We start from the raw sequence: 144,179 nt of genomic DNA, 5'->3' as shown, positions 1-144,179 counted from the left end.
GGACCGGGCAGGGAGACTGCTCCTCCTCGTCAAGCGGTTGGCCACTTCCGGGAGGCCTCTCCGGCAACGACCGTCTTCACCGGAACCCGCGTCACCAGAGCGCCACCCACCGTCACCCCCCGCCTCGTCTTCCTCCTCGCCGTCACCTCCGCCTCACGAGAACTCCGGCTTCACCGGGCCCTCTCGTCAACGTCGGTGAGCCCCTTCTCGGGCTCCTCCCAGCATCTTCTTCCTCGCGCCGTCCCGGTTCCGTTCCGGCAGACGACACTCCGATCCGACGCCGTTAGGTTCGTGTAGGTGTTGATGGAGATGCTTCCTTTCTCTGTTGCAAGAGAGTATGTGTTGTTAGTTGTTAGCACACACAGTTGGGAGATGAGTTGAGAAAAAGAAATAAAAATAATTAATGTATTGCGTATGTATTTTGTACGTATGAGATGCACGTATGTATGTATGTATGTATGTATTTCGGTATATGGCGGTATACGTTAATTGTATGGATATGTATGTACGGGTAAATATGTATTTGGCCTAAGCCACTTACAAGTGGGGCCAACGCACCCCGCTGTCTATGACAGGGAGGCCCCACACCCTCTTTTAAAGAAAAGTGAAAATTAAAATATAAAAATAAAAATAATGTTTTTATTAAATAAATAAATAGATATATTATTTAATTAATTAATTAGATAATTAGAATAATTAGAGTATGACACATGGGTCCCCCACTAAATTAACTGATTAATTAATATTTAATCTTAATTAAAACTTGTGCCTATGACGTTCGGGACCCATTGGTTAGTTGACGAGTCAACTGTTGATGTCAGCATGACATCATGCTGATGTCATAATTGCTTTTATTTAAAATAAATAAATCTGTTTTTAATTCCTAAATATTTAATAAAACTTTAAAAATTAATATAAAATAATCCGTAAGCCAGATCAAAATATTTTCAACATGAAAGTTGATTAGCAGAACGAGACAAGCCCGGATACACGGTCCATTCGTCTGTCACGCGTCCCTAGCATAGCAAACATGGAACATTTCCATCATTTTCAGTCTGACCGGTAGTAGCCCGAGACCCGGAAAATATCATGAGATATTCTTCCAACCCGTCTATGACGGATGTTGCTGCGTTAGCTCATGTCTAGCCTGCATCTTGCCATGTCATGCATTGTGTTGCACCGTTGCTATTATTTCTTTTTTTCTTCCTCCTCTTCTTACCGGTAGACCCCGAGAGTGACGCTGCTGCCGGGTACATCTACGACCCTGCCGATCAGTCCTTGCCGCAGAGCAGCAAGGCAAGCAAACCCCCCTTGATCATTCCTATATCGCCTATGTGTTTCTTCCTACTGCTTGCATTAGTATTTTGCTACTGTTGTAGTTAGCTCCTATATCTGATGCATAGCATGTTTTTGATGAACTGCTACTTTCAGTACTGTATCTTTAATCTGCTTAGTATAGGTGGAGCAATCATCCCCTCTGACCCCGTAGTCCAGTTGCCCCTCTTGTTTTCAAATCTCGATCCCTGATCGACGAGCCAGACCCGACACAACACATACATCCCCTTAGTTGTACGACGCTACAGACATACTATCGGGTACCGAGGGTGACACCTCGCTAAGTACTCCTGATGATATCTCTGTAGTATAGCTAGTCGGTCGTGGTTATCGAGGGTGATTCCTCTTTCACCATTCCCGGCGATGCCTGTGTCGTGCAACCCCTCAAGTGTGGGACCCCCGAGGGTGATTCCTCTAAGCCCACCTTGACGGCTACATCGTTCGGAATCCAACGAGGGTGATACCTCGGATTCCCCCCGATGTTACAACCACACAGTTACTCGACCAGGTCACTGGGATCAATGGTGATTAGTTGACAGATGGGTGGATCCGCGAGATTGTGTTGATGGCCTAATTAAAATGATAATGGATTTGGGTATTTGATCTGGGTTGGTCGGAGACCTTTTCGCACTAACCGGCTACACGAGAAGAATTATGGGTACTCGCGTCGCGGTAACAGCCGAAGCTTTTCAGATGTCATCAATGTAGCGGCACGCGCCCGAGTGGTCCCGAGATGCATCGCGCTTGTGATTAAGGGATGCTATGTTGGAATTATGCCCTAGAGGCAATAATAAATATGGTTATTATTATAATTCCTGTATCAAGATAATAGTTTATTATCCATGCTATAATTGTATTGAATGAAGACTCATTTACATGTGTGGATACATAGACAAAACACCGTCCCTAGCATGCCTCTAGTTGGCTAGCCAGGTGGTCAATGATAGTCAGTGTCTTCTGATTATGAACAAGGTGTTGTTGCTTGATAACTGGATCACGTCATTGGGAGAATCACGTGATGGACTAGACCCAAACTAATAGACGTAGCATGTTGATCGTGTCATTTTGTTGCTACTGTTTTCTGCGTGTCAAGTATTTATTCCTATGACCATGAGATCATATAACTCACTGACACCGGAGGAATGCTTTGTGTGTATCAAACGTCGCAACGTAACTGGGTGACTATAAAGATGCTCTACAGGTATCTCCGAAGGTGTTTGTTGAGTTAGTATGGATCAAGACTGGGATTTATCACTCCGTGTGACGGAGAGGTATCTCGGGGCCCACTCGGTAATACAACATCACACACAAGCCTTGCAAGCAATGTAACTTAGTGTAAGTTGCGGGATCTTGTATTATGGAACAAGTAAAGAGACTTGCCGGTAAACGAGATTGAAATAGGTATGCGGATACTGACGATCGAATCTCGGGCAAGTAACATACCGAAGGACAAAGGGAATGACATACGGGATTATACGAATCCTTGGCACTGAGGTTCAAACGATAAGATCTTCGTAGAATATGTAGGATCCAATATGGGCATCCAGGTCCCGCTATTGGATATTGACCGAGGAGTCTCTCGGGTCATGTCTACATAGTTCTCGAACCCGCAGGGTCTGCACACTTAAGGTTCGACGTTGTTTTATGCGTATTTGAGTTATATGGTTGGTTACCGAATGTTGTTCGGAGTCCCGGATGAGATCTCGGACGTCACGAGGGTTTCCGGAATGGTCCGGAAACGAAGATTGATATATAGGATGACCTCATTTGATTACCGGAAGGTTTTCGGAGTTACCGGGAATGTACCGGGAATGACGAATGGGTTTCGGGAGTTCACCGGGGGGGGGGGGGCAACCCACCCCGGGGAAGCCCATAGGACTTGGGGGAGACCCACCAGCCCTTAGTGGGCTGGTGGGACAGCCCACAAGTGCCCTATGCGCCAAGGAGAAGAAAATCAAGAGAGAAAAAAAGGAGGAGGTGGGAAGGAAGGGGGACTCCCTCCCACCAAACCTAGTCCAACTCGGTTTGGGGGGGGGGGGGGGAGAGTCCTCCCCCTTGGACTCGGCCGACCCCCTTGGGGCTCCTTGGCAAGGCCCCCTCCCTCCCACCTATATATACGGAGGTTTTAGGGCTGATTTGAGACGACTTTTCCATGGCAGCCCGACCACATACCTACACGGTTTTTCCTCTAGATCGCGATTCTGCGGAGCTCAGGCGGAACCCTGCTGAGACAAGGTCATCACCAACCTCCGGAGCGCCGTCACGCTGCCGGAGAACTCTTCTACCTCTCCGTCTCTCTTGCTGGATCAAGAAGGCCGAGATCATCGTCGAGCTGTACTTGTGCTGAACGCGGAGGTGCCGTCCGTTCGGTACTAGATCGTGGGACTGATCACGGGATTGTTCGCGGGGCGGATCGAGGGACGTGAGGACGTTCCACTACATCAACCGCGTTCTCTAACGCTTCTGCTGTACGGTCTACAAGGGTACGTAGATCACTCATCCCCTCTCGTAGATGGACATCACCATGATAGGTCTTCGTGAGCGTAGGAAAATTTTTGTTTCCCATGCGACGTTCCCCAATGGTGGCATCATGAGCTAGGTTCATGCGTAGATGTCTTCTCGAGTAGAACACCAAAGTTTTTGTGGGCGGTGATGTGCGTTTTGCTGCCCTCCTTAGTCTTTTCTTGATTCCGCGGTATTGTTGGATTGAAGCGGCTTGGACCGACATTACTCGTACGCTTACGAGAGACTGGTTTCATCGTTACAAGTAACCCCCTTTGCTCAAAGATGACTGGCAAGTGTCGGTTTCTCCAACTTTAGTTGAATCGGATTTGACCAAGGAGGTCCTTGGATGAGGTTAAATAGCAACTCATATATCTCCGTTGTGGTGTTTGCGTAAGTAAGATGCGATCCTACTAGATACCCTTGGTCACCACGTAAAACATGCAACAACAAAATTAGAGGACGTCTAACTTGTTTTTGCAGGGTATGATTGTGATGTGATATGGCCAACGATGTGATGTGATATATTGGATGTATGAGATGATCATGTTGTAATAGAAATATCGACTTGCACGTCGATGGAACGGCAACCGGCAGGAGCCATAGGGTTGTCTTTAAACTAATGTTTGTGCTTGCAGATGCGTTTACTATTTTGCTAGGATGTAGCTTTAGTAGTAATAGCATAAGTAGCATGACAACCCCGATGGCAACATGTTGATGGATGATCATGGTGTGGCGCCGGTGACAAGAAGATCGTGCCGGAGCTTTGGTGATGGAGATCAAGAAGCACGTGATGATGGCCATATCATGTCACTTTTGAATTGCATGTGATGTTAATCCTTTTATGCACCTTATTTTGCTTAGAACGACGGTAGCATTATGAGGTGATCTCTCACTAAAATTTCAAGACGAAATTGTGTTCTCCCCGACTGTGCACCGTTGCTACAGTTCGTCGTTTTGAGACACCACGTGATGATCGGGTGTGATAGACTCAACGTTCACATACAACGGGTGCAAAACAGTTACACACGCGGAACACTCGGGTTAAGCTTGACGAGCCTAGCATGTGCAGACATGGCCTCGGAACACATGAGACCGAAAGGTCGATCATGAATCATATAGATGATATGATTAGCATAGGGATGCTTACCACTGAAACTATACTCAACTCACGTGATGATCGGACTTGGGACAGTGTAAGTGGATCATGAACCACTCAAATGACTAGAGAGATGTACTTTTTGAGTGGGAGTTTAGCATATAATTTGATTAAGTTGAACTCTAATTATCTTGAACATAGTCTAAGTCCACTTTGAATATATTTGTGTTGTAGATCATGGCTCACGCGACAGTCATCCTAAATTTTAATACGTTCCTAGAGAAAGCTAAGTTGAAAGATGATGGAAGCAACTTTGTAGACTGGGCTCGTAATCTTAAGCTAATCTTACAAGCTGGGAAGAAGGATTATGTCCTTAATGCTGCGCTAGGAGATGAACCACCCGCTACGGCTGATCAGGATGTTAAGAACGCTTGGTTAGCACGTAAGGAGGACTACTCAATAGTTCAATGTGCAGTCTTGTATGGCTTAGAACCGGGACTTCAACGTCGCTTTGAGCGTCATGGAGCATTTGAGATGTTCCAGGAGTTGGAGTTTATCTTTCAGAAGAATGCCCGAATCGAGAGGTATGAGACCTCCGATAAATTCTATGCTTGCAAGATGGAGGAAAACTCGTCTGTCAGTGAACATGTGCTCAAAATGTCTGGGTACTCAAACCGTCTAGCTGAGCTGGGGATTGAAGTCCCGCAAGAAGCTATCACTGACAGAATCCTTCAATCACTGCCGCCAAGCTATAAAGGCTTTGTGTTGAACTACAACATGCAAGAGATGAACAAGTCTCCCGGCGAGTTGTTTGCGATGCTGAAAGTCGCAGAGTCTGAACTCCGGCAAGAGCATCAAGTGTTGATGGTGAGCAAGACCACTAGTTTCAAGAGAAACGGCAAAGGCAAGAAGGGCAATTCGAAGAAGAGCGGCAAGCCTGTTGCCAATCCGCCGAAGAAACCCAAGGCTGGACCTAAGCCTGAAACAGAGTGCTTCTATTGCAAGGGTATGGGTCACTGGAAGCGCAATTGCCCCAAGTATCTGGCAGATAAGAAGGCGGGCAAAGAAAAATCAGGTATATTTGATATACATGTTATTGATGTGTACTTAACCGGCTCTCGTAGTAGTGCCTGGGTATTCGATACCGGTTCTGTTGCTCACATTTGCAACTCGAAGCAGGAACTGCGGAATAGACGAAGGCTGGCGAAAGACGAAGTGATGATGCGCGTAGGAAATGGTTCCAAGGTTGATGCAATCGCCGTCGGCACAGTGTCACTTCAGCTACCATCGGGATTAGTGATGAACTTAAATCGTTGTTATTTAGTGCCTGCGTTGAGCATGAACATTATATCTGGATCTTGTTTATTGCGAGACGGTTACTCTTTTAAGTCTGAGAATAATGGTTGTTCTATTTCTATGAGTAACATCTTTTATGGTCATGCACCGAATGTGAGAGGATTGTTCATATTGAATCTTGATAGCGATACGCATATACATAACATTGAGACCAAAAGAGTTAGAGTAAACAATGATAGCGCCATATTTTTGTGGCACTGCCGCTTGGGTCATATTGGTGTAAAGCGCATGAAGAAACTCCATGCTGATGGACTTTTGGAGTCACTTGACTTTGATTCACTTGACACGTGCGAACCATGCCTCATGGGCAAGATGACTAAGACTCCGCTCTCCGGAACAATGGAGCGTGCAAGTGACTTGTTGGAAATCATACATACCGATGTGTGTGGTCCAATGAGCGTAGAGGCACGCGGCGGATATCGTTATTTTCTCACCTTCACTGACGATTTAAGTAGATATGGTTATGTCTACTTGATGAAGCACAAGTCTGAAACGTTTGAAAAGTTCAAGCAATTTCAGAGTGAAGTGGAAAATCATCGTAACAAGAAGATCAAGTTCCTACGGTCTGATCGTGGGGGTGAATATCTGAGTTTCGAGTTTGGTGCTCACTTAAGACAATGTGGAATTGTTTCGCAGTTAACACCGCCTGGAACACCACAGCGTAATGGTGTGTCCGAACGTCGTAATCGTACTTTGTTAGAGATGGTGCGATCTATGATGTCTCTTACTGATTTGCCGTTATCATTTTGTGGTTATGCATTAGAAACAACTGCATTCACTTTAAATAGGGCACCATCAAAATCCGTTGAGACGACACCATACGAACTGTGGTATGGCAAAAGGCCAAAGTTGTCGTTTCTTAAAGTTTGGGGATGTGATGCTTATGTCAAAAAGCTTCAGCCTGAAAAGCTGGAACCCAAAGCGGAAAAGTGCGTCTTCATAGGTTACCCAAAAGAGACAGTTGGGTACACCTTCTATCTCAAATCCGAGGGCAAAGTGTTTGTTGCTAAAAACGGAGCTTTTCTCGAGAAGGAGTTTCTCTCGAGAGAATTGAGTGGGAGGAAGATAGAACTTGACGAGGTTGTCGAACCTATCATCCCTCTGGATGGTAGCGCAGGGCAAGGGGAAACCTTTGTCGTTGCGACGCCGGTTGAGGAGGAAGTTAATGATGATGATCATGAAACTCCAGTTCAAGTTTCTGTTGAACCACGCAGGTCGACGAGATCACGCGCTGCTCCAGAGTGGTACGGTAATCCCGTCTTATCAATCATGTTGTTAGACAACAATGAACCTGCAAATTATGAAGAAGCAATGGTGGGCCCAGATTCCAACAAATGGCTAGAAGCCATGAAATCCGAGATAGGATCCATGTATGAGAACAAAGTGTGGACTTTGGAGATACTACCTGAGGGCCACAAGGCTATTCAGAACAAATGGATCTTTAAGAAGAAGACGGACGCTGATGGTAATGTGACCATTTATAAAGCTCGACTTGTGGCAAAGGGTTTTTCACAAGTTCCAGGAGTTGACTACGATGAGACTTTCTCACCCGTAGCGATGCTTAAGTCCGTCAGAATCATGTTAGCAATAGCTGCATTTTTTGATTATGAAATCTGGCAGATGGATGTCAAAACGGCGTTCCTTAACGGTTTCCTTAAGGAAGAGTTGTATATGATGCAACCCGAAGGTTTTGTCGATCCTAAAAATGCTGACAAGGTGTGCAAGCTCCAGCGATCCATTTATGGACTAGTGCAAGCATCTCGGAGTTGGAACAAACGCTTTGATGAGGTGATCAAAGCATTTGGGTTTATACAAGTGGTTGGAGAATCCTGTATTTACAAGAAAGTGAGTGGGAGCTCTGTGGCGTTTCTAATATTATATGTGGATGACATATTACTGATTGGAAACAACGTAGAGCTTTTGGAGAGCATAAAAGGTTACTTGAATAAAAGTTTCTCTATGAAGGACCTAGGAGAAGCTGCTTACATTCTAGGCATTAAGATTTATAGGGATAGATCAAAACGCCTGATAGGACTTTCACAAAGCACATACCTTGATAAAGTTTTGAAGAGGTTCAAAATGGAACAGTCCAAGAAAGGGTTCTTGCCAGTTTTACAAGGTACGAGATTGAGTAAGACTTAGTGCCCAGCAACTGATGAAGATAGAGAGCATATGCGCTCCGTCCCCTATGCTTCAGCCATAGGTTCTATCATGTATGCGATGCTGTGCACTAGACCGGATGTTAGCCTGGCCATAAGTATGGCAGGTAGGTTCCAGAGTAATCCAGGAGTGGATCACTGGACAGCGGTCAAGAATATCCTGAAGTACCTGAAAAGGACTAAGGAGATGTTTCTCGTGTATGGAGGTGACAAAGAGCTCGCCGTAAAAGGTTACGTTGATGCAAGCTTTGACACAGATCCGGACGACTCTAAGTCGCAAACCGGATACATATTTATTCTTAATGGGGGTGCAGTAAGCTGGTGCAGTTCCAAGCAAAGCGTCGTAGCAGATTCTACATGTGAAGCGGAGTACATGGCTGCCTCGGAGGCGGCTAAGGAGGGTGTCTGGATGAAGCAGTTCATGACGGATCTTGGAGTGGTGCCAAGTGCACTGGATCCAATAACCTTGTTCTGTGACAACACGGGTGCCATTGCCTTAGCAAAGGAACCACGGTTTCACAAGAAGACCAGACACATCAAACGATGCTTCAACCTCATCCGCGACTACGTCGAGGAAGAGGACATAAATATATGCAAAGTGCACACGGATCTGAATGTAGCAGACCCGCTGACTAAACCTCTTCCACGGCCAAAACATGATCGACACCAGAACTGTATGGGTGTTAGATTTATTACAATGTAATTCACATGGTGATGTGAGGGCTGGATTATTGACTCTAGTGCAAGTGGGAGACTGTTGGAATTATGCCCTAGAGGCAATAATAAATATGGTTATTATTATAATTCCTGTATCAAGATAATAGTTTATTATCCATGCTATAATTGTATTGAATGAAGACTCATTTACATGTGTGGATACATAGACAAAACACCGTCCCTAGCATGCCTCTAGTTGGCTAGCCAGGTGGTCAATGATAGTCAGTGTCTTCTGATTATGAACAAGGTGTTGTTGCTTGATAACTGGATCACGTCATTGGGAGAATCACGTGATGGACTAGACCCAAACTAATAGACGTAGCATGTTGATCGTGTCATTTTGTTGCTACTGTTTTCTGCGTGTCAAGTATTTATTCCTATGACCATGAGATCATATAACTCACTGACACCGGAGGAATGCTTTGTGTGTATCAAACGTCGCAACGTAACTGGGTGACTATAAAGATGCTCTACAGGTATCTCCGAAGGTGTTAGTTGAGTTAGTATGGATCAAGACTGGGATTTGTCACTCCGTGTGACGGAGAGGTATCTCGGGGCCCACTCGGTAACACAACATCACACACAAGCCTTGAAAGCAATGTAACTTAGTGTAAGTTGCGGGATCTTGTATTACGGAACGAGTAAAGAGACTTGCCGGTAAACGAGATTGAAATAGGTATGCGGATACTGACGATCGAATCTCGGGCAAGTAACATACCGAAGGACAAAGGGAATGACATACGGGATTATACGAATCCTTGGCACTGAGGTTCAAACGATAAGATCTTCGTAGAATATGTAGGATCCAATATGGGCATCCAGGTCCCGCTATTGGATATTGACCGAGGAGGTTCTCGGGTCATGTCTACATAGTTCTCGAACCCGCAGGGTCTGCACACTTAAGGTTCGACGTTGTTTTATGCGTATTTGAGTTATATGGTTGGTTACCGAATGTTGTTGGGAGTCCCGGATGAGATTTCGGACGTCACGAGGGTTTCCGGAATGGTCCGGAAACGAAGATTGATATATAGGATGACCTCATTTGATTACCGGAAGGTTTTCGGAGTTACCGGGAATGACGAATGGGTTCCGGGAGTTCATCGGGGGGGGGGGGGGCAACCCACCCCGGGGAAGCCCATAGGCCTTGGGGGAGACCCACCAGCCCTTAGTGGGCTGGTGGGACAGCCCACAAGTGCCCTATGCGCCAAGGAGAAGAAAATCAAGAGAGAAAGAAAAAAAAAGGAGGAGGTGGGAAGGAAGGGGGACTGCCTCCCACCAAACCTAGTCCAACTCGGTTTGGGGGGGAGAGTCCTCCCCCTTGGACTCGGCCGACCCCCTTGGGGCTCCTTGAGCCCCAAGGCAAGGCCCCCTCCCTCCCACCTATATATACGGAGGTTTTAGGGCTGATTTGAGACGACTTTTCCACGGCAGCCCGACCACATACCTCCACGGTTTTTCCTCTAGATCGCGTTTCTGCGGAGCTCGGGCGGAGCCCTGCTGAGACAAGGTCATCACCAACCTCCGGAGCACCGTCATCCTGCCGGAGAACTCTTCTACCTCTCCGTCTCTCTTGCTGGATCAAGAAGGCCGAGATCATCGTCGAGCTGTACGTGTGCTGAACGCGGAGGTGCCGTCCGTTCGGTACTAGATCGTGGGACTGATCGCGGGATTGTTCGCGGGGCGGATCGAGGGACGTGAGGACGTTCCACTACATCAACCGCGTTCTCTAACGCTTCTGCTGTACGGTCTACAAGGGTACGTAGATCACTCATCCCCTCTCGTAGATAGACATCACCATGATAGGTCTTCGTGCGCGTAGGAAATTTTTTGTTTCCCATGCGACGTTCCCCAACATGCTAGGACTGACGTCGGCCGCCCACGCCACGTGCAGGAGCGTGAAGGGGAACTCGGCCCACGAACCCTTTGCGCTTAGGATTCAGACCGGCGGGCTGACCTCTCTGATTTGTCTTAGGTGGGGCTACGACGTGTCGATATTCCGAGGTCGGGCAGGACCTAGAAAAGTGTGTCCGGCCAGAGTGTTATCGAGCGTGACGGGACATGTGGTGCACCCCTGCAGGGATGAAAATTAACTATTCGAATAACCGGGTCCACGGTTACAGGACGACTTGGAGTTGTGCCCTGATCTTATGCAACTACAATTGTTACTTAACTAGAATTAGTTGCCTCGGGATTTCTTCCTCGCAGGGATTCGAGGGAGGATCTCTGGGCGTGACCTCACTTTAATATTGCTGCAACAATATGACTACTATTGTGTTACACCTGTTCTACTCTCGTCTTTTGCTGCAAGACCTTGAAGATGCTAGTCTTCGATAGGACTAGGCCTTCTCTCTATTCTTGCATTGTTGCAGTCAGTCCACATATACACCCCTTCTTTGATACTGATGCATACTTAGCATAGTTCTGATGTAAGTCTTGTGAGTACTTTGGATGAGTACTCACCGTTGCTTTGCTCCCCCTTTGCCCCCTTGATCCGTTGCTGCGACCAGATGATGGAGCCTAGGAGTGGAGTTTCCTGTCGATGTGTGCATCCCGATGGTGTCTTCTTCATGGAGGCCGCTGAAAATAGGAGTAGTTAGGAGGTTCCCAGGCAGGAGGCCTCGCCTCGTTCGATCGTGTTTTCTTTTGTGCTAGCCTTCTCTAAGGCACCCCATGTTTTATGTCTGTACTCAGATATTTGTTGCTTCCACTGACTCATGTGCTTCTCGAGCTTATGTATTCTAGCCCTCGAGGCCCCTGGGTTGTAATATGAAGCTTGTATTATTTTATTTGTGTCTAGAGTTCTGTTGTGATATCTTCCCGCGAGTCCTTGGGTTTTATCGTACGCATTTGCGTGTATGATTAGCGTACGATTAAACCGAGGGCGTCACAAGGATCTACTCATGCAGGGCTCCGTAGAAATACGATCTAGAGGTAAAACTTTGGTGTCCAGATCTGAGTTGCACGTGGCAAAAGTTGTCTCAAATCAGCCCTAAAACACCACTATATATAGGAGGGAGGGGGAGGAGGATGCCTTGAGGACCAAGTGCCCAAGGGGGCACCGACCAAGAGGAGAGGAGGAGTCCTACTCCAATCCTAGTCCAACTAGGATTGGAAAGTGGAGTCCTTCTCTTCCTTCCCACCTTTCTTTTTTTCTTTTCTTTTTCTTTGGTTTTCTATCCTTGGCGCATAGGCCCTCTTGGGCTGTCCCACCAGCCCACTAAGGGCTGGTGCGCCACCCCTAGGGCCTTTGGGCTTACCCGGGGAGGGTTGCCCCCCTCCCGGTGAACTTCCGGAACCCATTCGTCACTCCCGGTACATTCCCGGTAATGCCCGAAAACCTTCCGGTAACCAAATGAAGCCATCCTATATATCAATCTTCATTTCCGGACCATTCCGAAAACCCTCGTGACGTCTGTGATCTCATCTGGGACTCCGAACAACATTCAGTAACCACAAATATAACTCAACTATACTAAAACATCATCAAACCTTAAGTGTGCACACCCTGCGGGTTCGAGAACTATGTAGACATGCCCCGAGGTACTCCTCAGTCAATATCCAATAGCGGGACCTGGATGCCCATATTGGATCCTACATATTCTCCGAAGATCTTATCGGTTGAACCTCGGTGTCAAGGATTCATATAATCCCGTTTGTTTATTCCCTTTGTCCTTCGGTATGCTACTTGCCCGAGATTTGATCGTCGGTATCCGCATACCTATTTTAATCTCGTTACCGGCAAGTCTCTTTACTCGTTCCGTAATACAAGATTCCGTGACTTACACTTAGTCACATTGCTTGCAAGGCTTGTGTGTGATGTTGTATTACCGAGTGGGCCTCGGGACACCTCTTCATCACACGGAGTGACAAATCCCAGTCTTGATCCATACTAACTCAACGGACACCTTCGGAGATACCTGTAGAGCACCTTTATAGTCACCCAGTTACGTTGTGACGTTTGATGCACACAAGATATTCCTCCGGTGTGAGTGAGTTATATGATCTCATGGTCATAGGAACAAATACTTGACACGCAGAAAACAATAGCAATAAAATGACACGATCAATATGCTACGTATATAATTTGGGTCTTGTCCATCACATGATTCTCCTAATGATGTGATCCCGTTATCAAGTGACAACACTTGCCTATGGCCAGGAAACCTTGACCATCTTTGATCAATGAACTAGTCAACTAGAGGCTCACTAGGGACAGTGTGTTGTCTATGTATCCACACATGTATTTGAGTTTCCAATCAATACAATTCTAGCATGGATAATAAACGATTATTATGAACAAGGAAATATAATAATAACTAATTTATTATTGCCTCTAGGGCATATTTCCAACAGTCTCCCACTTGCACTAGAGTCTATAATCTAGTTCACATCACCATGTGATTTTAACGAATCTAACACCAATATAGTTCTGGGGTTTGATCACGTGTTGCTCGTGAGAGAGGTTTTAGTCAGCGGTTCTGAATCTTTCAGATCCGTGTGTGCTTCACAAATCTTTATGTCACCTTATAGATGCTGCTATTACGTGCTATTCGGAAATACTCCAAATATCTACTCTACTATACGAATCCGTTTTACTACTCATAGTTATTCGGATTAGTGTCAAAGCTTGCATCGGCCTAACCCTTTACGACGAACTCTTTAACCACCTCCATAATCGAGAAAAATTCCTTAGTTCATTGGTCACTAAGGATATCTTTGACCGTTGTTTTAGTGATTCAATCCCGAATCACTCTCTGTACCTCTTAACAAAATTGTGACAAGGCACACATCAGATGCGGTACAAAACATGGCATACTTTAGAGTCAACGACTAAGGCGTAGGGGATGACCTTCGTCCTTTCTCTTTATTCTGCCGTGGTCGGGCTTTTGAGTCCTACTCAAATTCACACCTTACAATACATCCAAGAACTCCTTCTTTGCTGATCTATTTTGAACACCTACAAAAACTTGTCAAGGCACGCATTTCATTTGAAAGTTCTGTTTAGCATTTTGATCTATCTCCATATATCTTGATGCTCAATGTTCAAGTAGCTCTATCCAGGTCTTCCTTTGAAAACCCCCTTTCAAACAACCTTTATGCTTTACAGAAATTCTACATTACTTCTGATCAACAATATGTCAACCACATATACTTATCAGAAATTCTATAGTGCTCCCACTCACTTCTTTGGAAATACAAGTTTCTCACAAACCTTGTACAAACCCAAAAACTTTGATCATCTCATCAAAGTGTATATTCCAACTCCGAGATGCTTGCACCAGTCCATAAAAGGATCGCTGGAGCTTGCATACTTGTTAGTATCCTTAGGATCGACAAAACCTTCTGGTTGTATCACATACAACCTTTCCTCAAGGAAACCGTTGAGGAAACAATGTTTTGACATCCTATGTGCAATATTTCATAAATAATGCAGCAACTGCTAACATAATTCCAACAGACTTTTAGCATCGCTACAAGTGAGAAAGTCTCATCATAGTCAACTCTTTGAACTTGTCGAAAACATCTTTGCGATAAGTCAAGCTTTTCTTAATGGTGAATAGTCACCATCATCATCTGTCTTCCTTTTAAAGATCCATCTTTACTCAATAGTCCTACGACCATCAAGTAGTTCTTCCAAAGTCTACACTTTGGTTTCATACATGGATCTTCTCTCGGATTTCATGGCCTCCAGCCATTTGTCGAAATCCACGCCCACCATCGCTTCTCCATAGCTCGTAAGTTCATTGTTGTTCAACAACATGATCTCCAAGACAGGGTTACCATACCACTCTGCAGTAGTACGCGACCTTTGTCGACCTACGAGGTTTGTAGTAACTTGATCCGAAGATCAATGATCACCATCATTAGTTTCCACTTCAATTTGTGTAGGCACCACATGAACATCTTGCCGCGCCCTGCTACACACTGGTTGAAGTGACGGTTCACTAACCTCATCAAGTTCCACCACTCTCCCACTCAATTCTTTCGAGAGAAACCTTTCCTCGAGAAAGGACCAGTTTCTAGAAACAAACACTTTGCTTCCGGGTCTGAGATAGGAGATGTATCCAACTGTTTTGGATATCCTATGAAGATGCATTTATCCACTTTGGGTTCGAGCTTATCAGACTGAAACTTTTTCACATAAGCACCGCAGCCCCAAACTTTCAAGAAATGACAACTTAGGTTTCTCCAAACCATAGTCTATATTGTGTCATCTCAACGGAAATACGCGGTGCCCTATTTAAGGTGAATGCGGTTGTCTCTAATGCATAACCCATAAACGATAGTGGTAATTCGATAAGAGACATCATAGTATGCACCATATCTAATAGGGAGCGGCTATGACGTTCGGACACACCATCACACTATGGTGTTCCAGGTGGCATGAATTGCAAAACAATTTCCACATTGTCTTAACTGTGTACCAAAAACTCATAACCCAGATATTCATCTCTATGGTCATATCGTAGACAGTTTATCCTCTTGTCACGACGATCTTCACTATGAAATAGCGGGAACTTTTCAATATTTCAGACTTGTGATTCATCAAGTAAATACTCCTGTATATACTCAAATCGTCAGTGGAGTAAGAACATAACGATATCCAATGCGTGCCTCAGCACTTATTGGACTGTACACATAAAAAATGTATTACTTCCAAGAAGTCACTTTCTTGTTCCATGTGGTATTATTTTGCACGTCTCAAGTGATTCAAAATCAGGTGAATCCAAACAATCCATCCACATGGAGTTTCTTCATGCGTTTTATACCAACAGGTGCGGTTTGCATGTCTCAAACGTTTCAAAAATGAGTGAGTACAAAGATCCATCAGCATGGAGCCTCTTCATGCATTTTACACCAACATGACTCAAGCGACAGTACCACAACTAAGTGGTGCTATCATTATTACTTTGTATCTTTTGGCACCAATATTATGAACATGTGTAACACTACGATCGAGATTCAGTAAACCATTGAGGGTAATTTTTCAAGCAAATAGAATAACTATTATTCTATTTAAATGAATAATCATATTGCAATAAACATGATCCAATCATGTTCATGCTCAACGAAACACAAAATAACAATTATTTAGGTTTAACTCCAATCCCGATGGTAGAGGGAGCGTGCGATGTTTGATCACATCAACCTTGGAAACACTTCCAGCACTTATCGTCACCTCGGCTTTAGCTAGTCTTCGTTTATTCCGTAGCTTTCATTTCGAGTTACTAATCACTTAGCAACCGAACCGGTATCTAATACCCTCATGCTACTAGGAGTACTAGTAAAGTACACATCAATATCATGTATATCAAATATACATCTTTCGACTTTGCCAGCCTTCTTATCTACCAGGTATCTAGGGTAGCTTCGCTTCAGTGACCGTTCCCCTCATTACAGAAGCACTTAGTCTCGGGTTTGGGTTCAATCTTGGGTTTCTTCATTACAGCAGCAACTGGTTTGCCGTTTCATGAAGTATCCCTTCTTGCCCTTGCCCTTCTTGAAACTAGTTGTTTTACTAACCATCAACAATTGATGCTCCTTGATTTCTACTTTCGCAGTGTCAAACATTGCGAATCGCTCAAGGATCATCATATCTATCCTTGATATGTTATAGTTCATCACGAAGCTCTAGCAGATTAGTGGCAGTGACTTTGGAGAACCATCACAATCTCATCTAGAAGATTAATTCCCACTTGATTCAAGCGATTGTTGTACTCAGACAATCTGAGAACATGCTCAACGATTTGAGCTTTTCCCCTTTACTTTGTAGACAAAGATTCTTGTCGGAGGTCTCATACCTCTCAACAAGGGCACGAGTATGAAATCTCAATTTCATCTCTTAGAACATCTCTTATGTTCCGCGACGTTTCAAAACGTCTTCAGCCTTGCTTCGAAGCCATTAAGTATTATGCACTGAACTATCGCGTAGTCATCATAAGCGTGTATGTCAGATGTTCACAACATCCACAGACGACACTCGAGGTGCAGCACACCGAGTGGTGCATTAAGGACATAAGCCTTCTGCGCAGCAATGAGGACAATCCTCAGTATCATGGACTCAATCCGCAAAGTTGCTACTATCATCTTTCAATTAAATTTTATCTAGGAACATATAAAAACAGTAGAGCTATAGCGCAAGCTACATCATAATTCGCAAAGACATTTTGACTATGTTCATGATAATTAGTTCAATTAATCACATCACTGAAGAACTCCCACTCAAAAAATATATCTCTCTAGTCATTTGAGTGGTACATGATCCAAATTCACTAACTCAAGTCCGATCATCACGTGAGTTGAGAATAGTTTCAGTGGTAAGCATCTCTATGCTAATCATATCAACTGTACGATTCATGCTCGACCTTTCGGTCTCATGTGTTCCGAGGCCATGTCTGCACATCCTAGCACATCCTAGGCTCGTCAAGTTTAACCCGAGTGTTCCTAGTGTGCAACTGTTTTGCACCCGTTTTATGTGAACGTTGAGTCTCTCACACCCGATTATCACGTGGTGTCTCGAAACGACGAACTGTAGCAACGGTGCACAGTCGGGGAGAACACAATTTTGTCTTGAGATTTTAGTGAGAGATGACCTCATAATGCTACCGTCGTTCTAAACAAAATAAGGTGCATATAAGGATTAATATCACATGCAATTCATAAGTGACAAGATATGGCCATCATCTTGTGCTTCTTGATCTCCATCACCAAAGCACCGACACGACCTTCTTGTCACCGGCGCCACACCATGATCTCCATCATCATGATCTCCATCAACGTGTCGCCATCGGGGTTGTCGTGCTACTTATGCTATTACTACTAAAGCTACTTCCTAGCAATATACTAAACGCATCTGCAAACACAAACGTTAGTTTAAAGACAACCCTATGGCTCCTGCCGGTTGCCGTACCATCGACGTGCAAGTCTATATTAACTATTACAACATGATCATCTCATACAGCCAATATATCACATCACATCATTGGCCATATGATATCACAAGCATACCCTGCAAAAACAAGTTAGATGTCCTCTAATTTGTTGTTGCATGTTTTACGTGGCTGCTATGGGTATCTAGTATGATCGCATCTTACTTACGCAAAAACCACAACGGAGATGTGCAAATTTCTATTTAACCTCTCCAAGGACCGCCTCAGTCAAAACCAATTCAACTAAAGTTGAAGAAACCGACACCCGCCAGTCATCTTTATGCAACGAAGTTGCATGTCAATCGATGAAACCAGTCTTTCGTAAGTGTACGAGTAATGTCGGTCCGGGCCGTTTCAATCCAACAATACCGCCGAATCGAGAAAAGACTAAGGAGGGCAGCAAATCGAACATCACCGTCCACAAAACCCTTTGTGTTCTACTCGAGATAACATCTACGCATGAACCTAGCTCTGATACCACTGTTGGGGAACGTCGCATGGGAAACAAAAATTTGCCTACGCGCACGAAGACCTATCATGGTGATGTTCATCTACGAGAGGAGATTTGGATCTACATACCCTTGTAGATCGCACATCAGGAAGCGTTAAGAAACGTGGTTGATGTAGTGGAATGTCTTCGCATCCCTCGATCAGCCCCACGAACCGTTGTAAGTGCATCTAGTGCCCCTTAGTGATTTTGGTGGTTTGAAGACTTATAGGTTAAGTATCTAATGTGTTTATAAGTGTACACAGGATCTATAAGTCATTGAGGAGTTTGAGATATTTGAAGAATATCGACCCCTAAAAATGTATATCTTCAGTTGAAGAAACTGGTCTGAAGCTGAAGAAATGAATCGCGAGTAATCTGCGATGAAATTGATATTCCTCATGAAGACATTGATATTGAGAAGACCGGTGGTTCCTGAAGAAAATCATTCTGAAGAAATTGAAGCATGAAGATTTACGTTTTCTGTTTTACTTTCTTTGCATTTGAGGAATAGGAACACCGTACTGTTAAAGGGGGTCAAAGTAACACCATGGAATGGATTTCCTCATGATGCTCAACCCAAGCCAAATCCTACCAAAAGCCTCAAGTGAGGAATATGAGTGACATGAGGACTCTCACAGTTGAGGGTCCCGACCGTTTCGATAACCACGCCAAGTCAGTGATCTTATCCACTCCAACGGTCATATTATTTAAGGGCATTAGTGTCAAATCATGTCGGGATTCTCCCAGGCTATAAATAGCCGTCCCCCACAACCACTAGCTGGTTGGCTGCTCCGTTAGAAACTGACACTTGTAATAAGAGCAACCCAAATTCCTCAGAGCCTTCGAGAGTAATTCATCAGTGAGGAAATACACCACCCACCGAAACCACAAACCAAACCTAGTGATTGAGCATCACTGAAGAAGTTGTTCCTGTGTGGGACTGAAGCCTTTTACCTTTGAGGACTGTGCATCCTCCAGACGGTTAGGCGTCATGGTCTAGAGCAATCCAGCAGTCAATTGTGGATCGCCGGGTGACCGAGTTTGTGAGGGTTTGGAAGTCTGCCCTGAAGACTTACCACGAGTGTTTGGCGAGGATTGTGTGTCCTTAGCTCAAGGAGAATACGGTAGGGACTGTGTGTCTCGGGACTGGGTGTCCTTTGGTTTCAATACCAAGCCGCTCCAAACCAGATGTACAACTGTCACAGCAGTTGGAACTGGGTCATCAACGACTGTCGTCTCTGAGAATCGGGTTCTAATTCCTCAACTCTTTACTTTCTCTGTATTATGTGTTGATGACTTTCACTGTGACTGTTTGAAGAATTTGCTGAAGACTTTCTCTGAATTTCCTCAACCCCAAATTCTTCACAATAGTTAATCATCATCTGTATTCTGCATGTATGCTTACTGTGCGATCTGTTTTCACATTCTTCACTCTGAAATACTGCTGGTGTGAACGTTTGCACGTTTGATCCTTTACAGTTTCTGCTGTAAGTTAGTCATCAGTGAGGAATTTCCTCAAAAGGAATTTCCTCAGTGATGAAATTCTAAAAATCTCCTATTCACCCCCCTCTAGTCGATATAACACACTTTCAATTGGTATCAGAACAAGGTACTCCCTTGTTCTGTGTGATTTTGGTTTAACCACCTGGAGTTTTAGTTATGTCGACTGCAGGCATGTTCAAGGTGACTGCACCATGTCCTACCTACGAAGGGAAGAACTTTCCTTTCTGGAAGAACAAAATGCAAATGCATCTACAAGCTATTGACAATGATCTCTGGTATATTGTGGAAAATGGCGTCCCCATCATTTCTGCCAGTGTCACTGCAGCTGATGTGAAGAAATTCAAGCAACTTGATTCTCAAGCGAAGAACATCATCTGTGGCTATCTGAGCCCTGGCCAGTTTGGAAGAGTAAGTGCTTTGGGCTCTGCAACACTGATCTGGGAGAGACTGTGCAAGGTAAATGAAGGAGTATCAACCCAGCGTGACTCTCGTGTTGATATTCTTCGCAATCTCTTCAATCGCTTCAAGAGACATGACAATGAATGCTGCCAAGACACCTTTGATTGCCTCAATGATATATCAAATGAACTGCAAGCACTCGGAGCTCGAGACATCACTGATCACGAAGTTGTGAAGAAACTGCTGAGATCCTTGGATCCTTCATTTGACACTCTAGTTCTGATGATTCAAGAAAGACCAGACTACAAGATGCTAGATCCAGCTGATATTCTTGAAAGGCTAAATACTCATGAATTCCAGCAAGAAGAAAAGAGAGATCTATATGGACAAAGCTATTCCAGACCACATGCACTGAAGGCTAGAGCAATTTCCTCATCTAAAGAAGAAGACACTGATGACAGCAGTTGTGACCCTGAAGAATTTGGACAGGAGCTTGCAATGCTTGTGAGGAAATTCCAGAAATTTACACGCCGAGGCCAGTTCGGTAAATCATCAAGAAGAGACATGAGGAAATCAGAATCTGCATCTGAGGACTACAAGAAACGGACCTGTCACAAGTGCAAGAAATCAGGTCATTACATTGCTGATTGTCCCCGCTGGGGAAAGGAATCAAAGAAGAAGAAATACAAGGATGACAGTACTAATGACTCAAAGAAGAAGAAGAAATCTTCAAAATCCTCATCTTCAAAGTCCTCTTCACACAAGAAGACTAGCTTCAGAAAGGCTCGGGCACTTATTGGCAAGGAAATGGATTCCGAGGCAGAATCAGAGGAATGTGATGAAGAAGAAGGTTCTGGAGAAGACTCAGAATCTGGAAAGGCTAGTCTTGCACTAGCAACCAATTTCGTCAGCAAGTCAATCTTCAATCTTGAAGAAAATGATTGCTCCATCCATACTGATGACTATGCTGATGACATCGCTCCAACCTATTGCTTCATGGCAAAAGGTTCAAAGGTATCAAATAATGCCTCCTCCTCTGATTCAAGTGACTGTGAACTTAATGACTATAAAAAACCCAGTTACAGTAAACTTGCCATCATTGCCACTAAACAACAAACTGCTCTGGAAAAGCTTCAAAAACTGCTAGACAAAAGTGATGATCTGTTGAATGATGAAATGAATCTTAATCAAATTCTCGCTGATGACATGAAAAATCTTCAGTCTAGATTTGATATTCTTCAGGATCGTTATGATACACTCCTCACTGATCATGAGAAGCTTTCCTATGAATTTCTTCAAAGGAAGCTTGATCTTGAGAAGCTGAGGATGTCTCATGATGATCTTCGCATGGAAAATGATTCATTACTAACTCAACAGATCAGCGCTAGTCAAGTTGAATTTATTCCTCCATGTCTTAAATGCATTGAACGTGAAACTGCTAATTCCTCACCAGAATCATCAAATGCTACAAATTCTTCAACTGCACCTGTTGTGTCTATTTCCTCACTTGAGGAAAACACAAATGTTACTGATGAAAATGCAGGATTGAAGGAATTGTATGTGACAGGCATGTACAAAAGTCTCAAAGGACACCAAACCCTTTGTGATGTGCTCAAAAAGCAGATCTTGAACAGGAACCCGAGGAAAGAAGGAATTGCCTTTGAGAGGAAATTAAATGCTGATGGAACTTATTGGAAACCTGAGCAGTATCCCAAAACCTCATGGGTTGCTACTACTGGGCCTCCTTTTGGTCCATCTAATCTAACTGTCTTCTCATGTGAATTATCCTATTCCTCGGATGAGTCATTTGATTCCAACTATAAACTTTTCAAAAACCAATCTGGTGAAGTATTTGCTCGATATGTTGGAACTAACTGCAGGAATGGCCCTCCTCTGAGGAAAATCTGGGTTCCCAAAAGTTGTCTTGAAAATCTTCAAGTGAATGTCCTCATGACACCACCTCTGAAGAATCTGAACCCCAGATCAAATTCCTCAGGAGGACCAAAGTCTTCAAGAGGATCAAAATCCTCAACTGGTCAAAACTATGCTCGTAGCCGTGCTTATGCGTCTAACATGCAGGGAAACTACAAGGAATATGACTATGAGCGTTACTCCTCAAATCATTATGTTCATAAATCCTCAAACCAGTTCTCTGCATACTCATATGAGTACTTTAACCCCCCTACTGTTAAGAGAAGTGCATTAGCTTCAATGCCACCTTTCTCATATGGTGCTCGCAGGATGATGAACGCTTTGCCACCCCTTCAGATGTGGGTGGTGAAGAAATCAAACTAATCACTACTACAGGTCAGGTCTCCAGATGAAAATCATCATCTGAAGAATTTGCTGGAGACCTGAGGAAATGCTTGACAGGACGCAAGCTAATGATTGATGAAATAGAAATATTTCACACGTCCTTACATTTCTGTTATGATGAAATTACTGAACTAATGAAATTAGTATCATATTCTTCAAACCTGAAGCATATGAGATGGTAAGCTGTACTAATTCATCTGCAGGATGACAAACCCAAAAATACTGAGTGGGTTCTCGATAGTGGCTGCACACATCACATGACTGGTGATAAAAGCCTACTGATGAATATGCCACTAACTCCATCACCTCTGAAGCAAATCACATATGCTGACAAAGGTAAAAGCAAGGTATTGGGACTTGGCAAAGTAGCTATTTCCAAGGATAGGCATATGGACAAAGTGATGCTTGTTGAATCCCTTGGTTTTAACCTCATGTCAGTCTTGATGCTTTGTGATCTTTATATGATTGTTATCTTTGGTAGATATAGATGTGTAGTCATCATGGAATCTGACAGATCCAAAGTCTTCGAAGGTGTAAGAAGAGGGGATTTGTACATTGTTGATTTCTCTACAGGTCCTCAACCAGCCACTTGACTACTAGCAAAAACCTCAGAAGGATGGCTGTGGCACCGAATACTAGGTTATGCAGGCATGAGGAATTTGCACACGCTTGCAAAGAAGAAGCATGTCATCGGCATCGAATCAGTCAAATTCCTCAAGGACCATCTCTGCGGTGCTTGTGAATCTGGTAAAAGGACCAGATCCAAGCATCCCTCTAAAACCATCATGACTACTACACGTCCATTCGAATTGCTTCATATAGATTTATTTGGACCTACTCACTATGCCACACTAACCAATGCAGCATCTTTATATGGCTTCGTCATAGTTGATGATTATTCCAGATATACTTGGGTGCATATCATAGTGTATAAAACTAAAGTGCAGGAAATCTTCAAACGATTTTCCTCAAGGGCCTCGACGAACTTTGGCATCAAGATCAAACACATCAGGAGTGATAATGGAACTGAGTTCAAAAACACTGGTCTTGATGATTATCTTGATGAACTTGGTATTACTCACGAATTGTCTGCTCCTTATACTCCTCAGCAGAATGGTGTCGTCGAAAGGAAGAACAGGACTCTGGTTGAAATGGCAAGAACTATGCTTGAAGAATATCAGACTCCTCGTCGCTTCTGGCCTGAAGCAATCAACACTGCATGCCATATCATCAACAGGGTATATCTTCACAAATTCCTCAAGAAAACCTCATATGAACTCCTCACTGACAAGAAACCCAATGTAAGTTATTTCAAAGTCTTCGGTGCAAAATGCTGGATTAGAGATCCTCACCATAGCTCAAAATTTGCACCTAAGGCACATGAAGGTTTTATGCTCGGTTATGGAAAGGACTCGCACACCTACAGAGTCTTCAACAACTATCACAACAAAGTTGTTGAGACTGTAGATGTGCGGTTCGATGAAACTAATGGCTCACAAAGAGAGCAATTGCCTTCTGATCCAGATAACTGACTCTTGAGGAAGCGATAAAGCTTAAGCCTACTGAATACATTGTCCCCATTGAGGAAATTGGTGAAGAAATAATCCCCATCGCTGATAAAAACCAAGAAGATGCTCCTGAGGAAATTGCAACAGCACCACTTCCTCAGCCTAGACAAAATCCTCAACCAGCTCATCCGAGGATTGCAAACGAAGTAGAACTTGACAAAATCCTAAACGACATCAACGCGCCAGGTCCTCTCACTCGCTCAAAAGCCTCACACTTAGTTAACTTTTGTGGGCATTTTTCCTTTGTATCCATCACAGAACCCTCAAAAGTAGCTGAGGCTTTTCTGGAACCGGAGTGGATCCAAGCCATGCAAGACGAACTTCTTCAATTCAAGCTGAATGACGTATGGGAGCTCATCAAACGACCAGATCCTCGCAAGCATAACATCATCGGCACCAAGTGGATCTTCCGAAACAAGCAAGATGAGGACGGTCAAGTGGTGAGGAACGAGGCACGACTTGTAGCTCAAGGCTACACTCAGGTTGAAGGAATAGATTTCGATGAAACTTTTGCACCTGTTGCTAGACTTGAATCTATTCGAATACTACTTGCTTATGCTAATCATCATAACATCACCTTATATCAAATGGATGTGAAAAGTGCATTCCTCAATGGTAAGCTTGAGGAATAAGTATATGTTGCTCAGCCTCCAGGTTTTGAGGATCCAAAGAATCCAGACAAAGTCTTCAGACTCAAAAAGGCTCTGTATGGCCTCAAGCAAGCCCCTCGGGCATGGTATGATACATTGAAGGAATTCCTCATGAAGAAAGGCTTCAAACCTGGTTCACTCAATCCAACTCTTTTCACAAAATCCTATGATAATGAGCTGTTTGTATGTCAAATATATGTTGATGATATCATATTTGGCTGTACTGACAAAAGATACAGTGATGAATTTGCCTACATGATGAGTGAAGAATATCAGATGTCCATGATGGGGGAGCTAAAATTCTTCTTAGGTCTTCAAATTCGTCAACAAAGTAATGGAATCTTCATATCACATGAGAAATACCTCAAGGATGTTCTGAGGAAATTCGACATGCACAATGCAAAGGTGCCAAGACTCCAATGCCTACCAACGGTCACCTCGGCACTGATGAAAATGATAAAGATTTCGATCAGCAGGTATACCATTCTATGATTGGCTCTTTATTGTATCTATGTGCATCTAGGCCAGATACAATGCTTAGTGTTTGCATGTGTGCACGTTTTCAAGCAAAACCGAAGGAATCACACCATAAGGCTGTGAAACATATTCTTCGATACTTAGCTCACACACCAACACTAGGATTATGGTATCCCAAGGGCTCCAATCTTCATCTGGTAGGGTATTCTGATTCAGACTATGATGGTGACCATGTGGATCGCAAGTCAACTTCTGGCACATGCCATTTCCTCGGAAGATCACTAGTTTGCTGGTCCTCAAAGAAGCAGAACTGTGTATCACTCTCCACTGCCGAAGCTGAGTACATTGCTGCTGGTTCTTGCTGTGCTCAATTGCTATGGATGAAGCAAACCCTCAAGGACTACGGCATCAACATGAAGAATATGCCTCTCTACTGTGACAATGAGAGTGCTATCAAGCTTGCATATAACCCAGTACAACACTCGAAGACCAAGCACATCCAGATTCGTCATCATTTTCTTCGGGACCATGTCCTCAAGGGCAATATCCTCATCGACCATGTGAAGACTGATGATCAACTGGCTGATATCTTCACTAAGCCCTTGGATGAGAAAAGGTTTTGCAAGTTGCGGTGTGAGCTAAATATCTTAGAGTCTTCAAATGTTTTGTAAAAACATGCACACATCCTAACACTTATGCAAAGTTGATGACTTAGATGTGCAACACATGATGAAACGATTTTCTTCAGCTGATGAAGAAAGCACTCTGAATGTGAAGAAATTAACGAAGAAATTGATTCTCAGGGCCCTACGACAATTGTACGCGGCGACTGTAATCAACATTCTTATATGGTGGGTAACGCCACCGCCCAATGTGAATTCCTCAAGTTGATTTTCTTCAAATGATCAATTTCCTCACAATGCATTTTTCTTCAAAACAGTTGTTCTTCATTGTGATGATCTATTACAAAATCTTCAAAAACACTTGATGACTTTCATTTGCCTAGGTAGACTGTGATTTCTAGTCCTCAACAGCATTCACTTATTGCTATTTCTTCAAGTTGATGTTTCTGCTAAGTGAATGTGATCGGGCCCTACTTTCCCTCTATGCTATACTTATCCAGTCTATTCAATTCTTCATATGCGTTCTGCTTGAAACTTTGTTCAAAATCCTCACTGCATCCTTGTCAGCTGATGATTTTGTAACTAAAATCCTCAAATCTTCAAAAATTGTTTTCTTTAAAGGCACAGTAACTGAACCCCCACTTCCCACGATCGGATAACCACGATCTCCACTATCTCCACCGCATCGTACGGGAGCTACACGTGTCCTCCGGAGACGTAGAGGCAGGCGCTATTTGGTCCGAAACTTTCGCGCCAAACAGTAACTTTCGGGCTATAAATATGTCCTTATCCCCCTCGGTATCCTCTTCTTCGCCTCATCGCTCTCCTGCCACAGCACACTCCACCGAACCCTAGCGCCACCGCTGGTAGTCTTGTCGCCGGTGAGGAAGAGCTTCACTGCCTCGACCTTTTCGTCGCCAGGATCACGCCGGAGTCAGACCATCTACGTCCGCCGCCGCCGTAGACGTCCTCTGCCGCCAAGTTAGGGTGCATTGGACACTCGACCGAAGAGCCTGTGCAACACCACTTTCTGTGTTCTTCGTTCGCACCTTCCAGGGTAAATATATCCCAAATTTACAGCAGATTAGATTTGAAATTTTACCTCTTCTATGTGAAATCTGTTTTTCCTCAAGATACGATGCGCACATGATTCCTCAAACACTACCTATCACCGCAATCATTGATGAACTAGCTAAGCATCTAAGATTTTCACGAGATTCCTCAATGGTGCGAATTTTCGGATCTGTACAACTCTGGAACCCAAGAAAAGTATGCTTAGACAAATTCCTCAACCACTAGTTATATTCCTCAAACTGTCAAACCTTTTCATTTTCTTCAAATCTGAGAACGCATATGACCTCTCCAAATTCCTCACAACTATACTGTGTTCACAGGTACACACATGTCAGCTGATGAATCTCTCGGTTCTCATCACATTAACTCATTTGCAGCGTTTCTAGAAGAAACTCTTCAAGGCTCATCAGAATCCTCAAGAGTTCAAAATCATCAGCAAATTCCTCGACTGAAGAAAATGGAGGAAGAGAGAAAACAGAAGGGAGGAAAGAAACTGGAGCAGAACACAGCTGCTGATATTCCCGAGGACATATACTTGGACTATTGTACGCCTGATGAAGAACCTGAGACAATGGACAAGAGAAAGATTAGGCTGCAGAATATTGAACGCAGATGGGCGAAGGAGTGGAAGGAGTAGAGGTTTGTGACTCCAAAATATGCGAAGAAATTCGCTTTGAAGCCTCCTGGCCGAAGGGCCCCACTTGAGGATAATCAAGTAGCACATCCCTCAAGTCTCATGACAATTGATGACTACCCAGATGAGAAAGAAAAGCATCTGACCAAGCTCAAGAGGCAAGCAGAAGCTGCAGTGAAGAAATTTAATGAATCCTCAGCTGCTGCCTCCGGTGCTGCTCATTCCTCAGCAGCAGAAACTTCCGGCTCAGGATTCCTCAAATGCACTCTGCGCCAACAAAGCCAAAGGCTCCAAAGCCTCAAGAGAAGTGTGCACAGACTTCTGTCACAAAACCCTCAGCTCCAAAACCCTCGGTTCCAAAACCTTCAGCGCCAAAACCCTCAGCACCCATCTCCTCTGCACGAAAATCCTCAGCTCCACCTCCAAAGCCAGTACAGAAGCATGTCGTGAAGCCTACGACCGCCAGCTCCAGCTCCTCACTCCCAGCTGCAACTAGCTCGGAGACAAAGTCTTCAACACCACTTGTGAAGACTTTGACAACTGCTCAACCTGCACCTCTGCCCAGCCCCAGCAAAATCATCGCAGTCTCGTCTGGATCAGAGGGAAGTGATGACTATGATAATGAAACCCTGCAAGCCATCATCAGAAACAAGCAAGAAAGGGTAGCACAAGCATCAGGCAGTGCTATTCCTCTCGCCATGGACCCCAAGGTCCTTCTTGACTACATCAATATATGGTATGAGGACCCAAACACCCCCATTGATGATTTGAAACTTCCTCCTGGCATCAGCCACATGGTGGCCACCTTCATAAATGAAGCCAAGTGGAAGGAACAGAAGGCCAGGCAGGCAAAGGTTGCAAAGGCCAAAAAGGAGAAATTCCTTAGGCAGAATCTCCTCAAGCTGACTCCTCACGCACTGGTGTCAACCCAGGCAGAGCTGCAAGTGTTGACTGACAAGTGTGACAAACTGTCAGACCGCAAAACATCAAGCGCAATTTCATCAAGCTAGCCACTAGTGCTGTTGATGAATACAACAAACGAAACCCACCCCCAGCACCAACTCCTCAGCCCTTGGTCGAGCAGAGAGAAGATGCATCTCCTGATGAGGAGGAAACTCCTCAAGCTGAGGAAGAACACCAAGAGCGCCGTGCTGATGAACCGGCCATTGAAGAAATCATCACCGAGACCGCAACTGATGAAATTGCAAGCCCTGATGCGACTGCTCCTGATCCAGCTACTTCATCAAAGCAGGCTAATGACTCTGTTCCAGCTGGTTCCTCACTACGAGCTGAAGAATCTGCAGAAAGAACACCTTCACCAAAAGCTTCAAAGGTGAAGAAGATAATCCTGTCCGCATCAGACGCGAAGAAGACAAGAGTTGCTGAGAAGGAAGCAAAGAAGAGAAAAGCCTCCTCAGCAGTAGAAATGACAAAGGCAAAGTGCCTCAAGGAAACTGAAGAATCTGCCCCTCTGGACCCGGTGCCTCTTAATGTCGCCCCTTCATATGAGATGGTCGTCATTGGTGACCAAACTACAAGGGTATGAGGAAATGAAGGATGTCGCCTCTGAGGAACACACTGATGAGGAAATCCAGATTGATGACAGTCCTCAACCTCATGTTCCTCAGACAGAGACTACTCAAGCTTCAGCTGCAGCAGCTGATGAAACTGCCTTTGCCACAAAGCCAGCTGAAGAAAAAGAAGCTGAGGAAAATGCCCATTCTGAGGAGGCTCCTCACTCTGAATAGGCTGACCCAACTCCTCAAGCTGTCAAAGAAGCAGAAATTCCTCAGCCTGAAGCTCAGCCAGAGCAAGAAGTACCAGCTGATGAAATTCCTCAACCTGAGGAAAATGCTGAAGAAAATGTTCCCGCCCAAGACAATGAATTCATTGTGCTCAACCCAGAGACTGCCATGGTTGTTTCCCCTCCCATTCCTCAGCCGAATATCAAGCCAGTTCAGCGCCAGCCATTCTCCAAGCGTCCAAAGTTTCAGAAAGAAGACTTCTTTGAAGAACGCATGTATTTCATCGGAGAGAATCCTTATGACAAGCCTCAAATGAGGCATCTGAAGTTTTGGACAAGAACTCAGATGAACTACTATTCCTTAGTGCTCTGTGGCCGCAACAAGATATTCCAGCACAGGCACATTCCTCATGTTGAGCTTGAAGCAATACCCTGCCTGGAACCAGTCCTCAGTGTACTCCATGATGCAGGTTTGCTCCCTATGTGCTCAGACATATCAGATTGGAATAGTGAGCTTATTCTTTAGTTCTATGCAACTCTGCACATCTCTGGCAACGCTGATGACATCAACACTTGGGTGTTCGACTGGATGACCCAAAACACTCACTACAAGGCTCCTGTTTCTGAACTCCTCAGAGAACTGCCTATACCAATTCCCTCAGACGGGGCAGTGAAGCTTTATGGTGAGCGTGAGCTGCCAAATGGAATGATGGAAGTCCTCATGAAGGCTTTGGCTGCAGGAAAACCCTCAAGAACCACATTCCTCGTCCATGAGCTCAAGTACACACCACGGTCTGTCTACAGAATCCTATGCAGTGTGCTCGCGCCAATCAAAGGCCATGACGATGAAGAAGATGTTGTCGGCCTCATGAAGAATATCCTCTTCAACATCATTCACGGTATTCCTATAAATATCCATGATTTCTTCTTGAGGACTTTGGCCGACAATGCCATGTGCCCCTTTGATCACAAGATTTATGCACCATGGATCATGAGATTCATCAGGACAAGGACAGGCATCAACTTTCATGCTGATTGTCAAAACCATGTTGGGTATATGCCTCCTATCAGGGTCAACAAGAAGACTTTTGAGCCCATTGAAGGAAAAGGAAAATCTGTGATTGAAGAAGGCAGCAGGCCCCTTGATGGTCAGTTCAGAGAGCCAGATGCATATTCTTCATGGGACGATACTGAGACTCGTCCAGCAAGCCCTGTTCCTCCTCGCGTGCTAACCACCAGAGAGCTTCTCCTCAGTCTTCACCAGAAGGTGGATCACAACCACAAATGGGTCAAACGCCAGTTTGGTTCCATTTTGAAAACCCTCACTGAAACCCAGAACTCTGTGAAGATTAATCATCACTATCTGCATGAGGTTTTCGATCGCACCTGGGATACACTTGCACATCTGAAGACCCAGACTGAGCTTGAAGAAATGAACTTTGAGCAGGACTTTGACTGGTCGTGGCCTCCCAAGAGGAAGTTCAGGCCCATTCCAGTGCCAGACCTTGAAGACAGCTCCTTTTCTTCATTCCGTACCGCTGAGTCTGATGAGGAACAACTCGACACAGCAACCGGCCCCAGGAAGAAGACTACCCCCAAGAAGCGTCGCGGCTCTTCATCAACCGCCAAGAAATGAAGTCCTCACGGGAGTTAGTCCTCAGTTTGTCCCTTTTTTGTCACTTGATGACAAAGGGGGAGAAACTCAAGAGTTAGTCTTCAAGCGGGATATTTTTGGGGCTTATGAACTATATTTAAGTTACAAACTCTTGGCTCTTCTGAAGTTTTTATGTAATGAGTTGTAACTTAAGCCAGATGGTACTCTGACGCCTTTGAACGTTTTTCTTCGCATGCTTATTCCTCAAGTTTTAATGCACGCATGCTAGAATTCGTCACATACCATTTGCCATCATGCATCTTCATTTTCTTCATATATGTTATATGTATGCATGATTTACAAGATTCAGTGGGAGATCTCCATGATATAAATCATCAATGTGCATTTGCTATAAAAGAAAAATCCTCAAGGTATGCACATCTTCAGGGGGAGTCTCTCTGAATCTTGTTTTCAAATTCCTCAAATGAGTATTTACACTTCATATTTTTGATCCCTGTTGAAGACTTGACCTAATTGTCATCAACCACCAAAAAGGGGGAGATTGTAAGTGCATCTAGTGCCCCTTAGTGATTTTGGTGGTTTGAAGACTTATAGGTTAAGTATCTAATGTGTTTATAAGTGTACACTGATCTATAAGTCATTGAGGAGTTTGAGATATTTGAAGAATATCGACCCCTAAAAATGTATATCTTCAGTTGAAGAAACTGGTCTGAAGCTGAAGAAATGAATTGCGAGGAATCTGCGATGAAATTGATATTCCTCATGAAGACATTGATATTGAGAAGACCGGTGGTTCCTGAAGAAAATCATTCTGAAGAAATTGAAGCATGAAGATTTACGTTTTCTGTTTTACTTTCTTTGCATTTGATGAATAGGAACACCGTACTGTTAAAGGGGGTCAAAGTAACACTATGGAATGGATTTCCTCATGATGCTCAACCCAAGCCAAATCCTACCAAAAGCCTCAAGTGAGGAATATGAGTGACATGAGGACTCTCACAGTTGAGGGTCCCGACCGTTTCGATAACCACGCCAAGTCACTGGTCTTATCCACTCCAACGGTCATATTATTTAAGGGCATTAGTGTCAAATCATGTCGGGATGCTCCCAGGCTATAAATAGCCGCCCCCGCAACCACTAGCTGGTTGGCTGCTCCGTTAGAAACTGACACTTGTAATAAGAGCAACCCAAATTCCTCAGAGCCTTCGAGAGTAATTCATCAGTGAGGAAATACACCACCCACCGAAACCACAAACCAAACCTAGTGATTGAGCATCACTGAAGAAGTTGGTCCTCTGTGGGACTGAAGCCTTTTACCTTTGAGGACTGTGCATCCTCCAGACGGTTAGGCATCATGGTCTAGAGAAATCCAGCAGTCAATTGTGGATCGCCGGGTGACCGAGTTTGTGAGGGTTTGGAAGTCTGCCCTGAAGACTTACCACGAGTATTGGGCGAGGACTGTGTGTCCTTAGCTCAAGGAGAATACGGTAGGGACTGTGTGTCCCGGGACTGGGTGTCCTTTGGTTTCAATACCAAGCCGCTCCAAACCAGATGTACAGCTGTCACAGCAGTTGGAACTGGGTCATCAACGACTCTCATCTCTGAGAATCGGGTTCTAATTCCTCAACTCTTTACTTTCTCTGTATTATGTGTTGATGACTTTCACTGTGACTGTTTGAAGAATTTGCTGAAGACTTTCTCTGAATTTCCTCAACCCCAAATTCTTCACAATAGTTAATCATCATCTGTATTCTGCGTGCCTGCTTACTGTGCGATCTGTTTTCACATTCTTCACTCTGAAATACTGCTGGTGTGAACGTTTGCACGTCTGATCCTTTACTGTTTCCGCTGTAAGTTAGTCATCAGTGAGGAATTACCTCAAAAGGAATTTCCTCAGTGATGAAATTCTAAAAATCTCCTATTCACCCCCCTCTAGTCGATATAACGCACTTTCAACCGTCCCGCGAGGACTCCACTTTTTAATCCTAGTTGGACTAGGATTGGAGTAGGACTCCTCCTCTCCTCTTGGCCGGCACCCCTTGGGGACTTGGTCCTCAAGGCAAGCCTTCTCCCCCTCCCTCCTATATATAGTGGTGATTTAGGGCTGATTTGAGACAACTTTTGCCACGTGCAACTGAGATATAGACACCATAGTTTTACCTCTAGATCGTATTTCTGTGGAGCTCGGGCGGAGCCCTGCAGGAGTATATCCTTCACCACCACCGGAGCGCCTCACGCTACTGGAGAACTCATCCACTTCTCTGTTTTTCTTGCTAGATCAAGAAGCCCGTGATCATTCTCGAGTTGTACGTGTGCTGAATGCGGAGGTGCCGTCCGTTGGACACTAGATCGGAGCGGATCTTGGGACGGATCGTGGGATGGTTCGTGGGACGGTTCGTGGGGTAGATCGAGGGACTTGAGGACGTTCCACTACATCAACCGCGTTTCTTAACGCTTCCTGCTGTGCGATCTACAAGGGTACGTAGATCCAAATATCCTCTCGTAGATGAACATCACCATGATAGGTCTCCGTGTGCGTAGGAAACTTTTTGTTTCCCATGCGACGTTCTCCCCAACACCACCGTCTCCCACGGTTTCCTCCCCTAGCATGTCACCGGATTCTGCACCTTTATCTCCGGTGACTTCTTCGTCTTCACCCCCGATTATACCTTGGCGATCCCTCCTTGCATTGTTCCATCTTTTCCTCAGTGTTACACTTGTCGTTCACGTCATGTGGATGCCTTTGTGGATGTGTCTCCATCCTCATCTCGGCCTACCTTTGGCTTGCATTATCGTCCTCGTCCGCTTGTTGATCGCCTTGGATTTCGCACCGCTGGTGCTGCTGTTCTCGAGCCGACTTCCTATTGTCACGCTGTTGTTGACCCTGAATGGCAGTTTGCAATGGCAGAGGAGATTGCTGCTCTTGAACGCACCGGTGCATGGGATCTTGTTTCCCTTCCCCCCGGTGTCCGTCCCATCACTTGTAAGTGGGTCTACACGGTTAAGACTCGCTCCGATGGTTCTCTTGAGCATTACAAAGCTCGTCTTGTGGCTCGTGGCTTTCAGTAGGAGCATGGTCGTGATTGTGACAAGACTTTTGCTCGTGTGGCCCATATGACCACTATTCGTACACTTCTTGCCCTGGCCTATGCACGGCACTGGTTTGTATCTCAGCTTGATGTTAAGAATGCCTTTCTTAATGGTGAGCTGCGTGAGAAGGTGTACATGCAGCCACCACCTGGGTATTCTGTCCCTGATGGCATGGTATGTCGTCTTCGTCGCTCTCTCTATGGACTTAAGAAAGCCCCCCGTGCCTGGTTTGAGCATTTTGCCTCTGTGGTAACTGCCAATGGTTTTTTCAGCCAGCGCTCATGATCCAACATTGTTTGTCCACCTTTCTCCTCGTGGTCAGACTCTTCTTCTTCTCTATGTTGATGACATGATCATCACTGGTGATGACCCCGAGTATATTGCCTTTGTAAAGGCCCGTCTTAGTGAGCAGTTTCTTATGTCTGATCTTGGACCTCTTCGCTACTTTCTTGGGATTGAAGTCTCTTCTACCTCTGATGGCTTTTTTATATCACAGGAAAAGTATATCCAGGATCTTCTTGCTCGTGCTGCTCTTACTGACGAGCGCATTGTTGAGACTCTCATGGAGCTCAATGTTCAACTCCGTGATACTGATGGTGACCCCCTGCCTGACCCGACGCGTTATCGTCATCTTGTTGGCAGTCTTGTCTATGTAGCCGTCACTCGTCCGGATATCTCTTATCCGGTTCATATTCTGAGTCAGTTTGTCTCCGCTCCCACCTCAGTTCACTATAGTCACCTCCTTCATGTTCTTAGATATCTTTGGGGCATGATCTCTCACCGTATATTATTTCCTCGCTCTAGTTCTTTACACCTTCAGGCCTATTCGGATGCTACGTGGGCTAGTGATCCTTCAGATCGCCGTTCACTTTCTGCTTACTGTGTTTTTCTTGGTGGTTCTCTCATTGCGTGGAAGACGAAGAAACATACCATAGCTTCACGTTCGAGTGCAGAGGCTGAGTTGTGAGCGATGGCTCTTTTGACGACAGAGGTGACTTGGTTACGGTGGTTACTTCGGGATTTTGGTGTTTCTGTCACTACACCTACTCTGCTCTTATGTGACAATACAAGTGCTATCAACATTGCGCGTGATCGTGTGAAGCATGAGCTCACCAAGCGCATTGGGTTGATGCTTTCTATGTGTGTGATGGTGTGGAGGATCATGTTATCGCTCTTCAGTATGTGCCTTCCGAGTTAGAGTTGGCGGATTTCCTCACGAAGGTCCGGACTAGAGCGCAACATGGCTTCTATCTCTCTAAAATCAGTGTTGTTCATCCACTATGAGTTTGAGGGGGGGCTGTTAGAGTATATATAATATAGCCATGTACCCCTTTGTACTTATCCCATTGTATAAGGGGTTTTCTGCATATAGTCCACACCTGTACATGTATATATATCGGCCTATGGCCTCATGGGAGTACAAGTTGCATATTCCTAACACGCATCACAGTAGCTCCACCAGTACACCGACGAGATCCTTCCACACCGGCGCACCACTACCATTGTGGCGCCGCGCCGCCACCATCCAAAGCTGCAGCTCGCCGCCACCACCACAGCTCCCCCAACCGAGGGATGGGACCCACGCACCCGAGCACACACACCAGGACGCCTACACCGCCAGATCAGGGCATCGGGTGCCAGATCGATGAAGCCGTCCCCAATGCTGCCCACACGCCCCCAGCAGTAGGAGGGGAGAGGATTACAACATGATCATCTCATACAGCCAATATATCACATCACATCATTGGCCATATGATATCACAAGCATACCCTGCAAAAACAAGTTAGACGTCCTCTAATTTGTTGTTGCATGTTTTACGTGGCTGCTATGGGTATCTAGTATGATCGCATCTTACTTACGCAACAACCATAATGGAGATGTGCAAATTTCTATTTAACCTCTCTAAGGACCGCCTCGGTCAAAACCAATTCAACTAAAGTTGAAGAAACCGACACCCGCCAGTCATCTTTATGCAACGAAGTTGCATGTCAATCGATGAAACCAGTCTTTCGTAAGTGTACGAATAATGCCGGTCCGGGCCGCTTCAATCCAACAATACCGCCGAATAGATAAAAGACTAAGGAGGGCAGCAAATCGAACATCACCGTCCACAAAACCCTTTGTGTTCTACTCGAGATAACATCTACGCATGAACCTAGCTCTGATACCACTATTGGGGAACGTCGCATGGGAAACAAAAAATTTCCTACGCGCACGAAGACCTATCATGGTGATGTTCATCTACGAAAGGAGATTTGGATCTACATACCCTTGTAGATCGCACAACAGGAAGTGTTAAGAAACACGGTTAATGTAGTGGAACGTCTTCGCGTCCCTTAATCAGCCCCACGAACCGTCCCACGAACCATCCCGCGAGGACTCCACTTTCTAATCCTAGTTGGACTAGGATTGGAGTAGGACTCCTCCTCTCCTCTTGGCCGGCACCCCTTGGGGACTTGGTCCTCAAGGAAAGCCTCCTCCCCCTCCCTCCTATATATAGTGGTGATTTAGGGCTGATTTGAGACAACTTTTGCCACGTGCAACTCAGATCTAGACACCATAGTTTTACCTCTAGATCGTATTTCTGCGGAGCTCGGGCGGAGCCCTGCAGGAGTATATCCTTCAACACCACCGGAGCATCATCACGGTGCCGGAGAACTCATCTACTTCTCTGTTTTGCTTGCTGGATCAAAAAGGTCGAGATCATTGTCGAGCTGTATGTGTGCTGAACGCGGAGGTGCTGTCCGTTCGACACTAGATCGAGATGGATCGTGGGACGGATCGCGGGACGGTTCGTGGGATGGTTCGCGGGGCAGATCGAGGGACGTGAGGACGTTCCACGACATCAACCGCGTTTCTTAACGCTTCCTGCTGTGCGACCTACAAGGGTACGTAGATCCAAATCTCCTCTCGTAGATGAACATCACCATGATAGGTCTCCGTGCGCGTAGGAAACTTTTTGTTTCCCATGCGACATTCTCCCCAACACAACCGTCTCCCATGGTTTCCTCCCCTAGCATGTCACCGGATTCTGCACCTTTATCTCCGATGACTTCTTCGTCTTCACCCCCGATTATACCTTGGCGATCTCTCCTTGCATTGTTCCATCTTTTCCTCAGTGTTACACTTGTCGTTCACGTCATGTGGATGCCTTTGCGGATGTGTCGCCATCCTCATCTCAGCCTACATTTGGCTTGCGTTCTCGTCCTCGTCTGCTTGTTGATCGCCTTGGATTTCCCACCGCTGGTGCTGCTGTTCTTGAGCCGACTTCCTATTGTCAGGCTGTTGTTGACCCTGAATGGCAGTTTGCGATGGCAGAGGAGACTGCTGCTCTTGATCGCACCGGTACATGGGATCTTGTTTCCCTTCTCCCGGTGTCCGTCCCATCACTTGTAAGTGGGTCTACACGGTTAAGACTCGCTCCGATGGTTCTCTTGAGCATTACAAAGCTCGTCTTGTGGCTCATGGATTTCAGTAGGAGCATGGTCGTGATTGTGACAAGACTTTTGCTCCTGTGGCTCATATGACCACTATTCGTACACTTCTTGCCCTGGCCTCTGGCACGCCACTGGTCTGTATCTCAGCTTGATGTTAAGAATGCCTTTCTTAATGGTGAGCTGCGTGAGAAGGTGTACATGCGGCCACCACCTGGGTATTCTGTCCCTGATGGCATGGTATGTCGTCTTCGTCACTCTCTCTATGGACTTAAGCAAGCCCCCCGTGCCTGGTTTGAGCGTTTTGCCTCTGTGGTAACTACCAATGGTTTTTTCTGCCAGCGCTCATGATCCAACATTGTCTATCCACCTTTCTCCTTGTGGCCAGACTCTTCTTCTTCTCTATGTTGATGACATGATCATCACTGGTGATGACCCCGAGTATATTGCCTTTGTAAAGGCCCGTCTTAGTGAGCAGTTTCTTATGTCTGATCTTGGACCTCTTCGCTACTTTTTTGGGATTGAAGTCTCTTCTACCTATGATGGCTTTTTTATATCTCAGGAAAAGTATATCCATGATCTTCTTGCTCGTGCTGCTCTTACTGACGAGTGCATTGTTGAGACTCTCATGGAGCTCAATGTTCACCTTCGTGATACTGATGGTGACCCCGTGCCTGACCCGACGCGTTATCGTCATGTTGTTGGCAGTCTTGTCTATGTAGCCGTCACTCGTCTGGATATCTCTTATCCGATTCATATTCCGAGTCAGTTTGTCTCCGCTCCCACCTCAGTTCACTATAGTCATCTCCTTCATGTTCTCCGATATCTTCGGGGCATGATCTGTCACCGTATATTCTTTCCTCGCTCTAGTTCTTTACACCTTCAGGCCTATTCGGATGCTACGTGGGCTAGTGAACCTTCAGATCGCCGTTCACTTTTTGCTTACTGTGTTTTTCTTGGTGGTTCTCTCATCGCGTGGAAGACGAAGAAACATACCACAGCTTCACGTTCGAGTGTAGAGGCTGAGTTGTGAGCGATGGCTCTTTTGACGACATAGGTGACTTGGTTACGGTGGTTACTTCGGGATTTTGGTGTTTCTGTCACTACACCTACTCTGCTCTTATGTGACAGTACAAGTGCTATCAACATTGCGCATGATCGTGTGAAGCATGAGCTCACCAAGCACATTGGGTTGATGCTTTCTATGTGTGTGCTGGTGTGCAGGATCATGTTATCGCTCTTCAGTATGTGCCTTCCGAGTTAGAGTTGGCGGATTTCCTCACGAACGTCCAGACTAGAGCGCAACATGGCTTCTATCTCTCGAAAATCAGTGTTGTTCATCCACTATGAGTTTGAGGGGGGGCTGTTAGAGTATATATAATATAGCCATGTACCCCTTTGTACTTATCCCATTGTATAAGGGGTTTTCTGCATATAGTCCACACCTGTACATGTATATATATCGGCCTATGGCCTCATGGGAGTACAAGTTGCATATTCCTAACACGCATCACAGTAGCTCCACCAGTACACCGACGAGATCCTTCCACACCGGCGCACCACTACCATTGTGGCGCCGCGCCGCCACCATCCAAAGCTACAGCTCGCCGCCACCACCACAGCTCCCCCAACCGAGGGATGGGACCCACGCACCCGAGCACACACACCAGGACGCCTACACCGCCAGATCAGGGCATCGGGTGCCAGATCGATGAAGCAGGCCCCAATGCTGCCCACACGCCCCCAGCAGCAGGAGGGGAGAGGCAGCGCTGCCGTCGAGTTCGGGGCCGCCGTCCCGGCTTTCACCACTGACGGGAGCCGCCGCGCCGCCTGCAGCCCCGGAAGCCAGATCTGGCCGAGCGAGATCGAGCCAGCCCAGTGGCCACAGGCCTCCGCGTAGCCCACCGCGCCCATAGGAGCGACCAGCCCCTCGCCCCGCTGCCAGCGTCGCCGCGTTCAGACACTCCCCGTTACCAACAACCGCGCCTGCCAACCTCGTGCGTGAGGGAAGGATTCCCTGCCGCCGCCGACCGGGCTTTGACCGGCGGCGCAACCCGACGGTGGCGAGAAGGTACATGAAGGAGGGGGGTGGCCCGGCGGTGCTAGGGTTTCGCCCTCCGGGTCGCCGTGCGGGAGCGGCGTAGAAGGAGAGGAGGTAGTCGCTAGATACTGCCACCGTCGGAAGCAAAGCCGGCAGACCTCTCGCGCCTTCCGTTACATTACAAGTTAGCTTTCATAGTCTCTACTCTGCAATGATTTTGTTTACCACCTTGCTGTTAGGGGTTCGTATGTTATGGAAGGTTCGCCGGCTCCTCTCCTTCTAGATGGAGAATCTTACCTACTAATAAAGCAAATATTGCTTCTGCCGTACGTCATTTAAATTGCCCCTAAAGTTGACTAAAATTACCCACCAATGCCACCTATAAGTCATAAAAAACGTTTCAAACAGGAAAATCTCCGGACTGGGCCGGCCCATGCAGGCACCTCCTATATTACGCTCTCGCCGTTGGAAAAAGATGCAGCACACCTATTTGGGCCGGCCCATGCGTGGGTGCCTGTTTTTTTGGTTTAGTTCTTTTATTTTTCTTTTCAGTTCTATTTTGTTTTTGTAATTTAAATAATTTAGAACTTCAAATAACTTTTGTAAATTTTAAGAAACTGAGAATTTCGAAATATAATATTAAAAAAAACATATTTTTTTGAGAATTCAAAAACTACTGAGGAGTTTTGAAAAATGTTTGCATATACAAAAAAATGTTTAAATTTTGAGAAAATGTCCATGAAATATAAAATTCAATGATTTTAAACAAAAGTCCGTGTAAAAATCTTAAAAACAATTTGTGCCTCTGTTTTTAGTCTCGTTTTTTATTTTATTTTTTCCTTTCCATTTTTTAATTTAAATAATTTAGAACTTTGAAAACTTTTGCAATTTATAAAACTGAGAATTTTGAAATAAAAGTTTGAAGAAAACATAAAATGTTTGTGAATTCAAAAAATGCTCGGGGTTTTTGTAAAAATATTCGCATATTCAGAAAAATGTTCATAATTTTGAGAAAAATGTTGGTGAAAACAATAAAAGTCCATGATTTTCAAAAAAAAATTGTGTATTATTTTTTGAGTGCAATTGAAAAAAATGTTTGCTAATTCAAAAAATGTTCATGCATTTCAAGAAATGTCCTAAAATTTTGAAGACATAATATGATCAGCATCATTGGAGATTTAATTATTTTTCTTCCATTGAAACACACGGTCCCTTTTGCTAGTAAGACCAACGTAATGATTGCGCTGACTTCTTTTCTGTTTGCCGTCGGGCAATTGGTAAACTTCTTCTCCCACCAAGGAACAATATTCAGAGGCGCAACAACCAACGACCAGACCGTCCTGGCAAACTAACAATGCATGCGAAGACCGTCTTGGCAAACTAACAATGCTTGCGAAGATGATTCAATGTCTCCAGCTCCTGAAAACACAGAGTACGTACATAGTGGTTGGTGAAGCAGCCCTTGGCCTTGCAGGCGATGCGCAGTCCAACATCTGTTCAGAATTGCAAGCCATCCAAAGAATTTCTGTCGTAGCGGTGTTGCTGAATTCCACGGTTGTTCTGCATCGGGTCATAGTTGTTGTTCTGCACCGGGCATCCTAGTTAATCCCTCGAGGACGTGGCCGTACCTGGCATAGTAAGGCAATCCAGAGTACGACCCAAAAGGACGTCCGATCTGCTTTTCTCTGTTTGACAGGGTAACGGAGTAACCCATATTCAGATCGGGCCCTTGCCGGGTCGATGCGCCCAACCCCAAATCATGTCCGGCATGGACATGATATAAAAAACCATAAAATTCAAATTAATGCCAAAAAAAAATTAAATAATACACAAACATAATAATTAAAACATAATTAAATATTATAGTCTTCACGGCCTTCATAATGCTTACGACATAATTAACATAAAAAAAGCCGCCCGCGCTATTGTCGTGCTCGTCGCCTTATCTCGCGTCGCCGTTGTCGTCCTTGTCGCCAGTGAGGTCAATGTAGGGCGGTGGCGTCCAGAGGTGGGACGATGGCCCCTGGAAGGTGGAACACGCCTGCACCACCTTCCCCCGTGGCGACGGTTCGCGCTCCGGTGACAGCTGCGGCGTGGGGCACCCAGACCCGGCCCCCATGGCGTCGGCCATGTCCGTGGCCTCAAATGACCAGCTCCACCGCTGGCCCACCAGACCCGGGTGGAACGCGGCGACGTGCTTCTCCTCCAGCACCTCCTCCTTCACCTCCAGCTCCGGTACGACCACGTCGTCGACTGCAGAGAGGGTCAGCATGGTGTCCAGACCCACCCATTGGCGCTCATCGTGCGTGTTCTTGGAGTCTTCCAAGACACGTTGAATGAGCCGAGCCTCCTCCTCCTCTATTATGGGAGGAGGTGGTGGTGGCGATGGCGTACGCCCGCGCACATGCGGACGTGCCCCGCCGCGGGCTAGCTGGGCGACAAACAAAGTTTGACGGGCGCTGCACGTCGTGCTCGTTCCGAAACTAAGTGTCCCACAGTGGGGATTCGACGACGTACTTGGGGTCAAAGTACAGGTCGTCAGGCAGGCGACGACGGCGGCTATTATCGATCTCCTCGCGGCGGGCATGACCACTCATCGGGATCGGCGGGATCGACACCCGATCTGCGAACAGATGTCAGTTATTGTGCAGGTGAACACCGCTCCAGGGGGAGCGACGTCCCTGTTTCCCAATAATGATAGCAAACATCCATGTGGACGTACTGCCGATCGCGTGTTGGAGCGTCCGGAGGGGCGATGGCAAATCTGGGCGGTGCGTGGGGCCCTCCGTGGGGGTAGTGCGGTCTCTGAGCTGGCAGCTCGACGACGGCCGGAGGACGAACCAACCTCGTGGTCGTGCGCCCCCTTGCGACCGGTGCTCCACCACACCATGGCTGCGGGTGGCCGGAGAGCTCGAGGAAGGGGAAGGGAGAACTAGGGTTTGGATGTCGGGTTTCGGGGAGGCAGCAGGACTGGAGTGGGAGGATGGACTGTGACCGGTCCAAGGCTTCCCATTTAAGAAGGACGGCGACCGCTCGCGTGGGTGGATGACAGGTGGGGCCAACCGTGCGTGCGTAGTTTATTTGGGCTGTGGGAGGTAGGTGACCGTCTGCCACGCGGCCCTGATGCGGACGAGAGACGCGTCCATTCGCTGTCTGTCTGGACCAAATCGAACACATGTTTACGTTGAAAATGGATCGAGCCGGAAACAAAACAGATAAGATAGTTCCAAACCATTGCATGCTGAGTCATGGGGTTTGTTCGTTTTGCCCCAAACGGACTGGACCGAACGGGAAGGGGTGGTACGGTGGGCCTAACGTCCTGAGCTCGTTCAGATCCAACGGAAGTTGCCTACCAGCCATTCATAGCTTCTCTGTGATGATTGACACCGCCCGGAAGCGGAAGAAAATTCTATGGGATGGAACCTCTCTCCAGATTTTGACATGTCAAATTTTGCACATATCTCAAATCTGCTTAAAGTTCCCTAATCACAAGATACATATCTGGGAAGACATACTGCAGTATTGGTACGATATACTACGTATACGCTACAAATGAATTGGATTGTTACTCGTCATCTAACCAAATAGAAGCTAGCGAAGTAATGCTCGCATCGAGTTCGGATGAAGAGGTGATCTTGCTTGTTTCTTTTTGGCGGCCGCTTTGATGGCGTTGAAGGAGAGAGATAGACGATGGTATTTTGCATAAGATAATTTTATCTTTCCAGTCTTGTAATGCCGGTGTGTTACGTGTTTTGTAACTTGATCTTATTCTATAAATAAGACATGTATTATCATGAAAAAAAGTAATGTTCTAGTCCGTCCCGTGCGTGACGGTTAGAGTTCACGTTTGGCGATCGCAAGGCGATTTGTCTTCGTCCCCAGGCCAAGCCTTCAATTGGGTTTTGTCTGTAAGATCCAAAGCAATCTTGTTCGCTCTTCCCTGTCCTTGGGGGGGCAGTAGCCATTAGGTAGCGGCGTTGTCCACTGGCCTGATCCTGCAAGCCAAACCCATCCACCAACAGTCTTTCGGGTGTACCCGGGAGTCTGATTGTAAATTTGTAATACACCCAACCTTGTTCGTCTTCAGTGTGCTTTCTTGACAGTAGATTGGTGGGAAGGATGGAGGGAGTGGAAAGAAAGATGAAGAAGATGAATCTGTCTGAGGCAAAAAAGAAGGGAGCGACGATTAGAGAGTGAATCGCAAAAACATCGACATTAAAGGCTAGGTTTGCAGGAAGCACAGTTTTAGGGGTTTGTGCCGAAAACCACTAATTTTGCATTTATTTATTTTTTGTAAAAAACACTAGTCGCCCAATTGGTTTGTTTTAATCCACATTATGACATGTGGGTCCCGGCCCCGTCGACGTGGCCGCACTTTTCACGCGTTCGAGCCGTTAGACGTCGTTAGACGCCGTCGCCCGAGCCACATCGAGACAGAAGCCCAAACCCACCCGAATCGGTACAGGCCCACCCGCCAACCTCATTCTCTCTTGCTCTCGCTATCGCTCAACTCCCTTTGTGCTCCCACTCCCGAATTGTTGTCGCCCCCTCCCACATCTCCGCCCATCGCTTCCCCATCGCCATGGTGTCCTGGAGTGAGGACAACAACGAGGATTCTTTCCAGTACGACTCAGCTTCAGACGCCGACATCATCAAGGTCAGTTGCTAGAGCTAGGGCTAGCTAGGGTTAGGGTTAGGGTTTGTATTTGGGGATTTTTCTATTGAGATTGATCTGAATTTTTCTCGCCAAATCTTTTACTCTCCTATGCACACGCACAACCCTGCTACCACGGAGCACTTCGATTTCGAGGGCTCTGAAACTGACATCCTTGTTTTGTGCCATGAACATGGCAAGCCGGCAGAGAGACATGTTGCTTTTGAAGGTATTTACACTGGAAGAGGATTCCTTGCTTGTGCTGAGAAGGTATGCCCCAAACTTGTGCTACTGAGGCTCTGTCTTGATTATTTTTTCATTGTTTAGATTTTTTTGTAGGAGGCTGATCTGGCTTTATTAGTTTGGCTGTTTAAATAGGTTGTTGTTTACTGATATCATTATTTATGTGAGGTCATTGTTTAAGTGAGGTTGTTGCTTCAATTTGTAGTTAGCAGATCTGGCTATTGTTTATATGGGGGCATGTGCATAGGGTTCTGCCATGTTCCTTTGTTTTCTAATTTTGATGATAGTGTGGATAAGTGAGGTCTTTGTTTATAAGTGAGCATGTGCCTGATTGCTGCATATGGATATGTGAAATGTGCTATATAGTAGCATATGGATATGTGAAATATGTTAGATAGGATCATACATTTGCTATTAGTAAGCACTCATTGTTAACCTTTGCCTAATTGCTGCTACTAGTGCTATTAATTAATAATTATTTTTCCTATCTGGTTGGTTAACACTCTAATTTACAGGAGGGTAAGAAATGTGGACTAGTTGAATGGATTGAACAAGCTTGGCCAGCTACACTGGAGAATGCATCGGCCATGTTATGGGAGATGTATGAAGAGTGCAAGATAAACAAGATTGAGGACAAAGTCATGAGCTCATTTGCTGTTCACAATCTAACACAAGAGAAGATCAAGCTATAGGCGAGTTATGATAGGTTGATCGAAGATGTCAATGCACTTTTGGATGCCTAGTAGCAGGTGCAGGAGAGGGCTCATATGGAAAAGATACCTGACCAGAGCAAGTTGCATGAGAAGTATTACATGGTGAAGAACCTGACAGAAGCTCAAGCTGGTGTCATTAGGAACATGAAGGTGAAGCTAACTAATTAGAAGAAGAAGATGTAGACCACCATTACTGAGACTCAAATGGATGTCAAAAAGAAGCAGGTGAAGCTGGATGGCATAAAGGCCATCTTAGATGAATGAGCCAGTGCAAAGTAGCATTATGCATTGCTTGCCTTTTTGTATGGTGTGGTTTAGCATTGCTGCCTATGGTTATGGGAGCATGTGTACTAATTATGGCTCTGCAATGTACTTATTTAGCATTTATTAGTAATGGCAATGTAATGGATCTGGCAATATGTATGGATCTACTAATATGCTACTTATTAGTTATGGTTATGTATGGATCTACTAATATGCTACTTATTAGTTATGGTTATGTATGGATCTACTAATATGCTACTTATTAGTTATGGTTATGTATGGATCTACTAACATGTTACTTATTAATGATGCTGCTTAGATGAATGTGATGTTATTTTGAATATGACCGAGAGACTAGATTCTATTAGGGTGGTTTTGTCGACGCTGAGAGACTCTATATTCTAGTAGGGTGGTTTCGTCGACACTGATAGATCCTAGATTCTAGTAGGGTTTCAAATCCAACACTAGTAAATATAACATAGGTAAAGATAACAACTAAATTTTTTAAATAATACATTTTATTTAAACTACATGAAGGCATCATCGTCATCCTCCGTCGATGTAGAGCTCTTTCCCTTCGTTGATGCAGAGCTCTTGCCTTTCGTTGATGCAGAGCTCTTGCCCTTCAACGATGAGGTACTCTTGGCCTTGGTACTTGGCATGAAGATATCGCCTTCGTCCTCCCTGTCATCCATCGATAAAAAGGATGTTCTACGCCCTTGTGTAGGTGCCGACCTTTCTTCTCCCATCTTTCGTTCAACCTGAGAAGTTCTTTCCATATCTTCTCAAAGGTCCTCGGAGGCCACCCACTCCTAGCTAATGCGTGAGCCAACTCATTCAGTAGGACATCACTACTAATGAGTTCTTCCCATGGAACTATTCTATAGTCTATCTTGAAATTTCTCGCTAAACGCATAAGACAAGATGACATACTAAAGATAAACTACAATCAAAAGGATACTGGGACATCTTGACGCAACTACGATACTACACTCTACTGCTTAGTGATAACCCACAAGTATAGGGGATCGCAACAATTTTCGAGGGTAGAGTATTCAACCCAAATTTGTTGATTCGACACAAGGGGAAGCAAAATAATATTCTCCAGTATTAGCAGTTGAGTTGTCAATTCAACGACACCTGAAAGACTCAGTATCTGCAGCAAAGTTTTAGTAGCAAAGTAGTGTGATAGTAACAGTAGCAACGGTAACAGTAGCAGCAGTGACAACAGTAGCGGTAACGGTATCAACAGTGGCAGCAGTAGCGGCAAAGTAACGTAGCAAGGACCAATAGGAAAAACTCGTAGGCATTGGATCGGTGATGGATAATTATGCCGGATGACATTCATCATGTAACAATTATAACATGGGGAGATATGTAACTAGCTCCAGTTCGTCAATGTAATGTAGGCATGCATTCCGTATATAGTCATACGTGCACATGGAAAAGAACTTGCATGACATCTATTGTCCATCCTCCCCTTGTAGCGGGGTCCTAATGGAAACTAAGGGATATTAAGGTTCTCCTTTTAATAGAGAACCGGAACAAAGCATTAGCACATAGTGAATACATGAACTCCTCATACTATGGTCATCTCCGGGAGTGGTACCGGCTTTTGTCACTCTGGTGTTGCCAGGTCATAACACATAGTAGGTGACTACAACTTGCAAGATAGGATCAAGAACACACATATTTTGATGAAAACATAATAGGTTCAGATCTGAAATCATGGCACTCGGGCCCTAGTGACAAGCATTAAGCATAGCAAAGTAGTAGCAACATCAATCTCAGAACATAGTGGATACTAGGGATCAATCCCCATCAAAACTAACTCGATTACATGATAGATCTCATCCAAACCATAACCGTCCAGCAAGCCTACAATGAGATTACTCACGAACAGTGAAGAGCATCATGGAATTGGCGATGAAGGATGGTTGATGATGATGAAGGCGTTGATTCCCCCTCTCCGGAGCCTAGAACGGACTCCAGATCTGCCCTCCAGAGGAAGAACAGGTGGTGGCGGTGGCTCCGTATCGTAAAACGCGATGAACTCTTCTTCTTAATTTTTTTCTGGGCGAGAGAGAATATATAGAGCTGGGATTGGAGGCGGCGGAGCCACGAGGGGCTTACAAGCCTGCCAGGCGTGACCAGGGGGGGGGGGCTCCTGGGCTTGTGGGCTCTTGGCTCGACGTCTCCCGGTGATTCTTGAGCCATTATTTTTTATATATTCCACAAAAAATCCTCGTATATTTCCAGGTCATTCCGAGAACTTTTATTTCTGTGCAAGAACAACACCATGGCAATTCTGCTGAAAACAGCGTCAGTCCGGGTTAGTTCCATTCAAATCATGCAAATTAGAGCCCAAAACAAGGGCAAAAGAGTTTGGAAAAGTAGATACGATGGAGACGTATCAACTCCCCCAAGCTTAAAGCTTTGCTTGTCCTCAAGCAATTCAGTTGACAAACTGAAAGAGACAAAAGAAAAAACTTTTACGAACTCTGTTTGATCTTGTTGTTGTAATTATGTCTAACTCATATTCAGATTTTCAGCAAGATCATAAGCTAACCACATAAACAATGACATTTAGCTCTCAAGGTATACTCATATCAATGGCATAATCAACTAGCGAGCAATAATAATAAGTCTCAAACGTCAACACTTCAATCAAAACAATCATAACACAATATAAACAGATAGTATCTCGCTAGCTCTTTCTGAGACCGCAAAACCTAAATGCAGAGGACCTTCAAAGACCAAGGGCTGACTGAACATTGTAATTCATGGCAAAGAAGATCCAGCCACAGTCATACTCAATATGAATTAAAAGCAAAGCATAGAAATGACGGAGGTACTCTCAAATTGGTGCTTTTTGAAAGAAGAGGATGACCCAACAGAAACATAAATAGATAGGCCCTTCGCAGAGGGAAGCACCGATTTGCAGAGGTGCCAGAGCTCAAGCTTTTAAAACAGAGATAAATAATTTTGGGTGGCATGCTTTCATTGTCAACGTGATGACCAAGAGTTTTCACCATCTTCCATGCTACACATGCTATAGGCGGTTCCCAAACAGAAAAGTAAAGTTTTGACTCCCCCACCACCGATCAATCACACTCCACGACTAGCCGAATCCTCGGGTGCCATCCATACCAACAACAATCCAGGGGGAGTTTTGTTTGCAATTATCTTTCGATTTGAGCATGGAACTGGGCATTCCAATTACCGACCCATTTCTTGTGAGTGATAGTGAATAAACACATATCGAGGATAACACGCCTAGCATGGAAGATACTGATCGCCCGTTGTCACCACATGAGTGGTACGAGCATGCAAAACAGATTATTACTTGAAGGTTTAGAGAGTGGCACATGCAAATTTACTTGGAACGGCAGATAGATACCACATATAGGTAGGTATGGCGGACTCATATGGAACAACTTTGGGTTTATGGAAGTGGATGCACAAGCAGTATTCCCGCTTAGTACAAGTGAAGACTAGCAAAAGACTGGGAATCGACCAACTAGAGAGCGACAACAGTCATCAATACGCATTGAAATTAACCAACATTTAGTGCAAGCATGAGTAGGACATAAATCACCATAAACATGAATATCATAGAGGCTATGTTGATTTTGTTTCAGCTACATGCGTAAACATGTCCCAAGTCAAGCCACTTGAATCATTCAAAGGAGGATACGATCCTATCATACTATATCATAATCATCTTGAAATTCATGTTGGCATCCAAGACAAACCATTATAAGCTCCTAGCTAATTAAGAATGGCATTAGAAACTATGATCTCTAAGTTGTCATTGCAAACATGTTTCTCTCACAACAAAGCTGAATTAGGAACGATGAGCTAGTCATATTTACAAAAACAAAATAGTTCGAGTTCATACCAGCTTTTCCAGGCTCAGTCACTTCATCATATATCGTCATTATTGCCTTTCACTTGCACGACCGAATGATGTGAACAATAATAAGAGTGTTCGTGCATTGGACTAAGCTGGAATCTGCAAGCAAACACAAAGGAGAAGACAAAGTAATATGGCTCTTTGACGGATAAACAGATATGCATGTGAGAGCCACTAAACATTTTAACCATGGTCTTCTACCTTGACCCCAAGAAAAAGAAAACTATTTACACGGGAAAGCTCCCAACAAGCAAAAGAAGAACGGGAAATATTTTTGGTTTTGTTTTTAAACACCACTAAGCAAGCTGGAAAGCAAATTTACAACTAATTTTTTTGGTTTTCTCGAACTAAACAAACACACGAGAAGTAAGCGAGAAAAAGAAATAAACTAGCATGGATGATACAATGGCTAGGTGTGAACACCGACTATCAAAGTGAAAGTGTAAGCATGAATATAAGGTCGGTGAGAAACACATATGCCCCCAAGCTTAGGATTTTGGCCTAAGTTGGTCTACTCCCATGGAGGGAAATAACCGTCTCCGGGGTACTCCGGAGAGTACTGAGGGTGCCACTGCTGGGTGACCTCCTCTGGCTCCCACTGATAAACTGGCGTCTGGTACTCGACTGGTAGCTCGGGCACGGGCGCCTGTGGTGGCGCTATGCCCCAATATGCGTAGATGTCTGATAACCCAGAAGTATAGGGGATCGCAACAGTTTTCCAAGGTAGAGTATTCAACCCAAATTTGTTGATTCGACACAAGGGGAAGCCAAAGAATATTCTCGAGTATTAGCAGTTGAGTTGTCAATTGAACCACACCTGAAAGACTTAGTATCTGCAGCAAAGTTTCAGTAGCAAAGTAGTGTGATAGCAACAGTAGCAACGGTAACAGTAGCAGCAGTGACAACAGTAGCGGTAACAATAGCAGGAGTGACAGTAGTAGCGGCAAAGTAAGGTAGCAAGGACCAATAGGAAAAACTCGTAGGCACTGGATCGGTGATGGATAATTATGCCGGATGACATTCATCATGTAACAATTATAACATGGGGAGATATGTAACTAGCTCCAGTTCATCAATGTAATGTAGGCATGCATTTCTTATATAGTCATACGTGCTTATGGAAAAGAACCTGCATGCCATGTATTGTCCATCCCTCCCGTGATAGCGGGGTCCTTATGGAAACTAAGGGATATTAAGGTTCTCCTTTTAATAGAGAACCAGAAAAAAGCATTAGCACATAGTGAATACATGAACTCCTCATACTATGGTCATCTCTAGGAGTGGTACCGGCTATTGTCACTCCGGGGTTGCCGGGTCATAACACATGGTAGGTGACTACAACTTGCAAGATAGGATCAAGAACACACATATATTGATGAAAACTTAATAGGTTCAGATCTGAAATCATGTCACTCGGGCCCCAGTGACAAGCATTAAGCATAGCAAAGTAGTAGCAACATCAATCTCAGAACATAGTGGATACTAGGGATCAATCCCCATCAAAACTAACTCGATTACATGATAGATCTCATCCAACCCATCACCGTCCAGCAAGCCTACGATGAGATTACTCACGAACGGTGAAGAGCATCATGGAATTGGTGATGAAGGATGGTTGATGATGACGAAGGCGTCAATTCCCCCTCTCCGGAGCCTAGAACGGACTCCAGATCTGCCCTCTAGAGGAAGAACAGGTGGTGGCGGCGGCTCCATATCGTAAAACGCGATGAGCTCTTATTCTTGATTTTTTTCCAGGCGAGAAAGAATATATAGAGCTGGGATTGGAGGCGATGGAGCCACGAGGGGCTCACAAGCCTGCCAGGCGCGGCGGGGTGGGGGGGGGGGGGGGGCGGGGGCGGGGGCTCCTGGGCTTGTGGGCTCCTGGCTCCACGTCTCCCGGTGATTCTTGCGCCAGTATTTTTTGTATATTCCACAAAAAATCCTCGTAAATTTTCAGGTCATTCCGAGAACTTTTATTTCTGCGCAAAAACAACACCATGGCAATTCTGCTGAAAACAACGTTAGTCTGGGTTAGTTCCATTCAAATCATGCAAATTAGAGTCCAAAACAAGGGCAAAAGAGTTTGGAAAAGTAGATACGATGGAGACGTATCACTTACCCACCGGAGTGTGGAAGGGTTTTTATAGGTGCAGAATAGAAGAATAGGCGGGAAGTGACAAGCAGGAAACAATGTTGGGAAGTTAGAAGTGGGAACTTATGGCGGGAAGTTAGAAGCATGGGAAATTATGGCGAGAAGTCAGCATCGGTAAATTATGGCGGGAAAATTATAGAGGGGCTATTTTACCAATCTGATCATAAAAAAATAGCAATATAACATAGGTTTCAACATAGGTAACATTCACAACCAAGACAAGTAAATATAACAGAGGTTTTCAAATCCAACACAGGTAAAGATAACATGGGTTTCAACAGAAGCAATACTCCAACACAAGTTTCTGCCACACACATGCAAGCAATACTCCAACACAAGTAGCTCTCCTAATACATGTTTCAAAGCAAACACAAGTTTCTGCCAACAAAGATGCACTACTTCTAGTTACCAGAAGCATACAAGTACTCCTTCATCTTTTAGGTATTAGTCCTCTTCCTTCCAGTCTGTCTTGGAGGCAGAAAATTCCCCCTATGGCTTGCAACATAGGTAGTGGTTGTACGAACAGTGGTGGCTTTCTTCCTTGGAGACCTCCTTGGAGGAGCAGAAGGAGCAGGTGTAGCATTCTTCCATGGGAACTTCCTTGGAGGAGCAGAAGGTGCAGAATCAACAGTTGTGGTTGTCTCCCTGGGAGGAGCAGTACGTGCAGTAACAGAAGGTGTGGTTATTTTCCTTGGAGGAGCAGCACTAGTAGTGGTGCATGGAGATGGCCTCTTCTTTGTTGATGTAGCAGATGATGATGTTGCAGCTGTTGATGATATGCTTGCTAAAGCCTGTGACCTGTTTGGTTGCATTTGAAAAACTAGTAAGAAATGTGAATTACCATGCATAGAACATAAAGAAAATGAAGGTGCTTATCTGACCTTATGCTTGTTCTTTCTCATAGCAAGAGCTGGCTTCAGAGGCTTGGATCAAACACTGTATCTATTACCTACAAGGTTGTAGTTGCTACAAGTAATAGATGCCATCCTACTTGTCTCCCTTGGCGCTGGCTTCTCAAATTGATTTTTCCTCCTCTTTGTTTGTTTCTTCCCTACCTTGTCCTTGAATACTGGTGGCTCTATGTCCCGAGTTCTTGTCCTTGGCCACAATTTTTGACGAGGCACATGAAATATGATATGACTAAATGCTGATTTATACATTTATTTCTTGAAAAAAATCAGCCACAAAGTCTTCAGGTTGTAACTTTGCTTTGATTATTGCAGAGACATCATGATGGCAAGGCATAACATTCATATCCCATTTCCTACATCTACATGCTGTGTCTAGCACGTGCACTAAGTAGGTGTTATCTCCACTAGTGACTTGGTAAATGTTAGGACCATCCATCAAAGTTTGGCACCACTTTGAGTGGTACTTATCCTCCTTTAACATCTCCGCTTATGTTGGGGAAATCTCCCAATTTGCTTTCTCTGTCTTAATTGTGTTGGAGTTAAACTTCATCATCATTTTTGTCCTAATTCCTTCTATCACAGTCTTTATTGGCTTACCCCTAACATCTAGTATCATTTTGTTAAACACCTCACTAATGTTGTTCACAACTAGGCTAGTCTTGCAATTCAAATCCATTGCATGTCTTGCCTAAGTATGAACTGGTATTTTATAAAGCCATGCCAAAGCATCCTTACACTCTCTTTTCAAATCATTCATTGCGGCAAGGTGTTCATTCTTAGTATATGAGTAGCTAGCTGCATCCATGTGTTTATTTAATTCATCACCTCTATGTCCAGCAGTTTGGAAATTCTGATATATATGTCTAAGGCAGAATCTTTATGGACAATTGGGAAAAGCTTGGTTTATTGCATTTAAAAGGCCTTGCTTGAAACAATAGGAACTATGAAATGCTAGAGCAATGTGCATATGAAACAAACATGACTATGAGAAGTGGCTATGGAGTTTACCATCTGCCTATTAGATATGATTGTATAGTAGCCAAACTTGCCACTTTCTCCACCAAGTGAAACTCTTAGCTGTGTTAATAACCAAGTCCAGCTGTCTGTGTCTTGTTTTTCAACAACTGCAGCTATAGGATATATATTGTTGTTCCCATCCCTTCCTGCTGCAGCAAGAATCTGTTGACCTGTTGACAACTTGATAAAACAACCATGTACACGTGAAAATGTGACAAATGTGAGCACTTGGTGTTGTATATACTATATAAACAAATATGAGCAGTTGGTGTTACTTGAAAATGGTACCTATGAAAGGAGTGCATCCATTCAAAACCCCTTCCTTGCATGCATTAAGACAGAAGAACAGGCCATGGAACCTAGGTTTTTTTGCTTGGGTGCTCTGGTAGGTACTTAGTGATAACAACACATCTACTGCCTGGGTTTGTATCTAACACAACGTGCAAATGATCTCTAAGTCTAGTGTACTTCTCTCTCTGATCTCCTTGTATAACCATGAGTGCTTGCTTCCTAGCCCTATAGGCCATATGGGTGGAGACCTCAACTCCATATCTTTTCTTCAGAGTCTGCATTATTGTGGTGACTGGTGTGCCAATGTCAGTTCTAATCATGCTCTCACACTGCTGTGCAACCCATTTCCCAGTGACCTTGGTGTTCTCTGCTACTGCTAGGCATGTGTGTAGAAAATTTGCCTTTCTTATGCAAAAAGTAGTCTCATTTGCAATCACAGAAGCTGCAATGTAGAGAGGGTATTTAACATTGCTGCACACAACTATGATGTTGTCATTGTAGTTTATATGGAACTCATAATTCATGTTTTGACTTATGTGAAATGTGTGAAGTGCTCTCCTAAATTGGTACACATTAAGGAAGCAAAGTTTTCTACAAAACTGCTCCTCTGGGTTCTCTCTGTCCTCTCCGTACCAGTTCCTGACCAAAGGTTGTTTTACTCTGCTCTTAATTCCATTGGGCAGAACAAAAGGTAGTTCCTCAGCTCCATCATCATATTCATGCTTCAAGACACCAGGATCTCTCACCTCATGTGATGATGGTACCCAGACATCCTCAAATATTTGCTCCAAGATAGAATGTGACCTCTTGGTTGGCCCTTTTCTAAATCTCTTCTTCTTTTGTGGATCCTCTTCCTCCACAATCCCCTCTTCCTCAACCTTCTCCTCTTCCTCCACTTCCTCCTCCTGCTCCACCTCCTACTTTTCCTCAAACTTCTCATCTGGGTCATACACTTCATCCACATCAATGTGTCCTTCAAAATGAAGGAATGGGTTCTCTCTGTGCTTCTTAATCTCACTAAGTCTCTCAAGAAATTCCTCATCTGCCTCGAGATTAGAATCATCTTTAGTTAGAAGGATTGGTAGTTTTTTCCTAACCATGTGCACCTGCCCAACTGCTTTTTTATGTTTCCTATAATTGGCAACCTTTGTTCTCCTTTTCAAGTCCATGAGTATCTCCAACCCATCCTGATCTGCTGCATTGCCTTCATCCATGGCAACCACTAAATCCATGCAATTGTTTGTGCTTTGTTGTGTGGAGTTGAACTACAGTGGCTCTGGCTGCTTCTGTTTGCTGCATTTTGATGGTGATCTGAAGAGAACACGTGATTGATTGATTTCATACAGATGTTTCTATCCTATTTCACTTAAAGGAACCTGCTCCTCACACACATAACCTGAATTCAAATCTGCAGGTCTTGGATCAGTGGCCCTAATCACTGTCAAGTTCACTACCTTCCCCTCTCTACTAGCAATATGGTCAAGCATTGCAACCACCTTTTCATCATCACAAATTTCTTCCAATCCAGAAATACCCACACCAGGCTTCCTCACATAATACATGTAGTCATTCAGACCATATCCCTCTGTCTCTATTAGTGCTATCAGATTACAAAATGTGATGTATGAAATGCACATTGATCTCTCCAAGTTGTCTCTGTCATGGAAGTGCATTCTAACTTCCCAAACATCATCATGCAACCTACATACCAACAAATTAAAACAATCTTAATTAACACTACATATATAACAGTGCCTATAAATAGTGCACCTGATCTAATTAACACAATTAGAACAATCTTAATTATCACTCAACTATTATTAACAGTGCACTGATCTAATTAACATAACTATTACGACTCAACTATTATTAAGAGTGCACTGATCTCAACTAATATTAACAGTTCCTTTGATTAAAAGAACAAATTAACAAATTAGCAAATTAACAGTGCCTATAAATCTTATTATCGATGCCTAACATTGTGGCCAACCCAGGTTTTCAATCTAACAATAACAAATAAAATCCTAACTTTCACCAAAATACGAATAACCATAACCCTAACCCTAACCCTAGAATCGACATGGAATTCATAAATCAAAAGAACCTAGGTTAGGGAAAACTTACAACACACCACTGAATGATGAGGCCCACTGGTGACTCCCTGTTGGAGTGGCCTTCACGGTCGTAGACTTAGCTTGCGCTGCCGCGAATTCAAGGGACGGTGGCTGGCTCCTGTGATGAGAGGGGGCGCTAGGGTTTGAGATACCATAGATATCCCCCTCCTCTGTTGGCTGTGCTGGCATATCATCCTTACCGTGACCAGACCTGCGTGGCCACAGCCGCCACCGCCGCCGCCGTTGTTGTCGTTTGTTGTCGCCATGTGTAGGGAGAGTAGAGAGTGTGCAGGTGTTGGGGCATAGTTTATGCCTAAGTAATTTTGGTGATTGATGACAGTACCGCAAAGGACTAACCGTGTGTGTTAAGATTTCAGATAACACACCTCAACGGCACAAGACGACTCGCCCCCTCTTTCATGGAACAGAAGCACGGTGTTCTCTACGATTCTCTTTATTTGAGTCATAGGAAAGCCGTACTATTAAGAGGGGAACTGTAGTGGAAAGGTTTGGGTGGAATCAATCTTCCACGCGCACACTTCACCTCTTTTCCCCCTTGCCGGCAACTTTGGAGTGGCTCCCGCCTTGGTGTTTCTTTCTTCTTTGCAAATGGTCCCCCAGCGGTAGTACCGCTGGCTCTAGCGGTCGTACCGCTGGCCCTAGCAGTAGTACCGCTGGAGTGCTAGCGGTAGTACCGCTGCAGCCAGCGGTAGTACCGCTAGCTGGCGGTAGTACCGCCCCTGGTCTGTGGTAGTACCGCTCCAGGAGCTTTCTACCGCGTGCCTAGCGGTTGTACGTGGACGGACCTTTTTGCGAAGACTTTCTTGGTGGTGGTAGTTCTTATGCACTACCAGGGGTCCAGCGGTAGTACCGCTACAACTTGCGGTAGTACCAATGGAGTGCCAACGGTAGTACCGCTGCAGCCAGCGGTAGTACCGCTGGAGTGCTAGCGGTAGTACCGCTACATCCAGCGGTAGTACCGCTAGGCACGGGCTGTGAGTGGGAAAACGGTTGGATTTCCCCCCCACTATATAAGGGGTTCTTCTAGCTGTGGAACCTTATGTCTTACCCTCCCAAGCTCCATTGTTGCTCCCAAAGCTCAAAAGTGCCCGATCTCTCTCCCTAGCCAATCAAACTTGTTGATTCTTTAGGGATTGGTTGAGAAGGCCTAGATCTACACTTCCACCAAGAGAAAAGTTGATTCCCCCACCAATCGCCTGCGGATCTTGTTACTCTTGGGTGTTTGAGAATCCTAGACGGTTGAGGTCACCTCGAAGCCACATTCCATTGTGGTGAAGCTTCGTGGTCTTGTTGGGAGCCTCCAAGCTTTGTGTGGAGTTTGCCCCAACCTTGTTTGTAAAGGTTCGGTCGCCGCCTTCAAGGGCACCTATAGTGGAATCACGGTACCTTGCATCGTGCGAGGGCGTGAGGAGAATATGGTGGCCTTAGTGGCTTATTGGGGAGCATTGTGCCTCCACACCGCTCCAACGGAGACGTACTTCCTGTCAAAGGGAAGGAACTTCGGTAACACATCCTCGTCTTCATTGGTTCCACTTGTGGTTATCTCTAACCTTTACTTTGTGTATGCTTATGTTGTTGTCTTTCTCTTACTTGTCTTAGTAGCTCTCGTTGTTAGCTTCATTACGGTTCACCCCATTGTTGTTATATTTGTGAACCCGTATGTTGTTTACCCTAACTTGCTAAGATTAATTAAAAAGTGGTCGTTGCCTATTCACCCCCCCTCTAGTCAACCATATCGATCCTTTCAATTGGTATGAGAGCCACGTCTCTTTATTAAGTGTTTCACCACCCGAAGAGTATGGAAGGCGAAAAGGGAATTAACCATGGGCAACCCGAGGCCATGGACTTGACTTCGGTCACAAGGGACGACTTGAATACGGCTATGGCCGCCCTCAAGACGTCCTTGACGAATGAAGTCAAGACCATGCTTAAAGACTTAATTGAGGGATTTAAAAGTCCACCCGAACCGGCGTTAGTGGTTAAACCCACCATCACCGATTCGGAGGCCAATTCCTCTAAGGAAGCGGCTAAAGGTATGCGACCTTCCTCATCTCACGAAAAGGATGGGACTGGAACATATGCCTCAGTTCCACCCCCATGGTCTATGGAGGATCCGTTCCCACACCGCGTCTTAATCCTGTTGGTCCTCCTCCTAAGCTTGTGAAAGGTGACTTTGCTAACTGGGTATTTTCTATTAAGTCTCATTTGAATCACAGCTCAACAAACTTGTGGAGAATCATCGATCAAGGATATTATCCCCATGATCCAAGCAACCTCACTCCAAGAGAAGATGCAGACAATCAATTCAATCACTCCGCCTTGTTTATTCTCTAGTCCGCAGTGCCACCTGAAGATCTTCCTCACTTGCGTCCCTTCACTTTGGCCAAGGATTGTTGGGAGCATATTATGGTGTTGTACAAGGGAAGCTCAAGCATTCAATGATCCAACTATGAAGTGATACTTGGTAAGGCCGATGAGTTTGTGATGAAGGAAGACGAGGACCCTCGTCATCTCTATCGGAGGGTGACTGCTATTGCTGTGGCACTCAAGGATCATGGGAGCAAGGATGTGGATGATACATGGGTCAAGCGCAAGTTTCTCAAAGCCATCATGCCTTTCAACAAAGCCATGTCATCTGTCATTCGTCAGCGGCCAGACTTCCACTCCTTGTCTTCTAGTAAGGTGTTGGATGAATTTATTGCAATGCCAATCATGAACGAAACAGCCGACAATGCACTTGCTCGTGTTCGCTCGAAGACAACTTCACCCAACCTTGTGTTAAAAGCAAAAGCAATGTTTGAAGAAGAAGAAGAGGATGAGGAAGAGGAGAGCTGCCCTGAAGACACAAAGTATGCCTATCATGAGCACATGGCTCTTGCGTCAAGGCAATTCTGGGGCAACAAGAGGAACTCAAGACCCACCTTCACCAAGAACAACTCGAGTGGATTCAAACCCAAGAAACGAGTGAGGACATGTTATAACTATGGTAACGTGAGCCACTTCGTGGCCGAATGTCCCTATGAGAAAAGGGAAGACAACGGGGGCAAGCTCATTCGCAAAGACAAAACCAAATCATTTCCAATCAAGAACAACTTTGTGAAGAAACCCCACCCAAAAGGGATGGTGCCCCTTGAAGAGTACCCTTTCGATGATGATGATGATGATGATACAGTGGCAACGACAACTGTTGCTATTGCCACTACCTCTCCCCAGAAGGTGTCTCTCTTCAACGCCCCCAACGAGAACCACATCACCAAGTGCCTCATGGAAAAAGGTATCAATCAGGTAACCCCCATCATTAAGACCAACATCGCTACTGCTCCTTCATTGTTAAATTGTGTTGATGATAGTGATGTTGGGGAACTTAATGAGCATGATCTTGACAAGTTTCTGTGCACTATTAAGGGAGAATCCAAGAAGCACTTTGTTGCTCTCTTGGAACAACTGGGTGAGGCCAATGACCTCATTGAGTCTCATGAGGAGACCATCTCTGAGCTTCAGGGACACAGTCGTGACTATGCCGATGAAATTGCTGAATTATCTATTGCTCTAGAAAAGGAGCACACTCTTCGTTTGGCTATTGAGAAGTCATATAACGATGACTGCGCTAAAATGCAAAAGAAACTAGATCATGATGTTGTTCTTACTCGTATGCTTAAGTCTGAAAAGTATGCTCTTGGGGTTGGCCATGACAGACTCAAAGTGGAGTTTGACACACTTGACAAGGCCCACAAGGTCTTGAAAGGTGTTCATTTCTCTCTGAAAGAGTCTCATGATCAACTCCAAGCAAAGCTTACCAAGGAGATCTCTACTTGTCCTCCCTTTGTGTTAATTGATAATGCTTGTGCAACTAATCCCAGTTGTGAGCATGTACGTCTTGTGGAGGAAAATGCCAAGTTAAAGGAGAAAGTTGAAAAAGGCCTTGTGGCATGCATACAAGGTGAGAAGAGCCTGAACGATCTCTTGAGCACTCAAAAAGGTGTTGTAGGAAAGGAGGGACTTGGACTTACCTCCAAGTCAAAAGGTAAAAGGAGGAACAGGAACAAACGATCTCCTACCCTCATGGACATCTTTGTCAAAGAGGGTGAGGGGACTCAGAAGGTGAACAGGAACAAGGTGGACTATGGAAACCTTAAGAAGGGCAAAACCATTCCTACTAACACAGCCGACAAACTCAATTCTTCTTATGTTTTATGTCGTGCTAGTGATGGGCATGTTTATGCCAAATTTGTTGGTTCCTACGATGAGTACATTGAATGGGCTATCTGGGTTCCTAAGACCCTTGTCTCTAACATGAAAGGACCCATTAAAAAATGGGTACCTAAAACCAAGCCTTGATCTATTGCAGGAGTTTGCTTCCGGTGGGGTGTCATGGTTGCTCAATAGTGGAGCAACAAATCATATGTCCGGAAGCAAGGACTTAGTGGTGATGTGCATCCTTCTCCATCTATGCCCACCCATGTCCAATTCGCCGATGCATCCTCGTCAAAGGTATTGGGATTTGGTAAGGTGGTCGTCTCTCAAGAGTTATCTATTGAGAAGGTCATGCTTGTTGAGTCACTTGCCTACAATTTACTTTCGGTTCGTCAACTTGCAATTATGGGTTTTTCCACATTCTTTAATCTTGATACTGTGGTCCTCCTGTGGAGCAAGACTCTTTAAGTAGCCTATGTTGGATATGTCAAAAATGGTCTTTATGTGGTGAACTTCTCAAAGCGACCCACTAAGAGCGCGACGTGTTTAATGGCTAAAGTTGATGTGGGCTGGCTTTGGCATCGCGGTTTACCTCATGTCAGTATGAGATCTTTGCAAACTCTTCTAACAGGGGATCATATTCGTGGACTAACAAATGTGAGTTTTGCTAAAGATCGTGTTTGCAGTGCCTGCATTGAAGGAAAGATTCATGAAACTACTCATCGTCCAACGACCCTCATCTACACAAAGAGGCCATTGGAGCTCCTCCATATGGATCTGTTTGGCCCTCCATCATTTGATAGTCTTGGAGGCAGAAAGTACTGCTTGGTGATTGTTGACGACTACTCAAGATACACCTGGGTATATTTCTTCAAAAGGAAGAGTGAAACTCAACAAACTGTCATCAACTTTGCTAATGAAGCTCAACGTCAACATGAAGCAAAGATCTTGATGATTAGAAGTGACAACGGCACCGAGTTCAAGAACTACACCTTGGATGAGTTTCTAGGTGATGATGGAATAAAACATCAATATTCAGCACCATATACCCCTCAACAAAACGGCGTGGCAGAAAGGAAGAACCGGACCTTGATAGACGCTGCAAGAACAATGATGGCGGAATTCAAATCTCCATATAACTTTTGGGCAGAGGCCATCAACACAGCATGTCATGCGTCCAATCGGCTCCATATCCACAAAGGCTTGAACAAGACTCCGTATGAGATTCTAACTGGAAACAAACCCAATCGCAAGTACTTCCGGGTATTCGGTTGTAAGTGTTTCATTCTCAAGAAAGGTGCACGTTTAGCTAAATTTGATTCTAGAGCACATGAGGGCATCTTTGTTGGTTATGCTACAAACTCTCATGCTTACCGTGTCCTCAACAAGTCCACCGGACTCATTCAGGAGACGTGTAACATGCAGTTTGATGAAAATAATGGCTCCCAAGTGGAGCAAAGTGGTCTTTGTGATGTAGGTGATGAAATTCCTCCCCAAGCCATAAGAAGAATGGGGATTGGTCAAATACTCCCCATTGAGGAACCCCTTGTGACCAAAGGAGAAGGACAATGCTCTACTCGAATGGAGGCATCACCTCCACAAGCCCCACACACTTCCGATGAACAAAGAGAAGTCTCTCAACAAAATGAACAAGCTCAAGGTCAAGATAAATTGCCCAACAATGATGATGTGTCCCATGATATTCAAGCACTCACCCAAGGCTCCGAACCTGCTCATGATCAAGATCAAGTGCAACCACGAGATCTAGACCAAGTAGAAGCACAAGATCAAGATCAAGATTAACCACAAATAGAAGAACAAACAAGTGAACCTGCTCAAGTCGAATGTCAAGATGATCAGGATACTGTCTCACAATTCCCTTCTGCAGAACCAACAGCCGGTGCCAAGGGAGGCTCAAGACGCAAGGGCCAGCAAAGTAAACAAGTCGATGCTCCCCAGTTATCCAATGAAGAACTCTAGGAGCGTCGAGCAGCCAAGATTGCGAACAAGTTGAGAGTCAAGTCACATCTTATGAAGAATGTACTTGGCAGTTTAAATAGGGGAGTATCCACCCATCAACAGATTTGGAATTATTGTGAGCATCACGCGTTTGTTTCGTATTGTGAACCTCAACAGGTACAGGAAGCGCACGATGATGAGGATTGGCTTATGGCCATGCATGAAGAACTTAACAACTTTGAGCGCAACCAAGTCTGGGATTTAGTGCCAAGGCCAACAGAGGAACATAATGTCATCGGGACCAAATGGATATTCAAGAACAAGCAAGATGCCAATGGGATTGTGATTCGAAACAAGGCAAGATTGGTGGCTCAAAGCTACTCCCAAGTCGAGGGTATCGACTACGGTGAAACCTTTGCCCCTGTTGCTCGTCTAGAATCTATTCGCATGTTGCTTGCATTTGCTTCTCATCATAACTTCAAGTTACAACAAATTGATGTGAAAAGTGCCTTTCTTAATGGCCCTTTAAATGAGTTGGTCTATGTCAAACAACCCCCGGGATTCGAACATCCCAAGCTCCCCAATCATGTGTACAAACTTAATAAGGCACTTTATGGCCTTAAACAAGCCCCACGTGCGTGGTATGACTATCTTACTAAGTTGTTACAAGATCGTGGGTTTGAAATTGGGAAGATAGATCCCACTCTTTTTACTAAGAGGGTTAAAGGGGATTTGTTCATATGCCAACTATATGTTGATGATATTATCTTTGGCTCTCCTAACATTTCCTTCAATGAAGAATTTGCCGCACTAATGACTGAGAAATTTGAGATGTCCATGATGGGAGAGTTGAAGTTCTTCCTCGGGTTCGAGATTAAACAAGGCCTAGAAGGGACCTTCATCAAACAAGCCAAGTACACTCAAGACATGCTCAAACGGTTCGAGCTTGAAGATGTCAAACCGGTCAAGTTCCCCATGCCAACAAGATGCAAGCTTGACAGTGATCCCAATGGTAAAGCAGTGGATCAAAAGGTATATCGCTCCATGATTGGATCCCTCCTTTACCTTTGTGCATCTAGACCAGATATTATGTTGAGTGTAGGGATATGTGCACGGTTTCAATCCGCACCAAAAGAAACTCATTATATGGCTGTTAAGCGAATCTTTCGATATTTGGCTCATACCCCAAACTTTGGCCTATGGTATCCCGAAGGAGCAAACTTCAACCTAGTTGGCTATTCTGACTCAGATTGGGCAGGAGATTGTGTGGAGAGGAAGTCAACGTCTGGAGGATGCCAATTCCTTGGTCGCTCACTGGTAAGTTGGTCTTCAAAGAAGCAGAATTGCGTCTCTCTATCATCCACCGAAGCTGAGTATGTGGCAGCTGCAAGTTGTTGTGCACAATTGCTATGGATGAGGCAAACTTTAAAGGATTACGGTGTCACTTGTGACAAAGTGCCTCTTCTATGTGACAATCAAAGTGCTATCAAGATTTCCCTCAACCCAGAGCAACATAGCAAAACCAAGCATATTGATATTCGACATCACTTCATTCGTGAACATATCAAGCTAGGTGATATTGAGGTCCACTTCATCCACACTGAAGAGCAACTTGCAGATATCTTTACTAAGCCCATAGATGAAGCAAGGTTCCGGGAGTTAAGGCATGAGCTAAATATCATTGATTCAAGTAATGTGGATTGAAGCTAGGCACGTTGCACCTTACTATGCATTCTATCTCGTTCTAGATGTAGGCATGGACATAGGGGGAGTGTTGTTCTTGCAGTGAACTCTTCCTCCCCCCATTATGCATAAATTGATCTAGTCTTTCACTTTAGCCATTACCAAATGGCACTTGTGCTTCAAAGACGAGCATTAGTCATGAACCCAAGGATAATTCTTCGTGGTGTCATACCTTTGTCTCAATCATAGGTGGCCTCGGCCACCGCCCCCCACCTTTCTCTCATATGGAAGAAAGGATACAAAATGACAAGTCAGTATATCTTGCTGGTGCTATCTTCTTATTTTCACTACTTGTCATTTGCCCACGTTCTTCTCATCTCCTAGGTCCCGTTGTGACATTTGCAGCGGTACTACCGCCAGGACCCCAGCGGTACTACCGCCAGGGGTAGCGGTACTACCGCTAGGACCCCAGCGGTACTACCGCCAGGATCCCAATCTACCACGACCTAACTAGGATATTTTTAGGGCTGTCTCAGGGGGAGCGGTACTACCGCCAGGACCCCAGTGGTACTACCGCTGCAGCCAGCGGTACTACCGCGAGGTAGCGGTACTACCGCCAGGACCTCAGCGGTACTACCGCTGGACCGTACCCCTTGGGCTATATAAAGGAGGGGGAGCCCATTTTTCTGCCTCTTTCTTCTTCCTCGTGGCTCCTCCCTCCCCAACCCCGATCTCCCCCTAGTTGGATCTCTATCCGTGGAGCCCCTTCTCTCTGTTGACTTGGAGAGTTTGCTCCACTTCTCCTTCCTCCTCCAAGTGCCATGGATCCCGGTAAAGCTCCTCCCCTTCTTCTCTTGGCTGATGTTCTCTTGTTCTAGGGTTAGGAGCATTGGTGGTTTGGATCCATGTCTTTGATATTGTGCTTTGTTCTTTGATGGCATGAAGGAGGTATTCGAGGGGAGTGTAGGTCCTATGAATCTTTGCTTTTATATTTCCATGCCCTAGGATTTTCATGTTTTAGATCAAGCATGTCTTCTATTTTTGGATTAGATCTAAAACTTGCATCCTCTTGCCTAGGCATGTTCTCATTTAGATGGTACTTGTGATCCTCATGTGGTTAGGGCTATGGTGGAGTTCTTAGTGATTATACACAGCCCATGGCCCTCGTAAATTCCATGTAGCCATCACTATGGGTTCTTTTCTTATCCAGATCTGAAAATCAAACCCCAGCGGTACTACCGCCAGGGGTAGCGGTACTACCGCCAGGAGGATTCTCTGTTTATTCTTTTCATTTGCTTGGCAATGAGTGTTTACTTTTCTGCCTTTTCTTGTTCATTGCCTTGACTCCTTTTGTCACTCTTTTTTGGTGTGTGTTTTGTGTCACAGGTGGTGCTCGCCGCTCGAACCCCCCACGGGACACACAGTCCAAGCATTATCGCAATCCAGAGGCTCCAGAGGGCTCCGCCACTTCAGGTGTGCCACCCAAAAAGAAGGCCTTCAAGAAGACCTCTCACAAGGACAAGCGGCTCAACGTTCACACCATGCCCCCTAAGGATTTTCTGCGGTTCCGCAACCAAAACCACTATCTCCAAGAGAGGGCTGTGATCAAGAATGTCGAGCATGTTTGGGCAAAGGATCACTGCAGGACCTATCGTGATATCATCAAGCGTTTCAAGAAGAGTTTTGTTCCCGTTCAGTAGATTGACTTGGCTCACCTACAGCGGAACCTGGATTACTTTGGTGACGCTCTCTCTCTGATTGACAAGTTGGGCATTAATGAGATCATCACCTTTAAGACAGACTTTGATCCAAATGTTGTTGCCCAGTTCTATGTCACGGTGCACTTCTCGCCTGATGACGAGCGCTCCCTGGTTTGGATGACTGGGACTCAGAAGATGATAGGTTCCTGGCGTGAATTCATGGCATTCCTCAAGGCTGATTTTCAGGGAGCTGACACTCCACTTGGGTCGCGTCCTCATGCTGCAGCTCCCACTGATAGGGCCTCCGCCAAGGATAGGTTGCAGCAACTCTATGTGAAGAAAGGTGTGCTCCCCAGGCATCTGGACATCATGCATCGGATCTTCCGCAACACCCTCTTTCCTCGCATTGGCAACTTCGACGAGGTACATGGCTCTCTGGCTGAGATGCTACTGCTCTATGAGGAGGCTATGACTAAGGATTCTGCCCCTCTTGATATTTCTGATGTGATGTTCACTGAGCTCTGGAACTGCATCATGATGCGCAAGGTTCCCATCTACGGGCCCTTCTTGTTTGCTTATATCCGTTAGAAGTGGCAAGACACCTATCCGCTTGAGGAGTTATACATTTAGGCTGACTACTTTGTGCACGATCCTATCAAGCTTCGCGTCAAGGACAAATGGGCCAACCCATCAACTTCATCTCACCACATGGACACTCACACAGAGACTGCTCCTGATAGAGGAACCGCTTCTCAGTCCCGCTCTTCTGCCATGCCATCTTGGGCCATGAAACTACAGGATAAGATGAAGACTCTCTTCTATATGCGGGCTAAGGGCTAGTATCAGACGCACGTGGCTCAGAAGGAGAACCGTCAGCGGCACAAGCGTGTCCTGAGGACACTTGATGTTGATATCTCTAGCGGATCAGAGGACGACATCACTCCAGAGTCTGCTTGGATGCGGGCTCAAGGTTACTAGTGGTCTGGCGCGGAGGAGGAGGAGGACAATGAAGAGGAGCAGGACAATCCAGATGCTACGGACGAGTCTAGGGACGATGAGGATGAGGAGTGACCACCTTTGGCGTTAGGTGTGCCCCTTTTTGGTGTCTTGTGCCAAAGGGGGAGAGAGTCTAGGAGCTGGATTTGCTTTGAGAGTTGAACTTTGCTTAGCTTTGCTTATCTTTCGTGTTTGCTTCGAACTTGGTTTGCTTCTATTTTTCTATCTTTGCTTTGTGTGACGTGAGACATGAACTAGTGTGAGATTTATTTCCATCTTATGCTGTGAGTCATATGCTCCTTATTTTTCATATATCTCTATCTTTTTGTTCACATGTTATTCACTGTGCAAATCCGGTATTGTCATCAATCCACCAAAAAGGGGGAGATTGTTGGGGCATAGTTTATGCCTAAGTAATTTTGGTGATTGATGACAGTACCGCAAAGGACTAACAGTGTGTGTTAAGATTTCAGATAACACACGTCAACGGCACAAGACGACTGGCCCCCTCTTTCGTGGAACCGAAGCACGGTGTTCTCTACGATTCTCTTTATTTGAGTCATAGGAAGCCGTACTATTAAGAGGGGAACCGTAGTGGAAAGGTTTGGGTGGAATCAATATTGCACACGCATACTTCACCTCTTTTCCCCCTTGCCGACAACTTTGGAGTGGCTCCCGCCTTGGTGTTTCTTTCTTCTTTGCAAATGGTCCCCCAGCGGTAGTACCACTGGGCCTAGCAGTAGTACCGCTGGCCCTAGCGGTAGTACCGCTGGAGTGCTAGTGGTAGTACCGCTGCAGCCAGCGGTAGTACCGCTAGCTGGCGGTAGTACCGCCCTTGGTCAGCGGTTGTACCGCTCCAGGAGCTTAGTACCGCCTGCCTAGCGGTTGTACGTGGACGGACCTTTTTGCGAAGATTCTCTTGGCGGTGGTAGTGCTTATGCACTACCAGGGGTCCAGTGGTAGTACCGCTGTAGCCAGCGGTAGTACCGCTGGAGTGCCAGCGGTAGTACCGCTGCATCCAGCGGTAGTACCGCTAGGCACGGGTTGTGAGTGGGAAAACGGTTGGATTCCCCCCCACTATATAAGGGGTTCTTCTAGCTGTGGAACCTTATCTCTTACCCTCCCAATCTCCATTGTTGCTCCCAAAGCTCAAAAGTGCCCGATCTCTCTCCCTAGCCAATCAAACTTGTTGATTCTTTAGGGATTGGTTGAGAAGGCCTAGATCTACACTTACACCAAGAGAAAAGTTGATTCCCCACCAATGCCTTGCGGATCTTGTTACTCTTGGGTGTTTGAGCATCCTAGACGGTTGAGGTCACCTCGAAGCCACATTCCATTGTGGTGAAGCTTCGTGGTCTTTTTGGGAGCCTCCAAGTTTTGTGTGGAGTTTGCCCCAACCTTGTTTGTAAAGGTTCAGTCGCCTCCTTCAAGGGCACCTATAGTGGAATCACGGTACCTTGCATCGTGCGAGGGCGTGAGGAGAATACAGTGGCCTTAGTGGCTTATTGGGGAGCATTTTGCCTCCACACCGCTCCAACGGAGACGTACTTTCTGTCAAAGGGAAGGAACTTCGGTAACACATACTCGTCTTCATTGGTTCCACTTGTGGTTATCTCTAACCTTTACTTTGTGTATGCTTATGTTGTTGTCTTTCTCTTACTTGTCTTAGTAGCTCTCGTTGTTAGCTTCATTACGGTTCACCCCATTGTTGTTATATTTGTGAACCCATATTTTGTTTACCCTAACTTGCTAAGATTAATTAAAAAGTGGTCGTTGCCTATTCACCCCCCCTCTAGTCAACCATATCGACCCTTTCAGCAGGGGAGGAAAGGGGTTGGGAGGTGAGAGCGGGGAGGGAGAGTGAGAAGAAAGAGGCTTCCGACTCAACACAACTCGGGCGATAGCGTATAACGCCATCTAACGACTCGGACGCATGAACAGTGGTGCCACGTCGACAAGGGTGGGACCCACATGTCATAATCTGAATTAAAATGAGCCAACTGGGCGACTAGTGTTTTTTTGCAAAAAATAAAGTGCAAAATTAGTGGTTTTCGGCACAAACCCGTAGAATGATGGTTCATGCAAACCTAGCCTTCAATGTAGATGTTTTTTGCAATTCTCTCGACGGTTAGATGGATGAAAACCTTACAAATACAAATGGAAGGAGTGAAAGTTAAGGCGACAGGAAAATTATTTTCGGATCGGCCATGTTATGTAGCGGGAATGGAGAGTGCGTTGGGATGAGCATGGTGCATGATGAGCAGGCTGGAGGTGAAGGATATGGGCGGAAACAAGTTCTTATTTGTGTTTCAGCAGGAGGCAGGGAAGAGGAAGGCGGTGGATAACGGGCCATGAAAGTTTGGAAAGGAACTACTGGTCGTGGAGGATTTTGACCTGACTGAAACCATAGATGATTATCACTTTGAGAAGGTTCCCATTTGGGTCCGCATCTACAACGTGCCTTTGGGTATGATGTGCAAAGAGCTAGCAGTGGATATGGGGGAGCAGATTGGTGAACTAGTTGAGGTGGATACTGGTAGGGATGGTACAACCTTGGGTCAATGTCTCAAGGTGAAGGTGAGAAAGTAGCAAAGATGCTCATGAGAGGGATGCTCCTTGATGATGATGAGGGCGCGGATGATGACACAATTGTGAAGTAGGCATAAAATAGGAAGGAGGAAGAACAGAAAAATTGGTGCCAATTTTTGGTATGAGTTCTTGCCGGATTTTTGTTTTACATGCGGCATAATGGGAGTACTGACAGGGATTGCAAGATAAAGTTGAAGAAAGGAGAAGAAGCATAATATGGCACATGATCGAGGTATGTGACTGAGGGAACCAAGGATACAATGAGAGGAGGAGGAGTGAAATGGGGGTATGACAATGTCTCTACGAGGAGAAGGTATGGGTGGTCTAGCAATAGGAGTAAGTCAGGTAGTGATGGCCTTACTTAGAAGAAACAAGGACCACAATCCTCAGAGAGACATGAGAAGGGAAAGAATGCAGATGATGGCCAGGTAACCACCCCCTTAAAACTAAATTTGATAGATGAGAAGGATCTAAGTGGAGATCTAGAAGATGGAGGTAATAAGAGAGCTTTGTTCATTGATGGTACAAGTGCTTCCAACATTTTTGTGGTTGACCCAAAGTGTGGAGGTGCACACGGTGGCTATGGCGAGGTTAGGAGTATAGAAGTGTCTGATAAGAGAAATGAGGAGAAGAGGGTGATTGTGGCACTCTTGGCGGAGGGAGGTAATAATAGTAAAAACAACAAGGAGGGGAAGAGGTGAGTAGTGAGAATAATGCTAGGGGTCCTGATCCACCAAAGGGTAAAGGAGGGAGATACAAGAGGCTACATAGGGAGGGGAAGGTGTCTCGTGGGGAGACAGGGTTTGTAGAGAAGAAAAGACACGCAAATGATATGGATGTGGATGACAAGTGTTTGTCCAAGAGAAGCAAAACTAAGGAGGGTGTTGTCGGGATTTGGGAATGGACCGACGATTCGTAGTCTTCTCAAACTACAAAGGATGGTACTGTAGTTGATAAAAAGGAAGAAATGAAGGAAGTTGTCACTAACTATTTTTTGAACCTTTTTTACTTCCCATGCAGGTGTTCGACAATATGAATTGTCGGATTGTATTGACTCACGGGTTACCCCTATTATTAATGAGTTCCTTCAGAGAGAGTATACCCTCGAGGAGGTGTTTGAAGCCTTGCAAAGAATTGGTGATTTAGAAGCTCCTGGTCCCGGTGGTATGCCCACAATTTTCTATAAAAAATGTTGGGACGTGGTGGGTGACAATATTGTTGCCAATGTGCTGTATGTCCTTAATGTGTGGTTCTAATTGCCGAAGTTAAAAATCCTGATAGTATGAAGCATCTTAGACCGTCAAGTATTTGGAATGTAGTCTACAAGCTAATTTCCAAGGTTATCGCCAATCGTTTGAAACAGATTCTGTCTGACATCATCTCCCTAATTCAGTGTGTTTTTGTACCCGACCACTTGATTACGGATAATATACTTTTAGCATACGAATGTACTCACTATATGAAGAATAAGAGGAGTGTTCATGAGGGTTACACAATGGTGAAGCTTGATATGATTAAAGCACATGACCGGGTTGAATGGCATTTCCTAGATAAGATGATGCACAAGATGGGATTCAATTAGAAATTGATCAACTATATTATGTTATGTGTTACTTCGGTGTCCTACAAAGTGAAGGTGAATGGTGATTGCACTCAGGTGATTATTCCACAATGTGGTTTAAGGCAATGGGATTCTCTCCCCCAATATTTGTTTGTTATATATGTTGAAGGTTTCTTATCTTTGCTGAATATGGCACAAGTGGATGGAAGATTGAGTGGTATTTGGGTTTGTAATGCTGCACCAATTTGTTGGGAAACGTTGCATGGGAAACACAAAATTTCCTATGCACACGAAGACCTATCATGGTGATGATCATCTATGAGAGGGGAGATCGGATCCACATACCCTTGTAGAGATCTAACCGAGAAGCGTTAAGAAACACGGTTGATGTAGTGGAACGTCTTCGCGATCCAAATCGCAGCCGTCCTACGATCCGTCCCGATCTAGCGCCGAACGGATGGCACCTCCGCGTTTAGCACACGTACAACTCAACGATGATCTCCGCCTTCTTGATCCAGCAAGAGGGGGCGTAGAGGTAGATGAGTTCTCCAACAATGCGATGGTGTGACAACGATGGTGGTGGAGCTATCCGAGCAGGGCTTCGCCTAAGCACCGCTGAAACTAGACTAGAGGAGAAACGACTCTAGAGAGAGGGCAACACGTGGCTGATTGTTGTGTCTCAAAACCCTCAAAACCACTAGTATATATAGGAGGATAGGAGAGGAGTTTTCCTTGGTCCCTACTCCAAGGAGAACGGGTCGACCGAACCAAGGAAGAGTCCACCTTCCCTTGTGGGAGGTGGACTACTTTGGGAGGACTCCTCCTTCCCTTCCCTTTAAAGGTCTTTTGCCTTTTATCTCCTCTCCTAGCCGCATGGGAATTTTATAGAGGCTTCGTCCAGACCACCAAGGGCTGGTGCACCTCCTCTCACAGCCCATAAGGCTCTTGGGTTGTCACACCCCTCCCGGTGGTCCCCCGGCACCCTCCCGGCACTCCCGATACACTACCGATGAGCCCAAAACTTTTCTGATGACCAAAGCAAGACTTCCTATATATCAATCTTTACCTCCGAACCATTCCGGAGCTTGTCGTGACGTCCAAGATCTCATCTGGGACTCCGAACATCCTTCAGTCACCAGCACCTATAACTCAACTATACTGAAACGTCACCGAACCTTAAGTGTGCAGACCGTGCGAGTTCGAGAACTATGTAGACATGACCAAGACACTCTCCGGTCAATATCCAATAGCGGGACCTGAACGTCCATATTGGATCCTACATATTCTACGAAGATCTTATCGGTTGAACCTTTATGTCAAGGATTCACACAATGCCATATGTCATTCCCTCTGTCCTTTGGTATGTTACTTGCCAGAGATTCGGTTGTCGGTATCGCCATACTATTTCAAGCTCGTTACCGGCAAGTCTCTTTACTCGTTCCGTAATACAAGATCCCGTGGCTAACTCTTTAGTCACATTGCTTGCAAGGCTTGTTTGTGATGTTGTATTACCGAGTGGGCCCCGAGATACCTCTCCGTCACGCAGAGTGACAAGTCCCAATCTCGGTCCATGCTAACCTAACGGCACCTTCAGAGATACCTGTAGAGCACCTTTATAGTCACCCAGTAACGTTGCAACATTTGATACACACAAGGCATTCCTCCGGTGTTAGTTATTTTCATGGTCATAGGAATGCATACTTGAAATGCAGAAAACAATAGCAACAAAGTAACACAATCATATGCTACGTTTATAGTTTGGGTCTTGTCCATCACATCATTCCCCTAATGATGTGATCTCGTTATCAACTGACAACACTTGTCTATGGCTAGGAAACCTTAACCATCTCTAATCAACGAGCTAGTCAACTAGAGGCTCACTAGGGACATTGTTTTGTCTATATATCCGCACATGCATTTGTGTTTCCATTCAATACAATTATAGAATGTATAATAAATGATTATATTTGAAACATGAAATATAATAATAACTATTTTATTATTGCCTCTAGGGCATATTACCAACAGTCTCCCACTTACACTAGAGTCAATAATCTAGCTTCATATCTCTATGTGATTTACAATCTAATGAATCTAACACCCATACAGTTCTGGTGTTGATCATGCTTTGCTCGTGGAAGAGGCTTAGTCAGTGTATCTGCAACATTCAGATCCGTGTGCACTTTGCAAATATTTCTGTCCTCCTCCTTGATGTAATTGCGGATGGTATTGAAGCGTCGCTTTATGTGTCTGGTCTTCTTCTAAAACCTTGGTTCCTTGGCTAGAGCAATGGCACCAGTGTTGTCACAGAACAGATTGATTGGGTCCAGTGCACTTGACACTACTCCAAGATCTCACATGAATTGCTTCATCCAGACACCCTGCTTAGCCGCCTCTGAGGCAGCTATGTACTCCGCTTCGCATGTAGAATCAGCTACGATTCTGTCCTTGGAACTATACCAGCTTACCGCACCCCCATTAAGAATAAACACGTATCCAGTTTGTGACATAGAGTCATCCGGATCAGTGTCGAAGCTTGCATCGACTTAACCCTTTATCACGAGCTCTTCGTCACCTCCATAAATGAGAAACATTTCCTTAGTCCTTTTCAGGTACTTCAGAATATTCGTGACCGCTGCCCAGTGCTCCACTCCTGGATCACTTCGAAACCTGCCTGCCATACTTATGGCAAGGCTGACATCCGGTCTTGTGCACAACATTGCATACATGATAGACCCTATGGTTGAAGCATAGGGGACGACACTCATCTTTTCTCTATCTTCTGCATTTACTGGGCATTGAGTCTTACTCATCTTTATACCTTGTAACACATGCAAGAACCCCTTCTTGGATTGTTCCATTTTGAATTTCTTCAAAACTTTGTCAAGGTATGTGCTTTTTGAAAGTCCTATTAAGCGCCTTGATCTGTCTCTATAGATCTTTATGCCTAATATGTAAGCATGCCTAATATGTAAGCAGCTTCTCCCAGGTCCTTCATTGAAGAACTTTTATTCAAGTAATGCTTTACGCTTTCCAAAAACTCTACATTGTTTTCAATCAGCAATATGTCATCCACATATAATATTAGAAACACTACAGAGCTCCCACTCACTTTGTTGTAAATACAAGTTTCTCCAAAAACTTGTATAAACCCGAACGCCTCGATCACCTCATCAAAGCGCCGATTCCAACTCCGAGATGCCTGCACCAGTCCACAAATGGATTGCTGGAGCTTGCATACTTTGTCAGCATTCTCTGGATCGACGAAACCTTCCGGTTGCATCATATACAACTCTTCCTTAGGAAACCCGTTAAGGAACGCTGTTTTGACATCCATCTGCCATATTTCATAATCGAAAAATGCAGCTATTGCTAACATCATTCTGACGGACTTAAGCATCGAAACCGGTGAGAAAGTCTCATTGTATTCAACTCCTTGAACTTGTGAAAAACTCTTTACCACAAGTCGAGCTTTATTGACGGTCACATTATCGTCGACGTTCGTCTTCCTCTTAAAGAACCATTTGTTCTGAATGGCCTCTCGGCCTTCAGGTAATACTTACAAAGTCCATACTTTGTTTTCATACATAGATCCCATCTCGGACTTCATGGCCTCTAACCATTTGTTGGAATTAGGGCCCAACATTGCTTCTCCATAGCTCGTAGGATCATTGTTGTCTAACAACAAAATCAATAAGACAAGATTCCCATACCACTCTAGAGCAGTATGTGCCCTTGTTGACCTACGAGGTCCTATAGAAACTTGATGTGAAGTTTCATGATCATCATCAATAGCTTCCTCTTCAACTGGTGTAGCCTCGCGAGAAATTTCTTTCTGCCCTGCGCCACCATCTTGTTGAAGCAGAGGTTCTACAACCTCATCAAGTTCTATCTCCCCCTCACTCAATTCTTTCGAGAGAAACTATTTCTCAAGAAAATCTCCGTTCTTAGCGACAAACACTTTGCCCTCGGATTTGAGATAGAAAGTGTACCCAACTGTCTCTTTTGGGTAACCTATGAAGATGCACTTTTCCGCTTTGGGTTCCAGCTTTTCAGGGTGAAGCTTTTTGACATAAGCATCACATCCCCAAACTTTAAGAAACGAGAACTTTGGCTTCTTGCCATACCACAACTCATATGGTGTCGTCTCAACGGATTTTAATGGTGCCCTATTTGAAGTGAATGCAGTTGTCTCCAATGCATATCCCCAAAATGATAACGAAAAATTGGTAAGAGACATCATAGAATGCACCATATCCAATAAAGTATGATTATGACATTCTGACACACCCTTGCACTGTGGTGTTCCAGGAGGTGTCAACTGTGAAACAATTGCACACTGTCTTAAGTGAGCACCAAACTCGTAACTCATATACTCACCTCCTTGATCGGATCATAGGAATTTGATCTTCTTGTTATAATGATTTTCAACTTCACTCTGAAATTGCTTGAACTTTTCAAACGTTTCAGACTTGTGCTTCATCAAGTAAATATAACCATACCTACTCAAATCATCAGTGAAGGTGAGAAAATAATAATATCCACCGCGTGCCTCTATGCTCATTGGTCCGCACACATCAGTACGTATGATCTCCAACAAGTTACTTGCACGCTCCATTGTTCCGGAGAATGGAGTCTTAGTCATCTTGCCCATGAGACATGGTTCGCATGTGTCAAGTGATTCAAAATCAAGTGACTCCAAAAGTCCATCAGCATGGAGTTTCGTCATGCGTTTTACGCCAATATGACCAAAGCGACAGTGCCACAAGAAAGTTGTGCTATCATTATTAACTCTACATCTTTTGGCCTCAATGTTTTGGACATGAGTGTCATCACTATCGAGATTCAATATGAACAAACCCCTCACATTGGGTGCATGACCATAAAAGTCATTACTCATATAAATAGAACAACTATTATTCTCTGACTTAAATGAGTAACCGTCTCGCAATAAACAAGATCCTAATATAATGTTCATGCTCAACGCAGACACTAAGTAACAATTATTTAAGTTCATCACTAATCACGATGGTAACTGAAGTGGGATTGTGCTAACGGCGAGCATTAACCTTGGAACCATTTCCCACACACATCTTCACTTCATCCTTCGCGAGCCTTCATTTATTCTGTAGTTCCTGCTTCGAGTTGCAAATGTGAGCAACAGAACCGGTATCAAATACCCATGCACTACTATGGGAGCTGGTGAGGTACACATCAATAACATGTATATCAAATATACCTTGTTTGGCGTTGGCCGCCTTCTTATCGTCCATATACTTTGGGCAGTTTCATTTCCAGTGACCAGTTCCCTTGCAATAATAACACTCAGTTTCTGGCTTAGGTCCAGCCTTGGGTTTCTTCGTCGGAGGGGCAACAGATTTGCCACTTTTCTTGGAGTTACTCTTCTTTTCTTTGCCATTTTTATTGAAACTGGTGGTCTTATTGACCATCAACACTTGATGCTCTTTCTGGATTTATGACTCTGCGGCTTTCAACATCGCAAATAGCTCGACGAGTGATTTATTCACCCCTTGCATGTTATTGTTGAACACAAAGCTCTTATAGCTAGGTGGTAGTGATTGAAGAACTCTGTCAGTGACATCTTTTTGCGGGAGTTCAATCCCCAGCTCAATTAGAGGGTTAGAGTACCCAGACATTCTAAGTGTGTGTTCACTGACAGACCCGTTCTCCTCCATTTTACAAGCATAGAACTTATCTCAGGTTTCATACCTCTCGATCCGGGCATTCTTCTCAAAGATAAACTTCAACTCCTGGAACATCTCATATGCTCCATGACGTTCAAAACTTCTTTGAAGTCCCGGTTCTAAGCCATACAAAACTGCACACTGAACTAATGAGTAGTCCTCCTTACGTGATTTTGAAGCGTTCAAAACATCTTGGGTCGCCATAGCGGGTGGTGCATCACCTAGCGCTGCATCTAGGACATATTGCTTTTGGCCAGCTGTGAGGATAAGCCTCAGATTACAAGCCCAGTCAACAAAGTTGCTTCCATCATCTTTCAGCTTAGATTTCTCTAGGAACATATTAAAATTCAGGGTTGCTACTCCGCGAGCCATTGATCTAAAACATAAAATTTTGCAAAGATTACTTAGACTATGTTCAAGACAATTGAGTTTAGCTAATCATATTACTAATAAACTCCCACACAAAATACATCCCTCTAGTCATTCGAGTGTCGTATGATCCAAATCCACTAACTCAAGTCCGATCATCACGTGAGTTGACATTAGTTTCAATGGTGAACATCTCCATGTTGATCATATCAACTATATTATTCATGCTCGACCTTTCAGTCTCTTGTGTTCCGAGGCCATGTTCATACATGCTAGGCTCATCAAGTTTTACCCGAGTGTTCCACGTGTGCAACTGTTTTGCACCCGTTGTATGTGAACATTGAGTCTATCACACCCGATCATCACGTGGTGTCTCGAAATGACGAACTATCGCAACGGTGCATAGTCGGGGAGAATGCAATTTTATCTTGAAGTTTTTATTGAGGGATCACCTTATAATGCTACCGTCGTCCTAAGCAAAATAAGGTGCATAAAAGGATTATCATCAGATGCAAATCAAAAGTGACATGATATGGCCATGAACTTGTGCTTCTTGATCTCCATCACCAAAGCACCGACATGATCTACATCAGCACCGGCACACACCATGATCTCAATCATCATGATCTCCATCATTGTGCTGCCACCAAGGTTGTCGCGCTAATTATGCTGTTACTACTAAAGCTACTACTAGCAATAAAGTAAAGCATCACTAAGCGCAAAAATAATTAAAGACAACCCTATGGCTCCTGCCGGTTGCCGTAGCATCGACGTGCAAGTCGATATTTAACTATTACAACATGATCATCTTATACATCCAATATATCATATCATGTCTTTGGCCATATCATATCACATGCATACCCTACAAAAACATGTTAGAGGTCCTCTATTTTGTTGTTTCATATTTTACATGGGTGCTATGGGTATCTAGTATGATCACATCTTAGTTACGCAAAGACACAACGATAATATGCAAATTGCTATTTAACCTTCTCCAAGGACCGCCTCGGTCTAATCTGATTCAACTAAAGTTGAAGAAACATACACCCGACAGTCATCGTTATGCAACAAGTTGCATGTCAGTCGATGAAACCGGTCTCTCGTAAGCGTACGAGTAAAGTTGGTCTGGGCCGCTTCAATCCAACAATGCCGTTGAATCAAGAAAAGACTAAGGAGGGCAGCAAATTGAACATAAAGATCCACAAACTCTTTTGTGTTCTACTCGAGATATCATCTACGCATGAACCTAGCTCATGATGCCACTGTTGGGAAACATTAGATGGGAAACAAAAAATTTCCTATGCACACGAAGACCTATCATGGTGATGATCATCTACGAGAGGGGAGATCGGATCCACATACCCTTGTAGATCGCTAAGCGGGAAGCATTAAGAAACAAGGTTGATTTTGTGAAACGTCTTCGCGATCCAAATCGCAGCCGTCCCACGATCCGTCGCGATGTAGCGCCGAACGGACGGGACCTCCGCGTTTAGCACACGTACAGCTCGATGACAATCTCCGCCTTCTTGATCCAGCAGGAGGGGGCGGAGACGTAGATGAGTTTTCCGGCAGCGTGACAGTGCGGCGGTGATGGTAGTGGAGCTCTTCCAGTAGGGCTTCACCTAAGCACCGCTGAAACTAGACTAGAGGAGAAATGAATCTCGAGAGAGGGCAACACGTGGCTGATTGTTGTGTCTTAAAACTCTCAAAACCTCTAGTATATATAGGAGGGGAGGAGAGGAGGCATCCTTGGCCCCTACTCGAAGGAGAAGGGGTTGGTCGAACCAAGGAAGAGTCCACCTTCCCTTGTGGGAGGTGGACTACTTTGGGAGGACTCCTCCTTCCATTTCTTTTAATAGTCTTTTGCCTTTTATCTCCTCTCCTAGCCCCATGGGCCTTTGGCAGAGGCTTCAGCCAGACCACCAGGGGATGGTACACTTCCTCTCACAGCCCATAAGGCTCTTGGGTCATCACACCCCTCCCGGTGGTCCCCCAGCACCCTCCCGGCACTCCCGGTACACTACCGATGAGCCCAAAACTTTTCCAGTGACCAAAACAGGACTTCCTATATATCGATCTTTACCTCCCGGCCATTCCGGATCTCCTCGTGATGTCCAGGATCTCTTCGGGAGTCCGAACAACCTTCGGTCACCAGCACCTATAACTCAACTATACCGAAACATCACCGAACCTTAAGTGTGCAGACCCTAAGGGTTCGAGAACTATCTAGACATGACCGAGACACTCTCCGGTCAATATCCAATAGCAGTACCTGGACTTCCATATTGGATCCTACATATTCTATGAAGATCTTATCGGTTGAATCTCTTTGTCAAGGATTCACACAATCCCGTATGTCATCCCCTTTGTCCTTCGGTATGTTACTTGCGTGAGATTCCATTGTCGGTATCGCCATACCTATTTCAATATCGTTACCGGCAAGTCTCTTTACTCGTTTCGTAATACAAGATCCCATGGCTAACTCCTTAGTCACATTGCTTGCAAGGCTTGTTTGTGATGTTGTATTACCGAGTGGGCCCCGAGATACCTCTCCGTCACACAGAGTGAAAAATCTCAGTCTTGATCCATGCTAACTCAATGGATACCTTCGGAGAGACCTGTGGAGCACCTTTATAGTCACCCAGTAATGTTGCAACGTTTGATACACACAAGGCATTCCTCCGGTGTCAGTGAGTGACATGATCTCATGGTCATAGGAATACATACTTGGAATGCATAAAAAAATAGCAACAAAATAACACGATCATATGCTATGTTTATAGTTTGGGTCCTGTCCATCACATCATTCCCCTAATGATGTGATCTCGTTATCAACTGACAACACTTGTCTATGGCTAGGAAACCTTAACCATCTTTGATCAACGAAATAATCAACTAGAGGCTTACTAGGGACATTGTTTTGTCTATATATCCACACATGCATTTGTATTTCCATTCAATACAATTATAGCATGGATAATAAATGATTATCTTTGAAACAGGAAATATAATAATAACTATTTTATTATTGCCTCTAGGGCATATTTCCAGATCGACCGTATTATGTTATGTGTGACTTCGGTGTCCTACAAAGTGAAGGTGAATGGTGATTGCACTGAGGTGATTATTGCACAACGTGGTTTAAGGCAATGGGATCCTCTCTCCCCATATTTGTTTGTTATCTATGTTGAAGGTTTCTCATCTTTGCTGAATAAGGCACAAATGGACGAAAGCTTGAGTGGTATCCGGGTTTGTAATGCTGCACCAATTTTCAACCATCTATTATTTGTGGATGACTGATACGTCCATTTTGCATCATGTTTTCATGTTGATATTTATCGCTTCTTGGGCTGTTATTTCACTTCACAATACAATACTTATGCCTTTTCTCTCTTATTTTGCAAGGTTTACATGAAGAGGGAAAATGCCGACAGCTGGAATTCTGGCCTGAAAAGGGAGCAAAGTTGAGATACCTATTGTGCGCAACTCCAAACGCCGTCAAAATCAACGAGGATTTTTTTTTCGGATTTATAAAAAATACTGGGCCGAAGAAGCACGAGAGAGACGCCAGCAGGTGGCCACAAGCCTGCTTGGCGCGGCCACCCCCCTGGCCGCGCCAAGGGGGCTTGTGGGCAGCCTGCTGGCCCACTGCCCCCCTCTTCTGCTATATGAAGGGTTTCGTCCACAAAAAAATCGAGGAGGAGCTTTTTCATGGATTCAACGCCGCCACGAGGCGGAACTTGAGCAGAACCAATCTAGAGCTCCGGCAGGACGATCCTGTCGGGGAAACTTCCCTCCCGGAGGGGGAAATTGTCGCCATCGTCATCACCAACACTCCTATCATCGGAGGGGACTCGTCACCATCAACATCTTCATCAACACCATCTCATCTCCAAACCCTAGTTCATCTCTTGTAACCAATCTCCGTCTCGCGACTCCGATTGGTACCTGTAAGGTTGCTAGTAGTGTTAATTACTCTTTGTAGTTGATGCTAGTTGGATTACTTGGTGGATTACTTTGTAAGGGGCTGATTTGGATCCACTAGTTTAATGCTATGGTTAGACTTTGTCTTAATTCTTCTTTCGTAGTTGCGGATGCTTGCGAGAGGGGTTAATCATAAGAGGGATGCTTGTCCAAGGAAGGGCAGTACCCAAGCGCCGGTCCACCCACATATCGAACTATCAAAGTAACGAACGCGAATCATATGAAGATGATGAGAATTAGCATGACAGAAATTCCCGTGTGTCCTCGGGAGCATTTTTCCTCCTATAAGACTTTGTCCAGGCTTGTCCCTTGCTACAAAAGGGATTGGGCCACTTTGCTGCACTGTTGCTACTTTTGTTACTTGTTGCTTGCTGCGAATCATCTCACCACAAAATCACTTGTTACCGATAATTTCAGTGCTTGCAGAATTTACCTTGCTGAAAACCACTTGTCAGATCCTTCTGCTCCTCGTTGGGTTCGACACTCTTACTTATCGAAAGGACTATGATTGATCCCCTATACTTGTGGGTCATCAAGACTCTTTTCTGTCGCCGTTGCCGGGGAGTGAAGCGCCTTTGGTAAGTGGAAATTGGTAAGGAAACATTCATATAGTGTGCTGAAATTTAGGGCTCCTTTGATTCATAGGATAGGAATAATGAAGGAATAGGAAAAATGGAGGATTGGCATGCCGTGTCCACTCAAATCCTGTGGAAATGAAGAACACAGGATTTGGCACAAGTGGGTGTTTGATGGAGCATAGGAAAAACATAGGAACTCAAGACATTATAATATTAGTATTTTGAAGGGTGTGCATTCTAGCCGTTGGTCACTAAGCTAGCCGTTAGGCTGCAGCAGTATATATAGAAGTTGTGCACTTCATACAGCTCTAAAAACAAGTTTCCATTCATATGCACCAGAATGCTTCATGCAAGTCCGTCTGTAAAATCTGAGGTTAGTTCTTCTCATGCACATGTTTCCTTTGTTGTACTGGACCGTTTGTGAAATCTGAGGTTGTTTCTCAAATCAAAAGCCATATTCTTTTTTAGTTTCTTCATTTTGTAACTTACTCAAGATGTAACTCGGTAATTTTTCAGAGGCTTGTTTTCATAGCGTCCAATGAATCCAAGTTATTGTCGTAGATCAAAAAGTGAGGATGAGTTTGCTCTTTTTGTTCTTCCTACTTTGGGAGAACACTCCTCAAGAAGACCTATGCACACTTCAATATTTACAGGTGCACGATGTGTAAATGAAATTTTAAATGGACATGACGACCTATGCAAAAGACACTTCAGAATGGAGACCGATATATTTCAAGCTTTGATACACAAATTGCGCGAGAATGATCGCCTTGTTGATGGAAGAGATGTCTCTGTAGAATAACAAGTTTCTATATTTTTTGGACCCAATAGCTGCAAAGTACGTGATGGTGATTGATCAAGATCAGCCATCTGTGTCGACTGTGACGAGGGAACTGGTGCATGCTTTCTCATGCTAGTATAATCGTGATTGATCAAGATCAGCCATCTGTGTCGACTGTGACGAGGGAACTGGTGCATGTTTTCTCATGCTAGTATAATGGTGATTGATCAAGATCAGCCATCTGTGTCGACTGTGACGAGGGAACTGGTGCATGCTTTCTCATGCTAGTATAATGGTCCATGCCTTGACGAGTTCTCCCTTCAGCATAACAACCTAGAGAATAGTTCCAGAGACTTGTTTAGAGCAATCAAACATTATATACAATGTGTAGGATGCAAGGTAAAAAAAGCTACAATGGACATGCGAATATTATGTTGAAGTCACCTTCATAGAGTGGAGCTAATTCTTCAGAAAATGGGAATGATCTTTCTTTCCATTGGAGAGCATCCTTGTTGTTCCTACGAGCAATAAAACTTGCCCAAACACTATCAGGTGCGTCTACCATTTTTCTGTCCTTATCCCATCCAAAGCCACTTTCATCCAACAACTCTTTCACAGTACGATAGTCTTTCTTCAGATCTTGCTCCTTTTGTTTGACTTGGTTGAGAGTAAATGACTGATCAAACTTTTGATTTAGTTGATGAAGAATATTATTCCATGCCTCCTTGCTCCAAGCATTATGTGTCCGAAAAGCAGGCACATCATGATCTTTTAGGAGTCTAATAAGATACAGCTTCATTTGATGGCTCCATTTGGCTCAAGAGTTAGCTTTTGCGATTCCTAAATATTCAACATAACATGATAAATTTAGTTCCTAAATCAATAACACATCACAAAAAAATAAAATCGCACACATAAGTTCAGTGTCACCAAAACACCAGAGCTTACCTAAACCTGTAGTCCCACCATCAGCTTCAAGATCAATTGTCCCATTTGATTGCACATGATGGCCTTGTCGCTCAAACAAGCAATATCGATCAGCCATCTACATGCATCAGATTGTTAGCATACAATTTTTACATGGCACAATTAATATTTGTTCAGAATAGAATGCTTCAGAAATTAGTCAAATCTGAGAATATTTTTTTGGACCCATTAGCTGCAAAGAAAATCCCTAAATCCTGAGATAACAAGTTTGATCTAAAAAATCGGAGAAAATCTACAACAGATTGCTAACTAATACTAAACAGATCAATCTAATCTATGTGTACAATAGCTACAAATTCATGGGATGCAATGGAGGACCGGATCTGGCTTTTGGATCGTACCTTGTTGCTGGACATCGAGCAGGGAGGAACAGAAGGCTAGGCGGCCGGCCGAGGTGCTTAGCAGAAGGTGCTTAGCAGAAGGCCAGGCGGCCGGCCGAGGAGCTGAGCGGCCGGCCGAGGAGCTGAGCGGCCGGCCGAGGAGCTGGGCAGAAGGCCGGACGGTCGTGGCGGCGCAACACGATTAGGTCGATGCAAAAGGGACTGGGAAGTGGTGCTCGTTTTTTACGGCTGGTCCGTCAAAACCTACGCGAGTATATTATTTACCGCGAAAACCGTGAGCGTGCGGATGAGCGAGCGGCGTGCACACGCTTTTTTTCCCGCCAGGATTCTTTCCGAGAGCTTCGATCTATTGGAAACTTTCCAGTGAAACAAAGAAGGGGACATCCCATAGGATTGATTCCCAAGGTTTCTATGCGTGTGAATCAAACGATCACCGGAGGAAAAAAATCCATAGGATTAGAATCCCATGAAAATCCTACAAAACTCCCATGAATCAAAGAAGGCCTTATTGTCACTTGTCACTATGGATACTAATCCTTTGAGGGGCTTGTTCGGGGTATCTTCACCTCGAACGGAAGCACAAAGAGTTGCTCCTCAACCTGCTGCACCTACTAAAAATATTTGCTTTGAATTTTCCTCGGGTATGCTTCAGAAACTGCTGGCTAATCCTTTTACAAGAGATGGAACATCACATCCAGACTTGCATCTAATCTATGTAGATGAAGTTTGTGGTTTATTTAAGCTTGCAGGATTGCCCGAGGATGAGGTCTAGAAGAAGGTCTTTCCTTTATCTTTGAAGGATAAGGCGTTGACATGGTATAGGCTATGTGATGATACTGGGTCATGGGACTACAATCGGTTGAAATTGGAATTTCATCAAAAGTTTTATCCTATGCATTTAGTACATCGTGATCAGAATTATATTTATAATTTTTGGCCTCGTGACAGAGAAAGTATCGCTCAAGCTTGGGGGAGGCTTAAATCAATTCTATATTCATGCCCCAACCATGAGCTCTCGAGAGAAATTATCATTCAGAACTTCTATGCTCGGCTTTCTCATGATGAACGCACCATGCTTGACACTTCTTGTACCGGTTCTTTTATGAAGAGAGATATTGACTTCAAATGTAATTTATTGGAGAGAATTAAATGCAACTCTGAAGATTGGGAGCTTGAAGAAGGTAAGGAGTCAGGTATGAATTTCACGTTTGATTGCGTTAAATCCTTTGTCGAGAGAAATACTTTTTGTGACTTAAGCGCTAAGTATGGACTTGACTCTGAGATAGTAGCCTCATTGTGTGAATCCTTTGCTGCTCATATTGATCTCCCCAAAGAGAAGTAGTTTAAATATCATCCTCCTTTAGAAGTCAATGTAGTTAAACCCACTCCAGTTGAAGAGAAAGTCATTGCCTATAATGATCCTGTGGTTCCCAGTGCTTACATTGAGAAACCACCTTTCCCTGTTAGAATAAAGGATCATTCTAAAGCTTCAACTGTGATACGTAGAGGCTATATTAGAACACCTACACCCCCTGAGCAAATTAGAGTTCAACCTAGCATTGCTATTATCAAAGATCTTCTGTCCGACGATGTTGAGGAACATAATATTCACTTCTGTGAAGATGCTGCTAGAATTGCTAAACCTCACGCTAGAGACAAACATAGGCCTGTTGTTGGCATGCCTGTGGTTTCTGTTAAGATAGGAGATCAGTGTTATCATGGCTTATGTGACATGGGTGCTAGTTTTAGTGCAATACCTCAATCCTTATATGATGAAATCGAAGATGAGATTGCACCTGTTGAGATAGAGCCTATTGATGTCACTATTGACCTTGCCAATAGAGATAGTATCTGCCCTGTGGGAATTGTTAGGGATGTTGAAGTCTTGTGTGGTAAAACGAAGTATCCTGCTGATTTCCTCGTTCTTGCTACCGCACAAGATAGCTTTTGTCCCATCATATTTGGCAGACCTTTTCTCAATACCGTCAATGCTCATATTGACTGTGAGAAGCAAACTGTCACTGTTGGCTTTGAAGGCTCGTCACATGAGTTCAACTTCTCCAAGTTTGGTAGACAACCTCATGAAAAGGAGTTGCCTAGTAAGGATGAAACTATTGCCTTAGCATCTATTGTCGTGCCTCCTACTGATCCCTTAGAGCAATACTTGCTTGAGCATGAAAATGATATGCATATGCATGAAAGGGATGAGATAGATAGAGTTGTCTTAGAACAATATCCCATCCTTAAGAATAATCTGCCCGTTGAACTGCTTGGGGATCCACCCCCACCAAAGAGTGATCCTGTGTTCGAGCTTAAACAGTTGCCTGATACTCTTAAGTATGCTTATATAGATGAAGAAGAGATATATCCTGTTATTATTAGTGCTAGCCTCTCAGAGCATGAAGAAAAGAAGTTACTAAAAACTCTGAGGAAGCACCGTGCAGCTATTGGATATACTCTTGATGATCTTAAGGGCATTAGTCCCACTCTATGCCAGCACAAGATCAAAACTGATCCTGATTTCAAACCAGTTGCTGATCATCAAAGGAGATTGAATCCTAAGATGAAAGAAGTAGTAAGAAAAGAAATAGTAAAGCTCCTTGAAGCGGGTATTATCTATCCTGTTGCTCATAGCGATTGGGTGAGTCCGGTGCATTGCGTCCCTAAGAAGGGAGGCATTACCGTTGTCCCTAATGATAAGGATGAATTGATCCCATAGAGGATTATTACTCGCTATAGGATGGTGATCGATTTTAGGAAACTGAATAAAGCCACTAGGAAAGACCATTACCCTTTGCCTTTTATCGACCAAATGCTAGAAAGACTGTCTAAACACACACACTTCTGCTTTCTAGACGATTATTCTGGTTTCTCCCAAATACCAGTTGCACAATCTGATCAGGAGAAAACCACCTTCACCTGCCCTTTCGGTACCTTTGCTTATAGACGTATGCCTTTTGGCTTATGTAATGCACCTGCCACCTTTCAAAGATGTATGATGGCTATATTCTCTGACTTCTGTGAAAAGATTGTCGAGGTTTTCATGGATGACTTTTCCGTTTACGGGTCTTCCTTTGATGATTGCCTCAACAACCTTGAACGAGTCGTACAGAGATGTAAAGACACCAATATTGTCTTCAATTGGGAGAAGTGCCACTTTATGGTTAATGAAGGCATCGTCTTAGGACATAAAATTTCTGAAAGAGGTATTGAAGTCGATAAGGCTAAGGTTGATGCAATCGAGAAAATGCCATACCCCACAAATATCAAAGGTATAAGAAGTTTCCTTGGTCATGCTGGTTTCTATAGAAGGTTCATTAAAGACTTCTCTAAGATTTCTAGGCCTTTTACCAATCTCTTGCAGAAGGATATTCCTTTTGTTTTTGACGATGATTGTGAGGAAGCCTTCAAAATACTTAAGAGGGCTTTGATAACTACACCTATTGTTCAACCACCTGATTGGAACTTACCTTTTGAGATCATGTGTGATGCTAGTGATTATGCTGTTGGTGCTGTTCTAGGGCAAAGAGTCGATAAGAAGTTGAATGTTATTCACTATGCTAGTAAAACTCTAGACAGTGCCCAGAGAAACTATGCTACTACGGAGAAGGAATTTTTAGCAGTCGTGTTTGTATGTGAAAAGTTCAGGTCTTACATAGTTGATTCAAAAGTCACTATTCACACTGATCATGCTGCTATTAAGTACCTCATGGAGAAGAAGGACGCTAAACCTAGACTTATCAGATGGGTTCTCTTGCTACAATAATTTGATTTGCACGTTGTTGACAGAAAGGGTGCTGATAACCCCGTAGCAGATAACTTGTCTAGGTTGGAGAATGTTCTTGATGACCCACAACCTATTGATGATAGCTTTCCCGATGAGCAACTGAATGTCATCAATGCTTCACGTAGTGCATCGTGGTATGCTGATTATGCAAACTATATCGTTGCCAAATATATACCACCTAGTTTCACATACCAGCAAAAGAAGAAATTCTTCTTTGACTTGAGACATTACTTTTGGGATGATCCTCACCTTTATGAGGAAGGAGTAGATGGTGTTATTAGATGTTGTGTACCTGAACATGAACAGGGACAAATCCTACCAAAGTGTCACTCCGAGGCCTACGGAGGACACCATGCGGGAGATAGAACTGCACACAAGGTATTGCAATCAGGTTTATATTGGCCCACTCTCTTCAAGGATGCCCGTAAGTTTGTCTTGTCTTGTGACGAATGTCAAAGAATAGGTAATATTAGCAAACATCAGGAAATTCCTATGAACTATTCAATTGTCATTGAACCATTTGATGTTTGGGGCTTTGATTATATGGAACCTTTTCCAAAATCCAACGGGTATACTCATATCCTAGTTGCTGTTGATTACGTCACTAAATGGGTAGAAGCTATCCCCACTAGGAGTACTGATCACAACACCTCTATCAGGATGTTGAAAGAAGTTATTTTCCCTAGATTTGGAGTCCCTAGATATCTAATGACCGACGGTGGTTCACAGTTCATTCATGGTGCTTTCCGTAAAACGCTTGCTAAGTATGATGTCAACCATAGAATTGCATCTGCCTACCACCCTCAGTCCAGTGGTCAAGTAGAGCTAAGTAATAGAGAGATTAAACTAATTATGCAAAAGACTGTCAACAGGTGTAGAAAGAATTGGTCTAAGAAGCTCGATGATGCACTGTGGGCTTATAGAACTGCCTATAAGAATCCCATGGGCATGTCTCTGTACAAAATGGTGTACGGTAAAGCATGCCATTTACCTCTTGAGCTAGAGCATGCCATTTACCTCAAAGAGCTCAACTTTGATTTCAAACTTGCAGGTGAGAAGAGGTTATTTGATATTAGCTCGCTTGGTGAATGGAGAACTCAGGCATATGAGAATGCCAAGTTCTTCAAAGAGAAGGTTAAGAGGTGGAATGATAAGGGGATACAAAAGCGTGAGTTCAATGTAGGTGATTATGTCTTGCTATATAACTCTCATTTAAGATTCTTTGCAGGCAAGCTTCTCTCTAAATGGGAATGTCCCTATGTCATTGAGGAAGTATATCATTCCGGTGCTATCAAGATCAACAACACGAAAGGTAATTTTCCGAGAGTTGTAAATGGGCAGAGAATCAAGCATTATATCTCAGGTACTCCCATAAATGTTGAAAGCAATATCATCAGTACCATAACTCCGGAAGAATACCTAAGGGATATTTATCAGCCTGTTTCAGACTCCGTAAACGAAGAGGTATGTGATTCGGTAAGAAAACAGAGTCCAAAACTTTTCGAGTAGGAAATTTTCTCCGTTTTGGAATATTAAAAAAATACAAAAATTGGAAGTAGTCCGGAAAGTGCGCGAGGAGGCGACAAGACTGCCCGGCGCGGGCCCACCCCCTAGCCGTGCCGAGAGGGCTTGTGGCCACCTCGTGCACCTCCCGGACTCTGTTTTCGTGCGGAGTACTCCTTCTGGTTTGAAAAAATCATTATATATACTCCTGTTTGGTCCGACCCCTGCATCACGCATATTTCCTCTGTTTTTCTTTTCGAGCCTGTTTCTGTTGCAGATGTAGACCGCTATGACTTCCCCAAAAGCTTCGAAGGACAAGATCTTCGAGAAGGTCATCAATCCCTACCTCACGGGAGTGCTGCAACACCCTCAATCAATAGAGATGCGTGAGGGGATGTTGCACATCCGTGATGTTGAGGGGCCCAAGAAGACCGGAAGCGTGGAGACGAGGCTCGAAGCAATGGAGCAACAAGTCTTCAAGTGCCAAGGGATGGTGGAGCGTGGACTCAACGCCAACCACATGATGATCACGGAGTTCTCCAATAAGCACATGATTGATGCCAATGATATTGGGAAGCACCTCTCCAGGCTCTATGACAGGATTGATCAACTCGAGGCCCAGATCTATGACCTGTAGAACCAAAACTGTGAGTATTAGTATAGATTTAAATCAATACGGTTGGCTGTAGATTTGAGAATTCCGGAGACTCGTTCATCTTTCCATGATGGAGCACCTATGCCTTGGAAGACGGAGGATCAAACCCATATAGCAACAACTCCACCACCATCACCACCAAAGGAAGACAACTAAACATGGGTATGGGCAATCCCCTTGGCTTGTGCCAAGCTTGGGGGAGTTGCCCCGGTATCGTATCACCATCACATCTTTTGCCTTTACCTTTGTTTTAGTTTTCCTTTTCAGTTTTCTCTTTCTCAGGTAGATTAAAAGTCTTAGTGTTTTAGTCTTGAGTTTTGCTTTGTGTCACCCACGATGTATTCGAGCCCGTGAGCCATATAATAAAGAGTGTCTTAGTTGAAGGGCTTTGCCTCTTGCCATGATCAAAAGAGTGAGAATAGAACAGAAGCATGAAAGATCATGTAATGATCTTATAGGAAGTGATGGATTCACATATAAAAAGAATGATGATTGAAACTTGTTGAGGGTAGACAAACGTAGACCTTGATCATTGTTGCAATTGATAGGAAGTGATAAAGAAGGAGAGCTTCACATATAAATATATCATCTCTGACACCATCTATGATTGTGAACACTCACTAAACCATTGCATGCTTAGAAGTAGATGTTGGACAAGGAAGACAACATAATGAATTGTGTTTGCTTGGCTCCGAACAATGTCATATGATTAGAGATCCCTTAGCATGTGATGATTGCTTCCACCTCACATTTGCCAAACCTCCCGCACTAAGTAGAGATACTACTTGTGCATCCATAAACCACCAACCCAGTTTTGCCATGTGAGTCCACCATACCTACCCATGGATTGAATAAGATCCCTCAAGTAAGTTTTCATCGGTGCAAGCAATAAAAATTGCTCTCTAATATGTATGATCTATTAGTGTGTGGAAAATAAGCTTTGTACGAACCTATGATGAGGAAGACATAAAAGCGACAGACTGCATAATAAAGTTCTTTATCACAGGAGGCAGTATAAAGTTACGTTCCGCGCACTAAGAGGACACACATCCAAACCTCAAAAGCGCATGACAACCTCTGCTTCCCTCTGCGAAGGGCCTATCTTGTACCTTTACTTTTTTCCCTTGAAAGAGTCATGGTGATCTTCACCAATTCCCTATCTCGCCTTTATCTTGGCTAACGTCATATGCTTGGGAAAGATCTATATTTATATGTCAACTTGGAGGTAAGTATTCATGAATTATTATTGTTGACATTACCCTTGAGGTAAGCAGTTGGGAGGCAGAACTGTAAGCCCCTATCTTTCTCTGTGTCCAGCTGAAATTTGATCTCATGAGTACCAGTGAGTTGTAGCAATTGTAGAGAACGAAAGAATGATTGAGTATGTGGATTTGCTTTACAAGCTATTATTTGACTCTTTCTGATGTTGTGATAAATTGCAATTGCTTCAATGACTAAAGGCTATCGGTTGTTACTTCTCGATAAGGTTCTTGATGCATGCTTTACTTTGTGAAGGAATTATCACTTTAGCATGAGAGATTATATGTTGGTATTGTTGTTCTGATCATGATCATGATGCATGCATGTTCGTATCTTGTTTTGTCGACACCTCTCTCCCTAAACATGTGGACATATTTATTGAGCTAGGCTTTCGCTTGAGGACAAGCAAGGTCTAAGCTTGGGGGAGTTGATACGTCCATTTTGCATCATGTTTTAATATTGATATTTATCGCTTCTTGGGCTTTTATTTCACTTCACGGTACAATACTTATGCCTTTTCTCTCTTATTTTGTAAGGTTTACATGAAGAGGGAGAATGCCGGCAGCTGGAATTCTGGCTTGAAAAGGGAGCAAAGTTGAGATACCTATTCTGCGCAACTCCAAACGCCGTAAAAATCAACGAGGATTTTTTTTGGATTTATAAAAAATACTGGGCCGAAGAAGCGCCAGAAGGGCGCCAGCAGGTGGCCAGAAGCCTGCTTGGCGCGGCAACCCCCTGACCGCGCCAAGGGGGCTTGTGGGCAGCCCGCTCGCCCACGGCCCCCCTCTTCTGCTATATGAAGGGTTTCATCCACAAAAAAATCGAGGAGGGGCTTTTTCGTGGATTCGCCGCCGCAACAAGGCGGCACTTGAGCAGAACCAATCTAGAGCTCCGGCAGGACGATCCTGCCGGGGAAACTTCCCTCCAGGAGGGGGAAATTGTCGCCATCGTCATCACCAACACTCCTCTCATCGAAGGGGACTCGTCACCATCAACATCTTCATCAACACCATCTCATCTCCAAACCCTAGTTCATCTCTTGTAACCAATCTCCGTCTCGCGACTCCGATTGGTACTTGTAAGGTTGCTAGTAGTGTTAATTACTCTTTCTAGTTGATGCTAGTTGGATTACTTGGTGGAATAGTTTATGTTCAGATCCTTGATGCTACTCATTACCTCTCTGGTCATGAATATGATTATGCTTTGTGAGTAGTTACTTTTGTTCCTGAGGACATGGGATAAGTCATGCTAATAGTAGTCATGTGATTTGGTATTCGTTCGGTATTTTGATATGTTGTATGCTATTTTTCCTCCAGTGGTGTTATGTGAACGTTGACTACATAACACTTCACCATTATTTGGGCCTAGAGGAAGGCATTGGGAAGTAGTAAGTAGATGATGGGTTGCTAGAGTGACAGAAGTTTAAACCCTAGTTTATGCGTTACTTCGTAAGGGGCTGATTTGGATCCACTAGTTTAATCCTATGGTTAGACTTTGTCTTAATTCTTCTTTCGTAGTTGTGGATGCTTGCGAGAGGGGTTAATCATAAGTGGGATGCTTGTCCAAGTAAGGGCAGTACCCAAGCACCGGTCCACCTACATATCAAACTATCAAAGTAACGAAGGCGAATCATATGAACATGATGAAAACTAGCATGACAAAAATTCCCGTGTGTCCTCAGGAGCGTTTTTCCTCCTATAAGACATTGTCCAGGATTGTCCCTTGCTACAAAAGGGATTGGGCCACTTTGTTGCACCGTTCCTACTTTTGTTACTTGTTGCTTGCTACGAATCATCTCACCATACAATCACTTGTTACCGATAATTTCAGTGCTTGCAGAATTTACCTTGCTGAAAACGACTTGTCAGATCCTTCTGCTCCTCGTTCGATTCGACACTCTTACTTATAGAAAGGACTATGATTGATCCCCTATACTTGTGGGTCATCAATGAATCATTAGTACTCATGAAAGCTAACCGTGAGAGTGCTATTTTTCTTCAACATGTGCTAAAATTGTATAAGGTTTATTCTGGACAGATTATGAACTACGAGACATCTTCAATTATGTTCAACAAGAACACAAGGCAAGTAAGAAAGAAAGAGGTTTTAGGTACCCTTAATATCCGAGTAGAGGCTAAGCCCAAATGGTGTTTGGGCCTGCCTACCTATGTGGTTCAAGCTAGGAAACAAGTTTTTAAATATCCGAAGGATAGAATATGGCGGAAGATACAAGGATGGAAGGAAAGACTACTCTCTAAGATGGGGAAGGATGTTCTCATCAAGTCTTGTGCACAAGCTATCCCTACAATGTTGTGCTTTGACCTTAACAAGATCTATGTGAAGAGATTGGCATGATGATCTGCAGATTTTGCTAGGCAAAAGAGAGTAATACGATGCACTCGCTAAGTTGGAGCTATTAAGAAGTGAAAGTGTGATATATCGACCATAGTGGGGGGATGAATAGATGATTTTTACAAATTTGTCAGTGAGTAATTACTTGTTGATGAATTTGCTAAGTGACAAAATACTTGCCGCGGAATAAGTACTCAAGTGTATGCATTATAGAGCAGTGTCATAGTTATCGTCATGAAATGAAACATACACAAAGCATAAGTAGCGTGTAAAGAGGATAAACATGTAAAGAACAAGGTGACTGAAGAATTTGAGATGAGGAAATTGAGAAAGTCCTCAGTCGAATTCTACAAACATCAATGATCAAGTTCGTTAACAAGTATTGAGGAAATGGAAGGGTTGAAGAAATAGAACCAGGAGCTCGATGAAGACAATGATTTGATGACCGATTTCCAACTACTGTGATAGTCGTATGTCTGGTTTGGAGCGGCTTGGTATTTAAATCAAAGGACACACAATCCCAGGACATCTAGTCCTTACCATATTCTCCTTGAGCTAAGGTCACACAGACATTGCCCAACACTTGTGGTAAGTCTTCAGGGCAGACTTCCGAACCCTCACAAACTCTGTCACCTGGCAATACAAAATTTCCTCTTGGATGCACTAGACCATTGATGCCTAACTGTGTGGAAGATACATAGTCTTCAAAGGTAACAAGTGTCGGTTCCACACAAGAACAATCTATTCAGTGATGCTCAATCACTTTGGGATTTTGGGTGTTTGGGTTTTGGTTTTTTCCTCACTGATGATTTTCACTCGAAGTCCTTGGAGGATGGGTTGGTCTCAAATAACACTTGTCAAGTTCTCTCTCGGAGCATCCAACCAACTAGTGGTTATGGGGGGTGTCTATTTATAGCTGGGGTGCAAAACGACATGATATGACATAAATGCCCCCAAGATATGACCGTTATGCGGATAAGATATTTTGGGACAGCTTGCGCTAAGCACAACGATCGGAATTTGGAACTATGGAAGTCCTGAAGACTATCTATTCCTCACTTGTAGGAAACTCTCACTAGCAAAATCCTAACTCCCAAGTCAGACCAATTTACTTAGAGATAGCCTAACTCCTGAGTGAGACCAATTTCCCCAGAGACGAGAAGAACATCATCTCTGTCACTAAAGAATTTGACCGAACTGTAGGAGACTCCCAAAGGTTTCACTCAAAGGGTTGGTTATGTGTAGGCTTTGAGTTGAGCATCAGTTGGAAATGTTCGTGAGTATTACCTCGACCCCCTTTAATAGTACAATGTTTCTATGACTTAAGAAGAGGAGATGAAACCAGGAAATTGGAAGTCTTCACGCTCCATAATCCTCGAATCAAGATCTTCAAGGGCACACCAATTTCTTCATTTTCAAAGTCTTTAAGAAAATCTTCAAAGCATTCACTTGAAGAGATTCATTTTTAGGGGTCGACATTCATCTGATAACCAAACTCCTCATGGACTTACAGGACCCATGTACACTCACAAACACATTAGTCTCTTAACCTATAGGTCTTCTATACAACAAAATCACTAAGGGGCACTAGATACACTTACAATCTCCCTCTTTTTGGTGATTGATGACAAATAGGTTAAGTTTTCAACGAGGGTAAACATATGAATTGTAAGTATAGAGTTTGAGGAATTTGATTGCAAGATATAGAGGAACTCCCCTGAAGATGTGCATATTTGAGGAATTTTCTTTGGAATGCAAATGCACATGGCAGGATAAACTCTTGGAGATCTCCCCCCATATCTTGTAATCCGTTCATGCATTTAACATATAATATGAAGAACTTAAAATGCATGATGAAAATGGCGTCTGACGAATTTCAGCATGCGTGCATTAACAAACTTGAGGAATAAGCATGCAGAAAGCAGTTCCAAAGAGCCAGACTACCATCAGACTTAAGTTTACGACTCATTCAAACAAACACCTCAGAAGAGCGAGAGTTCTAACCTAAACAAAAACAACCCATATATAAAGACCCTCTTGAAGACTAACTCAAATTTACCCCCCTTTTTCACCAAGTGACGAAAAGGGATGAAAAATTGAGGACTAACGCCCTGAAGAATATCATCTTGAAAGTGGTTGAGGAGTGCTAGCGTTGTCGGGGTTGGTTGGTGGAGGGGGGCCTGCAGTAGTGTCGTCGAGGTCCTCAGCTTCATCCGTCTTGCGCAATGAAGAAAATGAGCTAGTAACCAACCGAGGAACTTGAACCTTCTTTAATTTCTTCTTGGGCAGATATGACGAGTCAAAGTTGTGCTAAAAATGCAACTCAGCAAGTTCTTGAGGTGTCTTGAGATAAGATAGAGTGGCCCAGGTGCGGTCGAAGATTTCATGGGCATAATAGTGATTCTTCCTCACACAGTTCCGCGTCACAACCATATTTGAAAATTTGCACCAAATTGACGCTTGACCCACTTGTGATTGCGATCGACTTTATAATGAAGACTTAGTAGAAGTTCACGATCAGTCATCACATGAGGAACATAAGCTTGAGGGTTTTGTCCTGAGGCCTTCGCAACATAATCTTACCAAGCAGTGTCATCATTGGTGGAATAAGATGCAACACAATGAAATCGGCCATCCAATGGACAAGTGCCTTCATTAACGCCATCTTTGCCTTTTCCTGCAGCCGAGGAAAATGTCTTCTTGATAACTTCAATAGGAAAGAGGAAGCCGATGTGATTTTGATAATTTGCCTGAGAGTGAATTGAAGACCTTGTTTTCATGAATCTCATAAGTCAAGGTGCATAAGGCTTCAAATCAAAAGGCGACATTGCAATATTTGCCAAAGTCCTCATGAAGAAATCATGAATATTGATGGGAATCCCATGAATGATGTTGAATATCAGATTTTTCATGATGCCAACAAGATCTTCTTCTTCAGAGTTGTGGCCTTTGATTTGACTAAGGGTTTTGGTCAGAATGTGATAGACTGTTTTGGGCACATATAACAAATCCTTCACAAGGAAGCTTGTTCATGGAGCTTTGCCAGCAGCCAAAGGCTTTATCAACACTCTCATCATGTGATCTGGAAGTTCAAGTTCATCATAGATAAGCCTTGCACCTTTTGGAGGAGGACTAAATGGTAAGACATGAATCAATTCAGTGGCTGGAGCTTTGTAGTGAGTGTCTTGAGTCATCCAGTCCAGAATTTAAGTGTTGATGTCGGATGCCTCACCATAAATGTGCAAGGTTGCATAGAATTGGATAATTAGCTCTTCATTCCAGTCACACATGTCAGAGCAAAAGTTGAGGATCCCATCTTCATGAAGAATATTTAGCATAGGAGAGAAGCATGGGATGGACTCCATACCCGTATGAGGAATTTGACGGTGCTCGAGGTGAAAGTGTGTTATATCAACTAGAGGGGGGTGGGGGGGGGTGGGGTGAATAGGCTATTTTTATGAATTTGTCACTGAGGAATTTCATTATGAGGAAGTTGCTCAGTCATGAACAGCAAGCAGAGGATTAAGTACTCACGCGAGCATGAAACAAAACAACATAGTCTTCATGATGAAATGAAACAGACAGTTGGCACAAGTAGCGTGTTCAGGATATGCGGGTGAAGAAGAGAAGTGAAATTTTTTGGGTGAGGAAATTGTGAAGGTCTCCAGTCAAATTCTTCAAATAGTAATGATCAATTTCGTCAACACATAAATGAGGAAATAGAACCAGGTACTTGGCAAAGACAATGATTTGATGACCCAGTACCAACTGCTGTGATAGTCGTACGTTCGGCTTGGAGCGGCTTGGTATTTAAGCCAAAGGACACACAATCCTTACCGTATATTCCTTGAGCTAAGGAAACACAGTCCTCGCCCAACACTCGTGGTAAGTGTTTAGGGGAGACTTCCAAACCCTCACAAACTTGGTCACCCGATGATCCACAATTTACTGCTGGATGCTCTAGACCAGTGATGCCTAACCATCTAGAAGATACACAATCTTCAAAGGTAACAAGTGTCGGTTCCACACAGGAACAATCTCTTCAGTGATGCTCAATCTCTTTGAGTTTTTGGGTTTTGGTTTGGGTGTTTGGGTTTTTTCTTCACTAATGATTTTCTCTCAAAGTCTTCGAGGAATTGGTTTCTCTATGACAAGTGTCAGTTTCTCTCGTGGAGCAGCCAACCAACTAGTGGTTATGGGGTGTGGCTATTTATAGCGTGGAAGCAATCCCGACATGATTTTACATGAATGCCCCAATGATATGACCTTTATGTGGATAAGGTCGGGGACAGCTAGCGCGCAGCGCAGCGACGGTCAGAACTTTCAAGTCATGAAAGTCCCCATGACTCTCATATTCCTCACTTGTAGGTAATTCACACTGGCAAAATCCTAACTCCTCAGTTAGAGATATTTCGCAAGAGACCAGAAGATCTTCATTTGTGTCACTAAAGAAATTGACTAAAATGTAAAAGATTTCCAAAGGCTTCACTCGAAGGATTGGGTATGTGTAGGCTTTGAGATGAGCATCACTTGGAAACTTTTCCTTAGTTTTACCTCGACTCCCTTTTAACACTACAGTGGCCCTATGACTCAATAGAAAGGAAATGAAACCACGAAAACAAAAGTCGCCACACGTCAAAGTCCTCACATAAATTTCTTCACGGACACACCAATTTTCTCACTTTCAAAGTCTTCGATGAACTACCAAAGTCTTCAGCCGAAGACATTCATTTTTAGGGTCGATATTCTTCGAATAACTCAAACTCCTTAGCGACTTATAGAGCCCGTGTACGCTCACAAAATCATTATTATCTTAACCTATAAGTCTTAAATACACCAAAATCACTAAGGGGAACTAGATGCACTTACAATCTTCCCCCTTTTGGTGATTGATGACAAATACGTTAAGTTTCCAACGAGGAAAAATATATGAAGTGTAAGTACAGTGTTTGAGGAATTGGATTGCAAGATATAGAGAAACTCCCCGTAAAGATGTGCATATATGAGGAATTTGGTTTAGATTGCAAATGCACAATGTAGGTTTATACCATGGAGATCCCCCCCCTATATCTTGTATTCCATGCAAGCATTTAACATATATCATGAGGTAATTGAAATGCATGATGGAAAGTGGTGTGTGACGAATTTCAGCATGTGTGCATTAATCAACGTGAGGAATAAGCATGAGAAGAAAACGATTCAAATTTGTCACACCACCACCGGGCATAAGTTTATAACTCATACAACAAAACACTTCAAAAGAATGAGAGTTGCAACTTTAAAAAAATATAGTCCATAAGCCATAAGGTAGGACCGCTTGAAGACTAACTCAGATTTCTCCCCCTTTGTCATCAAGTGACGAAAAAGGGACGAAAATGAGGACTAATGCCCCTGAAGAATTTCAACTTGTTGGTGGAGGAGGAGCGCCAGCATTGTCGGGGTCGTTTGTCGTGATCGGGCCGGCAACAGTGTTATCAAGATCCCGAGCTTCATTAGTTGTGAGCGATGAGTAAAATGAACTAGCGACAAGCAGAGGAACTTGAACTTCCTTGAATTTCTTCTTTGGCGGCGAGGACCAATCAAAGTATTGCTGAAATTCCATTTCAGTGAGTTCTTGAGGAGTCTTGAGGTGAGGCAGAATGGCCCATGTACGATCGAAGATTTCGTGAAGATAATAGTGATTTTTCTTCACAACATTTTGTGTCACAATCATATGGCGCACGATGGCACCAAACTGACGCTTTACCCACTTGTGATTGCGATCGAACTTTTGATCAAGACTTAGTAGAAGCTCACTGTCAGTCATCACGCGTGTGGTAGACTCATGAGGAACTTGAGCTGAGGCTTTTACAAATGAGTCTTGCGATGCAGTGTCATCATTGGTTGAGTAGGATGCAACGTAGCAAAATTGTCTATTAAGGGGACAAGATCCCTCATCTATAACTATCTTACCCTTGCCTTCAATCAGTTCGAAAGATTTCTTCATGACTTCAAGTGGGGGAAAATAGCTGAAGTGATTCTGAAAATTAGCTTTGTAAGGAATTGCATATCTGGCCGTGATGAATTTCATAATCCATGGTGCATAAGGCTTCATGTGAAAGGGTGACATAGCAATATTTGCCAAAGTCCTCATGAAGAAATCGTGAAGATTTATGGGAATCCCATGAATGATGTTAAAGAGAAAATTCTTCATGATTCCCACAATGTATTCTTCTTCTTCAGAGTTGTGACCCTATATGGGGCTGTGGGTTTTGGTCAAGATGCACTACATAGTCCTTGGCAGATATATCATATCTTTGACGAGGAATGTTGCGACACCCTCGATTTAATCGTACGCTAATCAAACACGCAAATGCGTACGATCAAACTCAAGGACTCACGGGAAGATATCACAACATAACTCTAGACACAACTAAAACAATACAAGCTTCATATTACAAGCCAGGGCCTCGAGGGCTAGAATACGGAAGCTCGAAAAGCACATGAGTCAGTGGAAGCAACAATATCTGAGTACAGACATTAAACATGAGGTGCTTTAGAGAAGGCTAGCACACAATATACAACGATCGAACGAGGCGAGGCCTCCTGCCTGGGAGCCTCCTAACTACTCCTGATCTTCAGCGGCCTCCACATAGTAGTAGGCATCGTCAGGGTAGCAGTCGTCGTCGGCGGGATACTCCATCTCCCGGGCTTCTTCATTTGGTCGCAACAACGGATCACGGGGACAAAGGGAAGCAAATCAACGGCGAGTACTCATCCAAAGTACTCGCAAGTCTTACATCAGAACTAAGCTAAGTATGCATCAGTAACAAAGAAGGGGTTGATATGTGGACTAACTGCAGCAATACGCAAAAAAGAAAGAAGACCTAGTCCTATCGAAGACTAGCATCTTGAGGGGTCTTGCGGCAATAGACGAGAGTAGAGCAAGGTAAGACAACTAATAGTCATATTGTTGCAGCAATATTAAAAAAGAGGTCACGCCCAGAGATCCTTCCTCGACTCCCTGCGAGGAAGCAATCCCAGGGCAACAAATCCAGTGAAGTAACAGTTGTAGTTGTATAAGACCAGGGCACAACTCCAAGTCGTCCTGTAATCATGGACACGACTATTCGAATAGATAAGTTCTTCCCTGCAAGGGTGCACTACATATTCCCAACGCGCTTGATAACACTCTGGCCGGACACACTCAAGACACAAATAAAACAACACAAGCTTCATATTACAAGCGAGGGGCCTCGAGGGCTAGAATACATAAGCTCGATAAACACACGAGTCAGTGGAAGAAACAATATCTGAGTACATACATAAAACATGAGGTGCCTTAGAGAAGGCTAGCACAAAAGAAACACGATCGAACGAGGCGAGGCCTCCTACCTGGGAACCTCCTAACTACTCCTATTCTTCAACGTCCTCCACGAAGAAAACACCATCGGGGGTAAACATCGGCAAGAAACTCCATCTCCTGGGCTCCATCATCTGGTCGTAGCAACGGATCAAAGGGACAAAGGGGGAGCAAAACAACGGTGAGTACTCATCCAAAGTACTCGCTAGACTTACATCAAAACTATGCTAAGTATGCATCAGTATCAAAGAAGGGGGGGTAGTTATATGTAGACTAACTGCAGCAATGCGAGAATAGAGAGAGAAGGCCTAGTCCTATCAAAGACTAGCATCTTCAGGGTCTTGCAGCAATAGACGAGAGTAGAACAGGGTAACACAATTAATAGTCATACTGTTGCATCGATATTAATATGAGGTCACGCCTGGAGATCCTCCCTCGACTCCCTGCGAGGAAGCAATCCCGGGGCAACTAAATCCAGTTAAGTAACAGTTGTAGTTGTATAAGATCAGGGCACAACTCCAAGTCGTCCTGTAACCATGGACACGACTATTCGAATAGATAAGTTCTTCCTTGCAAGGGTGCACAACATATTCCCCGACGCAATCGATAACACTCTGGCCGGACACACTTTTCTGGGTCATACCCATCCTCGGAATATCAACACGTCGCAGCCCCACCTAAGACTCAACAAAGAGGCCAGCCCGCCGGTCTAACACCTAAGCACAAAGGGGTCGCGGGCCCAGTTTACCTCTGCGCTCCTGCATGATGCGTGGGCAGCCAACGTCAGTCCTAGCACCCCTTATAACAAGCGTGATGCATCACAGGACCACCTGGGCGCGCGTCGCTCCATCGCTGACGTCTGAAGAGCTTCGGCTGATACCATGACGTTGAGTACCATAATTCTTCCCAAGCAGACGGTTAGTGCATAATAAGCCTTCCGACCAACCCAGATCAAATACGCAAATCCATTATCATTTTAATTAAGCCATCGATACATCCACGTGGGAATCTGATACGTCTCCAATGTATCTATAATTTTTTATGGTTTCATGCTATTATCTTGTCAAACTTTGGATGTTTTGTATGCCTTTTTTATCTTTTTTGGGACTAACTTATTACCTCAGTGCCAAGTGCCAGTTCCTGTTTTTTTCCGTGTTTTTGACTCTTTTCATAGGAGGATTTTAAACGGTGTCCAAATGGAACGAAACTTCCAAAAAGATTTTCTCCGAAACAGAAGAAGATCGGGAAGCTTGAGAACCAAGGCAGGGGGTCTCGAGGCACCCCACAAGCCCCCTAGTCGTGGCCAGGGGGGCCCGCACCTCCCAGGCTTGTGGGCTCCCTCGGCCTCCCCTGCCCTAGGTCTTTCGCCTACATATTCCCATAAATTTCAGAAAAAATCAGGAGATCATCGGAAGTACTTTTCCGCCGCCGCAAGCTTCTGTCTCCGCAAGATCCCATCTGGGGCACGTTCTGGTGCCCTGTCGGAGGGGGGATTCGGATACGGAGGGCTTCTTCATCAACACCATGACCTCTCCGATGATGCGTGAGTAGTTCACCATAGACCTACGGGTCCATAGCTAGTAGCTAGATGGCTTCTTCTCTCTATTGGATCTTCAATAGAAAGTTCTCCACGATCTTCATGGAGATCTATCTGATGTAATCTTCTTTGCGGTGTGTTTGTCGAGATCCAATGAATTGTGGATTTATGATCAGATTATCAATGAATCTTATTTGAGTTTCTTCTGATCTCTCTTATGCATGATTTCATATCCTTGTAATTCCCTTCGAGTTGTGGGTTTTGTTTGGCCAACTAGATCTATGATTCTTGCAATAGGAGAAGTGCTTGGTTTTGGGTTCATACCGTGCGGTGACCTCACCCAGTGCAGAAGGGGTAGTGAGGCACGCATCGTGTTGTTGCCATCAATGGTAAAAAGATGGGGCTTTCATCATTGGTTTGAGATTATCCCTCTACATCATGTCATCTTGCTTAAGGCGTTACACTGTTCGTCATGAACTCAATACACTAGATGCATACTGGATAGCGGTCGATGTGTGGAGTAATACTAGTAGATGCAGAAAGTATCGGTCTACTTGTCCCGGACGTGATGCCTATATGTATGATCATTGCCTTAGATATCGTCATGACTTTGCGCGGTTCTATCAATTGCTCGATAGTAATTTGTTCACCCACTATAATATTTGCTATTTTGCGAGAAGCCTGTAGTGAACACTATGGCGCCCGGGTCTACTCCACACCATATTTTCAGCCTTACTCTTTTACTTCGTTGCACTTTCCGCCTTCATATCTCAGTTTGCAATCAATCTTGAAGGGATTGACAACCCCTTTATAGCGGTGGGTGCAAGCTCGTTTGTGTTTGCGCAGGTACTTGGGACTTGTCGAGATTCTCCTACTGGATTGATACCTTGGTTCTCAAACTGAGGGAAATACTTACTGCTCCTGTGCTGCACCCCCCTTTCCTCTTCGAGGGAAAAACCAACGCAAGCCCAGCCTCCGTCAACGTGTCAATTTCTGGCACTATTGTCTGTTGCCGCAGTAGAAGATTTTCTGGCGCCGTAGCCGGGGAGGATCAAGTCAAGAACTCATCCAAGTAAGTGTCGCAAACTCATCTCTTGCATTTACTTTTTTGCCTCTCGTTTTCCTCTCCCCCACTTGTGAAAAAACAAAAAATTACAAAAAAATATTTGCCCTTTTCTCCATTTGCCTTTTTCATTTGCCTTTTTCGTTCGCCCTTTTCTCTCGCTTGCTTTCTTGCCGCTTGTCTGCCTGCTAAGACCTGCATGGCCCAACCAAGGGACTTTGATGCTCACTATGCAAGGTTGGAAGAGATTGAAACTAGTGTTAAAGGCTTCATGTCTACACAGTTTGAATACAACAGTTACTTTCGTAGAGAACTAAAGGAGCAATATTCTTTTCTGGCTTTTATGAGTAAAGAAGTTGATGATATGGCCAAATAATTCCTTGCACTAGATTCTTAGTTTTCTCGTCTTGAAAAATTGGTAGGCCAGATTTCTGATAAACACGCTACTTTAGTCAATAAAATGGCTGCTAAGCCTGAAATTTGTGATGAGAATCACGAAGATCATAAATTGCTTGGTGTGACTCCCATTGAATCTTTGTTTTCCCGTGTCAAACCTAATGATGATGGGGCTGGATATGAATCCACTTTGGTTGAAAAACGCCCCAAAGATTCGAAGTCCATCTATCTTGATGCTAAAAGCATTGAAAGTGGAGTAGAAGATATTAAAACTTTGAGTAGTAATGAAATTACTACTTTGGATTTCAAGTAATTCAATTATGATAGTTGCTCCTTGATTGAATGCATTTCCTTGATGCAATCCATGTTAAACTCTCCACACACTTATAGCCAAAACAAGGCCTTTACCGATCATACAGTCGAAGCTATGATAAAATCTCTTGAAGAGAAACTTGAATTGGAAGTCTCTATCCCTAGAAAGCATCATGATGAGTGGGAACCTACTATTAAAATCAAAATCAAAAACTATGAATGCAATGCTTTGTGTTATTTGGGTGCCAGTGTTTCCACAATTCCAAAGACTTTATGTGATGTTCTGGGTTTTAATGAGATTGAAGAGTGTTCTCTTAATTTGCACCTTGCGGATTCTAATGTCAAAAAACCCATGGGAAGGATCAATGATGTTCTTATTATTGCAAATAGGAACTATGTACCCGTGGATTTCATTGTGCTTGACATTGATTGCAATTCTACATGCCCTATTATTCTTGGTAGAACTTTCCTAAGGACTATCAGTGCTATCATCGATATGACAGAAGGGAATATTAGATTTCAATTTCCTCTAAAGAAGGGCATGGAGAACTTTCCTAGAAAGAAAATAAGATTGCCTTATGAATCCATGATGAGGGCTACTTATGGTTTGAGCACCAAAGACGACGATACGTGATTCTATCGCTTTATGCCTAGCTAAGGGCGTTAAACAATAGCGCTTGTTGGGAGGCAACCCAATGAATTTATCTTTTTCTTTCTGTTTTGTTGCGTCCACACCATCATAATTCGGTTATGATTGTGTCTTTTGTGTTTAATTTTGTGTTTGAGCCAAGCAAAACCTTTATGACTAGTCTCGGTGATGGTTGCTTGACCCTGCTGAAAAAGACAGAAACTTTTCGCTCACGAGATGATTTTTCATTTTTATTCAGAAAGGGCTTTTGAGTTGATGCTTTTTGCTGCTAGTTGATATGCCTTTTGCCCAGGTAGTCGTAATTGTTCAGAATTTTTGAGGTACCAGAAGTATACTCCCTCCCTCCGGTGAAGAGTGTACGTTTGGCTTTAAAATTTGTCCACAAAAGAGTGTACTTTTATCTTTCCAATGCACTTTAAAGTAGAAAAAATGCTTCTCTCTCACCACACGGTAATCAAGACCAATAACATTCTACACATAGTCTCCTTAATTTCTACATGCACTTAGCTCATTGGGGGTTAGGTAATTAAAGAGGAGAGAGATGATGGCTTGCACCTTTCCAATGTATTTTTTACTCTACTTCATAATTTGTCCTAAAATGTCTATATGTACACTCTTCATCGGACCGAGGGAGTACGAAGTATACAAATTGCTACAGATTGGTCTGTTTTTGACAGATTCTGTTTTTGTTGAGTTGGTTGTTTGTTTTGATGAAACTATGGATAGTATCGGGTGGTACAAGCCATGTAAAAGTGAGAATACAGTAGCCCAACACCAATATAAATAGAATTCAATATTGCTACAGTACCTAAGGAGGTGGTAGTTTGTTTTCTTGTGCTAATGTTATCGCGAGTTTCTGTTTAAGGTTTGTGTTGTGAAGTTTTCAAGTTTTGGGTGACGTTCTCATGGACAAAGAGATAAGGAGTGGAAAGAGCTCAAGCTTGGGGATGCCCAAGGCATCCCAAGCCGAAATCAAGGACACCAAAAAGCCTAAGCTTGGGGATGCCCCGGGAAGGCATCCCCTCTTTCGTCTTCAATCCATCGGTAACATTACTTGGAGCTATATTTTTATTCACCACATGATATGTGTTTTGCTTGGAGCGTCTTGTATCGTAGGAGTATTTTCTTTTTGTTGTGTCACAATCATCCTTGTGGCACACCTTTTGAGAGAGACATGCACTCATCGTGATTTTGCTAGAATGCTCATCGTGCTTCACTTATATCTTTTGAGCTAGATAATTTTGCTCTATGTGCTTCACTTAGATCTTTTAGAGCACGGCGGTGCGTGACTTGGTAGTTTACTTATGGTATGAAAGTAGTCCCAAAGGTGATAGGTACCCAAAGAGGATACAAAAACCTCCATCTTCATGTGCATTGAGTAGAAAGAGAAGTCTTGATTCCTCTCAATTAGTTTTGAGATGTGGATTTGGTAATATTAAGAGTTATGTTAGTAGGGTGTTGTGAATCTAGAAATACTTGTGTTGAAGTTAGTGATTTCCGTAGCATGCATGTATGGTGAACCGCTATGTTAGGAAGTCGGGGCATAATTGATCTATTGATTGTCATCCTTTGTGTTGAGGTCGGGATCGCGCGATGGTTAACACCTACCAACCATTCCCCTAGGAGTATGCGTTTAGCACTTTGTTTCGATTACTAATAAAAACTTTCGCAACAAGTATGTGAGTTCTTCATGACTAATGTGAGTCCATGGTATAGATGCACTTTCACCTTCCACCATTGCTAGCCTCTCTAGTGTCGCGCAACTTTCGTCGGTGCACAAACCCACCATATGCCTTCCTCAAAACAGCCATCATACCTACCTACTATGGCATTTTCATAGCCATTCCGAGATATATTGCCATGCAACTCCCACCGTTCCGTCTCATGACTTGTGCCGTCACTCTCATATTGCCATTGCATGATCATAAGATAGCTAGCGATATGTTTCAACGTCATACGCCAAGCTAGATCGTTGCACATCCCGGTACACTGCCGGAGGCATTTCCTTTAGAGTCATCATCGTTCTGAGCTTTGAGCTGTGAGTAAATAAAAGTGTGATGATCATCATTATTAGATCATTGTCCCATGTGAGGAAAAAAAGAGAGGCCAAAGTGCTCAAATAAAAAAAAGAGAAGGAGAAAAGAAAAGAGGCCCAAGTGCCCAAATAAAAAAGAGAGAAAAAGAGAGAAGGGACAATGCTACTATCTTTTTCCACACTTGTGCTTCATAATAGCACCATGTTCTCCATGATTGAGAGCCTCTTGTTTTGTCACCGCCATATACTAGTGGGAATCTTTATTATATAACTTGGGTTGTATATTCAAATGATGGGCTTCCTCAAAATTGCCCTAGGTCTTCGTGAGCAAGCAAGTTGGATGCACACCCACTAGTTCTCCTTTTGAGCTTTCACATACTTATTGCTCTAGTGCATCCCTTGTATGGCAATCCCTACTCATTCACACTGATATCTATTAATGGGCATATCCATAGCCCTTTGATACGCCGAGTCAATGTGACCATCTCCTCCTTTTTGTCTCACAACCACCACCACACTCTATTCCACCTATAGTGGTATATCCATGGCTCACGCTCATGTATTGCGTGATAGTTATAAAAAGTTTGAGAAAGTAAAAGTGCGAAAACAATTACTTGGCCAATATCGGGGTTGTGCATGATTTACATTAGTTGTGTGAGGATGATGGAGCATAGCCAGAATATATGATTTTGTAGGGATAACTTTCTTTGGCCTTGTTATTTTGAAAGTTCATGATTGCCTTGCTAGTTTGCTTGAAGTATTATTGTTTCCATGTCAATAGAAAACTATTGTTTTGAATCTTACGGATCTGAACATTCATGTCACATGAAAGAAGTTACAAAGGACAACTATGCTAGGTAGCATTCCACATGAAAAATTCAGTCTTTATCACTTCCCTACTCGAGGACGGGCAGGAGTTAAGCTTGGGGATGCTTGATACGTCTCCAACGTATCTATAATTTTTGATGGTTTCATGCTATTATCTTGTCAAACTTTGGATGTTTTGTATGCCTTTTATATCTTATTTGGGACTAACTTATTAACTCAGTGCCAAGTGCCAGTTCCTGTTTTTTCCGTGTTTTCGACCCTTTTCAGAGGAGGATTTTAAACGGAGTCCAAACGGAACGAAACTTCCCAAAATATTTTTTCTGAAACAGAAGAAGATCGGGAAGCTTGAGAACCAAGGTAGGGGGTATCCAGGGACCCCACAAGCCCCCTAGCCGCGGCCAGGGGGGCCGCGCCTCCCAGGCTTGTGGGCTCCGTGGGCCTCCCCTGCCCTAGGTCTTTCGCCTATATATTCCCATAAATTCTAGAAAAAATGAGGAGATCATCGAAAGTACTTTTCCGCCGCCGCAAGCTTCTGTCTCCGCAAGATCCCATCTGGGGCACGTTCTGGTGCCCTGCCGGAGGGGGGATTCGGATATGGAGGGCTTCTTCATCAACACCATGACCTCTCCGATGATGCGTGAGTAGTTCACCATAGACCTACGGGTCCATAGCTAGTATCTAGATGGCTTCTTCTCTCTCTTGGATCTTCAATACAAAGTTCTCCATGATGAGGTAATTACACCCCCTCTCGAACAGGAAAGTAGCGCAGCGCGGGAAGTTGTTCCTGTGGCGCCTACACCGACTGAAGAGGAAGTTAATGATGATGATCATGAAGCTTCGGATCAAGTTACTACTGAACCGCGAAGGTCCACAAGGGTGCGCTCCGCACCAGAGTGGTACGGCAACCCTGTGATGGAAATCATGTTGTTAGACAACGGTGAATCTTCGAACTATGAAGAAGCGATGGCGGGCCCGGATTCCAACAAATGGCTTGAGGCCATGAAATCCGAGATAGGATCCATGTATGAGAACAAAGTATGGACTTTGGTGGACTTTCCCGATGACCGGCGAGCCATAGAAAATAAATGGATCTTCAAGAAGAAGACTGATGCAAACGGTAATGTAACCGTTTACAAAGCTCGACTCGTCGCAAAGGGTTTTCGACAAATTCAAGGAGTTGACTACGAAGAGACCTTCTCTCCCGTAGCAAAGCTGAAATCAGTCCGAATCATGTTAGCAATTTCTGCCTTTTATGATTATGAAATTTGGCAAATGGACGTCAAAACGGCGTTCCTTAACGGGAACCTTAAGGAAGAGTTGTATATGATGCAACCAGAAGTTTTTGTCGACCCTAAGGGTGCTAACAAAGTATGCAAGCTCCAGCGCTCCATCTATGGGCTGGTGCAAGCATCTCAGAGTTGGAACATTCGCTTTAATGAAGTGATTAAAGCGTTTGGGTTCATACAGGTTTACGGAGAAGCCTGTCTGTACAAGAAAGTGAGTGGGAGCTCTGTAGCTTTCCTCGTACTGTATGTGGATGACATATTATTGATGGGGAATGATATAGAGATGTTGGAGAGCATAAAGGCCTATTTGAACAAGAGTTTTTCAATGAAGGACCTTGGAGAAGCTGCATACATATTAGGCATCAAGATCTATAGAGATAGATCGAGACGCCTCATAGGTCTTTCGCAAAGTACATACCTTGACAAGATATTGAAGAAATTCAATATGGAAAACTCAAAGAAAGGGTTCTTGCCAGTTTTGCAAGGTATGAGATTGAGTAAGACTCAGTCGCCGACCACGGCAGCAGATAGAGAGAAGATGAGTCCTGTCCCCTACGCTTCAGCCGTGGGCTCTCTAATGTATGCCATGCTGTGTACCAGACCTGATATAAACCTTGCCATAAGCTTGGTAGGGAGGTACCAAAGTAATCCCGGTGCGGAACACTGGACAGCGGTCAAGAATATCCTTAAGTACCTGAAAAGGACTAAGGAAATGTTTCTCGTTTATGGAGGTGACGAAGAGCTCGTCGTAAAGGGTTACGTCGACGCTAGCTTCGACACAGATCCGGATGACTCTAAGTCATAGACCGGATACGTATATGTGTTGAATGGTGGGGCAGTGAGCTGGTGCAGCAGCAAGCAAGAAGTCGTGGCAGCATCTACATGTGAAGCGGAGTACATAGCTGCTTCAGAAGCGGCTCATGAAGGAATTTGGATGAAGGAGCTCATCACCGACCTTGGAGTGGTTCCAAGCGCGTCGGGTCCTATGACACTCTTCTGTGATAACACTGGAGCCATTGCCATAGCCAACGAGCCCAGGTTTCACCGGAAGACGAAGCACATCAAGCGCCGCTACAACTCCATCCAGGACCATGTCCAGAGTGGAGTGATAGATATTTGTAAAGTACACACGGATCTGAATATTGCAGACCCGTTGACTAAACCTCTTCCACGAGCAAAACATGATCAACACCATAATGCTATGGGTGTTCGATACATCACAATGTAACTAGATTATTGACTCTAGTGCAAGTGGGAGACTGTTGGAAATATGCCCTAGAGGCAATAATAAAATGGTTATTATCATATTTCCTTGTTCATGATAATCGTCTATCGTTCATGCTATAATTGTATTAACAGGAAACAGTAATACATGTGTGAATGAATAGATCACAATGTGTCCCTAGCAAGCCTCTAGTTGGCTAGCTCGTTAGTTAATAGATGATCATGGTTTCCTGATCATGGGCATTAGATGTCATTGATAACGGGATCACATCATTCGGAGAATGATGTGATGGACAAGACCCAATCCTAAGCCTAGCACTAGATCGTATTGTTCGTATGCTAAAGCTTTTCTAATGTCAAGTATTTTTTTTTCGACCGTGAGATTGTGCAACTCCCAGATACCGTAGGAGTGCTTTGGGTGTATCAAACGTCACAACGTAACTGGATGACTAAAAAGGTGCACTACGGGTACCTCCGAAAGTGTCTGTTGGGTTTGCACGAATCGATATCGGGATTTGTCACTCCGTGTGACGGAGAGGTATCTCTGGGCCCACTCGGTAGAACATCATCATGAGCTCAATGTGACTAAGGGGTTAGTCACACGATGACATGCTACGGAACGAGTAAAGAGACTTACCGGTAACGAGATTGAACAAGGTATAGGTATACCGACGATTGAATCTCGGGCAAGTTCTATACCGACAGACAAAGGGAATCGTATATGGGATTGATTGAATCCTTGACATCGTGGTTCATCCGATGAGATCATCGTGGAGCTAGTGGGAGCCACCATGGGTATCCAGATCCCGCTGATGGTTATTGGCCAGAGAGGTGTCTCGGTCATGTCTGCCTGTCTCCCGAACCCGTAGGGTCTACACACTTAAGGTTCGATGACGCTAGGGTTATAGGGAATTGTTGTACAAGGTTACCGATAGTTGTTCGGAGTCCCGGATGAGATCCCGGACGTCACGAGGAGCTCCGGAATGGTCTGGAGGTAAATATTGATATATTGGACGGATGGTTTCGGACACCGGAAGTGTTTCGGGCATCACCGTAACGTACCGGGACCACCGGGACCACCGGAGGTGGTCCCGGGGGACCACCGAAGGGGGGCTGCGACCCCGAGAGGTAAGATGGGCTAAGTGGGGGTGGGAACCAGCCCCTAGTTGGGCTGGTGCGCCTCCCCACTCAGCCCATGGCGCAGGGGAAAGAAAAAGGGGGGCAAACCCTAGGCCAGGTGGGCCTAAGGCCCACCAGTGGGTGCGCCACCCCCTCCTCCCCATCTGGCCGCCGCACCACCCATCTGGGAGGGCTGCCGCACCCCCTAGGGTGGGAACCCTAGGGGTGGCACCCCCTCTCCCCTTCCCCTATATATAGTGGGAACTTTTGGCCTTTGGAGGACACGGTTTTCCCTCTCCCTCGGCGCAGCCCTGCACTTCTTCCTCCTCCTCTCTGCCGGCGCTTGGCGAAGCCCTGCCGGGAGACCTCGTCCCTCCACCGACACCATGCCGTCGTGTTGCTGGACTTCTTCCCCAACCTCTCCCTCCTCCTTGCTGGATCAAGGTGTGGGAGACGTCACCGGGCTGCACGTGTGTTGAACGCGGAGGTGCCGTTGTTCGGCACTAGATCGGAATCGCCGCGAGTACGACTCCATCAACCGCGTTCTAGCAACGCTTCCGCTTAGCGATCTTCAAAGGTACGAAGATGCTCTTACCCCTCTCTCGTTGCTGGTCTCTCCATAGGAAGATCTGAACATGCGTAGGAAATTTTTTGAATTTATGCTACGTTACCCAACAGTGGCATCCGAGCCAGGTTTTCTATGCGTAGATTCTATGCACGAGTAGAACACAAAAGTTGTGGGCGATGGTTTGTCAATTTGCTTGCCGTTACTAGTCTTATTCGTTTCTGGCGGTATTGTGGGATGAAGCGGCCCGGACCGACCTTACACGTACGCTTACGTGAGACTGGTTCCACCGACAGACATGCACATCGTGCATAAAGGTGGCTAGCGGGTGTCTGTCTCTCCTACTCTAGTCGGATTGGATTTGATGAAAAGGGTCTTTATGAAGGGTAAATAGCTTTGGAATATCATCGTTGTGGCTGTCACGTAGGTAAGAAGGCATTCTTGCTAGAAACCCAAATCAGCCACGTAAAACTTGCAACAACAATTAGAGGACGTGTAACTTGTTTTTGCAGGGTTTGACATGTGATGTGATATGGCCAAAGTTGAGATGTTGCATGTATGATGTATGAGATGATCATGTTATTGTAATAGGTTTCACGACTTGCATGTCGATGAGTACGACAACCGGCAGGAGCCATAGGAGTTGTCTTAATTTATTGTATGAGATGCAACGCCATGTGCTTACTATTTTACTTCATTGCTAACGGCTAGCCATAGTAGTAGTTGGCGTGGCAACTTCACGGATACACGATGATGGAGATCATGATGATGGAGATCATGGTGTCACGCCGGTGACGATGATGATCATGCGATGCCTGAAGATGGAGATCGAAAAAGCAAAGATGATAATGGCCATATCATGTCACTATATGATTGCATTGTGATGTTTATCATGTTTTACATCTTATTGCTTAAAATGACGGTAGCTTAATAAGATGATCCCTCTTAAAATTTCGAGAACGTATTCCCCTAAGTGTGCACCGTTGCGAAGGTTCGTTGTCTCGAAGCACCACGTGATGATCGGGTGTGATAGATTCTAACGTCCGCATACAACGGGTGTAAGCCAGATTTACACACGCAAAACACCTAGGTTGACTCGACGAGCTTAGCATGTACAGACATGACCTCGAATACAAGAGACCGAAAGGTCGAACATGAGTCGTATGGTTGAATACGATCAGCATGAAGTTGCTCACCATGGTGACTAGTCCGTCTCACGTGATGATCAGACACGGGTTAGTCAACATGGATCATGTATCACTTAGATGACTAGAGGGATGTCGATTTAAGTGGGAGTTCATACTTAATTTGATTAAATGAACTTAATTATCATGAACTTAGTCTAAAAGTTGTCTTTATAAATATTGTAGATGTCCAACGTCAACCTCAACTTCAATGCATTCCTAATGAAAAACAAGCTGAAAGATGATGGTAGCAACTATGCGGACTGGGTTCGCAACCTGAAGCTCATCCTTGAAGCAAGTAAAAAGGCTTATGTCCTTAATGCGCCGCTAGGTGACCCTCTCGCTCCCGCAGCAGCCCAGGACATTCTAAACGTCTGGCAAGCGCGGAGTGATGACTACTCTCTGGTCAGGTGTGGCATGTTATACAGTCTAGAAACGGGGCTCCAAAGATGTTTTGAGCAACACGGGGCATATGAGATGTTCCAAGAGCTGAAGCTAGTTTTTCAAGCTCATGCCCGTGTCGAGAGATATGAAGTCTCCGACAAGTTCTTCAGCTGTAAGATGGAGGAGAACAGTTCTGTCAGTGAGCACATACTCAAAATGTCTGGGTTACATGGTCGTCTGACTTCACTTGGAGTCGAACTTCCGGATGATGCTATCATTGACAGAATCCTCCAGTCTCTCCCACCAAGCTACAAAGGCTTTGTGCTTAACTACAACATGCAAGGGATGGAGAAAACCATTCCCGAGTTGTACTCGATGCTTAAGTGTGCAGAAGTAGAAATCAAGAAGGAGCATCAAGTGTTGATGGTCAACAAGACCACTAGTTTCAAGAAAGGCAGGGGTAAGAAGAACTTCAAGAAAGACGGCAAAGCTGTTGCCACGCCCGGTAAGCGAGATGCCAGGAAGAAGAAAAAGAACGGACCCAAGCCTGAGACTGAGTGCTTCTATTGCAAGGGAAAGGGTCACTGGAAGCGGAACTGCCCCAAATACTTAGCGGACAAGAAGGCCGGCAACGTTAAAGGTATATGTGATATACATGTTATTGATGTGTACCTTACCAGCGCTCGTAGTAGCTACTGGGTATTTGATACCGGCGCTGTTGCTTACATTTGCAACTCAAAGCAGGAACTGCGGAATAAGCGGAGACTGGCCAAGGACGAGGTGACGATGCGCGTCGGGAATGGTTCAAAGGTCGATGTGATCGCCGTGGGCACGCTACCTCTACATCTACCATCGGGATTAGTTTTAAACCTTAATAATTGTTATTTAGTACCAGCTTTAAGCATGAACATTGTATCAGGGTCTTGCTTAATGCGAGACGGCTACTCATTTAAGTCAGAGAATGATGGTTGTTCTATTTATATGAGTGATATGTTTTATGGTCATGCTCCGCTGGTGAATGGTTTATTCTTGATGAATCTCGATCGTGATGTTACACATATTCATAGCGTGAGTACCAAAAGATGCAAAGTTGATAATGATAGTCCCACATACTTGTGGCACTGTCGCCTTGGTCATATCGGCGTTAAACGCATGAAGAAGCTCCATACTGATGGACTATTAGAGTCTCTTGACTTTGAATCATTTGACACATGCGAACCGTGCCTCATGGGCAAGATGACTAAGACTCCATTCTCAGGAATAATGGAGAGAGCAACCGACTTATTGGAAATAATACATACTGATGTGTGTGGTCCAATGAACGTTGAAGCTCGCGGTGGTTATCGTTATGTTCTCACTCTCACCGATGATTTGAGTAGGTATGGGTATATCTACTTGATGAAGCACAAATCTGAGACGTTTGAAAAGTTCAAGGAATTTCAGAGTGAGGTTGAGAATCAACGTGACAGAAAAATTAAATGTCTACCATCCGATCGTGGAGGAGAATATTTGAGTCACGAGTTTGGCACACACCTAAGGAAGTGTGGAATCGTTTCACAACTGACACCGCCTGGCACACCGCAGCGCAACAGAGTGTCTGAATGTCGTAATCGCACATTATTAGATATGGTATGATCTATGATGTCTCTCACCGACTTACCGCTATCATTTTGGGGATACGCATTAGAAACTGCAGCATTCACTCTAAATAGGGCACCGTCTAAATCCGTTGAGACGACACCGTATGAACTATGGTTTGGCAAGAAACCCAAGTTGTCGTTTCTTAAAGTTTGGGGCTGCGATGCTTATGTGAAGAAACTTCAACCAGAAAAGCTCGAACCGAAAGCGGAGAAATGCGTATTCATAGGATACCCTAAGGAAACTATTGGGTATACCTTCTATCTTAGATCCGAAGGTAAAACCTTTGTTGCCAAGAACGGATCCTTTCTAGAGAAAGAGTTTCTCTCGAAAGAAGTAATTGGGAGGAAGGTAGAACTTGATGAGGTAATTACACCCCCTCTCGAACAGGAAAGTAGCGCAGCGCGGGAAGTTGTTCCTGTGGCGCCTACACCGACTGAAGAGGAAGTTAATGATGATGATCATGAAGCTTCGGATCAAGTTACTACTGAACCGCGAAGGTCCACAAGGGTACGCTCCGCACTAGAGTGGTACGGCAACCCTGTGGTGGAAATCATGTTGTTAGACAACGGTGAACCTTCGAACTATGAAGAAGCGATGGCGAGCCCGGATTCCAACAAATGGCTTGAGGCCATGAAATCCGAGATAGGATCCATGTATGAGAACAAAGTATGGACTTTGGTGGACTTTCCCGATGACCGGCGAGCCATAGAAAATAAATGGATCTTCAAGAAGAAGACTGATGCAAACGGTAATGTAACCGTTTACAAAGCTCGACTTGTCGCAAAGGGTTTTCAACAAATTCAAGGAGTTGACTACGAAGATACCTTCTCTCCCGTAGCGAAGCTGAAATCAGTCCGAATCATGTTAGCAATTTCCGCCTTTTATGATTATGAAATTTGGCAAATGGACGTCAAAACGGCGTTCCTTAACGGGAACCTTAAGGAAGAGTTGTATATGATGCAACCAGAAGGTTTGTCGACCCTAAGGGTGCTAACAAAGTATGCAAGCTCCAGCGCTCCATCTATGGGCTGGTGCAAGCATCTCGGAGTTGGAACATTCGCTTTAATGAAGTGATTAAAGCGTTTGGGTTCATACAGGTTTACGGAGAAGCCTGTCTGTACAAAGAAAGTGAGTGGGAGCTCTGTAGCTTTCCTCGTACTATATGTGGATGACATATTATTGATGGGGAATGATATAGAGATGTTGAAGAGCATAAAGGCCTATTTGAACAAGAGTTTTTCAATGAAGGACCTTGGAGAAGCTGCAAACATATTAGGCATCAAGATCTATAGAGATAGATCGAGACGCCTCATAGGTCTTTCACAATGTACATACCTTGACAAGATATTGAAGAAATTCAATATGGAAAACTCAAAGAAAGGGTTCTTGCCAGTTTTGCAAGGTATGAGATTGAGTAAGACTCAGTCGCCGACCACGGCAGCAGATAGAGAGAAGATGAGTTCTGTCCCCTACGCTTCAGCCGTGGGCTCTCTAATGTATGCCATGCTGTGTACCAGACCTGACATAAACCTTGCCATAAGCTTGGTAGGGAGGTACCAAAGTAATCTCGGTGCGGAACAATGGATAGTGGTCAAGAATATCCTTAAGTACCTGAAAAGGACTAAGGAAATGTTTCTCGTTTATGGAGGTGACGAAGAGCTCGTCGTAAAGGGTTACGTCGACGCTAGCTTCGACACAGATCCGGATGACTCTAAGTCACAGACCGGATACGTATATGTGTTGAATGGTGGGGCAGTGAGCTGGTGCAGCAGCAAGCAAGAAGTCGTGGCAGCATCTACATGTGAAGCGGAGTACATAGCTGCTTCAGAAGCGGCTCATGAAGGAATTTGGATGAAGGAGCTCATCACCGACCTTGGAGTGGTTCCAAGCGCGTCGGGTCCTATGACACTCTTCTGTGATAACACTGGAGCCATTGCCATAGCCAAGGAGCCCAGGTTTCACCGGAAGACGAGGCACATCAAGCGCCGCTACAACTCCATCCAGGACCATGTCCAGAGTGGAGTGATAGATATTTGTAAAGTACACACGGATCTGAATATTGCAGACCCGTTGACTAAACCTCTTCCACGAGCAAAACATGATCAACACCATAATGCTATGGGTGTTCGATACATCACAATGTAACTAGATTATTGACTCTAGTGCAAGTGGGAGACTGTTGGAAATATGCCCTAGAGGCAATAATAAAATTGTTATTATCATATTTCCTTGTTCATGATAATCGTCTATCGTTCATGCTATAATTGTATTAACAGGAAATAGTAATACATGTGTGAATGAATAGATCACAATGTGTCCCTAGCAAGCCTCTAGTTGGCTAGCTCGTTAGTCAATAGATGATCATGGTTTCCTGATCATGGGCATTAGATGTCATTGATAACGGGATCACATCATTGGGAGAATGATGTGATGGACAAGACCCAATCCTAAGCCTAGCACTAGATCGTATTGTTCGTATGCTAATGCTTTTCTAATGTCAAGTATTTTTTTCTTCGACCGTGAGATTGTGCAACTCCCGGATACCGTAGGAGTGATTTGGGTGTATCAAACGTCACAACGTAACTGGGTGACTATAAAGGTGCACTACGGGTACCTCCGAAAGTGTCTGTTGGGTTGGCACGAATCGAGATCGGGATTTGTCAGTATCTCTGGGCCCAGTCGGTAGAACATCATGATGAGCTCAATGTGACTAAGGGGTTAGTCACACGATGATGTGCTACGGAACGAGTAAATAGACTTACCGGTAACGAGATTGAACAAGGTATAGGTATACCGACGATCGAATCTCGGGCAAGTTCTATACCGACAGACAAAGGGAATCGTATACGGGATTGATTGAATCCTTGACATCGTGGTTCATCCGATGAGATCATCGTGGAGCTAGTGGGAGCCACCATAGTATCCAGATCCCGCTGATGGTTATTGGCCAGAGAGGTGTCTCGGTCATGTCTGCCTGTCTCCCGAACCCGTAGGGTCTACACACTTAAGGTTCGATGACGCTAGGGTTATAGGGAATTGTTGTACGAGGTTACCGATAGTTGTTCGGAGTCCCGGATGAGATCCCGGACGTCACGAGGAGCTCCGAAATGGTCCGGAGGTAAAGATTGATATATAGGACGGATGGTTTCGGACACCGGAAGTGTTTCGGGCATCACCGGTAACGTACCGGGACCACCGGGACCACCGGAGGTGGTCCCGGGGGACCACCGAAGGGGGGCTGCGACCCCGAGAGGTAAGATGGGCTAAGTGGGGGTGGGAACCAGCCCCTAGTTGGGCTGGTGCGCCTCCCCACTCAGCCCATGGCGCAGGGGAAAGAAAAAGGGGGGCAAACCCTAGGCCAGGTGGGCCTAAGGCCCACCAGTGGGCGCCACCCCCTCCTCCCCATCTGGCCGCCGCACCACCCATCTAGGAGGGCTGCCGCACCCCCTAGGGTGGGAACCCTAGGGGTGGCACCCCCTCTCCCCTTCCCCTATATATAGTGGGCACTTTTGGCCTTTGGAGGACACGGTTTTCCCTCTCCCTCGGCGCAGCCCTGCATTTCTTCCTCCTCCTCTCTGCAGGCGCTTGGCGAAGCCCTGCCAGGAGACCTCGTCTCTCCACCGACACCATGCCGTCGTGTTGCTGGACTTCTTCCCCAACCTCTCCCTCCTCCTTGCTGGATCAAGGTGCGGGAGACGTCACCGGGCTGCACGTGTGTTGAACGCGGAGGTGCCGTTGTTCGGCACTAGATCGGAATCGCCGCGAGTATGACTCCATCAACCGCGTTCTAGCAACGCTTCCGCTTAGCGATCTTCAAAGGTACGAAGATGCTCTTACCCCTCTCCCATTGCTGGTCTCTCCATAGGAAGATCTGAACATGCGTAGGAATTTTTTTGAATTTATGCTACGTTACCCAACAGTGACGTCACCCAGTGACGGAAGGGGTAGCGAGGCACGCATCATGTTGTTGCCATAAAGGGTAAAAAGATGGGGTTTTCATCATTGGTTTGAGATTATCCCTCTACATCATGTCATCTTGCTTAAGGCGTTACTCTGTTCGTCATGAACTCAATACACTAGATGCATGCTGGATAGCGGTCGATGTGTGGAGTAATAGTAGTAGATGCAGAAAGTATCGGTCTACTTGTCTCGAACGTGATGCCTATATGTATGATCATTGCCTTAGATATCGTCAATAATTAGGAAATAAAAACAGATTTAATCAATTCAATTAAATGCTATTATGACATCAGCATGATGTCATGCTGACATCAACAGTTGGCTGGTCAACTGACTAGTGGGTCCCATGTGTCATAGACACAATTTTTTAATTAGGGTTAACTATTAGTTAATCACATTAATTTAGTGGGGGACCCAGGTTTTATATTCTAATAGGGTAATTATTTATCTATGTTAACATATTACTAATTTATCAATTTAATTGATTAACTAATTAATTAAATAATATATCTATTTATTTATTTATTTTTATTTAATAAAAACATATTTATATTTATATTTATTTTTATGTTTTTAGGAGGGACACCACCTGTTATTTGGTGGGAGTGGTGGGGCCCTACTGTCATTGGGACAGCGAGCCCACACATACGCTACACACACATCCATACCACTAATTTCATACATACAACATATACACATATTCCATATACATACACACATATTTCATACATATATCCATACATATATTTGCATACATACACATATACATACATTCATTTCTTTTTTTCTTTTCTTTTTCCTATCATCTCTTTCCTTTTTCTATTCCAACTCTCTGCTCACCTCTGTGTACATGTCTCTCTCTCAACAGAGAGACAATAACAAAACTCCATCTCCTCCTCTTACAGGAGATCAACGGCGTTGGGACGGGGCGATGAACGCTGTAACAAAACTGGAGAGTGAAGGAGAGGGAGAGGGGGCGTTCTCACCCACGTTGTAGGGAGGCAGGGTCGACGAGGCTCGATGGAGCCGACGGGGAAGCGGAGGAGGACGACGACGAGGTGGAGGTCGAGGTGGATACGACATGGGGCTGGTGGCGCCGCCGTGGGGCTCCGGGACGGTGGAGGAGGTTGGTGGCGGTGCGGGGTGAGGGAGGGCCGGCGAGGCGCGTCGGCTGAGGGCTCGCGCGGCGGTGGGGAGACGGTCGCCGATGCGGTGGGTGGCACTGGTGGCGGGGCTCGAGCTAGGGGATGGGGCGACGTGGGAGGAGAGGCGCGGGCGCTCCTGTCGATGGGTGGGGCGACGGGATTGAGGGAGATTGAGGCCCACGAGGGGCTGGGCGAGGAGCGGGGCATGGGGTACGGGGCTGATGAGGGAGGGAGTGCGCTCGCAAGGGGGAGTGCGCTCGCGAGGGGCTGAGGAGCGAGGCGTCGGGAGAGAGCGACGGGATCTGGGGATAGGTGGGGAGGGCGAGGAGATCGAACCAACGCTCGGTCCCTTGGTTCCTGGCGGCCCGTGGGAATGGGGAGGGGAGGGCCGAGCGATAGGGTTCCCCCCTGGGGGTCTTATACCCCGAGGCGAAATGTGTTGTGGGGGGATTCCGCCAGCTGGGCCATTTGGCCCAGTTGGGCCAGGGGCTTTTGGGGTTTTTCTTTTTCCTTTTTTTTCTTTCTATTATTTTTTCAATAGTTTCTGTTTTAATTATATAGTGGTTTTAATTAATTTCAAAAATGCCCGATTCAATTCTATAAATTGTTAAGGAATATTTGTAACTCATCCGACATTTTTATTTTAACATTCGAAAACTTTTCTCGTTCGACTTATTTTTAAAATTTGAATTTGACTCAATTTCGACTAACACGAGATCAACGATAGAAATCACGGTGACGTGGCATCATTAGCGTGGGATCACTGTAGCTTAATTACATACATTACCATAGCAAAAGTTGAGGATGTCACAAATGTGGTCCTTGGTTCTCGTGGTATTTTTGGGACAGATGCCAGGGGTGGCTTAAAGAGATGATAGCAAGGCCAACGTGGAGATCCGGAATGGGTTGGGCAGGAGTACGCGGTGATTTACCTAGGTTCGGGGCCCTCATGTGAAGGTAACACTGCTACTCCTGCATGTGTGGTGTATATAGAGAGTATATACTTGTACATGGTGCTCCTTGAGCTATTTGGAGGAAGAAGAAGGAGGTTGGGAGCTCTCTATAGAGTGGGGAACGAGAGAATGGGGGAGCGAGGGAGAATCCTCCTCCTCCTATGTGTGTGTGCATTTGTGTGTCTATCTCTATGTCTCTGGCTCCCCGTAGGCTAGCTCCCTGGGTCACCTTATAAAGGGGTGCCCAGGGGACAAAGGCTGGACCACGTGGCCTAACTTTACTATAAGACATAATGGGTGAGGGGCCCCGCCTGGTCTAACTTCACTGTTGGAGGTGACCGGTGCGTAGTGATGGAGACTAGACTACTGGGGTGTAGTGTTGCACGCTGCTGCTCCCATCTTGTCTGATGGGACACTGCAGCTGAGCTCGTTGGGCTCCACCGTGTCACAACCCTAGATTGTGTTTGTTGTTTTTATTTTTGGTTGCATCAGAAAGCATCCATGCATCATGTTAAAATCCTTTTGAACCCTAAATGGGGGTGACCTAATCCAATCCCCATATGGATTAAACCAAATATAAAGCACATTTGAGTCAATGAATCCAAAATGGCCTCATAAAAACCCTAGCAAATGGGATTAACCTCAAATCAAATGACCGGACCAAACCAACAAAACTTAGGCTTCAAAAGAAATATTTGAAACCTGTGAAAATTATTGATGGAATTATTTCAATTACTTCCGTTTTTAATAAATAAATAAAATATTACAAAATAAATAAATAAATGTTCAGTGTGTGTGGAATAATCCACTCAACCACACAAACAAATTTTCAGGTTTTGTCACAAATGTTTTGGATCTGAAATCAAAACAAAACAAATAAAACAAATAGAAAAGAGAGAGAGAGGAGAGGATTACGTGGCGCTTACCTGGCCCAGCCCAACCCACCAGCGCCTCCCCTGGTCGTCGTCTTCCCCGAGCAGCTGCGTGGCAGCAGCACAGCGACCGCGGCCGCCTCCTGCTTCACGCTGGCGCGCGTGTCCCCGAGCCTATCTCCATGCGAGGAGACGCCCTGGAGCGGCCTCCTTCCATTCCCTCCTTCTTTCACCTGTCTCACCCCCTCCTCGAGCTCGCCTTCCCCTCAGATCCGAGAGCCGACGGCGTCAAATTCATCGCCTCCGACGCCTACCCGACCAAGATGAGCCCATCTTTCTGTCCGCCATGAGCTCCTATTCCTTTCCCCTCTATCCCCGTCGAGCCTGCCTCCTCTAACCCCCTAGCCGCCGGAGCCCGAAGCTCCTCAACACCGACCATGTCGCCACCGTAGCCGACGTGGATTCTGGCGACCATTTGGTCCAGCTCCTCCTTCCCTTGATGCGGCCGAGCCTCAGCTACCCGTAGCACCTCCCCGCGTCTCAAATGGATGGTCGTAGCGGTTTTCCAATGAGCTCCGCCGTGTCTGGTGTCGCCGGCTTTGAGCAGCCGGTGGTTACGATCCTTTTGACCAAGGGTTTGACTCGTGTGAGTCATAAACACGTGGGACCAGCCCCTAGATTAATTTAGTTAAGCGCTTAATTAAATTAATTAATTTCTATAAGTAACATAGGTCCCTCATGTGTGGACCCTTCGGACTAATAAGCCCAGTTTAAAACTAAACCTTTTACTTAAAGCTGAGCCACTGACGTGTGGACCCCACACGTCAGGTTTGACTTTGACCACGTTAGTTGACCTGCTGAGGTCATGCTGACGTAGTGCTGATGCAATAAAACTTTTCTAGATTAAATCAATTTAGGAAATTTGAGAAAATACTAAAAACTTCTAAAAATCAAAGGAATTCAACAGTAACTCGAATGAAAATAATTTATATATGAAAAATTATCAAAAAAATCCAAAGAATCTATTTATGGCATTTTCATGTATGTTAGAAAAACTTTTGTCTTATGTTTTGGACAAATCAAATGAAATCCATTTAAATAATCATATATGGAGTTTGAATTTGAACCTTTGGTTCAAACTAACTTCATTTAAATGCTAGATGCATTAGCTCAATCAACAAAATTCTACCATGACATGATCATGCATCATAGTGTTGCATTTTTGTGAAGTAAATATTATTCTTTTTGTGTTTGCCGGTGATGTTCCCTCTCGGTAGACGATGGTTCCGACGATGTGATCGTTGACATTGATGAAGACTCATTGCTATCTTCAGAACTGGCAGGCAAGCAACCCCCCTTGAGCATTTCCATATCCATCAATGTTTACCAACATCCATGCCAAGGATACTAGCAACACATCATACTACCATGATGAATAGTGATGGAGGATGCAGATGCAAAGGAAGACAACACTTTCTGAGAATTATCCTTAGCGATGCCAAGGAAACGAAACCTGGATAATCGATCGAGAGACATTTAGCATTCCGCTTCTAATGTTCTCCTTGATGTAATAGATAACTTAACTTCTTGGTATCTAGAACATCAAGTAAAGTTCGGACTTCGGGGCTCAAAGGGGGTCCATGAGGAATAACTTCCAAAAAAAGTCATACAACGTCCTCACAGGGAGATGGCTAAGGTTGCTGATGCAAGATATTATAATATTAAGTCTTCCGGGTAGGTGTGTTAGCCACGACATCCCTTTACTGGGTTACACAGAGACCAATATTGAAATTCTTGGGAAAAGTTCCAACCATTATAACTGCCTGAGATTCAGCTCTGGTTGGTGACATGATGTTTCAGACTAAGCATGTCTGAAAACAAAGTTTGCAACACAAATCGACGAGATAACATTGCGAGATTCTCGGGAAATGTACTACGGAACACAACTCCAAAACATGAGCTGGATGGCAAGACCCACGTGAACACAGTGTCTAAGACAAATGTGAACACATATAAATCTGACAACAACACACTACCGAGTTCTGGGTGGGAATCATCATTGCGGATGACGCATCCATGTGCAAGTCCGTCTGGTACCTTACGGAATGGAACTTAGCTTCTTTTCCTTGAACAAATCAATAAGTGGCTTGGTGTGCTAGGAATTACATATGGAGTGGAGATAATCAGTCTATCAAACCATAGAATACTTCATACATGCATGCATGACTTGGAATGGATCCGAAGAAAACAAATTAACTTTTCTCAAATTCACGGTGGCTACTTCCATCCAATGCACATGAATTAGAGGAAGTCACTTCTTACACCTAACGTATACCTCGTGCACGAGACACGAAGACAATGTCTACAAAGTTTCCAACACTAGCTTAATATCCAACATAGATCATGGAACTAATGAAAATGTTGTAGATGGACTCAACAAAAATTCATCGGGCTACCCATATAAATGGATTTCCACAACTATGTGAGCAAGATAATAGCATTGGTCAGATCAAAGAATATAATGGTGTATGCTCAAGGAAATCCACGAGTAAGACACCGTTACGAAAATCTTTGGTTCTGAGTTTGATTTGACAATAGCCCATACTCAAATAAAAAAATTGGACAAGATAATATATACAACAATTGATCACACGAATCAAGTGATGAAATATCATCTTCCTACAACACTCACACACACGCCACAAAGGTATCCCTTTGAAATGAACTAAGTTAGGCAAAGCTTTTATCTTCCAACTCTCCAAGTTGTTGTTTAGCTTAGCCAACTAGTTTCAGAGGTATCCAACATAGACTCTTGGAGAAGGGGTGGTTTATAGGAAAATCAAATTGATCACGAGCTCAACATATCAGCCAGGAAACAACCTGGTAATACTTCTGAGAATATATTCGAAAAATCAGGAACCACCGATATGTTATTAAGCTGGGGAACAAACTCGCTTTTCAGTGCAAGATGATATGATCAAAGAGTGAAGGATTGACACAATCCTAACCCATTGATTGAAAAGTGCACCAAGAAAATGGACTAGGTAGCACGGTCAATCTTAGGATGACGATTCAATCACCATCACCATAAGAGTGAAATTTATTGTCCATTAACTACCAAGCAATGGCATTGCTAGGAGCATTGATTTCACACATCATGGTTCGCTTGTCGATATTCCGGTTACAACCAACACGGAGACCGAGGGATGAACAATGATAGCGAAAGGTATCACTACCTCAAGAGATCATAAGAGATGGTGCAATTCTCATGACATTCTTAACAAACGAGGGTAATACTCCAAGATAGAACATAACAAAAGCTAGATTGACATTTGATCTGCGGAATACAACTACTTTGACCCAATCCAAGAAATGTATGTGATACTGGACTTTGCTTCTCCCAGTCATTCTGAAATAGAATGGCTCGATAGACTACCAGAACAAAAACATCGATGACACGAATGCACAACTACTCTTAACTATCCTCTCATAAATGAAGTTTAGAATACAACTAGATAGGGCCAACTCAAGAGCACATGATTTTCTGAGTTGTGGATGCATAGATTAGCATGTCAAACGAGTTCAACATAATTCTTCGAGATAACCCATGCAGAAGGGCGGAGTTGGCAGTCACAATATGGGGTAGAGAACTCATCACAAGCACTCTTGTTGTGATCTTTAGTTCACAAAAAACTTCTGCTAGAGATGGTTCATGATAGGGGAAGAATGATATACCATGAACCTCGAGGACTAGAAGAAGGTTACTAGTCATCCTAAAGGAACGAGCATTTACTAACAACAGAAGTGGGCAGAGAGATCCTTGGGTTCAAGAACCCAAAAATAGAATACCTACTACCTAAATAACATCACGGGATCTTTTCGAAAATGATGGCCAGAATTATCACACTGCAAACCAAAATGCAACTAGACTATTGGGTGGTTTCCAAGGTAACATGGTTTCCTAATACTTCAACAATAGGTCAAGGTAAGAAAGTACCTCAACAAAATAATTAGCATGCTTTGTGTGGCCAAAAAGACATCGGAAACAGGAGGAAGGAATTTGTAAATTTCATTAGATTGTTTAGAAACCTTGGAAAACTCGGACATCATAATGGCTATACGGGCATGAAATATAAGGAAACCTGCATGAAAACTAACAACATAATAATGAATTCTTATGGAGCCTCTGATCCTTGAAGACAACAACTTTCCTATAAGTCTCGAGCATAGTAACTCGTCATCCTAATTGATAGATGAGAAAGCCTAATTCTTAAACTCCGTAGAATAAGGAAGAGGATGACTCAGAATAAGAATGACACAAGGAAAGGAGTAAAAAGAGCCTTACGTTCCCTTCCACAAGCAATTCCCTTATATACCTAAAGAGTTGCTAGACATAAGATCGACCAGTTTGGCTTGGTTATCCTATAGGAAGTCAATCTTTGATACCAAAGCTGTTGGGACCACGATCCTAAATCATAAGAACCCAGCTTGTAACACCTCACATCACTTTGCGGCCACATGCACGGTAAACTCCACGGCTGCCACCTTACCTTGGCCGAGACCATTTGCATCTTTTGGCTCATGTATATGAATGTGTCGCTAGCATTCAAACGACAAAGAACCCGGGTCGACATGACTAGTTATAAACCCAAGTGGTACATCCGTACAAGGATAGGGATACATAACCCAACAAAGCTGGTGTCGGTCATCAACGTGTGTAGACGAGTCGTAGCAAGCTACAAGGACTCCATTACACCGTGTGACATTTCCCCGAAGGGACAGACACAACAAAAAAGAAGGATACATGCCGGTCAATCAATGTGTCCGGAGCAGTAGCAAGCTACCAAAGCTCGGTGGAAGCACAAAGAGGCATTTCCCCGTAAAGAGTACTACTAAAGGCACACAACTAGGTGTCGAATCCCAGACATATAATGCATTTCATAACATACACACAATATGCACGATATGTGTAGATACAACATGGCATCACAACATAACTCTATGACTCAAGCTTTTTATTAAAGACTCATAAGAGTCAACATAGTATGATATTACAAACAGGGGTCTCGTGACCTGACACTCAAGTCATACAAACATCAAGCGGAAGCATAACATGTCTAGGTACAGACATCTACTAAAAGTGGCTGGAGGAGCCTGAAAAGCTACAACAACCCTACCATAGGAGCCAGACCTTTGTCTAGGATTCCCAAGCTATTCCGGTCAACATCGAACACATCGCGTAGAAACCTTTAAGGAGAGTAAAATCTTCTCTGCAAAAACATAAATAAAGCAACCGTGAGTACAAAGATACTCAGTAAGGCTTACATCAGAACTATCTACATATGCATCAGTATCAATGAAGGGGTTGTGGAGTTTAATTGCAGCAAGCCAACTTTGACTCTTGGCTAACCTATGCTATGACTACAAGTTCTTTCTTTGAGATGGGACAACGCACACGAGTCCACATATTCACCAATTCAGTACACCACTATGGATCCACTCTCGTCTCCCTACGAGGAAGCCACCATAGCACTCACACTTATCTTGCATGTTTTAGAGTATCCATTTAAATTGTCTATATACCACATAATGTTTCCAAATAGTCCATATCCGAGGACGCGGCTATTCGAATAGATCAATTCACCCTGCAGGGGTATACTTCTTCACACATCCTATCACCACTTAGCACCATATGCACGTCATGCATCTCGGCAACCTTCCAGCGGTAGCACTGGCATGGGTGTCGGGCAAGACTATTAACCACACAAGACCCTAGTCTAGGTTTATCGCCTGTTTGAGACTGAACCCACATGGAAGTCCGACCGAAGTTTCCTTAACGGCACCAAACGATGTTTGCAGGGTTCCCAAGCCCACCATCTAGGTGCCACTTGGTACACTGTGCCACTGTGTATCTACCGCAGTGAAGCCTACCTCGTCACGTAGAGCTAAACACGGCCGCATTGAAGTGGGGATTGAAGAAACCCTAGCATCTCACTTATCCAACCCAATTCAAATAATGTGAAAATTCAATGAACCCAAAATGGCCTTAAAAATGTTCATCTTTTCTGTTAAATATCGTAAACAATATTACATGGGTGGATATTATTTTAAAAACACCTTTGGCATTTTAATTAATCCACAAAAGGCAGTGATAATACCCAAACAATTAGTTATAAATATTTCAAGATGTTATAAAATGTTGAAACATTTTGTGGAGCTTGGAATTATTCCAAATATCACCCCATAAATATATTCAGCAATTTAGGGAATAGTTTGGAGCCAAAAATAAATAAAACAAATGTCCGAATTGTAAAACAGAAAAGAAATAAAAATAAAATGGGAGAAAGAGCTTACCTGTCGCTCAAGCCCAACCCAACTCCCTCCTGTCGTCTCCCACCTCTGCCAGTAGGTAGAGGAGGAGGTGGCCGCCGCTTCCCCTCGTCGCAGCACACAGCTGCGTGCTTTCTTGCCTCCCTTGTCGTGCTGGCGCAGGGGATAAGCTTCCCCGAAGTCGTCCCCATTGCTCTCTCCTCGCCATTCGCTCTCCCTCTCTTTCTTCTCTCTGCCGCCATAGCCGCCGCACAAGCTCACCGTCGCCAGCTCGCTCTGGCTGTCCGTCCTTGCCTCTGAGCCACGCAGAAGCTCCGCCGAGACATCCTGAAGCTTCCCAGCAAGCCACACAATGCCGAGAGCTCCCGAGACGCCAGATCGCCGTCATCTTCAACCTTCGACCACCAAGCTCGCTGTCGTCGATTTGTCGTCTCCAGGCCGTCCCCTAGCCAGCTCTCGTCGCCGCTGCCCTCTCTGTGAGCCGAGGAACACATTCATGTGCTTTTCCCCCTCGTTCCTGAGCTGTAGCCCCGATTCCACCGGAGCCCGACGAGATCCACCGTGGGAGCTCGTCGCCGGTGACGCTCCGGTGATCGGTTGGTCCTTCCGAGGGCACCATAAGCTTCAGCTCGTCGAGTAGGTGCCGTAGGAGCCAAGCCCCGCGTGTGTTGAGCACAGTAGTGATGACCTCGACGAGGCCAGAGTTTCGACCTCCGCCAAGCTCGTTGCCGGTGCCGATTCCGGCCACCCCAGCCCCTAGGGTTTGTTCCATCGTGCTTGCAATCGAGTGGCCGATTGTTTAATCCCTTCCGTCGCTCGAATGGTCTTCGGAGATGCATTTCCGATGCCCTCAGCCGTCTCTGGTGTCACCGGAGGCTCTCCGCCGGTGAGTTCAACCTCACCGCCGGTGGGTGATGTCAACTATTCTTCCCCTTTGCAACGGCACCAGAAGAATGCCATTAGCACTCTACGACAATCAAAACTAGAAGAATGTTGTTGACGCCCACCAGCGCGTGGGATCGTAGCAGTTTTCGAGGGTAGAGTATTCGACCCAAATTTGTTCGTTCGCACGACGGGAGGTGAGAGAATACTCTCAAGTATTAGCAGCTGAATAGGTCAGATTCAACCACACCATAAGCAGTGGCAAGGAAAAGTGGTAGTGACAGCAGTAGCAAGTAGCAACAGTAGGAAGCGGCAGTAGTAGCACCAGTAGCAGCAGAGCAAGACAAGTAACAGATGTAGCAACAGTAGTAGTAGCAGCAGAGCAAGACAAGTAACAACAGTAGCAATAGTACTAGTAGCAACAGTAGGACAGACTCGTAGGCAATGGGTCGGTGATTTGTATGGATGATATTCATCATGCAACAGTTATAACATGGAGAGATATGTGGCTAGCTCCCGTTCGTCAATGTGATGTAGGCATGCATTCCGTGTGTCGTCATACGTGCTTAGGGAAAAGAACTTGCATGACATCTATTGTCCATCCCTCCCGTGGCAACGGATTCCAAAAGGAAACTACGGGATATTAAGGTTCTCCTTTTAATAAAGAACCGGACCAACGCATTAGCACTTGGTGAACACATGAACTCCTCAAACTATGGTCATCACCTCGAGTGGTTCCGGTTATTGTCACTTCGGGGTTGTCGGATCATAACACATAGTAGGTAATTACAACTTGCAAGATCGGATCTAAAACAGACATATATTGGTGACAACATAATAATTTCAGATCTGAAATCATGGCACTCGGGCCCTAGTGACAAGCATTAAGCATGGCAAAGTAGTAGCAACATCAATCTCAGAACATAGTGGATTCTAGGGATCAATCCCCATCAAAACTAACTCGAATACATGATAGATCTCATCCTACTCATCACCGCCCAGCGAGCCTACAAATAGATTACTCACGAACGACGAAGACATTCATGGAATTGGAGAGGGAAGAAGGTTGATGATGAGGATGGAGACGATTTCCCCTCTCCGGAGCCCAAGACGGACTCCAGATCTGCCCTCCAGATGAAGAACAGGTGGTGGCGGCGGCTCCGTATCACAAACGCGACGAAAACTTCTCTTCTTATTTTTTCTAGGACGAAAGTGAACTTATCGACCCGAGGTTGGGGGCGGCAGAGCCGTGTGGGCCCCATAAGCCTGCCAACCGCGACCAGGGGGGTGGTGGCGGAGCCAGGGCTTGTGGCCCACTGGCCCACTTGGCGCAGATATTTTTCATATTTTCCAAAACTGCTCCCCGTAGATTTTCAGGATGTTTGGAGAACTTTGATTTCTGCAGAAAAATAACACCAAGGCAATTCTGCTGAAAACAGCGTCAGTCCAGGTTAGTTCCATTCAAATCATGCAAATTAGAGTCCAAAACAAGGGCAAAAGAGTTTGGAAAAGTAGATACGATGGAGACGTATCAACTCCCCCAAGTTTAAAACCTTGCTTGTCCTCAAGCAACTCAGTTGACATTCTGAGAGAGAAAGAAAAACTTTGACAAACTCTATTTGATCTTGTTGTTGCAACTATGTCTAACTCATAACCAGAATTTCAGCAAGATCACAAGTTAACCACATAAGCAAGTGACACAAAGGTCTCACGATAAACTAATATCAATGGCATAATCAGCTAACGAGCAAATAATAATGAGTTTCAAATACCAACACTTCAATCAAAACAAGCATGAAGCAATATGAATAGGTGGTATCTCGCTAGCTCACTCTGAGACCGCAAAACATAAATGCGGAGAACTTTCAAAGATCAAGGGCAGACTAAACATTGTAGTTCACAGCAACGAAGATCCAGTCATAGTCAAACTCAATATCAATCAAAAGCAAAGCATAAAAATGACAGAGGTGCTCTCTAATTGGTGCTTATATAAGAGGAGGATGACTCAATAGGAAAATAAATAGACAGGCCCTTTGGAGAGGGAAGCATTGATTTGGAGAGGTGCCAGAGCTCAAGCTTTGAGAACAGAGATAATAATTTGGGGTGGCATGCTTTCATTGTCAACGCAATGACCAAGAGTTCTCAATATCTTCCATGCTACTCATGCTATAGGCGGTTCCCAAATAGAAAAGTAAAGTTTTAACTCCCCCACCACCAATCAATCACACTCCACGGCTAGCCGAATCCTCGGGTACCGTCCATACTAACATCAATCCGGGGGGAGTCTTGTTTTACAGTTATGTTTTTGATTTAAGCGTGGAACTGGGCATTCCAATTACCGGCCCCTTTCTCGTGAATGACAGTGAATAAACACATGTCGAGGATAACACTCCTAGCATGGAAGATATTAATAGCCCCCTGTCACCACATGAGCGGTTCGGGCATGCAAAACAGACTATTTCTTGAAGGTTTAGAGAATGGCACATGCAAATTTACTTGGAATGGCAGGTAGATACCGCAAATAGGTAGGTATGGTGGACTCTCATGGAAAAACTTTTGGGTTTATGGAAGTGGATGCACAAGAAGTATTCCACTTAGTACAAGTGAAGGCTAGCAAAAGACTGGGAAGCGACCAACTAGAGAGCGACAACAGTCGTCAAGATGCAATGAGTTTGACTAACATTAAATGCAAGCATGAGCAGGATATAAATCACCATGAACACGAACATCATAGAGGCTATGTTGATTTTGTTTCAACTACATGCATGAACATGCGCCAAGTCAAGCCACTTGAAACATTCAAAGGAGAATACCATCCTATCATGTTGGCATTCAAAATCTATGTTGGCATTCAAGACAAACCATTATAATATCTCAACTAAATAAGCATGGCATTAGAAACTATGATCTCTAAGTTGTCATTGCAAACATGGTTCTCTCACAACAAAGCTAAATCTGGGTCGACAAGCTAGTCATATTTACAAAAACAAAATAGATGGAGTTCATACCAGCTTTTCAGTCTCAGTCACTTCATCATATATCATCATTGTTGCCTTTCATTTGCACGATCGAACGATGTGAACAATAATAAGCGCATTGGACTAAGCTGAATCTGCAAGCAAACACAAAGGAGAAGACAAACTAATATGGCTCTTTGAAAGCTAAACAGGTAAGCATGTAAGAACCAATAAACATTGTAACCGATATCTTCTACCTTGACCCAAAGAAAAAGAAAACTATTTACACGGGAAAGCTCCCAACAAGCAAAAGAAGAAAGAAAAATCTTTTTGGGTTTTCTCAAAAGGACACAAAACAAGAAAATAAGAAAATGAAAATAAACTAGCATGGATAATACAGTGGCAAAGTGTAAACACCGGCTAACAGAGTGAAAGCATAAGCATGAATGTAAAGTCGGTGAGAACACATACTCCCTCATGCTTAGGCTTTTGGCCTAGCTTGGTCTACTCCCAAGGTGGGAAATAACCAGCTCCAGGATACTCCGGAGCAGACTGTGGGTGCCACTGCTGTGTGAGCTCCTCTGGCTCCCATTGATAAACTGGCGTCTGGTACTCGACTGGTGGCTCGGGCACGGGCGCGTGTGGTTGGGCCAAGCCCCAATATGCGTAGATATCCGAGGGCATAATAGTGTACCTGCCTATATGAAGATCGAACAAAGAAGGAGCAGGCAAAGTAATAGTCTCTCGAGTACCCTCACTAAATACCAGGTTATAAATCATCCGTCTACTAGCATCTCTATCCAGAAAATCATGGCGAACCATGCTGTCATAATCCAGATATTTCTCAGGGAGAAGCATCTCTCCTTTCTCTCCCAGTCTAATGGGTATCTCAAAGTGTCTGGCAAGAAGGGTAGCATAGATACCTCCATAGACAACACCTTTAGAACGGTTCAGGTTCAACTGTTGAGCTACTATAGCGCCCAAGCTATAAGTCTTATCGTTATAAAGGCCTTCACGCAAAACCGCAAGGTCTAGAGAACTAAGTGATCCAGCCTCCCCACGGCCAATCAAACATTTTCCCACAAATAATGAGAAGTACCAAAGCATAGGAAAATGTATGCTAGCAATTTTAGCGCGAGACACCCCTCTCTCCTCTCCAACAACAATAGAACCAAGAAATCCTCCAAGTCTCGTGGACGAGGGTCACGAATATCCCCAACATAAGGTAATTTGCATACATTGCAAAAATCTTGCAGCGTCATGCACTAGGGGACATCGTATATCATGAACTCAACCATGGGAGGATTCTTCCTTGGATAAAAGTTGAAGCTTTGAACGAAAATATTGGTGAGGAGGAGGTATTGTGAGCACTTATCTTCAACGAATGCAGTAAGACATGCGTTCTCCACCAAGTAATAAAAATCTTCATAAAGTCCGGCGGCGCGCAAAAATTCATCACTTGGCCACTCGCACGCTCGAACTTCTGTGACTCGAGGGACTACATACTTGGGGTGGTTCTTCTCATCCTCCTTGGGGTTACGACTTGAAGAGCCTCTCAAGAACCTCCTCATCTCTTCCTTTTTCTAGCTCTGAAAAATTCTGAAATTTTTAGAGACTTGTAGCAACTACTCCTACTAGTGCCTAGAGACCATATCACGCGCTAAAACTACTTGGGACCAGCTAAAATCAACATTTCTAGCTCAAGAACAGGGCCACCAACGTAGCAAGAATACACGAAGGATAAAGCACTAGAGCAAAAACTAATTGGACCAATGGAGGAGTCACTTACCAAGGAGTAATTTCCCCAAAACGGTTTGGAGAATGGTGCCTTGAGCAAGGAGATCGAAAAACACACCCAAATGAGCAAGCACACGGGTTTGAGCTGCGAAACAAATTTTTTCTGGAGGTGGAAGAAGAGGCTGAGAGATGGAATGAGTGGAGGGGGTGCCTGTGGGCCCCACAAGCTTGCACTCCGCCACCAGGGGGGTGGGTGGCGGTGGCAGGGCTTGTGGCCCACTAGTCTGGCCCCCAGGCCAGCTATCAGGACCAGAAATTTTCAAAAATTCGAGAAAAATCATACTAAATTTTCAGGACCATCGGAGAACTTTTATTTTCGAGGTATTTTTCTCCGGGACGCTAAAACAGAAAACAGGAAAAGCTAAACTAATTCTATCATTTTTCTTCTAAGCAAGAGAAAATGAAATCTCAAAACATAGGTATGTGACTCTTTGATTCATCCGTTTCATGGTCATCGAAATAAATCCGTCAATGGGATTGATCAAGTCCTCATGACAAAACCTTCTCGAATCGCAAGAGAGAACGAAGAATTTCCTAATAGCCACTAAGTCACCTCAATGGGGATATGTATCTCCCCAACAAGCAAATCATACTTCATCTTTACACGAGGAATAGGGCATTCAAAGCTCCCAATGAGAATCGGTGAAGTCTTCTCAATAGCATTGATGCAATGTACTTGATATCGTTTCTTCGGGAAGTGCACTTTGTGCTCATTACTGTTGACATGGAAAGTGACATTGCCTTTATTGCAATCTATAACAGCCTCTGCAGTGTTTAAAAAGGGTCTTCCGAGGATGACAGTCATGGCATCGTCCTCAGGAATATCCAAGATAAGAAAGTCTGTTAAGATAGTGGTGTTAGCAACCACAACAGGCACATCCTCACAAATGCCGATATGGAAAGCAGTTGATTTGTTGGCCATTTGCAGAGAAATTTTAGTGGGTGTCAACTTATCCAACTCAAGTCTACGATAAAGAGAGATCGGCATAACACTAACACCGGCTCCAAGGTCGCATAAGGCAGTTCTTATGTAGTTTCCTTTATTAGAGCAAGGTATAGTGGGCACTCCAGGATCACCAAGTTTCTTAGGAGTTCCACCTTTAAAAGTGTAGTTGGCAAGCATGGTGGAGATCTCAAGATCTGGTATCTTCCGTTTATTAGTCACGATATCTTTCATGTACTTGGAATACGGAGACATCTTGAGCATATCAGTTAACCGCATCTGCAGAAAGATGGGTCTTATCATCTCAACGAAGCGCTCAAAATCCTCATCATCCTTTCTCTTGGATGGCTTAGGAGGAAAGGGCATAGGTCACTGAACCCATGGCTCCCTTTCTTTACCATGCTTCCTAGAGTGAAGTCATTCTTATCGTATTTCTTAGGTTGTGGGTTATCAGGATTAACCATAGGTTCAATCTCCACATCCTCGGCATTGCTAGGTTGAGCATTATTATGAACATCACTGTCCATATTGTCACCTGGTTCATGTTCATCACCAGATTGTGTTTCTGCATCAGACGTAGAAATATCATTAGGTTCTTCCAGTGTGACAGTATTTGATGAACTGGCATGCAGGCTTCTATCATCCTTCTTCTTCTCCTTAGGATGACTGGGTGTATCAGCATTGATTCCTTAAGAATCTTGATCAATTCTCTTAGGATGACCTTCAGGATACAAAGGTTCCTGAGTTATTTTGCCTCTTCTAGTAATGACTCTGACAGAGTTGTCATTTAATTCATTGAGCAAGTCATTCTGAGATTTAAGTACTTGTTCTACCTGAGTAGTAATCATAGAGGCGTGATTACTCTGAAGCTTCACATCATTGACATTTCTGTCTACACAAGCACTTAAATGGCTAAGCATACGAGTACTTTGTTCCAAATGTGTGCTAACATGATCACTGAAACTCTGTTGTTTGGCAACAAACTTGTCAAATTCATCAAAGCATAGGCTAGTAGGTTTATCAAAAGGAATATCACTCTCATCAAACCTACGCAGAGAATTCACTTCTACTACCTGTATCGGGTTATCGAGACCATGGCTCTCTTCGATAGGTGGTAGATTTTTGACATCTTCAGATCTAATGCCTTTCTCTTGCATAGATTTCTTGGCTTCTTGCATATCTTCAGGACTGAGGAATAGAATACCTCTTTTCTTAGGAGTTGGCTTAGGAGGTGGTTCGGGAATAGTCCAAGCATTATCGTTGATCAAGATGTTGTTCAGTAGAGTCTCAGCTTGTTCTACAGTTCGTTCCCTAAAAACACAACCGACGCAACTATCTAGGTGGTCTCTAGAGGCATCGGTAAGTCCGTTATAGAGGATATCAAGTATCTCATTCTTCTTAAGAGGGTGATCAGGCAAAGCATTCTGTAGCTGGACGAGTGTCGTGGGTATAAGCCTGACAGTAGATGTGTAGGGTACGAAAAGGATGGGCAGAGTCCTAGCTACGGCGAGGATGTATGAGTTCAGGCCCCTCTGCGGTGGAGGTAATAGCCCTATGTCTTAGTGCTCAGGGAGCTTGTTGTCGAGTGGAATAGGGAATACAAAGAGTTGCTAACCCCTTTACCAGTGGGGGAGGGTGGCTTATATAGAGTGCGCTGCCCTCCACAACGGTTCCGGTACAGGGGTGGAGTAGTGGCGATTGAATGTGTATGTTACAGGTAACGTATGCCCTAAATGCTAATAAATGCTCCTGGAAACGTACGACCGTTTCCCTCCACGGGGATTACGATGTACCGAGTGGTATACAGTCGGTTAGCCTCATATGCTCCGAATGCTAGTCTCCGACTGGAGGATCCAGGGTATGTTACTGACTGGACGACAAGGATTCCTTAATTCAGTCGGAGCTGACTAAGGGTCTAGTCCTTTGCGAGGGGTAGTCCTTGGGTAGGACCTACAAGGCAGGCCTATGACCCTACCCTAGGACTATAACCCCATCAACGAGCCTCCCCCAAGCTTGTGGAAGACTCTCTTCTTGGAGTTGAGCAAAGTTGTATATTTCCTACAAGGCAGCTTGCTTCTTATGGGCAGGGAAATATTTCTCACAGAAGTAATAGACCATCTCCTGGGGACTATTCACACATCCAGGAGCAAGAGAGGTGAACCAGGCTTTAGCATCATCCTTTAGAGAGAAAGGAAACAGCTTAAGGATGTAGTAGTGGCGGATCTTCTCCTCATTAGTGAAAAGGGTGGCTATATCGTGTAGTTTGGCAAGATGGGCTACGGCCGTCTCAGACTCATAACCGTGAAAAGGATCAGATTCGACTAGAGAGATTATCTCAGGGTCGACTGAGAATTCATAATCCTTATCGGTGAAAAAGATAGGTGAGGTGGCAAACTTCGGGTCGTATTTCATCTTAGCTTCCCAAGATTTTTCCTTCCACTTGAGAAGTAATTTCTCAGTGTCATAGGCATCCTTACACGCAAGAAAATCCCCATCCATCTCTCCCTCCATAACGTAACCCTCAGGTATATCAGGCAATTCATATCTAGGAGAGCTAGATCTAGCAGGAGCAAAAGCAGGTTCTATCTCAATAGTATCGGCAGTATCAGAAGCAACACGAGCATTGGCAGTAACTCTAGCAATATGAGCATCAAGGAATACCCCTAGTGGAACATCAGGCAAAGTAGTATCTCTAGCATCATCAGGCAAAGTAGTATCAAGCATAGCATATCTAGCAGTATCAGGCATAGCATCAGGCATAGTATCAAGCATAGCATCTCTAGCAGTATCAGGCATAACAACAGTCATAGTATCAAGCATAGCATCTCTAGCAGTATCAGGAATAGTGTCAAGCATAGCATCTCTAGCAGTAGTATCACAAGCATCACCAAACACAGGCGACATATCAAGATTTCTAGCAGGAGGGGATGTCGCAAACTTACTCATAACTGAAGGTGAATCAAGTGCAGAGCTAGATGGCAATTCCTTACCTCCCCTCGTAGTTGAGGGCAATACTTTGGTCTTTGGATCCTTCAGATCCTTCATAGCGATCGACAGATATAAATCCCAAGTAACTCAGAGAATATAGAAATATCTTCTCGGCAACGGCGCTAGAAAAATGCTTGATGTCAACTATTCTTCCGCTTTGCAACGGCACCAGAAGAATGCTGTTAGCACTCTCCGGCAATCAAAACTAGAAGAATGTTGTTGACGCCCACGAGCGCATGGGATCGTAGCAGTTTTCGAGGGTAGAGTATTCGACCCAAATTTGTTGTTTCGCACGACGGGAGGTGAGAGAATACTCTCAAGTATTAGCAGCTGAATATGTCAGATTCAACCACACCTGAAAGATTAGTATCTACAAGCAAACTAGTAACAGCAAAGTAGCGAGTAATGACAGTGGCAAAGAACATCGGTAGTGACAGCAGTAGCAAGTAGCAACAGTAGCAAGCGACAGTAGTAGCAACAGTAGCAGCAAAGCAAGACAAGTAATAGCAGTAGCAACAGTAGTAGCAGTAGCACAGCAAGACAAGTAACAACAGTAGCAACAGTAGTAGCAGCAACAGTAGGACAAACTCGTAGGCAATGGGTCGGTGATTTGTTTGGATGATATTCATCATGCAACAGTTATAACATGGAGAGATATGTGGCTAGCTCCCGTTCGTCAATGTGATGTAGGCATGCATTCCGTGTGTCGTCATACGTGCTTAGGGAAAAGAACTTGCATGACATCTATTGTCCATCCCTCCCATGGCAGCGGGGTTCAAAAGGAAACTACGGGATATTAAGGTTCTCCTTTTAATAAAGAACCGGACCAACGCATTAGCACTTGGTGAACACATGAACTCCTCAAATTATGGTGATCACCGAGAGTGGTTCCGGTTATTGTCACTCCGGGGTTGCCGGATTATAACACATAGTAGGTAACTACAACTTGCAAGATCAGATCTAAAACACACATATATTGGTGACAACATAATAATTTCAGATCTGAAATCATGGCACTCGGGCCCTAGTGACAAGCATTAAGGATGGCAAAGTAGTAGCAACATCAATCTCAGAACATAGTGGATACTAGGGATCAATCCCCATCAAAACTAACTCGATTACATGATAGATCTCATCCTACTCATCACCGCCCAGCGAGCCTACGAATAGATTACTCACGAACGACGAAGAGCTTCATGGAATTGGAGAGGGAAGAAGGTTGATGATGACGATGGAGATGATTTCCCTTCTCCGGAGCCCAAGATGGACTCCAGATCTGCCCTCCAGATGAAGAACAGGTGGTGGTGGCGGTTCCGTATCGCAAACGCGACAAAAACTTCTCTTCTTATTTTTTCTGGGACGAAAGTGAACTTATAGACGTGAGGTTGGGGGCGACAGAGCCGTGTGGGCCCCACAAGCCTGCCCACCGTCACCAGGGGTGTGGTGGCGGAGCCAGGGCTTGTGGCCCACTGGCCCACCCCCTTAGGTGGAACTTGGCGCAGATATTTTTCATATTTTCCAAAACTGCCCCCGTAAATTTTCAGGACGTTTGCAGAACTGTGATTTCTCCACAAAAATAACACCAAGGCAATTCTGCTGAAAACAGCGTGTGTCGAGGTTAGTTCCATTCAAATCATGCAAATTAGAGTCCAAAACATGGGCAAAAGAGTTTGGAAAAGTAGATACGATGGAGACGTATGAGTGGGTTCAACCCCCGTGAGCCTATGCCAGGTGGGGCCAGCCTCTGGTTAATTAGGATTAACCTAAACATAAATAATTAATTTATTAATTGTTAATCACACACTGACATGTGGGCCAGTCACTGCTAATTACCTAATTAACTTAATTATATTATGATTTTAAGCCACAAACACTGACTAGTGGGTCCCACTTGTCAGGTTTGACTTGCAACAACCAGATTGACTTGCTGATGTCATGCTGATGCAGTAATTCCAATTCTGTTTTAAAATAATTCCAGAATAAGTTCAAAACTTCAAAAATTCATAGAAAATAATCTGTAACTCAGACTAATACATTTTAAATACAAAAAATGATCAGAAAAATCCAAAGAATCCAATGGTTCTATTTTCATGCATGATAGAACAAGTTATGCTTAGAATCAGGTCAAATCAATTAAAATAAGTTGATGGAAATGATTATTGAAGTAACATTTGAAACCATGTTTCAAACGAGCTTCAAACGAAATCATTTACAGATGCATTAGCTCATCCATCATACTCTTGTCATGCCATGATCATGCATCATATTGCCGCACGTGCTGTGTTTTGATTTTTACTGTTTGTTACGGCAGGCTTCGCTCCACAGGATACCCAGGAGTATCCGTCTGAAGGAGCGTATCCTTCTGCTGATCTTCAAGGCAAGCACCATTTCTGATCATCCGGATGAAATCCCATGTTCCCGCTCCTGCTCTCACTTATTGCATTAGGACAAAATGCTTCAAATGTTTTACTTCGGTAGGTGAATCCATTCCTTTGCATGACCTGTCATTGTCACAGTAAATACCTAAACCTTGCAACCTAGCATACCTGGTAGTTGCTTGAGGCATGATGCGTCTTATCCTGCTATGCTTGCTATGTTAGAGTTGTGTCAGGTATGTTTCATCTGGGTGATGAACAAGAATGGAAGAATGTGTTCTAATGACAAAAGAATAAGTGTAGAACCTGATTTGGTAAAGGTACCGATGAAAGGCTATGTAGGAGTACATGGTGGGTTGTTTCATTGGAACCGTCCTTAGGAACTGAGTTTCGTGTATGTAATCCAAGACTAGATACTACCACATGCTCGGCCCTGAAATATGACCCCGCTCGACTTATTAATCGCCCAGTACTCGGTCCAGGAGTTGCAAGTAGTTTCTGGTGTTTATAGTCATGCTGGAGGCCGTGCATAGTGCTGACCTTAGAGGTGGGCTATGGCGCGGTATGCAGTGGCACGGTGTACCAAGTGACACCCGGATGGTGGGCTTGGGAACGCTATGCACATCGTTTGGGACCGTGGCGGAAACTTCGGCCGGACTTCCGTGTGGGTTCACTCTCTAATAGGCGATAAACCTGGACTAGGTATTAGTGTGGTTAATGGTCATGGCCGACTTCCTCGCTGAGCTTCCGCTTGAAGGTTGCCGAGGTGCGTAAATTACACATAGCGATAAGTGGCGAAAGCGTGTGTGAAGAAGTACACCCCTGTAGTGTTATGATCTATTCGTATTGCCGCATCCGTGGATATGGACTACTTGGAGACATATGTTGTTCATAGATAACTTTAATGGCTACTCATAAAAGTATCAAGATAAGTGTCAGTATCATGTATGGCATTCCCGTAGGGAAACGAGAAGGAATCCATGATAGTGTATTGTTGTGGTGGTAGTGGACTCGTGTACGACTTATCAAAGTTGTTCAAAACAATTAAAGTTGTAGTATAGGCTATCCAAGAGTCAAAGCTGGCTTGCTGCATGAAACCCCACAACCCCCCTTTATTGATACTTCTGCATGAGTAGATAGATCTGTTCCAAAGTCTTGGTGAATACCTTTGTACTCATGTTTGTTTAATAAATGTTGCAGAAGACACCCACAAGCCATGAGGTGGGTTCTACCTAGACATCGATGATGACGAGTAGCTGGTGTCCCAGCTATGACCTGGCCCCTTTCAGAAGGGATCTATAGATAGTCAGGCTTTATGCCTTTTCCTTTCATCTATCTGTACTCAGACAACTTTAATGCTTCCGCATGGCTTGTATGTCTTTGTTTGTATAACTTGAGTGTCGGGTCATGTGACCCCTACCTGTATGAACTTATTATGCAAGGCTCTTCCGATTCTTCTAAATAAATGTTCTGATGTTGTATGGTTATGTTGTGATGCCATTGTTGTATCTATGCATATCGAGTATGTTATGCATGCGTGTGATGTGCTGTGATATGTATGGGGTTCGACACCTAGTCGTATGCCCTTAGTAGCTCTCTATACAGAGAAATGCCCCTTTGTGCTTCCACCGAGCCTTGGTAGTTCGCTACTGCTCCGGACACATTGGTTGACCGACATGTATCCTTCTTAGTTGTTTTGTCTATCCCTATGGGGAAATGTCACGCGGTGTAATAGAGTCCTTGTAGCTTGCTATGACTCATCTACACTCGCTGATGACCGACACGTGCTTTGCTAGGTTATGTATGCCTGTCTTTGTATAGTTGAGCCACTTGAGTTTATGACTAGTCATGTCGACCCGGGTTCTTTGACATTGGAATGCCAGCGAGACAATTGAATACGTGAGTCAAAAGGCGCAAACGGTCCCGGCTAAGGTAAGGTGGCAGCCGTGGGGTTAACCGTGCGTGAGACTGCAAAGGGATGCGATGTGTTACACACTGGATTCCTATGGCTTAGCCAGACATGTTATGCTTCCGCTTGATGTTTCTATGACTTGAGTGTCAGGTCATGTGACCCCTGTTTGTAATATCATACTATGTTGACTCTTATGAGTCTTTAATAAAAGTTTGAGTCATAGAGTTATGTTGTGATGCCATGTTATATCTACACATATCGTGCATATTGTGTGTATGTTATGAAATGCATTATATGTGTGGGATTCGACACCTAGTTGTGTGCCTTTAGTAGTACTCTTTACGGGGAAATGCCTCTTTGTGCTTGCACCGAGCTTTGGTAGCTTGCTACTGCTCCGGACACATTATTTGACCGGCATGTATCCTTCTTTTCTGATGTGTCTGTCCCTTCGGGTAAATGTCACACGGTGTAATGGAGTCCTTGTAGCTTGCTACGACTCGTCTACACATGCTGATGACCGACACCTGCTTTGCTCAGTTATGTATGCATGTCCCTGTATGGATGTACCACTTGGGTTTATAACTAGTCATGTCGACCTGGGTTCTTTCTCGTTTGAATGCTAGCGACACATTCATATACGTGAGCCCAAAGACGTAAACGGTCCTGGCCAAGGTAAGGTGGCAGCCTTGGAGTTTACCTTGCGTGAGGCCGCAAAGTGATGTGATGTGTTACAGGCTGGGTTCTTATGATTTAGGATCGGGGTCCCGACAGCTTTGGTATTAGAGCTTGAGTGCCTGTAGGATAACCAAGCCAAACTGGTCGATTTTGAGTCTAGAAACTCTTTAGTTATAAAAGGCAATTGCTTGTGGAAGGGAACGTAAGGCTCTTTTTACTCCTTTCCTTGTGTCATTCTTATTCCGAGTCATCCTATTCCTTATTATACGGGGTTTAAGAATTAGGCTTTCTCATCTATCTATTAGGATGACATGTAGGAAAGTTGTTGTCTTCAAGGATCACAGTCTCCATAAGAATTCATTAGTATGTTGTCAGTTTTCATGTAGGTTTCCTTATATTTCATGCTTGTGCAGCCATTATGATGTCCGAGTTTTCCAAGGTTTCTAAACAATCTGATGCAATTGCAAATTCCTTCCTCCTGTTTCCGATGTCTTTTTGACCAGACAAAGCACACTAATTATTTTGTTGAGGTACTTTTCTACCTCGACCTATTGTTGAAATATTAGGAAACCACGTTACCTCGGAAACCACCCAATAGTCTAGCTGTGTTTTGGTTTTCAGTGTGATAATTCTGGCCATCATTTTCAAAAACACCCCGTGATGTTATTTAGGTAGTAGGTATTCTATTTCTGGGTTCTTGGACCCAAGGATCATTCTTCCCACTTCTGTTGTTAGTAATTTCTCGTTCCTTCAGGATGATTAGTAACCTTCTTCTAGTCCTCGAGGTTAGTGGTATATCATTCTTCCACTACCATGAACCATCTCTGGCAGAAGTTCTTTGTGAACTAAAGATCACAACAAGAGTGCTTGTGATGAGTTGTCTACTCCATATTCTGACTGCCAACTCAGCCCTTTTGCATGGGTTATCTGGAAGAATTATATTGAACTCGTTTGACATGCTAATCTATGCATCCACAACTCAGAAAATCATGTGCCCTTGAGTTGGCCCTATCTAGTTGTATTCTGACCTTCATTTATGAGAGGATAGTTAAGAGTAGTTGTGCATTCGTGTCATTGATATTTTTTGTTCTGGTAGTGTGTCGAGCCATTCTATTTCAGAATGACTGGGAGAAGCAAACTCTAGTACCACACCCATTTCTTGGATTGGGTCAAAGTAGTTGTATTCCACAGATCAAATGTCAATCCGGCTTTGTTCTGTTCTGTCTTGGAGTATTACCCTCTTTTGTTAAGAATGTCATGAGAATTGCACCATCTCTTATGAGCTCTTGAGGTAGTGATACTTTTCGCTATCATTTTTCAGCCCTCGGTCTACGTGTTGGTTGTAACCGGAATATCGACAAGCGAACCATGATGTGTGAAATCAATACTCCTAGCAATGCCATTGCTTGGTAGTTAATGGACAATAAATTTCACTCTCATGGTGATGGTGATTGAATCTTCATCCTAAGATTGACCGTGCTACCTAGTCCATTTTCTTGGTGCACTTTTCGATCAATGGGTTAAGATTGTGTTAATCCTTCACTCTTTTATCATATCATCTTGACATGAAAAGCGAGTTTGTTCCCGAGCTTAATAACATATCGATGGTTCGTGATTTATCAAATATCTTCTCGGAAGTATTACCAGGTTGTTTCCTGACTAATATGTTGAGCTCGTGATCAAGTTGGTTTTCCTATGAACCACCCCTTCTCCAAGAATCTGTGTTGGATACCTCCGAAACTAGTTGGCTAAGCTAAACAACAACTTGGAGAGTTGGAAGATAAA

The sequence above is a fragment of the Hordeum vulgare genome, chromosome 3H (assembly GCF_904849725.1).
Source record: "Hordeum vulgare subsp. vulgare chromosome 3H, MorexV3_pseudomolecules_assembly, whole genome shotgun sequence".
NCBI classification, from domain to species: domain Eukaryota; kingdom Viridiplantae; phylum Streptophyta; class Magnoliopsida; order Poales; family Poaceae; genus Hordeum; species Hordeum vulgare.
The sequence above is the reverse complement of the archived record's forward strand: the minus strand, read 5'-3'. Positions refer to the sequence as shown.